Source organism: Typha latifolia, chromosome 3 (assembly GCF_019914945.1).
Source record: "Typha latifolia isolate L0001 chromosome 3, TyphaL0001v2, whole genome shotgun sequence".
Taxonomy (NCBI): Eukaryota; Viridiplantae; Streptophyta; class Magnoliopsida; order Poales; family Typhaceae; genus Typha; species Typha latifolia.
In genome coordinates, this window is record NC_133088.1 from 11,747,189 (window position 1) to 11,891,367 (window position 144,179).

General features: G+C 37.7%; 10 protein-coding genes, 1 non-coding gene and 1 pseudogene across 13 annotated transcripts; 9 read left to right on the forward strand and 3 right to left on the reverse strand.

The window, feature by feature from the left end:
* Window positions 1-849: 849 nt before the first annotated feature.
* Window positions 850-4,736, reverse strand: LOC140783783 (1-aminocyclopropane-1-carboxylate oxidase homolog 1-like). Of its 2 annotated transcripts, XR_012108184.1 has the most exons (5): window positions 4,063-4,736; window positions 3,550-3,871; window positions 2,297-2,584; window positions 1,940-2,151; window positions 850-1,142 (listed from the first exon to the last, which is right to left on the reverse strand). XR_012108184.1 is itself a non-coding variant. In XM_073130826.1 (3 exons), the coding sequence occupies exons 1-3, from the start codon at window positions 4,557-4,559 to the stop codon at window positions 2,330-2,332; spliced, it is 1,074 nt and encodes a 357-aa protein (XP_072986927.1). In that variant the 5' UTR covers window positions 4,560-4,736; the 3' UTR covers window positions 2,160-2,329. The 2 variants fall into 2 exon arrangements, 1 of the variants encoding a protein (XP_072986927.1); XM_073130826.1 differs by lacking the exons at window positions 850-1,142; window positions 1,940-2,151 and having other exon boundaries at window positions 2,160-2,584.
* Window positions 4,737-24,539: 19,803 nt separating this feature from the next.
* On the forward strand, window positions 24,540-28,833 carry LOC140784893 (uncharacterized). Its single transcript, XM_073132498.1, has 5 exons — window positions 24,540-24,752; window positions 26,046-26,160; window positions 26,249-26,338; window positions 28,165-28,263; window positions 28,386-28,833. The coding sequence occupies exons 1-5, from the start codon at window positions 24,685-24,687 to the stop codon at window positions 28,485-28,487; spliced, it is 474 nt and encodes a 157-aa protein (XP_072988599.1). The 5' UTR covers window positions 24,540-24,684; the 3' UTR covers window positions 28,488-28,833.
* Window positions 28,834-33,661: 4,828 nt separating this feature from the next.
* On the reverse strand, window positions 33,662-38,168 carry LOC140783986 (subtilisin-like protease SBT2.4). Its single transcript, XM_073131164.1, is given in 9 exon segments — window positions 33,662-34,095; window positions 34,354-34,894; window positions 34,996-35,336; window positions 35,535-35,817; window positions 35,913-35,982; window positions 36,064-36,180; window positions 36,273-36,676; window positions 37,748-37,904; window positions 38,032-38,168. Coding segments are annotated over 9 exon segments (2,463 nt in total). The 3' UTR covers window positions 33,662-33,682.
* An 8,659-nt stretch (window positions 38,169-46,827) lies between these two features.
* LOC140783987 (1-aminocyclopropane-1-carboxylate oxidase homolog 11-like) lies at window positions 46,828-54,811 on the forward strand (annotated as a pseudogene).
* Window positions 54,812-56,364: 1,553 nt separating this feature from the next.
* On the forward strand, window positions 56,365-57,210 carry LOC140783988 (uncharacterized). The gene has a single exon (XM_073131165.1). It carries the CDS (start codon window positions 56,365-56,367, stop codon window positions 57,208-57,210), a length of 846 nt encoding a protein of 281 aa, XP_072987266.1.
* A 1,139-nt stretch (window positions 57,211-58,349) lies between these two features.
* On the forward strand, window positions 58,350-59,222 carry LOC140783989 (uncharacterized). The gene has a single exon (XM_073131167.1). The coding sequence runs from the start codon at window positions 58,350-58,352 to the stop codon at window positions 59,220-59,222; it is 873 nt and encodes a 290-aa protein (XP_072987268.1).
* Window positions 59,223-65,537: 6,315 nt separating this feature from the next.
* Window positions 65,538-72,613, forward strand: LOC140783414 (DNA repair protein RAD5B-like). Its single transcript, XM_073130306.1, has 18 exons — window positions 65,538-66,716; window positions 66,856-66,989; window positions 67,157-67,292; window positions 67,437-67,490; window positions 67,830-67,979; window positions 68,109-68,260; window positions 68,354-68,438; window positions 68,758-68,949; window positions 69,269-69,412; window positions 69,509-69,664; window positions 69,851-69,918; window positions 70,147-70,269; window positions 70,430-70,529; window positions 71,038-71,150; window positions 71,261-71,834; window positions 71,951-72,022; window positions 72,105-72,203; window positions 72,299-72,613. Exons 1-18 carry the CDS (start codon window positions 65,610-65,612, stop codon window positions 72,419-72,421), a joined length of 3,582 nt encoding a protein of 1,193 aa, XP_072986407.1. The 5' UTR covers window positions 65,538-65,609; the 3' UTR covers window positions 72,422-72,613.
* A 3,505-nt stretch (window positions 72,614-76,118) lies between these two features.
* LOC140783990 (uncharacterized protein At4g14450, chloroplastic-like) lies at window positions 76,119-76,469 on the forward strand. The gene has a single exon (XM_073131168.1). It carries the CDS (start codon window positions 76,119-76,121, stop codon window positions 76,467-76,469), a length of 351 nt encoding a protein of 116 aa, XP_072987269.1.
* Window positions 76,470-84,133: 7,664 nt separating this feature from the next.
* Window positions 84,134-85,236, forward strand: LOC140784766 (LOB domain-containing protein CRL1-like). The gene is made up of 2 exons (XM_073132308.1): window positions 84,134-84,496; window positions 84,598-85,236. The coding sequence occupies exons 1-2, from the start codon at window positions 84,218-84,220 to the stop codon at window positions 85,003-85,005; spliced, it is 687 nt and encodes a 228-aa protein (XP_072988409.1). The 5' UTR covers window positions 84,134-84,217; the 3' UTR covers window positions 85,006-85,236.
* A 2,651-nt stretch (window positions 85,237-87,887) lies between these two features.
* On the reverse strand, window positions 87,888-113,980 carry LOC140784988 (poly [ADP-ribose] polymerase 1). 2 transcript variants are annotated; one of them, XM_073132663.1, is made up of 20 exons: window positions 113,740-113,980; window positions 111,652-111,701; window positions 111,312-111,492; window positions 110,205-110,391; window positions 109,771-110,089; window positions 107,068-107,263; window positions 106,839-106,988; window positions 106,590-106,650; window positions 106,400-106,463; window positions 106,052-106,306; window positions 95,395-95,632; window positions 95,208-95,320; window positions 95,047-95,123; window positions 94,769-94,929; window positions 91,777-91,968; window positions 91,575-91,683; window positions 90,772-90,854; window positions 90,428-90,565; window positions 89,143-89,325; window positions 87,888-88,230 (listed from the first exon to the last, which is right to left on the reverse strand). In XM_073132663.1, the coding sequence occupies exons 1-20, from the start codon at window positions 113,884-113,886 to the stop codon at window positions 88,183-88,185; spliced, it is 2,952 nt and encodes a 983-aa protein (XP_072988764.1). In that variant the 5' UTR covers window positions 113,887-113,980; the 3' UTR covers window positions 87,888-88,182. The 2 variants fall into 2 exon arrangements, with proteins under 2 accessions (XP_072988764.1, XP_072988765.1); XM_073132664.1 differs by lacking the exon at window positions 113,740-113,980 and adding an exon at window positions 113,284-113,403.
* Window positions 113,981-127,110: 13,130 nt separating this feature from the next.
* LOC140785271 (protein PSK SIMULATOR 1) lies at window positions 127,111-129,351 on the forward strand. Its single transcript, XM_073133078.1, has 2 exons — window positions 127,111-127,477; window positions 127,597-129,351. Exon 2 carries the CDS (start codon window positions 127,614-127,616, stop codon window positions 129,228-129,230), a length of 1,617 nt encoding a protein of 538 aa, XP_072989179.1. The 5' UTR covers window positions 127,111-127,477; window positions 127,597-127,613; the 3' UTR covers window positions 129,231-129,351.
* A 4,304-nt stretch (window positions 129,352-133,655) lies between these two features.
* Window positions 133,656-133,726, forward strand: TRNAG-GCC (transfer RNA glycine (anticodon GCC)). The gene has a single exon. It is a non-coding gene; the product is annotated as a tRNA-Gly (tRNA).
* Window positions 133,727-144,179: the final 10,453 nt, after the last annotated feature.

The following is a 144,179-nucleotide window of genomic DNA, read 5'->3' on the forward strand; positions in this document are numbered from 1 at the left end:
TTACACAGAATAAATTAATAAATTTTAAATTTTATATGGGGTAATCGGGTTGGTAATCGGGTTAAACAAGTCATGTTATCGGATTGTGTCAAGACGACCCGTTTATTTAACGGGTTAGACGGGTCATGTTACCGTGTCGTGTTAACACGACCCGTTTATTAAACGGGTTAGACGGGCCGTGTCGTGTTACCCATTTAATAATCAGATCGTGTTTGTGTTTAATAAATATAACCCATTTATTAATCGGGTCGTGTTCGTGTTTGGGTAAAGTTGACCCGACCCGAACCCGCTTAACCCGACCCGATTGCCACCCCTAGGAATCGGCCTCTCAGTTAGGGTTATCATGAATTGAGTCTTCCCTTGTCGGTGTGCTCTCCAATGATCTCCTTGTTGATACCATCTTCCTTTTCTCCACCATTAATGGAGGTCTGAGGTTCGCCGAATTCTGATACCAATGATAGGTTATGGAACGATCCCTTTTAGATTTGGATTAATTATAGGAAGCAATCCGCGCAACCAGGAAAAAGTATTTGCCAAATATTCTAACATAGTCAGAAAATTACGAAACTAAGTTTGATCGATCCGTAACTTTCTAATCTACGTATTTTGTATTTATGCCCTTCACATATTCAAACTAAAACTAGGACTAAAATACGATAGAGTGGGATAATAGTGGTGGTGATTGGTGGAGTGAATGTTAGGGTTATGGATGATAATGAAAATGAGGGTGGATGGTTGACTCAACAAACAAGGAAGAATAGAAGATAGATGAAACCTAGCTAATGTAGAGGTGGCTGGTTGGTTAAGAGTGAGGAGGGAGGTTAGGGTAGAGAGACTATAAAGAGGATAGAGGAGGATAGAAACTAATATTCATTAAGCATAATAATTTTGGCCGCCATCCACATCTTTATAGAGACTAGCCAACAAGCCAAAATAATAATTATTAATCCTAATTCTAATGGATTCCTGTCGATCATGTTCGAACGCATCCGACCGCGTTCGAACGTACAAAAGGCGTTCATTGTGGATGCAAATTGATGTTGGCGTTCACACGCGGGCTTTTCGCGCTCTCTATTTTTGCGAACTGATGCAAGCTTTTGCAAATGCGTTCGAATGCGACCCCTTCCGCGTTAGAATGCAACCTACAAAATATTTATTTTAATAAAAATAAATAACTAATACAATAACAAAAGAATTTAACTAGGTGTATCATACTGCTCTAACGTCATATATTTACTGTTTTACCCCATTCTGACCTTGCTCTACTATTTTAATTATATTTTTACATTCAGACATCTAATTAATGAGAAAACAAGAGCAATTAGAATCCTAACTCGTGAGGCTATCACCACTTAATTTTTTATAATTTTTTTACATCTGGATTAATCCAGATCTGGTCCATAATATTTATCATATTGAACTCTCTAAAATAGATAGCATGTTCGAATGGCCTAAACGGTGTTCGAATGCTCGATAAAAACTTAGACAATGGGAAATATCCATCTTGAGATCATTTTAACCTTCTTTGAATTTTAGACAACTATAGAAATTCTAACATGAGTACGTTCAAACAATCTTCAAAATCTTGACATTATGAAATTTCAATCTAGAAACTTTCAAACTCAGCTCTTGTGGAACACTGAAAATGTTACGACCTATTCGAATGCAAGAGGAGGGACATTTGTAAAAACTCCTATGAACTTTTTATGCAAAATAACCTATGATCTTCATGAAAACTTGTGTGCCATTGCTCATACAATAAATAACTAGATATAAATAATTTTATTTTGATCAAAATTGCCAATTACATAAATACTAATACACATAATACCCTCTTGTTACTTTTGACCGACTATCTTTAACACAAGAAAGACCATTAATTGAAAAGAAAAGGTGAAGGAAACCTATCTGTTTTCTTAATACCATAAAAAATGCTTACCCATACGTTTAGTAGAAAGATGATCGAATTAGATGCACATACGCCTTTCTGCACCACCACATGATTGATCCTTGTTATCAGCCAACCAAGCCAAAAGGATGAATTAACCTATGAAAGGCGTCAAGGTCACATTATAAAATGCTCCAAGCGAATGTCTGAGGAATAGAGAGTCGTGTCAAGGTCCGGATCGAAACGCGCCAAGACAGGAGAGACTGTTAAGTAGCAAGAGGTTACAATACCATAAGAAACTCACTAATCAAAATATGTCTTTTAATACACTTCTAATTGCTTGAATATTCAAGATATTTCAATCTTACAAGCCATAATATAGTAAATAACACAACACAAGAAGAGTACCTCTCTACAATGTTCAAATATATAGTAGAAAATTCATAGTCTGAAATGTGATATTGCAGATTTTCCATCCAACCCTTTAGAGTAATAGTACTTCATGAAATCCCTAACAAGTGTTTCTCTATACAAAGGAGGGTTCTCCTCATATAAGAGCTCCTTGATTGGGCCATATATCCTTGTAGAAGATGGATGGAAGTGGGTACTAAAGAAACAGGCAATTGAAATTCTTGGGCCGTCGTTCTTGGCTAGCACTCTATGCTCCACGCTCTTGAACCTATCATTGGAGATTAGCTGAAGCATATGCAAAGAAAAAGATAATTTTAGATGATCCGAATTAGTTTACAGCAATGAAAATAATAGATACTCAGTTGACTCAAAAGATTTAGATAACGGACTAGTAATGTATAATGTCATTTAGTAGAAATAAGATATAGCATGGATGCTGTAGAATTAAGGTGAAATTATTATTGTCACTGCATTCAAAAAATTTCATAATTGCCATTGAAATCGTAAGCTATTTTAAAAATATCACATCCAGTTAGTTAAATCTAATTAATTATAGTTAAACCAGAATTTAAATTACAAAAAAGACTATTTTGTTGTAATGAAAATTGCTTAAAATTGTTTAAAATTTATAGTTGATAGACTGATATCATGGGACAAGAAAAGATAATATTTTTTATGCAAGATAAAAATCATTGATGAATATGTTACAATTTAAACTCCAAGATATAAGGATATTTTAGTCATTTATGTAAAATTGTTAAATTTATCAATCATTTATTAGGAATATTTTACAAATATTTTTGTTAAAAACTAATCAAGAGGGATAATTTTTGAAAGAGTCAAAAAGATTTATTCGGTTGCAATTATGATCTTTCTAAAAATAATGTCCTGGTAATATGATACTTAAAAAGTTTTACAATTATGTAAAAGAAAACTCTTAATATTTTGGAGGCAAGTCATAATTAGACCGAGCCAAGCTAGCTTGATACTTGGGTGAGCCCAGCTAAAGTCCATGTTAGCTGGTCTTAATTTCCAGTCGAGCTACTCAACTCGTTTACACCTCCTATTATGATAAGCTAGACTCGAAATAAATATGAAGCATAAACCAATGAATCAAGTCGATATTCATCATGCCGTAGTTATTTGACAACCATATTAAATAAAAAGTTTTATACTAATGGCCAAATTAATTAAGAAGAAAAAAGAATTACATACCCTAACAGTTCTTTTTAAATTTTATCCAACCTCACCTGTAGGAGATCGCCTATATTTACCACGAGTGCTCCAGGAATAGGAGGAACATCAATCCACTGGTCTTCATGAAGAATCTGAAGCCCACCGACATGATCTTGGAGGAGAACGGTTAGAAATCCAGAATCCGAATGCCTGCTTGTCCCAATGGCGAGCTCGGGCTCAGGACACGGAGGATAATAATGGCACAGTAGAATTTGCCCTTGGTTGCAGTCAATGTCCGTTAGATAGCTCGGACTAAGTCCGAGTGCCTCTGATAGCAACTCGAATAAAGTATTCCCTAATCCCTTGACATGTTCAGAGTACTCTAGAAGTGCTTCCCTACAATTTGAGCAGAAAAAATTCTCATGCTTAATCATATAAGAGATCATTTGGATCCGAGTAAATATATCAAAATAAGAATCAGGATAGCATCTAGGAATAATTCCACGATAAATTTTTTATTTTTTTATTTTTCATCTTTATCGTAGCCTTGTTTGCTTCCAAATTAAATCGGTGCTATCGATGCAAACCTGCAAGAATCCGGCAGCTCGTCGGGGGCCGGTGGGTCCGGCGCCATGCGGCAGTAGAGGGTGTCCCTCCAGTTGGCGACGCGCGATTGGTATAGGTCGAAGTTGCAGTGGTACTTCACCGCCCTCCCCGGCTCGCGTGAGTAGAGCCGCCTCTTCACCTCCTCCCTCTCCCCCTCGTGGAACCCGCGCACCGCCGCCGCCGCCGCCTCTGTCGACAACGTGGGCACCGCGTGGCCCACCACCTGGAAGAACCCCCACTGCTCCCCCGCCCGCCTCACCGCCTCCACCGCCTGCTCCCGGTCGCCCCCGAGGTCAACCACGGGGATCTCAAGGGTTCCCCCTCCTCCCGCCGCCTCGGCGTCCACGCGTTCCCCGGGAGGGAGGAGGAAGACGCGGGGGAGCTCGGCGATGCCTGCGGCGACGAGGCCGCGGACGCCGGCTCTGGTAGCGTCGAGGGCTCTCAGGTCGGCTGTCCGATCGTAATCAGCAGACACCATGATTCGTGTCCTTCGACCCTGGCAATAGAGCTGGAAATACTTAATTTGGTTAAGTATTCTCAAATTAAACCTTATAATTTATATTTATTAGATAATTCAATCTAAATTATACTTAACCAATCTATACTCAACTCAATTTAATTATTTAATACAACTTAACCCAACTCAACCCTACCTAGCCTATCCCAATCCAACCCAGCCCGTTTTATACTCAATCTGTCGCACAGCCCAGATTAATTTATTATGTGGATGAGAATGACTGGTTACCTTTCTTAAAAACTAAAAACTCAGGCCATGCTTAATTATTATTTTAAATTTATTAAATCTGACAGAATATTCGCATGTGCCTAAATAGTATTAGCTTAAATTTAACATAGAATATTTTCCACATATATTTATTAAATTGTAAGACTTTATTTGTAAATTTCAAAACTTAGGGTGTTATATGCATATTTCCGTTTTATAAATTCCATTGCGTCAAACTTTCTTACATCATCTTTTGCTTGGTTTCTTGCGATTCTTTTGACTATTTTTGACTTCACTGGGATTTGGAGTCTATCTATCATCTCCTCCATAAATTATATCAGAACTTGATGAGATTAGATATAAAAATTAGAGTTTGTATCATTTTACTAAATGGAGAAGTATATAGTTATTCAATAAGTCCAACTACATACACGTCCTGCGTGACTCAGACTCCACTAAAATAGTAAGGGTATTTTACATAATTATCATTGAAAACTTTCAAAATAGCATAATTTTTATAATTTTTCTAAATATTATAATTGCTATTAAAAATTTTAATTTTTTTAATTATTTTTATAAATAGTTTTTAATATACTAGTCCTGACAAAAATAACAGACTATTCCTAATAGGTCATTCTTAAAGTTAACAAAAACATATAATTAACTAAAATACTCTTCTTTCTTAAAGTTTGGAGTGCAAAATATACATTAATAGTTTGTCTCAAATTAAAAATTATTTGTGGTATTATGTTATTGCCAAACTTGGATAGTTTTTAAACTATTTTAAATCATTTCTGCAAGGGCAAAATAAATAATTTAATCTCAATTTGATTACGATTAGTAGAGTTTCAAGAACCGGAATGATATTTTTTTTGAAGAAGGACGATGATTTAGTTGGAAATTATGATATTTTAGATAATATAGTGGTAATTATAATATTTTAAAAGTTTTTAGTGTTAATTATGTAAAAATCTCAAATAAATTATAGTGTAACAACTAAATATAAAATGTAATGACTAAAAATAAACAATCACACGGCTCTTTCTTTTCTCTTCTTCTCTTTCCCTTATCCCCAAGCCTCTATTTTACACTTCCTTCTCACCGAGTCAAAGCCATTGTTGAAGTGTCGACAAGCAAGCGGACCTCGTTGTTCGTTCCAACCCTCCTCTACTCTTTCCTATTAATCTAAGTTTTAATGTGTAATTTGCTCTCTAGCCCTCTTTTGTCATTTATCTTCATCGAATAAAGTTAGCTGGGCAGTGACCTCATGCCAACTCGTAAAGCTTCATCTAGATGTTTCTGTGTCGGTGGTACCCTCTAGTTATTATTATGTCACTTAGGTGAGGCTACACTAAGTAATCTCTTCTAGCTAGGGTTTAGGGTTAATTGGGTTGTCTCCACCATTGTCTCCGTCTTCGGTACTCTCTATCCAGATAGGAATTCTCTCCTTCGTGAGATAGAGTTCTTGGTGTCATCCTTTAGTACCATTGTGTCTTAATTTACCAAGTGGTGCTCTTCATAGTCGCTAACCATGGAGTACAAATCGAGCGCCGATGGCCGCCTTGGGCAGCCACTCTCCAATATTGTGGCTATGAGCTAGGATGGGTTCATTATCACCTGTGGCAAAAACCACTACCAACTTCTCCTAACCGTCGAGTTTTTTTCATTGAGATGATATCATACTTTATCATAGGTCGTGTTAGTAGCTCGTATTGTTAATAATTTGATTAGTGGGCTCATATGTTTTAATAAAATATCGATTCAGTTCCTATTCCCATTGTGTGTGAAACTGAAAGGTGTGAAAACTCATCCCTTAGAATTTCTCAACCATCTCCTTCATCTTTTTTCTTCATTCTGGTATCAATGGCAATGACTATCGATTCAGGTTAGTTTTTATATTATTTTACTATTTCTAGAATTATATTTACATGATTCAACTGATTCTGTTTATTGGATTTGTGAAAGTCTTTCAATTAGTATCAGAGCGGTGTTGAATTATGTTTGATATAATTTTTGAGAACTAAGGTTGCCATCATTTTTTTCTTCTAAAATTTTGAAAATTATGGTTTATGATTCAGGATATATGAAAATGAATATATTTTTTATTTTGGAAGGCAAGCAATTTATTGGATCTGTTCCTTTGTTCATCGAAAGGAGATGTTTTTTTTGTTTTATATGAATGTATGCAATTGGTAAAAGATTATATAAATCTTTTCGTGTTTCAAGGAATACTTTACTGAATTTTTTAATCGAGATTCAAATTCAGTAGTGTCACGTGAATTCATTTTTAGTGAATTCATGTTTCAAGCATTTTCTCACTGCATGGATCACGGGATCTCTCCGTGAGAAAAGTCAGCTCAGCAGTCGTGTTTTTTGCGATCGTCCGTTGAAACAATGATTATGTTTGCAGTGATTATTTAAGTTAATTCTTTTAATTATGGAAATTAAAGATTTTGTCCATAATTCTTTGAGATTTTAAGGATTAACTCATAATCATTCAAGAAAATTAGTTCAAAAAGGATTAGTTGAAACAATATGTTGCCAAAGTGACCACTATTGTGTAGATTAGTCTGTTGTGAATAATTAATTGGTTATGTGTGTATGCAAATTTATGCGGATATTAATTGGCCTGAAGGAAATTTAATATTTGGCCGAATTTCATATATAGATATGGTGATAAACATGTGACTATTATGAGGTTTCCATATAATTAGTAAATCTGTCCAAAGATAGAGTTATTAATTGACATAATTTATTATCAATGTTGGATCACTATGACAAGAATACCATTTATAGTTAATATTACTGTTCAAAGACTTAATATTAATGTTGTGCTAGGTATTTTTTTTATAATTAATTATTTAACAATTGTGAGTTTTCTTTATTTTATACAGCAAACTCAATATCTACAAATGTTAATAACATCCATGTACTTAATGATACAAATTTCAAGAAATGGAAAGAACGCGTTATGATCGTGTTAGGCTGCATGGATCTTGACTATGCATTCAGGCATGATCGCCCTACAGATCTGAACAACGAAAGTACTACTGAGCTAAAAATTACATTTGAGATATGGGAGCGATCAAATCGCATGAGTCTTATGATCATGAAGCTGTCCATTTCGGAATCCATCAGAGGCTCAATTTCTTAAGAGGAAAATGCTAAATTTTTCCTCAAATAGATAGCAGATCCATTCACTGCAAATGAAAAGGTCGAGATAAGCACTATTCTGACTAAGCTTGTCTCAATGCGGTATCGAGGAAAGGGAAGTATCCGTGAGTACATTATGGAGATGTCCAATCTCGTGACAAGACTTAAGGCACTAAAGTTAGAGATATATGATGACATGCTCGTGCACTTAATTTTGATATCTCTTCCTACACAGTTCAGTCAGTTCAAAATCAGTTATAACACACAAAAGGAAAAGTGAACTTTGAATGAGCTTATAGCTTAGTGTGTGCAAAAGAAAGAGAGACTAAAGCATGAGACATATGAGAGTGCTCATTTGAGATTCACCTCAGAACACTCGAGCAAGAAAAGAAAGAGGACAAACAATAAAGATAAAAGTAAGAAAAATGTAAAAACTGGGACTTCAGGCCATAAAGAGCAAAAGAAACATAATCAAGAATTCAACTATTTCTTCTACAAGAAAGCGGGCCATATGAAGAAAGATTGCCCAAGTACGCCAAATGGCGTGTAAAGAAAGATATGCTTCTCAATTTTGTCAATTCAGAAGTTAATTTAGCAATTGTGCCTAATGACACTTGGTGGTTGGATACTGGTGCTACCACTCACATAAGTGTTACTATGCCGGGTTATCTTAGAAGCCGACAGCCAACTGATGGTGAAAGATACATCTTTATAGGAAATGGCAAAAGGGCTGAAGTAGAAGCTATAGGTGTTTTTAGGCTTTGTTTAGGACTTATTGTATTTCTGGATTTGTTTGTTATACCGTCTTTTCGATGGAATTTGGTTTCTATTTCATGTTTGGACAAATTCGGTTACACTTGTTCATTTGGAAATGGAAAATTTAATATTTTTTAAAATTCAGTTTTGGTTGGTATAGGTTCCTTGCTTGATAAGCTTTACATGTTAAATACCTTGACTTCTAATGACAACGAAATTATGCATACAAGTAACATAGGTATAAAGCAAAAATTGACAAATGTTGTGACATAGGCGCTTAGGGCATATATCAAAACAACGCCTAAAAAAGTTGATGTTACAAGGAATTCTTGAACCTCTTGATATGTCAGATTTTGATGTTTGCATAGAGTGTAGTAAAAGGAAAGCAACTGATAAACGAAATAAAGATACAAACAGGTGAAATGACGTCTTAGAACTAATACATACAGATATATGTGGACCATTTTCTAAAGCTTCATGGAATGGTCGAGCATACTTTATTACGTTCATAGACGATTATTCACGCTATGGTTACTTGTACCTAATATATGAGAAGTCACAATCCCTAGATATGTTCAAGCTCTTCAAAGCCGAAGTTGAGAACCAACTAGGCAAGAAGATTAAAGCCATGAAATCTTACCGTGATGACGAATACTATGGCAGATATGACGGATTAGGAGAACAACATCCTTGGCCTTTTGCACAATACCTTGTCGAATGTGATATCGTTCCTCAATATACCATGCCAGGAAAACCAAATCAAAATGGTGTAGCTGAGCGACGAAATCGAACCTTGAAAGACATGGTAAGAAGCATGATGAGTCATTCTTCTTTGCTAGAGTCATTGTGGGGTGAGGCAATTAAGACTGCACTTTACTTACTAAATAAAGTACCCAGTAAAACAGTGAGAAAAACCCCTTATGAGTTATGGACAGGCAAAAGGCCTAGTATTAGGCATTTACATGTCTGGGGATGTCTAGCTGAGGCTAGGCCTTATAAGCCGAATGAAAGAAAATTGGACTCAAGAATTGTCTATGAACTACTATTTCGTGAGTTATTCTGAAAGATCGAGAGGTTTCAAGTCCTATGACTCCTCAAACAAGCCCTTTTTCGAAACGGACAATGCCAAATTTATTGAGGATAGTGGGAGCATTAAAATAAGGAATATAGTCTTTAAGAAAAGTATCAACTTTCCTATTATAGACACTACTATTGCTATAGAAGGTGATCGGGTAACCATTCCTGACATTGACATTATAGAAAATCTAGATGATGTAGTGAACTTAGACACTATTGTGCTACCTTCAACCCAGTTGGAGAAAACATCCACTCAGATTGAGGGCAGTGATAGCGGAAGCATCCCAACCACCTCAAATAGTAGTGTCCTTAAAGAGATCTACTAGAGAAAGGAGATCAACAATTTCTGATGATTATATTGTCTATCTCCAAGAGCATGAGTTTGATACAGGATTGGAAGATGATCCTACATCTTTTAATCAAGCCAAACTATGTGCTAACTCTGAAAAGTGGATGGAAGTCATGAAAGAAGAGATGAAATCTATGAAAGACAATGGCGTTTGGGACCCTGTAGAATTGCCTGAAGGTACGAAACCAATTGGTTGCAAATGGGTTTTTAAAACCAAATGGGATTCAAAAGGCAATATCGAAAGGTATAAAGCACGCCTTGTTGCCAAAGGCTTCACTCAAAAGAAAGGCATTGATTACAAAGAAACTTTCTTGCCTATTTCAATGAAAGATTCTTTTACAGTAATCATAGCACTTGTGGCACATTATGACTTAGAGCTACATTAAATTGACGTAAAGACTGCATTTCTCAATGGAGATATTAATGAGACAATTTATCTAACACCCACAACCCTAAACACGTGCATGGCACGAGCCAACATGGCACGTGCGTGGCACCTGACCATTACTTAGTTACTAACAATCAAACAAACATTTATCAACATCATAAATTATTCATGACATCTAAACTAAAAATAAAATAAGTTTAACTGTCAACAACACACGAATAACCCTACTTGGACCCCACACAGGCCACAACACACCATCAAAAGCTTTTCACTATAACATACACACAACGGTGGTATATACATTATTATACAAGTACAATGTCACCTGCTAGAATATAAGATAAGGATAAAGATACACTTTGGAGAATATCCATAAATACATCAAATAAGATAACTCATTTAGCGCAAAACACTAACAACACACTACTCTTCACCTACTAGCAAGGTCTCTAAGGGAGTATCCTACTCCACTCACTCACCTGGGTTTTCGGAAAAGAGAAAAACAAAGAGAGTCATGAGCTAAAGGCTTAGTAATTAGACATTATCCCGAATCAATGATGTCAAATAGAGAGTAAATCATGTACTAGATAATATGAATTAGAAAGCAATATGATACCAAGTATGAGCATGTATATATGTATCCTCAATGACATATATATGAATGAAATCAATTTTCATGAATGAGCATATTATATCCTCAATCAAAAATATATCACATGATAAAATTACCATATATCACCGAATATAATAACATATCATGTATAACAATTATGATCCAATGATACTAGTCACATTAATGATAATGCATGATGCATGCCAACCACTAGATAATCGTATATGTTAGAGCCAGATATAATTCACATATCTCTCACTATCATAATCATCCGTCCCAACTCTAAATATCATACACCATGCTGGACTAAGGTACTTGGCCCCAAACTCGATACACATTATGTCAAAAGCTCAGAGCATACACTGTCATACACTAAGAGTATCTCTGTAGATAAATTATACTCTGCCATACGCTAAGAGTATCTTTGTAGATAAATCATACCCTACCATATGCTAAGGGTATATCAATAATAGTTGTACTCTGTCATACGCTAAGAGTACAACTATCAGCCATCACCATACTCTGTCATACGCTAAGAGTATGTCCAGTACCAGTCCGGACCAGATACCGTTCCAGCCATCACATCATATACACATGTACTTTTATGATTTCTTATACATAATAAATTATATACATATATCCAATACTGCAATAGATCATGCAACTCAGAAATTTAGGTAGTAAAGAAGCCAAGAGAAAAATGATGCAATGCCGACTCTAATCATGTATCTAACACATGTATACTTTTGTTAGTATATCACATGCATACTCATGATAGAGATCATCCCGACATAAAACCATAATAGTATAATCATCTCTATATATCACCAATGTACTCATATCTCAGATCAGCTTAATCAAATGCATGATAAAAATATGCTTGACTGAAATCATCTCTATATAAAGTCATATAATCATGCTGGAGGCCAAAACATGTGTGTACATAAGATATAATATATCCTAATTTGATAAAGGCGTCTAGGGGATAAGACTACTCACCACTACTATAAATATTAAACAACCACTCGCTCACTTTGCTACGACAACGATCAAGCCTCGATAGCTAGGTCCACAGGGTCTTAAACAAGAGGGTCGGAATTTGAAATTATTTATAACAAATAATGTCAGTCTTTCTATTCATTAAAAGTAATCCGGCAAAAAGATAGTTTCTTGTTGTAATTATGTACTCTTCATTTCTATATTTATTTTGTTATTTATTAATCATAATTATATTATTTAATGGTGTATTTAAAATATAATTTATCTGTCTATTATTCTCCTTGATAATTAATAAAATAAAAATTAAGTTACTGCAAATAATTACATAAGAATATACGTACATAACCCTAATAATTACTATTACCTACTTAGGATTAAAATAGTAATTTATATGGTAGGTATTTTGCTATAAATGATATAATTAGAATTATTTACTAACTATGATAGAATTATATTTAATTTGTATAAATTAAATACATTAAATTAACTAAGCTAAACTAATTGTGCATATATATATATATATATATATATATATATAGTGTTGGGCTCAGCCCAGCACCATGCACAGCAGGGCGCTGGGACAATCCTAGCGCCAAACGTTGCAAGGGTGCTAGGCGAGCCCCAAGACCACTTGTAGGGTGCAATCAAAGAGGAGAGAAGGGAAGAAGGAGGAGGAGAGGAAGAAGAAAGAGAAGAAGAAGAAGAAGAAGAAGAAGAAGAAGAAGAAGAAGAAGAAGAAGAAGAAGAAGAAGAAGAAGAAGAAGAAGAAGAAAGAAGAAAGAAGAAGGAAGAAGAGGGTTAGGCCATGGGGGAGGGGTGCAGCCGTTGGTGGCCACTCAGCGGCCGGCCTCTCGCCGACGACTCAATCCTCCGGTGGCCCCGAGAGGAAGTCGACAAAAGAGAGAGAGAGAGAGAGAGAGAGAGAGAGAGAGAGAGAGGGGGAGAGAGAAAGAGAATGAGGGAGGCTCACCGGCGCTAGTGGAGGTGGCGGCGGGTAGAGAGAGAAAGAGTATTTGAGAGAGAGAGAAAGGGAGAAAGGTGAGAAAGAGAGAAAGGTGAGAAAGAGCTCGAAAGAGAAAAAGAGAGAGAGGAAGAAAAGGGAGAGAGGCGGTGGGGAGGGATGCTGCAGTGGCGGGGGCCCACCGCGCTAGCCGGCTCAGCCAGGTTGGCCGGGCCAGCGCTTGGGGCGCGTAGCGCCCATCCCAGCTGCCACTACATGGCACGAGCTGTCGTGCCATGCAGTGAAGGAATTTCTTTTTTGGTTGTTACAATTTATATGGTGCAATCAGAGAACTTTGAATCTAAGGATTCAAAGCACCTAGTATGTAAACTAAAAAAGTCTATTTTATGGTTTAAAGCAGGCATCCCGACAGTAGTATGTAAACTAAAAAAGTCTATTTTATGGGAGAAAGTTTGTAATATTCTCATGCTTTATGTAGATGGCATACTACTGGCAAGTAGTGAAAAAGCCTTATTGCATGACACTAAGAAATTTCTATTCGATTACTTTGATATGAAGGATCTTGGTGATACATCTTTTGTGGTAGGTATACAGATCCATCGTGATCGTTCAAGGTGTATACTTGGGTTATCACAAAAGACCTATATTCAAAAGGTGTTTAGTAGGTATGGCATGCAAAACTTTGCACCTAGGGATCCCCAGTTGCAAAGGGTGATAAATTTAGTTTACAACAGTGCCCTAAAATTGAACTTGAGATAAAAGAAATGGAGAAATTCCCTTACGCTTCTGTTATAGGGAGTCTCATGTATGCTCAAGTATGTACGCGTCCAGATATAGCGTACATAGTAGGGATGTTGGGTAAATATCTGAGTAACCCTGGATTGGATCACTAGAAAGCAGCAAAACGGGTTATGCGGTATTTGCAAAGAACATAAGATTTTATGCTCACATATAGGAGATCTGATCATCTGGAGGTTGTTGGTTATTCGGACTCCGACTTTGCTGGGTGCTTGGATAACAGAAGATCTACTCTAGGTTATGTTTTTATGCTAGCAGGAGGATCTATTTCTTGGAAAAGTGTCAAACAAATACTTATAGCCACTTCTACTATGGAAACAGAATTTATAGCTTGCTATGAAGCATCCAACCATGGGATATGGCTGCGAAATTTTATCACCAGGATGCAAATTATTGATGGTATTGAGAAATCATTGAGAATCAATTGTGATAATAAAGCTGCTGAGTTATATTCCAAGAATAATTGTAGCTCGTCAAAATCTAAGCACATTGACATCAAGTTCTTAGCTATGAAAGAAAGGATTCAGAGTCTTTAGGTATCAATTGGGTCATAAAGTTGATCAGTTGGAAATAGGCATGTACAAATTATTTTTTATGTAATTTCTATGCTACATATCCATATTTGATATATGTCATTAATTGCATTAGTATTGTAATTATTGATTTAGACTTGTTATAGATATAGTTGCAAAGACCACTTTAGTCATATATTTGTTCAGTTAATGGACCATATTTATTTATAGGATATTTCTATAGTTGAATGACATTTTTAAGCTCAATATAGTTATTTTTACCATGTGCATTATCTAGTGACATATGTAGCGCAAATGGGAGATTGTTAATAATTTGAATAGTGGGCTCATATGTTTAATAAAATATATATGGGTCTATCATTAATGTTAAGTCCACTTAAGTGATTTATAAGTTTAAATTTATTTTGGGCTTTAGAAATATAATTAAATTGATATAGTTCTAAATGTGTAGAAGCTCATGTCACAATTAATGGGCTTGTGACGATAAAGCTTATTGGGTTGTGATCCCTGAGGGAGGTTTTAATAAAATATTAATTTAGTTCCTATTCCCATAGTTTATGAAATTGAAAGGTGTGAAAACTCATCCCTTAGAATTTCTCAACCATCTCCTTCATCTTCCTTCTTCCTTCTAGTATCAATGGTAATGACTATCGATTCAGGTTAGTTTTTTATATTATTTTAATATCTATAGAATTATATCTACATTATTCAACTGATCCTATTTAATGGATTTGTGAAATTCTTTCACGTAGGTAGACTTGTTGGAGTTGTCGGGTGTGTTAGCTAGTCTAGGCTACTAGCGATGGTAGTTTATTTTTTTTGTCTAGGGAAGAGAAGTGGTGGTGTTGGGATTGGGTTAGGTGCAACCCAACTCAACAAATGGGTGAGTTAGGTTTTAGATAAGTAAAATAACATATAAAATTAATCATAATGCGGACCATATGTTTTGAGATAACTTATGCAAACATTAAGGTGATCACATACTGTGTGATAGTAGTTATTGCTTCATCGATTCCAAACATATTATTCAATGTAAAGGTGCAATCTCCCAGAGACACATCAAGGGAAATGGTTGAAGAAATTAAGAGAAAGAGATGACGCAATATTCGACGACATTTTCTATAGGAGAAAATGTAAAATAAGAAAGAGAGAGGAAGGGGGAATAAAGCTCTAAAATTGAAGAAAATTATATGGAAAAACCCCCATGTAATAAACCTAATAATAATAATAAATTTTAAAAAAAATTAACTAGTTGCATGGCACGGCCTCGCCGCTCTGAGGGCGCCACGCGCCCCCCAGCCACCAGGCCAGCTAGCCGCGGCGGGCCTCGCCGATGCCGCAGCCGCTGTCACCCTCCCTCTCCACCGCCTCTCTCTATCCCTCCTTATATATCTCTCCCTAAAGATCTATCACTCTCTCTCGTTCCACTCCTTCCATCTCCTCAAACTCTCTCTCTCGCGCGCATATTCGTCGACGCCGGCCACCTTGGAGCCTCGTCGTCTCCGCCAACTAGTCCTCGCCGGTGAGCTCCTCCCTTTTCTCTTGGTTTGCTTCTCGAGCTTGGTTTCGCCGGAACCGAGCCTCCAGCTAGCGGCCGGCCGCTGGCTGGCCAGCAGCGGTCGAGCCCCTCCTCGCCTACCCAACTTCCCTCTCTCTTCCCTTCTCCTTCTTCTTCTCTTCTTCTTCTCTTCTTGTTCTTCTTCTTTCCCTCCTTTTCTTCTTCCTCGGTTCTTCTTCTTCCCCTACTGCAGTAGCGCTGGGCTCAGCCTAACACTACACCAAACAACGCTGGGCTCGATTTCTCTTTTTTTATTTTTTTTAATTATGTCATTTGATTTTTAAAGTTAAGGGAAATTAGTTTATTTAGATAGTTAATTATTTTTATAATTTACACCCACTAATATAATTATTAGCTAAGTTAGTATAATAATTTATTAATTATAATTATAAATATTTGCATATAAATGTATCTACAGTTTAGGCATTGTTATTAGATTAACGCATATACTTTTATTGATACTAATCTTATTCTTATGTTTATATTTTATATAAGTATTTTTAGCATGTTATTATTGTCTACTATTTTGTATAAAATGAAATGCTAAGCTTACATATTATTTTTACATAATTGGATAATGACTAATTTATATATAATTAATGATTAATTAAACAAGAGTAAAAATTATAAAATAATTATTAATAAGACTATGTTTATAATTATATTTTTATAAATCATATAAATGGTCGTGTATATAAAAAGAGATAAATTATTATATACTTACTCAATAATTAGCAAATTAGAATTCTTATTAAATAAATATAAATTGTGGTAATAGCATATTAATATTATCATAATAAATTTATCATATGGATCTAATTAATTTTAAACTTAATAAACTATCATATTTTATTTGAACGGATTATAATTTGATAATAACTAACTTTATATTATATAAATATTTTCATATCTTGAATCTCTTATTTGAAACCCCTATGGACCCTGCTAGTGATGAGTTGATACTTGGTTGACGAACGTGAGTGTTACATGTTTTGTATTTTTGTAACATTCCCGCCGACACAAACACAGGGACGGGCACGTGCACATGCGGCTCACGCAACAACACGAGCGGGGCCCATCATGCACAAATACACTCCTCTGCACATATAATCATGACATCATAAAATAATACCTGCTAACATATCCATGCTCATATAATCCAATACCAAATAAATCATACTATCAACTAAATAAACCTATTAATATATGAATATCCAAGTCCACAATAATATACACTAGACCATTACATAATCTGGCAGGACCCACATAGGCCACGACAAACTATCAAGATACAACTAAATAACTGATACATGAATACACTATAATTTAATACTAATACAAATTATTGTCTAATACAATAAAGTACAGATATAACAAACAACGATACAACTCAATTTCTATACAAATTATCATCTATACCGTCTCGCACCTATAGCTCACCTCATCAATCTAAAATATATTTTTGGGATATCTCAAGTTATTATCATGTACCACATATATGAGTGGGTTAGAAAAGAAATAAAGAGAGTCATGAGCAAAACACTCAGTGAATAGATCTTACCCCGAATTAGTGATGCCAAACATAGAGTAAATCATGTACTAAATAATATAAATTAGAAAAAGCATCATGTCATGAATGAGTATATGAATGTATATAAATGTATTCTCAATAATATATAAATGATAAGTAGATAACATGTCATAATTGATAAAAGTATATAATCCTCAATAATGAATAAACAGATCACCATCTCATACTATCAGCATAACTCTCTCTAAAATATGACACATGATGCATGCCGACCATGACCATGTTATTGTATCAAATGCAACCATATATGATTTATATTGACCACTCAATAATCAAGTAATCACATGATAATGAAATCATATGCATTTCTCAATATTTTATCATCAATATCAGTTCTATATGTCATCATCATACTAGACCACTGTGCATAGTTAATACCTGGTATCCTATCTCAATATCATGTTCGGAGGCTTAGAACATACTCTGCTACCTATAAGGAGTATCTCAAATATAACCATACACTGCCACCCGCTAGAGTATCAACATCCATCTAGACCGGGCACTCCTCTAACTGATAGAAACCTTGTGAGGATAACTCGCCACATATGCCCTGGCGAACCGTATGTATCCAAATGTCTGCTACATACACAAACTAACGACCTCGGACGTAAGGCCAACAGGATCGCGACTATGTCGAGCGATCAATCATTTTAGGCACGCCCTAACCCTCATGCCCACTCGGGTATTCTCATGCTTTCTATCAACTATCTTATCAATCATTTTATGCTTTCCTTCTAAACGACAAATCATATGCATATATTCAGTACGTAATAAGTCAATGCATAACAGAAATTTATGTGGAACAGAAATCAAGAGAAAAATTATGCAATATAGTCTCTAATTATGTAGTCAACACATGCATACCCGTGCTAATCTAGACATAAAATTATAACAATATAATCATCTCTCATCTTCTCTATTTATCATCATCATACTCATATCCAATATCAGCCTAATTATATGCATGATAAAAATATGCTCGACTGTAATCATCTCTAAATAAAGTCATATAATCATGCTGGAGGCCAAAACATGCATATATATAATATATAATATAACCTAATTTGAGAAAGGCATCTACGAGATAAGACTACTCACTCCTGATCAAAAGACATAAATCACGTATCCCTCACATTTGCCAATCAACCGAGTGACAACTTATCACTAGCAAGGCCCACGGGTCTCAAATAAAGAGTTCGGGATCTGAAAATATTTAAGTAGTATGATATTAGCTGTTTATCCAATTAGAATCAATTTATATAAAATATAATAATTTATTAGGTTTAGAATTCCTCTTTTTATATTTTATTAAATATCTAGATTTAATTATATATATAATTTTGGTAATATAAATATGCTATTATTATAAAATGCTATATATGGAATAAGAATAAAAGGTTTGTTCCTTTTATATAAAAGTAGTCTTAAGTATATAATTATAAAATAATAATAAGAGGCTTATATATATAATTATAAAAATATAAGTATAGATAAAACCTAATTATAGTTCATCTTTGTGGTTCTTACTCTTTACTTTAATAATCATTAAATTAGGTAAAATAATTATTATCCGGTCATATAAAAATGATTATCAAAGTTTAGTATTTTATTTTTATACAAAATAGTATATATCAATAAGGTGCTAGAAATACATTATATATATATATATATATATATATATATATATATATATATATAATGAAGGGTATATTTATAATCTCATGACTATAATTAATGAAGCTAAGTATTAATCTATTATATGCAAGTAATATTATATGTAAATAATACAATTAGGTGTCTATAATACAATAAACCATTAATTCTACTAATTATAATTAGCTAATAATTATATTACTGAATATATATATATATATCAATATAATTAATTTTCTATTTAAACTAATTACATTAACTACATAAAATACTTAGTTAAAAAGGAAAAGAAATAAAGCTAAAATAAAACCCCTAATAGAGTGTTGGGCTCGGCCCAGCACTATCTGCAACAATGCTGGGCTAGTCAAGAGACAGCAATTGAGGTGGGAGAAGAAGATGGAGAAAGGAAAAAAGGAGGAAGAAGAAGAAGAAGAGAAGCAGAAAGGAAGGAAGTGGAGGAGGAGTCAGGCCAGCGGGGAGGGGCTCGGCCGCTGCTGGCCAGCTAACGGCCGGCCTCTCGCTGGCAGCTCGATTCCGGCAAACCCAAGAGAGAGAGAGAGAGAGAGAGAGGGAGAGAGAGAGGGAGAAGGAAAGAGGCTCATCGGCATTAGTGGCGGTGGCGGCGGTAGTAGAGAGAGAGAAAGAGTGTTTGAGAGAGAGAGAGAGGCAGTGGAGAGGGAGGCCGCTATAGCGGCGGCGGGGCCCACTGCACTAGCTGGCCCGGCTAGGTTGGGGCGTGTGGCGCCCTCCCTTCATGTCAATACATGGTACCATGCAATAATTTAATTTTTATTTTTTAATTTTTTTAAGATAGGTTGTTGTAATTTTTTTATTAGATTGTGAGTAGTCTTACCTCCTAGATAGTTTTCCCATATTATGATATATTATCTATTTATATATGTGCATTTTATTTTATTTTCTAGCATGATTATATCATCATATATATAGAGAGAGATGATTCAAATGTGCATCTTTTTATTATTTATTTGTTAGGTTGATCTCAAGCATGTGTATGCAAATGATTAAGAAATACTTAGAGATGGATCTTATGCAATATTTTATTAGTTAAGTTGATCTATAGTGTGAGTAGGCATGTAATAGATATGTAATTAGAGATTGTATTGCATTATATATATTTCTCTCGACTTCTTTATCACCTAATTTTTTGATATGCATGACTTCTTATAGTATTGAATAAATACATATGATCTATGATTTAGAAGAAAATTATGAAATTATATATATGTGATGTAATTACTAGAATAATATTTGGTATGGACTGATACTGGATGTACTCTTAGCGTATAACAAATTATGGTTATAGTTGATGATTATACTCTTAGCATATGACAAGATATATTGATATACCCTTAGCATATGATAGATTATGATTATTACTGAGATACGCTTAGCATATGACAAGATATGACTATTATTGAGATCTCTTTATGATATGGTATGATTATCTTTAAAGATACCATTTGTAACGTCCCCGTCAGGCACGGGCATGTGCACACCCACACGCTCACATATTACGTGCGGCGCACGCGATAGGTCGAGCGGGGCTCGTCACACACATATACACTCATGTGCCCATATAATCATGACATCATCAAATAAAACATGCTAATATATTCATGCTCACATAATCCATCACCAAATACATTATACTATTAACCAAATAAACATGTTAACATATGAACATCCAAGTCTACAATAATATACGCTAGATCACTACATAATCCGGGCGGGGCCCACACAGCCACGACAAACCATTAAGATGCAACTAAAATAACTGATATATAAGTACACTATAATCTGACATATATTATACAAATCATCGTCTAATATAATAAAGTACAAATATAACAAGTCACGATACAACTCAATTTCCATACAAATTTTCATCTATATCGTCTCGCACCTATAGCTCACGTCATCATCCTAAAATATCTTCTTAGGATATCTCAAATCGCCATCACGTACCACATAACTAAGGGGGTTAGAAAAGAAATAAAGAGCCATGAGCAAAAGGCTCAATGAATAGACCTTACCCTAAATCAGTGATGCCAAATAAAGAGTAAATCATGTACTGAATAATATGAATCACATAGGAGCATCATGTTATAACTAATCAAAGTATATAATTCTCGACAATGTATAAATAAATCTCTATGTCATACCATTAGTATAACTCCCTTAAATATGACATATATGATGCATACCGACTATGACTATTCTATGATATCAAATGCAACCACATATGATGTATAATAAGCACTCGATAATCAAGTATATTAGATGATAATGAAATCATATGTATTTCTCAGCAGCTCAATTATTAATGTCATCTCTGAATATTATCGTCATACTAAACTACTGTGAACAGTCAACACTCGGTACCCGATCTCATAATCTAGCCCGAAGGCTTAGAGCATACTCTACCAATCGTTAATGGTACATCAATCAAATAATCATACCATGCCAATCATTAAGGATATCATCATCATCCAGACTTGGGTACCCAACTAGTTGATAGAAACTACATGAAGATAATTAGCCATATATGCCTTGGCGAACGTCATGTGTCCAAATATTTGCTGCGCAAACAGACTACTGATCTCGGATGTAAGGCTATATGATCATAACTATGTCGAGCTATCAATCAACTCCAAGCACGCCCTAACCCTCGTGCCCACTCGGGTATCGTCACACTTTCTACCAACTATCATATCCATGATAACTCATGCATTTCATTCTAAATGATAGATCACATATATTTTATTCAATACTATAACAAGTCATACATATCAAGAATTTAGGTGGAAGAGGAGTCAAAATAAATGTATGATGCGATGAAATCTCCAATGGTACATGTATCACATGCATACTCATGCTACATATCATCTCGACATAAAGTCATAATAGTATAATCATCTCTAATCATCTATATATATCATCAATATACTCATATCCAATATCAGTCTACTCACATAAATGATAAAATATGCTTGACTGAAATCATCTCTAGACAAGATCATATAATCATGCTGGATGTCAAAACATGCATATTCATAATTATATAATATATCCTAATTTGATAAAGGCGTCTAAGGGATAAAACTACTCACATCTGATCAGAAGACGCAAATCACATATCCCTGACATTCGAAAACTGAGTGATAACTCATCGCTAACAGGGTCCACATGGTCTCACATAAGGTGTTCGAGATCTGAAAATGTTTAGGTAACATAAAGTTAAGTTGGTTATCTGATTTTAATCCGTTCAAGTAAAATATGATAGTTTATTAGGTTTAAAATTAATTAGATTCAGAGGATAAATTTAATTGTGATAATATTAATATGCTATTACCATAATTTATATCTATTTAATAAAAATCCTAGTTTGCTAATTATAGAATAAGTAATAAGTATGTAGTAATTTATCTCCTTTTGTAAAAAAACTAACAACGACCATATATAAGATTTATAAAAATAAAATTATAAATATAATATCATTACAAATTATTTTGCAATACTTACTCTTATTTAATTAATCATAAATTATATGTAAAATAGTCATTATCCTATAATACAAAAATAATATGCAAGCTTAGTATTTCATTTTATACAAAATAGTAGACAATAGTAAGATGCTAAAAATAGTTATATAAAATATAAATATAAGTATAAGATTAATAATAATAAGGCTACATGAATTAATCTAATAAATAATAACTAAACCATAAATAAAATTTATATGCAAATATTATAATTATAATTAATAAATTTTTATACTAAAAATACTTAGCTAATAATTATACTAGTGATTGTAAATTATCAACATAATTAATTATCTAAATAAACTAATTTACTTTAACATTAGAAAATAAATTAAACAATTAACAGAAACGAGAAGAAAAGAAATCCTCTGCAGCCAACTGCATACTGAGGAGCAAAAGAAGAAAGGAGGGTGTAAAATTATGTGGAAAAGCTACTCTCCCCTCTAAACTCATTATTAGGGTTTAGAAGAGGAGAGTGGGAGAAAGAGAAATAGAGAAGATAGAAGGGTGTCTAGCTACTCAAAACCTAGCAAAGTAGCACTAAAGGAGGCAGATTTACCTCCTAGAGAAAAAAAAATTCAAAAGGGATCTCTTATAATGAAAAATATTTTTTAATAATAATTTATAGAGTAAAATATATTTTTAATAATAAGTAATAGTAATATAGTAAAATATTTTGCCTAAACATTTTTCTATAATGTTGAGAGTCAAAATTACTACTAAAGTCTTGTATCCGAATTATGTTAAACTATATCCTTATTGGCATCTTACCATAGAAATTTTCTTATAGCTAGAGGCCCAAATGTTGACATTTCTAAAATTAAGTCTCCAAAAGTGTCCCAAATGCATAGACTTTTTCCGAGCAAAGCTCAAACTGCAAGTTTTTCTACAGCAGGGCCTCCAACTGCAGTACAAACAGCATTAATCTTTATAATCAGGGCTCCAAGTTTTAGTATCTACTATAAGAATTTTGGTGGGCCTTAAGCAATTGCCTAACTTGCCTATAAATTGGGGCAATTCAGAATAAAGTAACAAAATGCTATATATATATATATATATAGATTGCTTTCTAATTAGCTTCGTTTAAGGAAAGAAGTTAACTCATACCAGAAAAATAATTCTGATTTACCTTAGAACCCTAACACCAAACCACCAACCATATATTTGACTCCGTTTCCACGTTACCTTATTATATTAAAATTATATCATCAAACACAAAGCAACAAACTGCACGTCACTTTCTGAAATACTTGCAACGAAACTTTCTCCATGACTGAGAGTTGACCACAGTGGAGTTGTAATACTCTCAGCCCCTTTAACCAATTGAGACTTCCCTGCAACTTACGAAATTAAAATTTTAATTTTTCTTCTGATATTTTCTTCTTTTACATTTTTTTCAGACGAAAAAATCCAATTTTAAAAGGGAAAATTAGCGTCAGCACAAATACCCGTAAGGAAACTCTCATAAGATCCAACGGCTGTCCTGGACCAACATTCCTTGATCAGTGAGTAAAGTCGTCCACGAGGTCTCTAATTTCAAATTTCCGAACTTGGATTCCGCACCGCCACCTTATAGAAATAAACTATGCGGAACTCGCATACGAAGTTGCCCACCACTATGCCGACATCCGCATAGAAGCAACGGGTGGCGTTCCTGTAATTTCTCGAGAGATCCAGAGGCAATTCTTTTCGCTGCCCGGCCTAAGGTCATTTTGATCGCCATGGGCTTTAAATAGGGGCTTCTCTGTAGTCTGGAGCCGGTACCTTCCAGTATAGATTCCAAACTTGGAGCCTTCTCTCTTCTCTAAAGCCCACCCCACCCCACCCCACTCCCAAAGGGTTATAGATCGAAGCAAGCGAGAGATCTCTGTAGGCTTTTTCTCGGAGATGGGGTTTGTATCCTTCGCTGGAAGAGTTCTCTTCGCCTCCGTCTTCCTCCTCTCGGCTTACCAGGAGTAAGATCTCCTGCTCCTTGATCCTATCTCTGTTTACATCTGTTTCTTTGTAGATCTGCTCTTGTGTTTGCTCGAGTTCGTGTGGTAGAGTTGTTCTCTTCCGCGATGGGATAGGTTTAGGGTTCGTTCAGAGGGTGCTAGGGTTTTGTGGTTTTAAGGCATTTGAGTGAGTTTTGGTGGGTTTGCGCAATGAAATTTTGGGGGTTTTTTTATTGATTACGAGCTTGTTATGCTATGGATCTGGGATTTAGTTAGACCAAATGGTAATATTGCTTGGATCTGGTGGTTCTATTTGCTATTTTGATTCTTTATGTGCTCTATTTGAGTTCCTGTTGAGATTGTGAGCGAATGTTTTTGCCAAGTTTCTCTTTTTATTCTTTTTAATCCTGATTTGCGTTTATCTTTCCATAGATGTATTGTCCTTACTATGACGTAAACTTATTGCTAGGCTTAAGATTGTGAAGATTATTATTTAATGGAGAAAGAATTCGTCAACCTCATGCCTGTAAGCGAGAGAATGCTTGTTAGCGATGGCTCTTGGATTTATGGATGCTGAGAATATAGTACTTGTTATCAAGAAAGAGATATATAGAAGTTTAGTAAGGAAAGACCAGGTGTGGGATATGTATATATTGTTATGGTTGGCTATGATGCATTTGGTCTCTACTCCTAAGCATCTCTGTGTGACTTAGTTTCTTTTATTTGCAGTCAGTAGTAAGGATGCTCTAGCCCTATGTAATTCACTTCTAAAAGTAACGCTCCACAGCAATAATTTGTAGTTTCGAAGATCTTCCTGTAACACTCTGTAGGATCTAAGTTATTTGAATCATAGTTAGGTGGATTTTTTTTTCTGTGTGTATTTAATGTGATTGCATACTTGTATCTGAGTTGACTTGGATTTTTCTCTCTTATCTTCTGACACTCTTTCCTTATATCAACTTTGATAAATTCTCAATTTATGTCTAGAAAGGAATCATTTTTTCCTTCAAAGACTATGCTATGTATGCTGATGTCGTCACTGCTCTCTCTAGGAATGCAGTTATACAGTGATTTAAACATGCGAAGCATAATCGTAGTTAATTTGAAGTTTCACCTTCTTAACATGAAGTTGCAATTACAAGCATAATACTATTAAGTTTCTAGGTACATATTTACAATATTTTTTATCCTTTGCTGCTGAAAATTGTGTCAATGTGGTTAACATTAGCTGATGTAATCTGGCATGGATTGTCATTTGTCTGATTTTGTTTTATTTGTGTATCTTGTTGCTCATTGCCAATGTCATGTGTGCAGGTTTAGTGAATTTGGAGTTGATGGAGGACCAGCAGCAAAGGCTCTCAGGCCAAAATTCAACCTTTTTGTTAAACATGTTTCCTCCCATCTCGGTGTAGCTGTGCCAGACGTTGAAGTGTGAACTTGCTGTTTCTAAAGACATTTTTAGGTTTTTTTGTAGATAGTCGGTTGTAACGGAAGTATTTTGTCAAACTTTGTTTCAGATGAAGCATGTGATTGCGACTACCACTGCTCTGAAAGGACTTGGAGGTCTTTTATTTATCTTCAGCAGCTCTTTTGGAGCTTATCTCTTGGTTAGTGTTCTTTTATCATGCTGGCTAAGTTTTATTATTTTACTGAATCTTTACTATGGTTAGCAAGTGCTCACTAAACTGGTTTGAAAATTAACCTAAACTACACGCAAACACAGCCTTATATAGCTACTAATGTAGTAGGTATTGATAAACTCTGTTTCGTACGAAGAAAATGAAATCCTATTGAAACGGGAGAGTTTCCTACTCTCAGATTTGTTTTATATTCGGCAACAACTAGCAAGTCTACTCTCTTATGGGGTTGATTGAAGGCATTCCATTATAATGATTGTTTCTTCTTGAAAGTTTTCTATTTCTGCTGGAGCTTAGACAGTTCACATTTACTTTAAACTGACTAGATCGGTTCAAGTGTTGGATGTTTCATTAAGATTGTCTAGTTTGATTAAGTTTTAACTTTTCAAACCCAAAACAGGCTAGTCCTGATGTACTATGATATCTAAGTCTTAAAGCATTATTTTGATGTGGAATATGCTTATCTTAAGTTGCGTTGTCACATGGGTGATGTGAAAGAGTAGGAAGAAGTGATGATTGAACTAATTTATTTAACATATAGTTTTGTTATTACGTCATATCTCCCTGGTTTAGTTGGTTCTTATCATTTATTTCTTCATTATATATGAGTAGTTCTTTGTTGTGAACCAGCCCAGAGCCGGTTGGTCTAGTCGAGTCAGAGTTAGTCTAGTTGAGTCAAGTCTAGTCTACAGTTGTTTAGAGAGCAAGTAACCTAGTATGGGATAACCACTATAAAAATGGTGTGGTAAGCACCCCAAAGAGGGAATAAAAATTACCCTAATATTCCCTTTCCTTTCAGTCTCTCTCTCTCTCTCTCACTTCAGCTGGCGGCAACCCCGAGGCCACCAGCTGAACCCATGCACGCCAGCCTCCTATCTTACTCTTCCCCTTAACTCACGTGATCCACACCATCCCTCACCCATCTATCTTCTTCCCCAAACTGCGCACCCGCCACAGCCGTCATCTTCACTCCATTAACCTTCCCACCACCTCTATATTCATTGCCGAACCGCAGCAAGCCCAACCATCTCAACCCGAATCCACCATTATCTTACATTCACCAAGCCGACGAACCCTCAGCTACTACGACTGCAACATTCTTGCGATGTTTCTTAAGGTGCTACTGTAAGCTGAACTACAAAATGTTAAGGATAGACATTCCTCCCCCCCCCAAAAAAAAAGGAAAAGGGATAGACACTTGTAATATCATTTTCTGCTCCTTTCAAATGGCATTGAGATCCAAAAGTGTCGGAAGTAATGTTAGACACTTGTAATATTATTTTCTGCTCCTTTCAAATGGCATTGAGATCCAAAAGTGTCGGAAGTAATGTTCAAATTATATCTCCATTTGTCTCACCAAAATGGATTAGTTGGTACTAGAAATGTTAGATCACTTTCATAGTCCTTGAACTTCTGTGTAATCATGGTTGGGGATGCATTCAGTTTATCTATCAATTAACATTATGAAACAAAGAAGATGACAAAGTCAATCAATGATCAAATGGTACTGTCTGTAAAGCAGTTTATATAGAAACTTTGATCATGCCTATTGTTAATCATGATATTGCTAGCGTGACATGATTTATTTTGCAAAATCTTCTTTTTTAATGCTTCTGCAAATCATAATTATGTTATTCTAAAAAATTCCGACAATGAAATTTGATTAGATTGTTGTGGAATGATGGTTTATATATATAGTACATCATTTTTATGCTTGTATTCATGTATGTATAGGTGTGTATATTGGTTATTTTGATTTCTTGATTTCAATTAAGTGAAACATTTTGTGTGTACAGCTGCTTTACTTGGCATTTATAACTCCCGTTGTGTATGACTTCTACAACTATGACATTGAGAGGACAGAGTTTGTTTCGCTTTTTATCAAGTTTACACAGGTGGGCTAATCTCTCTCTCTCTCTCTCTCTCTTTCTCTCTCCCCTACAATTTTATCCGTTCAGTTTTGGGGATTTAAATTCTTCCAGCAAATGAGTAAACTGTAAAGCATTTTGTATTGCAGAATTTGGCTCTCTTTGGTGCACTTCTCTTCTTCTTGGGGATGAAGAACTCTATTCCAAAACGACAGTCCAAGAAGAAGGTGCCAAAGTCGAAAACAAATTAAATCGAGGTGTTAGTACTATGTTGGAAAATCTACAACAGCCATGTCATTTTCAATTTCTCTTGATACATATATTGGATTTTTATTTGAAGGGTGTGGCCCTTCTGAAATGTGAATGGCAGATCAGGAGTTGTTGGCTGGTGTGCATCATTATTATAGACCTTACCTTTGGTTCAGAGATTATAGGTTTTGTTTCTGTAGGTTGAAGCTCGCTTCTTATTTTGCTTCGAATCATTAGCACTACTAAAATTCATCTCTTTATTTTCTGGGACCAGGTTTATGGTAATTCTTATTCGGGCTTGCAATTAACATTGATATCATGAGAATGGTTCAAACTTTATAGCGTTCAGTTTGTGAGCTTATTTTTTATTTTGACTAGAAAATATTCTCCTTGTGAGATATATAATTCCTAGAGAAATTGTATGTCACATTGCATTTTCCTGTTTCTTCATTTTCTAGTATACTATATTCTGATTATATTTTCCTTGAGCCTTGTATTCGCTTGTTCAGCTTCTTTGTGGGAAGAGAGTGCCAAATATTTTGCATGCTATGTACATGCTCAAATATGAAGTCGGAATATAAATCAACTTTAAAGTTTAAGCCTGTATATATGGAGTAATTGTCAAACATAGACTGCTCATGCAATTTTATTCCCACATGGATGTGCACTGCTCTATGGGAAGTTGGGTATTTGTAGGGACTTTGTAAACTAGCCTGAGATCTTTATCTCAAGCTGGGCCCTCAGGTAGGCTGATCCAGTCTCAAACAAACTCATTTTCAAATCCAAGAATGATACGCCTGATTATTTAGAATTCATAGATTATGTCCTAAAGTATAGTTCTTACTATATAATATTATAGTATAATTATTCTGTATCTATTCCTAGTTTTACTATATAATATTATATATAATTCTCTCCATGTTGGGTATTGGCACTATGTAAAGGTCACATCTTTTATGGCGATGCATATATGTTAGTGTCCGGTTATTTGGTAAGCATAGTATCAACATTAAGATCAATAAATATAATTGCAAAACTATTGTAGTAAAATAAGTCATGTGGTATATGTTAGGCATGCTATTATGCAAGCAATACATCAACATGGCAATTGACCCACATGATTCTATCATACTATATATAAGGTCATAGCCGTAACAACACACTTCTCTACCCTCTAAACATTCCCTTAGACTCTCTTCTCTCCCTTGTCTCCTATAAGCTCTGTCCTAAGGTACAGGAAGCGATGGTTATCTTCAATTAGCGATGTGGCAACGTTGACGACCTTGAAAATGAAAGGAAAGGAAGAAGAAAGATAAGGAGAGGGAGTGGGAGTTTGCGTGGGGAATGGCTAGCTGATGATGTCGTCGGAGGGTGACGACGACAATGACATCTACGACAAGAGTATCTATCTAGAGAGGAGGTTGAGCCGATTGGGAAAGGAAAAAAAATAATGAAAATGTGAAAATAAAAGAAGGAAAATATCTATGGCCCATTCACTTGTGAAATAAGGCTTATTTTAGAAGAAATATTTTAACTTTTAATACAAGAAGAAATTAGCTTAATATCAGTATAAACTATTATAATAGTTAGTTGGATGCTAGTATAATGAGTAATAATTATATTTATGTGCCATAAAATTGATATTAAAATATTAAAATATATTGTATTTATATTGGAAATTAGTGATGTTTTATATCAAATGATGAAAAATACTCTTGATTGGATGTGAAGTAGTAGTAATACATTTTTTTACATCAAATGATTGTCTTTCCAGAAAAAAGAGATAGGAGAGAGAAAAAAATCTCAAATGTAAGTGAATTAATATATAACTAAGTTATATCTAATCTAAGGGTAAAATAATAATTACGAGTTATTAAAATATTTTTTAAAAATTGTATATAAAAATATAAGAGAAAATGATGAATTACTATTCAAAAAGAAACTAAGTTGTTGTTTAGTTACTACACTAAAATAAGGAGGTTTATTCTAAAAGAAATATATTCCTATTCTACAAGTAAATGAGGGCTATGAACCGCGATCATTGGTGGCAGAAAATACGCCAATTTGCCCATGGCTTGCTTCAACAGATCAAGGGGAAAAGAAAAAAGGTGACCTCCTCGACTTGAGCAGCCGACAGCAAGTGGAGTCCTCCTCCTTGATCAATGGCAACCTACAATGGCAAAGGAGTCGCAACTGCTCAAACCACCAATGCTAGAAGCTTGGTCTCATGGAGGGTAACCTTACTAGCCAAAAAAAAAGTGGGAAGGACAGTGATGACATTCAAAAGCATGCTAAGGAGCAGGCAAAAAATGTTCACATGGCTTACCCTCACCTAGAGGTTAAGTTGGTTGATGGAAGGTACCACCGGTAAAGCAACACCTGGAGGAAGCTTCCAGGGTCGATGCCAGGCTGAACATCAGTTGTCAGTTGACGAATTTAGAGAGGAGAAAGAGAATAATAGAGTAAGAGATATAGATAAAAAAAATTAGGGATTAAGCAATGGCCCGATCTGAAATCTCATCGAAAATTTTGGATCAAAATATATCGGGACAGAGGCGTGCGAGGTGGGGGGAAGGAGGTATTATGGCGCACGTGTGTCTCAATTCTTTTTAAGGATATTACACCAAAACCCTAATGTGTCCTCCTTTTCCTCAGTTGTGCCTGTGAGGAAGGAGATGAAGTGAGTGGACTCACTTGCTCGTGGACTAGTTGCAGGAAGTTGTAGCCCAAGCCTAGCTCGAGTTAGGCCCAACGGCCTAACCTGTTTCCTTGGTGTTTAATTATTTTTAGGGGTATATTTATTAAAGCAGGGTGATTAAATGTTAACTATGTTGATTATCATATTAGCATTAAATTTACATTGAAGCTCTTAGATTGTTCACCCTAGAGAATAACAATTATGACCCTAGTTAATTTTATTTCTGTTGATAATTACAAATGGATTAATATAACAGATAGGGAATCCATTTTTGTGTTAATTACTTATAATAACTCTTTTGATAGGTAAAATGTTGGCTAGATAAATAAATGCAAGTAAACCTATAATAATAGCCAGTGACATAGCTAAGTAATTAGTTCTAAATAAGTTTTGTACTTATGCTTTGATTATTTTCATATTGTGGTAGATCTCTTGCCATACTGAGAGGATTTTCGTGATGTAGAGGAAGCAAATTATTAAGAAGTGATTTCAGGCAAGTGACTTCTTTGTAATCTAAAGACACATGATGTGATGATGTTAGCATTTTAAAACTATGATAACATCAATGTTCATGTGTTATTTATTAGTATTTATGTATTATTACTTTATGAGGATTGAATACATGTTTTGCACATTGTATGCGTTTTAGCTATGATGATCATGATATGTGTATTAGACATTGCACTATATATGTATTATTACTTTATGAGGATTGAATACATGTTTTGCACATTGTATGCGTTTTAGCTATGATGATCATGATATGTGTATTAGACATTGCACTATATATGTATTATTACTTTATGAGGATTGAATACATGTTTTGCACATTGTATGCGTTTTAGCTATGATGATCATGATATGTGTATTAGACATTGCACTATATATGTATTATTACTTTATGAGGATTGAATACATGTTTTGCACATTGTATGCGTTTTAGCTATGATGATCATGATATGTGTATTAGACATTGCACTATATATGTATTATTACTTTATGAGGATTGAATACATGTTTTGCACATTGTATGCGTTTTAGCTATGATGATCATGATATGTGTATTAGACATTGCACTATATACATATATCACTAAGTAGTTTTGGATCCCTATCTCAACGATAACCTTGCTCACTCAGCTAGGGTTAGAGGTTTAGTGTATATATATATTTGTATATGCTTGAAATAGTTAGTTCTGGGAAGACAATCAAGTAAATCATACGTCGGGTTTGAGTAGGCGTGTTTACTGTCGAGTATAGAGATTGGACACTTATTAATCTTAAAAATAAGAACTGTGAAGTAGGATATAGCTCTAATGGTACCCAATGACATAGGGTTAGGGCGTTCGTCTAAGTAGGGGCTTGTGATTTTAGGCACGAGTGTAGTGATGAGTGTGAAGATGCATTACGAATTGGGTCCCTTAGTCTGAGACCATAGACAATTGATCATATGTAATATCGCCAGACATGTAGAAACGACATTACTACTAGATGTCTATCTCTTCTCATTGATTGAGGCTTTGGGAGAGTTTATAAAATTATTATTTAATATGATATGGAAGCTTTAGGAGAGCATGTGATATTATTAATTCCCATGAACTTGAGACTCTGGAAAAGTATGTTGCTATTAGTTATGTCTTATTTATCGATGAACCCTCGTTATTAAATTTATGAGTTCAATATTATTATATTTTATATTATACTATTCTTACATTGTAGAGATGTATATTTGCTAGGCATTAGGCTCACCACTCTTTAATGAAATATTTTTTCTTCAGATTAAGAGCTGCAATTGAGATCGTGAAGAAGTAGGCGACAACTAGCTAGATTGTTATTTAATTTTCTATATTAGTCATGTTGCCCTAGTATTGGTATTTATCTAATTTTAGATATGTTATGGACATGTATTTTAGAGGCTTATTGCTGTCTATGATAAATTTGGACAGTCTTTGTTGGATTAAATTTTTATTAATATTGGCTTATTATTTGAGATTCCATGTAGAAATGTTTGACCAACGGATCACGTGAGAACCACGTGGCTTCTATTCACATGCGCATGTGAATACAGTGCTGGGTAAATCATTTAGGTTATACTTATAGATTTTTTTTATACCAAATTGTTTTTAGTTGGTTTGAATAAGATCCATTTATTTATTATGACACCGCTAGCATTTGCACTCAAAAAACTAAGTTTTTAAATAATAAGATTAAATATTTATATGTAATTTCTACATAAATTGTGTGTATTCTACTATAAAAGTTGTGTATTTAGTGTGGAAAATCAATGCACTCAACTTATAAGAGTCTACTTTTGCTATTACCAAAACTTTAAATATCCCCATTAAAAGTAAATTAAAGAACACATTTAAAATAAAATAAAAACATTATATGGTCAATTATCACCTTCCCATAATATATAGGTTCGACCAACGGCATTTTGTTTTCCAACTACTCTTTCCCGTACTCGGACAAATACATTACACTTAACTACTTTTATTCCTCAACTCATTGCAATTGGTAGTACCGCCAATGGCAACCTCACTATGTGATTCAAACTACCAGTGAGAACAATTTCACCAAAGCTGAATGAATTCGAACCCTTGGTCACATTGAAGACAATCTCCAGATGTTGGGCTCCTTCTGGAGCTACGGTGAACCATGGTGGTTGCACACCAACTGTCACCCCTTCCGGTGGTAAAACGGAGCATAGATATGTCTCTGCTTTGCTTGCTACATTCTTGACATTTCGTCGAACAGATTGATACCCCCTTAAAGCCGATATTGTGATCGATGGGAGATTGAGATCTGCCGGGGAATCAAGCGATACGTTGCACCGGACTCCGGTGGCCGCGAGGATCTCGCTGGGATTGAGGTCGGGCAGAGAACACAGGAAGTTGATGTAGTCTTCAAACTCTAGGACAAGCATGCAGCCAATGTATCAGGCAAATTAAGAGAAACTCAAGAATTATAGCAAGATTGATTTAGAAACTTGATTAAGTACTTTGATATATAATAGAGTGTAATAGTAAAGTTTGTCATTTTACGTCTTAGAAGCCATGCTTTGAAATCTTAGAAACAACCTCCAGTTTAATTGGAGTCTAATACCCAATAACAAGAACCAGATCATTCTAACTATTTTTCTTGGTTCATATCTCTAGGCTAAGTAATTACCTGATGGAAGTACTAGCCCAGGGTCAATCGCCCTCCAAGGATTTACGAAGCCAGCTCCATAGTCAAAAGGAGTGGATGGATAAACCGAGTAGAGTAGAGAACCTTGTGACATAATGGGGTTGCCGAGCTTATCATGCTTCGTCGCGGTGGTGGACACGGCGGAGGCGATCATCGCCGGCGTCCACGAACGGTGGAGCTGCTTAACGAGCGCCGCAACTCCGGCGACGTGAGGCGCCGCCATGCTGGTCCCTGAGAGCAATGCAAAATGGTTACCTGAGAGTATGGGATTCAGTACACTGAGGGGGCTCCAAGCTGCCCATATTTCCTGCCCGGGGGCGACGACGTCGGGCTTCAGCACGTCGGCCGGATTCAGTTGACTGTCGATGATGTCGGGTCCTCTCGACGAGAACCGGGCGACGGTGGGCGCCGCCTCGGTGAGGGTATAGCTTCTTCCTTCTCTGATCGCCGCGGTGCCGCCGTAGCTGATCACTACTCCGAGAGTGTCTCGGTGTGTCTGATTCTCGTAGTACTCCCAGATAGTCTATTTTACAGTACAGAATAATTAAGCTGGTGTGATCGATGATTACTCTAGATATACAAAGAGAATTACGGCAGATGATCGAGCGTGAGAACACCACCCACCTGTGCATCATCCACTCTTGGGATCATAATCCCAGGGAGAGGGAACGGCAGGGGATCGGCGACGAAGTCTCCGTACGATGCATTTGCGACGAGGACGAAACCGAGGAACCCGAGAGAGTTTGCAGTGTCAAGGATGGCCATGACGGTCGACGTCCCATTGAAGAAGCCCTCTGAGAATGAGCAGATGACAATGCTGCCGAGCACCAGTGCCGGCTGCAGTGCATCTGGGTGTTGGCATTCCTCTGCGTATTGCGGCATAGCGTTGTTGCTAAGGTTTCGCTGTGCTGCATCCTTGGCTGACATTAGCCTGAATTGGAACAGCCCATCTCCAGGAGTTGGTGCTGCAATTTTGATCAATGAAAGACGGCATTAATTAATTAATTGGTACGATTTTGGTGATCAAGAATTGGTTTATTGTCTACTTCCATTTCTGCAAGCACAATACTCAATTTTGTAACCTTTTTAAGTCCTTTTTTTGCTGATAACACCATTAATCACACAAATAAACTTTATCATTTGGTATAATTCGCAGGAATTACCTGATAAGCCAACACCATGGATTTGGTGGGCATCACCTAAGATCAGAGTAGGATTGTAACTCCTACCAGTGGAGCTAGCAGCGACTCCCATTGCCCAGGGGCTAAAAGAAACAACAGAGGCTTCTCCTGGGCCTTTATTCCCTGCAGCTTGAGCTACAAATATGCCAGCCCTTCTTGCAAACAACAAGGAGATGTCAAATACATTCATAAAGGTCAGCACATCCACTGGGGGTTCATCTGGTCCAACAGAGAGCACTATAACATCCACCCTATCTTGAGCAGCCTAGCAATTTCATTAGGGTAAAATGGGATAGAGAATTAATATTGCAAGTAGGAAATTGTATATATTGTAATCAGGCAATCAATTCAATTTGTTACCTGATCTATTGCTGCGACTAGATCAGCAACACTTCCTCCTGCAGGATATATAGCCTTGTATACAGCAATCCTGTTTACAAACACAAAAGGCCAGCCATAGTTAATTCATTTTGTCAGTCATATCTGACTTGAAGCTATAATACATTAGAACAGCCAAAGTTATGTTTCTTTCCTGGCACGAGGTGCCATCCCACTTGCAAACCCATACATGAAACCATTAACCACAACTGGAACTCCCCAGTTCCCAGCTGCAATGGAAGCCACATGACTGCACACAAATAGTTATTGATTAATCCTCTCATTTAGATCACTTCATTTCTTTAAACATATATTACTGCATAAGAGTTACTACCTGCTTACCTTCCATGTCCTACCACATCAAACGGTGACAAGTCTCGAGAAGCATCGAGGGGGAGAGCAGCAGCAGCAGCCCCTTGAGCAAAATACCTGGCAGATATTATCTTACCATTGCATGATCCATGCGGAAACCGCGCACCGACGTCGCAGACTCCGACCAAGAACGGCGAGCTCCGGTTCGATCCGCTCGGGTTTAAGGGATCGTAAGCGAAGCTTGGATGCGTCGGATCGATGCCGGTGTCGACGACGCCGATCACTATTCCTTCTCCTGCGTGCTCTTGGCCTCCTTCTTGCGGCCGTACTCCTCGTGGTAGATCCAGTAGGTGCGGTGTGTACGTAGTCATTAACTTTGTCCCTCGATCTTTTTCGAGCATCAGCACCTCAGGAACCATCCTAAGTCTCTCTGCCTAAATGTTACGTTACAGTTTAAAATAAATCACCCTCTATTTCGGAGATACACCGGTAACTTTGCACCTTGATTGCAGGGATATTCTAGTATTTTAAATATAATCAGGCTAGTCTCGAGTCTCGAATTCCATTATTATTATTACTATTATTATTTATATATCTAATAAGTATATTAATATTTGTTACAACATTATTATATTATACACAGTAAAGAAGAATTGTTTGATCGAGATATAATGTTTAAATTTCGATTCACTTCAAGTTTGATTCGGGCAAAAACTAGTTTTAAAGAAAATTTATCAAAAACTCTGTCATCTGGCAAAAATTTATCATTCACCCCTCAAAAACACTATGAGAGTTATTTACCCTAATATGCTTATCCAATGACTCTTTTAGGCTTGAGCTCAATTCAAGCATAAATTGGGCTCAAAATAAATTTCAAGCCAAGTTGAACATAGCTATTTTGATGAATTACACTTATGGGTGTCAAAATAAAGAGTCATTCAAGCTTGGCTCAAAAAAATTATATATATATAGGTCAAAGATAGCCTCGATAGACTGGCTTAAAAATAACCTAGTTTCAAGCTTAGGTTAAGCTCGGTCTGAGTTGTCTTGAGTTTGACTTGAAAATGGGTTTAATTTAAACTTAGGCTTGGCTTAGGCTTAGTTTAACTCAGGTTGGTAAATAAGAAAATTAGGTAAAATTTATTTCGTGCTGATCGAGCTTGAGCTTGAGCCAGAGCAGGCTGGCTTAGCCTCAGCTCTCTTACTCTTTTACACCCCCTAATTACACCCTTAGTTTCTTGTAAAAGTGCTCAAAGTGAGGAAGTAAGAAGAAAAGGGGGTTATTTTTCTCAAAAGTCGGACTTTGTTGTTTCCAAATACCTGGAAAAGGAAGATTAATCCCATCGTAGTTTTAAGAAATGGAGGTGATTTGGACAATTAAATCAAAATCTAGGTGGCTATTTGCAAATCAACCCAAGAAAAATTACCAGTACTATTAATTAGTTTAGTCAATCGATAATAATTTATCATAGAGCATGCATGGATCTATGATGGAAGTGCTTCACCTGAGACGGAGTCGTGTGAACGGCGAAGCCATTAACGATGTGGTGGAAGCTATAGAGTTTGCGGTAAGCGGCGAAATCGAGGGTGCTCGCTAGTAGCCGATCATGAGATTCTATCACTTGCTTCTTATATGACTCACTGAAGACATTATAGCTAGCCATTAGTGCGTACTAGCTTCATCATATTAATACAAGCACGAATAATATTAATTTTATCCTAATACCTCTCTAGGTGAAATCTCTGCTGCTGCTGCTGTTGTTGTGGTGTAGGTGTTTCATTTCCTTGTCGAAACGCCATGGCTTCGCCGTCGAGTAGAACGAGATAGATGGCTTGCTCTTCGAGCAAGTTTGGTTTCACCTCCTTGAGTAGAAGTAGTAGAAGAAGAATACGAGAGAGAGGACGGCGATGAGTGTATCCTTTCATGGCGAAGATAACTAGTAAATGAATAACTAGAGAGAGAGAGAGAGAGAGAGAGAGAGAGAGAGAGAGAGATGGAGAAGAAGAAGAAGAAGAAGAAGAGGGTGATGGGGTTAAGCCATGCAAACGGATAGGTAGCATCACATGGTTAGTGTGAAGGATGACTGGCAAGTATAACACTAGTTGTAACGGTAAAGGTTTGTCCTATATTATCCTAATTAAATTCATCAAAAGAAGAATTATAAATGGAACTCGATCATATATAAAAATAAGTTAGTCTTTGAGAGAGATTCCTAGTTTCCTTGGCTCTCTCTTTTTCTCAAATTTGTAAAGTTTTCCTTTGACCCAAGCTGAACTAGTGCTTGGCTGGCCTGCTCGAACCCGTCTCAGTTTGAACTATCAGTAATCAAGTCATATGTACAGCTTTCAGAATTTTCATGTAAACAAGCAATGTTTTGGGATTACTATATGAAAAAAGGGTAATTCTAATTTGTTTACTTACTTACACATTAGTAAGTAGTAATACAAAATAAACTTTTAAGAAAGTTGTTGAATGACTGCATAAATTGAATTGATACATTGAATACAATTTATTGAGATCGATTTATAAGAATGATCAGTAAGGAAAGAATTAAAATGTCATATTTTTAAAATTATAAAATTACAGCAGTGAAAATGTGTATAATAATCATGTCTGGAACCATGTGTTGTCATTTGATTGTTATCTAAGTATGAAAGATTTTACTAAAAGAGATTATTTTCTATTAAGTGGGGACAAAGTGTAGATGCTATGAAGTCTCGGTTCAATGTGTTGGAGAGATTATAAAGGAATTGTGAAAGGTGTAGGAAGGTGTAGGATACATATAAACAAAAACATGCAAGTCACTAATAATATTGGAATATGTTACGAATCAGATTTTAATTGATCATGAAGTAAAATTTTTATGGTGATAGCCTCATAATTTAGAGATCTAATGGCTTTAGTTTTACGTAAATCCAATGTCTGAATGAAAAGTTAAAAAATAAAAGAGTGAAAAAAGATCAGAACGAGACAGATCGGTAAATATCTGATATTGCGGTAGTTGTCAGAGAGTAGCGGACAATGGTACTGGATGGATATATAATAGGACGGCTTGTGGTGAAGAATGGTAGCTAGGATTTAGAAGTTTGAAAAACTTTTACGATTACGATATACTTCTATGAAAAAAATACGATCTAACGACTATGATAAAAGATAAAGGCAATAATAAAAAATTTGCTAAGATTCGTTCAACCATAATAATCAACTCAACCACTCCTATTTATAGGAGTAAAATCCTAGTTGATCGAATCCACATATAAATTATCTAATTTATTTAATTTTAAAAATAATAAATAAATTTAAGTAATTAATTTGACTCGACTCGAATTATATCTAATCAAGTTTAAGCTAAGATGAACATGAATCATTTATTAAGGTGGTTGTATAAAGTTAGATTAAATGGGTTAAAGGAATTACGTGTGCACAAATGTATATTTCCAAAGTTTTTTATTTAATACAAGATGAAATTATAACGTGGAAGAGCTATAAAGTTATTAATGTGCTAAATTTGGATGGTGAATTTATTAATGGGATTACTTCATGTAAGGCGGATGGTGAATTTATCTGGTTATGTAATTCATAATCTTTATTTTCCTTTAGTATTTATAATTACCAAATCATTGTATTTGTCATCTTACCTTTAGTTTAACTATTTTCATTGATTTATTTATTTATTTGATCATTATATTATTGTGATGGCAGATACTGAAGATTGAATTAATGGGCATTTTAAGTATTCTCAAGCAGAAATAATGTTGGAAGTAGATACTTCTTGTTGGACAGACGAGCGATATGAAAGATCAAGTATTGATATATAGTGTTGCCTAGATCCTCCTTTCATCAAATGATGAGTCTAATGCCAACTCCATGAAAGTGACCTAAAGTCATTCTCTTTTACCTCAGAGGAGCCATTGTATGTATTAAATATTTATCACCTAATGATCAAATAAGTTGTTTCTTTTCATGTCTTGACAGCAGACCTCCATATAAATGTATGCAGATGTAGATTTGTCTATATATGAGCTTGTATCTCTCTGTGAACTACATGCACTTTCAAAATTTTGTTTAGCTTCATAAAATAATAGATGTACATACTGCTATATTATTTTATTTGTGATTAAGACACATTGTGCTCCCCTTCAACCTTTGATGGGAATTTTCACTTTGTCACAAGTGAAAGAATATAATCTTTTCAGATCTAGACTAGATTTAAGCAATGTGCATGCATATATATATATATATATATATATATATATATATATATATATATATAATATGTTTTCGTGAAGATTTCCAGTGATAATTTAGTATTCAAATTTATTATACTTCATCTAAATCAACTAAATGGTTGATGGAGTTGATGACTACTTCCTTTCCAAAGATATTTACTGCAAATATAAGTTAGTCTGAGAACATAAAAGGAAAAATAATCTTATTTTTTAAAATTAAACCATGATGTCCAAGTGCATAATATACCCACTGAAGAGTAGTTTGGTAGCACAAAATGTCAACAACATTATTATCGTCGAGGGTGTTTTAATCGTCACACACAGGTGACACTCTATTTGAGGATAGATAGTTTAATTATACATTTGTATTTTTTGTGATAATACCAATTTTGCAATGATATAATAGGAATGAAGGTTGCATTAGAAATATTCTTATCAACACTAAAGAAAAACAAAAATATTACCACGAGAAGCTACTATTATGAAGCCAAAAGATGGAAGGATTACACACATTATTATAATCTTATAAGAATTATAATATTATATAGTATGCTCATGGATGAGAAATTTATTAGTACAGTTACAAAAGACGACATAAGTTATGTGTATTTCATCATTTAATTTTATCATCAATGTACTTCATGTTTCACATCATTTCTTTCATTTAGTGGTGAAAATATTAATTATGTAACTATTTGTTTTTTTTTAAATACAAATAAATTTCGACACAATGATATATAAAAATGGGTACTACCCAATATAAAATTAGTAAAAATTAATATAATTATTCCTATGAGAAGTTTTTGGTTAGATGAAATATATCCCAAAATTTCATATATATTATTGCAAATATGTCATATGAACAGCTATAATAGCAAAATAACATTATCTACAACATCTCCATAACACATTTAAATATAATAGAAAATTAGAAAACAAAAAATACCTATCAATTTGCTGTGGAATGTTCATGATTTTCCTTTAATTTATAAGATATATTAATTACTGCCTCCATGCGATGTTCTATGTCGATCTTCTACTTGATAATTATGATGTATTAGTTTTCCACAATAACATTAATGACTGATTTATAAAATTTATTATATAAAATATATATATATAAAGTGTTTCGTAGTTTCTTTAAGTAATCTATATCAAAGGTTAAGAAGTTCAATATTCGGAACTCATTAAGTAAGACATAAGACACCGACAAACTAGTGTGTATTATTTATATTCATTAGGATAAAGACCTGCAAAGTGAATTAATAATTTAAGATATTAATAACTTAAAACCATTAGAGAAATTGAATTTACTATGTCACCTCCAAGATAAATGACACTAATTAATTTTCATGATGAGCATGTATATATATTCTCAAATGCGATCATTATTATTTTATAAATGACATTATATCCTCAATAAATATATTTCTTCTGACAAAATTATAATATAATAATATCAAATATAATAATATATGATGTATGTATAACAATTATGATCAATTGACAGTCTCATCAATAATGATGTATGATACATGCCAAAAATTAGTTATAATCTATATATCTTTCACTATCGCACTCATCAATCTCAACTCTGAATTTCATCCATCATGCTAGACCACGGTACCCGACCTCAAACTCGATATATGTCCTACTATCATGTCATAAGCTCAAAGGATATCTTACCATATACTAAGAGTATTTTTAAAAATAATCATACTCAATCATATGCTAAGGAGATCTAAGTAATAGCTATATCCTGTTATATACTAAGAATATCTCACTAATAATCATACATTGTCATACACTAAAAGTATGTCAATAATAGTTATATCCTATCATATACTAAGAGTATAATCATCAGTTATAACAATAATTTGTTATACGCTAAGAGTATGTCCAGTATTAGTCTAGACCAAATACTATTCTAGCAATCACATCACATATTTATAATTTTATAATTTTCTTCTAAATGATAAATCATATGTATTTATTCAATACTGTAAGAAGTCATGCATATTAAAAATTTAGGTAATAAATAAGTCAAAGAAAAAATATATATAATGCAATATAACCTCTAATCATATATCCATCATGTGCCTGCTCACACTACAAATCAACGTAACTAATAAAATTTTGCATAAGATCTATCTCTAAGCATTTCTTAATTATCTGCATACTTATACCCGAGATCAACCTAACAAATAAATAATAAAAATATGTTCATTTGAATCATCTCTCTCTATATATATAATTATATAATCATGCTATAAAATATAATAGAATGTGTTTATATAAATAGATAAAATATTATAATATAGGAAAGCTATCTAGGAGATAAAACTATTCATAGTTTGATCAAAAGATACAAAACACATATTCCTTACGTTAGTTAATAAAGTGTCAACTCATCGTTGGTAGAGTCCAGAGGGTCTCAAATAAGAAGTTCTAAATATGAAAATATTTATGTAATATAAAGTTAGTTATCTATCCGATTATAATCCATTCAAAAAAAATATAATAGTTTATTAAGTTTAAAATTAATTAGATTTATATGATAAATTTATTATGATAATATTAATATGCTATTACCATAATTATATTTATTTAATAAGAATCCTAGTTTGCTAATTATTAAGTATATAATAATTTATCTCTTTTTGTATACAACAAACAATGACCATTTATATGATTTATAAAAATATAATTATAAATAAAGTATTGGGTTGAGCCCAGCACTACTACAGCAGGGGAAGAAGAAGAACCGAGGAGGAAGAAAAGGAGGGAAAGAAGAAGAAGGGAAGAGAGAGGGAAGTTGGATAGGCGAGGAGGGGCTCGACCGCTGCTGGCGAGGACTGGTTGGTGGCGACGACGAGGCTCCAAGGTGACCGGCGTCGACGAATACGCGCGCGGGAGAGAGTTTGAGGAGAGGGAAGGAGTGGAACGAGAGAGAGAGTGATAGATCTTTAGGGAGAGATATATAAGGAGGGATAGAGAGAGGCGGTGGAGAGGGAGGGTCACAGCAGCTGCGGCATCGGCAAGGCCCGCCGCGGCTAGTTGGCCCGGTGGCTGGGGGGCGCGTGGCGCCCTCAGCACGAGCAAGCGCGAGCAACCAATATGCATGGCCATGCCATGCAACTAGTTAATCATTTTATAATTAATTAATTTATTATTATTATTATTTGGTTTATTACATATGGGATTTTCCATATAATTTTCTTCAATTTTAGAGCTTTATTCCCCCTTCCTCTCTCTTTCTTATTTTACATTTTTCTCATGTAGAAAAATGTAGTATGCGTCAAAACGTATCGGATAGTGCTCAATCCATATCCGAATCCATATTTTTAGTCCGGATACCGATTTAGATACGGATATTGGACGGATAGCAAAATTTAAAATCATATCCTAAATAAATGGATAGGAATAATTTTTGGATAGAGGACCGAATATTAAACAAATATTAATTAAATTTAAAATAATTATAATATTTTATTTAGATATAATTAACACAAAATTATTAAGAGTTTTACAACAAATAATTTTTTTGTATGTCAAATATATGAAATTAGAGAAATTAATCTCTATAAATAATATATAACGTATTATTAGTAACAATATTAATATTTACTATTTAAATAAGCAAATTAAAAACTATAAATTATTTAAAAAAATGTAATAACCCAAGCCCAAAACAAAAAAACAAAAAAAAACTGCACTGCATGGCACGACAGCTCGTGCCATGCAATGGCAGCAGGGATGGGCGCCACGCACCCCAATCACCGGCTCGGCCAACCTAGCCGAGCCAGCTAGCACGGTGGGCCCCTGCCGCAGCCCCTCCCCACCACTTCTTTCTCTCTCTCTTTCTCTCTCTCTTTCTCTCTCTCTCGGATTCATTTTCATCCCCCTCTCTTTCTCTCTCTTTCTCTCTCAAACACCCCCTCTCTCTCACTCTACCCGTTGCCGCCGCCACCTCCACGAACGCTGATCCCGACCCCTTTGTTCAAGACCCTGTAGACCTGATCGTTATCGTAGCAGCGTGAACGAGTGGTGGTTTGGTATTTCAGTGGTGTGAGTAGTCTTATCCCTTAGACGCCTTTCTCAAATTAGGTTATATTATATATTTATGTACATGCATGTGTTGGCCTCCAACATGAGTATATGATTTTATCTAGAGATGATTATAGTCGAGCATATTTTATCATGCATTCGATTACGCTGATTTGGAATATGAGTACATTGGTAATATATATAGAGATGATTAGAGATGATTCTACTGTTATGATTGTTTACCGAGTTGATATGTAGCATGAGTATGCATGTAATAGGTTAGCATGAGTATGCATGTGTTGACGATACAGTTAGAGATTACATTGCATTATTTTCTCTTGATTCCTATTCTACCTAAATTCCTGTTATGCATTGATTTGTTATCGTACTAGATATATGCATTTGATCTGACATTTAGTAGGAAAGCATGAAATGTGATTGATAGGATAGCTAATAGAAAGCATGAGGATACCCGAGTAGGCGCCAGGGTTAGAGGTGCTTGGAGTGATGATTATGGTCGTTGATATGCGATATCTCGTGGCCCATGTCTGAGGTCAGTTGAGTCTGTGCGCACAGACAATCGGACACATGTCGTTCGCCAGGGCATATGTGGCGAGTTATCCTCACGAGGTTTCTATCATCTATGTGGGGTGCCCGGTCTGGATGGATGTTGATACCCTTAGCGGATGGCAGGGTATGGTTATATTTGAGATACTCCTTGTGGATGGCAGAGTATGCTCGGAGCCTTTGGGCATGATGTTGAGACCAGGTACCGGGTATTAACTGTGCACAGTGGTCTAGTATGATGATATTATACCGAGATGTCGGTGATGATCGTGATGTTAAGAAATGCATATGATTTCATTATTATCTGACATACCTGATTATTGAGTGATCAATATACATCATATATAATTATATCTGATATCATAGCATTGTCATGGTCGACATGCATCATGTGTCATATTTGAGAGAGAGAGTTATGATGATCATATGACGTGGTGATCTGTTTATTCATTGTCGAGGATTATGTATTTTTATCATTTATGACATGACATGTTATCTATATTTCATTTATGTAGTATTGAGGACACATTCATTTACTTATTCATTGATGATGTGTTGTGGCCTGTGTGGGGCTCAAGTAGGGTTATTAGTATTCTGTTGACAGTTAGACTTGATTTATTCTTAGTTTAGATATTTTGGATAAAATTATGATGTTGCTACAGGTTTATTTGATTGTCAGTAACAAACTGAATGGTCAGGTGCTATGCACGTACCGTGTGGGCTCGTGCTATGCATGTACCGTGTGGGCTCGTGCTATGCACGTGTTTAGAGTGTGGGTGTCACAAAAAATATGCGGGTAAACGGATATCCGATATCCGTATCTGAATCCGAAAAATATATCCGACCCGTATCCAAATCCGTATCCGAATCAGATAGAATTTTTTTATCCGAATCCGATCCGAGTCAGGTTGGATAGCGGGTTGGGTCGGAGTTAATCCGACCCATTATCACCACCCCTTTTAATATCTTCAACCATTTCCCTTGATGTGTCTAGACACAATCATCGGGTGGGCCGGGCCGGATTTGGGCCGGGCTTTTTGGGCCAACCGGGCTTAAGTATTTGTTCATGGCTCGATCCACTAATCACTCGAGCCGGGCCGGACTAGAATAGTCTAGCCTGTTACCGCCTGTCGGCCCATGAGAGATCGGGCTAGCCGGTCAAGCCGTGCTGGCCCGACCGACCGACCCACCAATCATTCGGCCCAACCCATATTTTAGCTATTTTTAGAATTTTTTTTACTATTAGCTTATTTTTTTTTTTTTAAAAAAAAAAAATATATATATATATATATATATTCTATTTTAAAAAATATTAATAAATTAAAAAAATGTAAATATGTGCTTAAAAATGTAAAATGGTACAGTACCAAATTTTTACTTGGTTTTTACTGTAGCAGAACGGGTGGGCCTAGTTGCAGGCCAATCAGGCGGGCTTCCGAGCCAGGTCGGGCGGGCAAAGAGCTGGCCTGTGCCGCCCATGGGTAGTTTGGGCTCGGGCCGGGCCGGGCCTAAATCAGATCCGAGCCGGGCTTAGCCTAGTCCAAACCGAGCCGGGTCGAGCCGGGCACGAGCGGGCTAGGCCGTTTGATCACGTCTAGATGTGTCTCTGAGATATTGCACCTTTAAATTGAATAATATATTTGGGATCAATGAAGCTCTAACTAGTATCACATAGTATGTGATCACCTTAATGTTTGCATATGTTGTCTCAAATAATATGGTCCACACCCTCTACTATCGCATGGCGCCGGATCCATCGGCCCCCGACGAGCCGCTGGATTCTTGCAGGTTCGCATCGATAGCACCGATTTAATTTGGAAGCAAACAAGGCTACGATAAAAAGATGAAAAAAAATAAAAAAAAATTATCATGGAATTATTCCTAGATGCTAGCCTTGTTTTTATTTTGATATATTTAAATCCAAATGATCTCTTATATGATTAAGCATGAGAATTTTTCTACTCAAATTGTAGGGAAGCACTCCTATAGTACTCTAAGCATGTCAAGGGATTAGGGTATACTTTATTCGAGTTGCTATCAGAGGCACTCGGACTTAGTCCGAGCTATCTAACGGACATTGACTGCAATCAAGGGCAAATTCTACTGTGCCATTATTATCCTCCGTGTCCTGAGCCCGAGCTCACCATTGGGACAAGCAGGCATTTGGATTCTGGATTTCTAACCGTTCTCCTCCAAGATCATGTCGGTGGGCTTCAGATTCTTCATGAAGACCAGTGGATTGATTTTTTTTTTTTTGATAATAAGAGCTATATTAAGCTGGCTTAACGCCCAAGTGGGGTTAAGGCGTCGAACGTTAGGCAGTTACAAAGTTCCGCGGGAATGGGGTCCCCCGGCCTTAGCCGGACGGAGTGCGACGCAGCCTTGCCCCGTTTGGCCGCCCAGTCAGCCGCATGGTTGGCTTCTCTGTTTGTATGGGTGAGGCGATAGTTTGGGAGAGAGCCGAGCAGTGATTTGCACTCGGCAACTAGGTTTCGGAGCTTCCAGGGGCAGCCGAGCTCCGACTTCATGATCCGCACCAGCTCGAGAGAATCGGTTTCTACCACCACCTGTCCTTGGTCACTAGCTAGGACTAGCCCGAGCCGAAGGGCCATACCCTCGGCTTGTAATGCCGAACCTGCCGGCGTGGGCTCCCAAGCTACCTGCAGGAGCGCGCCGTCTGCCGACCTGAGCACAGCTCCTACTCCCGCTTGGTAGTCGCCCGGTGCGTGGGCGCCATCCACGTTCACTTTGGTCCAGCCAGGGGGTGGGGCCACCCATCTGCATTCGTTCCGTGGCCTAGTGGGCTTGAGCGTTTGCCGGGTTGGTTTGGCGTAGTCCCGAGCGAGTTGCACCGCCCTGCGAACTGCCGTTTTCGCCGTGTCGTTTTCTCCTCGGAACACCCGTGCGTTCCGCTGTTTCCACACCGTCCAGAGGGTTGCCGCGATTAAGGCTTTGCATGCAGGGTCCTGTGTTTCGTCGCAGAGCCGGTTTGCTCCGACGTGGCTCGTCTCGGTTGGTGTCCGAGGCTTGCTTGCTCTGTGCTAGCGGGGCCCACACTTCCAACGCGTATCTGCATGAGAAGAATAGGTGGTCTGTCGTCTCCGGGTGGATGCCGCACAGGGCGCACTTTTCGTCTGGCCCGATGCGAAGCCCATACAGGTAGGCGCGGGTGGGCAGTCTGCCCCAGCAGAGCTTCCATATAAACAGGTGTACCCGCGGAGCCAACGGGAGCTGCCACAGCGCTCGCCACCCTTCCTAGTTGGGCTGGCTGCCGGGTTGAAGGTGGGTGTAGATGGACTTAGCGCGTGGCTCTCCTTCCCGGTGTGGCCACCAAATCCATCTGTTTGGCTCTTCGGTCCTTATCGCTAGAGCCGAGGTGATTTCGAAGGCTAGGTCCGACCCGGCGTCAGACAGTAGTCTTTCGCTTGGCCAGCCCTTCAGGTCGCTCACTAGCAGCTTCTCGTCCAGCAGGCTAGGGTGCATGCAGCGCGGTTGCCGGGTCCACGGTATTGGAGTGATCCACGGGTCTACGGCTGCCCGTGTTGATCGGCCGTTGCCCACCAGCTTGCGGCAGCCTGCTCGCATAGTTAAGGCAGTTCTGGTTAGGGCCCGCCATACCCAGGAGGCCTTGGGAGGCGTGCTCGGATCCCATGGGTTTAGCACCCCATATTTTGCCGTTAGGATGCGAACCCATGGTTTATCTGCCTGGTTCAGCACTTGGAAGAGCAGCTTCCCGGCGAGTGCCGTGCGGGCCTGCGTGAGCTTTAGGATGGCCAGGCCGCCTTCTTCCTTAGGGCGCGTAGCTGTATCCCATCCGATGAGGTGCATACCACGTCTGTTGCCATTTTCCCATAGGAAAGCTCTGGCTTTCTTGGTGATGGCTTCCAGGACTGAGTCCGGCAACCAAGTGCTGCCCATCCAGTATGCGGGGATCGCTAGCATGGTGGCCTTGATGAGCGTGAGCCTGCCGGCCATCGAGAGTACCCCTCTTTTCCAGCCCGCTAGCTTCTTCGCCACCCGATCGACTAAGTGACTGTGTTCCTTCACCTTGATGCGTTGGCCTGAGATTTGGACACCCAGGTAGGTGAAAGGCATGCAGGCCGGTCGGAGTCCGAGGGAGTTGCAGATTATCTCCTTCTCTTCCGGTTTGATCCATTGTGGCAGGAAAAGCTCGGATTTATCGAGGTTTACCTTCTGGTTTGTCAGCCGGGAGTACTCTTCTAGGCGATCGAGGATCGCCGACACGGTGAGGGGCGTGGCTTGTCTTTGTGACCCGCGAGATCGTCCGCATATAGCATATGAGTGAGCTGGACGTCCCCCGTTCTGAAGCCCTGAAGTTGGCCTGAAGCAGTCTTTTCGTTGAGCAGACTCGTCAGGTTTTGGGAGACCCGGGATGAAGAGGTATGGCGATAGTGGGTCGCCCGCCGCAGCCGCGGTGTGGCGGCGGCCACTGTTTCTTTGCCGTTGATGCGGAATGCGAACCTCGGAGAGGTAACACAGGCCATGGTCCAGTTGCACCATTGCTCAGGGAAACCCATTCTAGTCAGCGTCTGGTGCACCGCTGCCCAACTGACGCGGTCGAAGGCTTTCTCCATGTCAAGCTTGAGTATCAACAGCGGTGGCTCTCCTCTGTTGTGGTGCATCGAATGAGCTATTTCCTGGGCCGCCAATGTATTGTCTGAGATGCTTCTGCCGGCAATGAAGGCCGCTTGCTCCGGCCCGACTAGCCTGGGTAGGAGGGCTTTCATGCGCTCCACTAGGATTTTGGAGATGATCTTGTAGCTGACATTACACAGCGAGATTGGGCGGAAGTCCTTTACACAAGTGGGGCTATCCTTCTTCGGAATTAGGGTTACTAGGGTTCTGCCCCAGTGGTGGGGCAAGTTAGCATGGCGGAAGAAGTGGCTTATGGCTTCGCAGAGGCCGCTGCCCATGACATCCCAGAATTTGATGTATACTTCCACCTGCAGACCATCTGGGCCCGGAGCTTTGCCCCGAGGGAGATTCCACAGGGCTTTTTTATTTTACGCCTACGTCTTGCTCCGGTGAGATGCTCGGCTTCTTCTGGTGATATCCTAGGCAGGGATGGCCAGCTGGTGGGTTGCGATTCATTTGAACTTATCGGGCCCCATAATTTGCTGTAGAACGCGTGGAAGGTCTCCTCCACTTCTTCCTTGGATTGGACCCACCTTCCGTCGTCTTGGAAGATGCCGGAGATCCTATTGCGGTGACGTCGGGTCGTCGCCGTGAGGTGGAAGAATTTGGAGTTTCGATCACCTTCTTGAACCCATTGGAGTCTCGATCTCTGTAGCCATTTTATGTTGATCTGTCTGCTGAGGGCTGACTTGTGGTGGTAGAGGCTGCAGAGTCTGCCGAGTCCGTCTGAGGGAAGGTTTCCGGTGGCATCCAGCTGCTCTGACTCCTCGAGCTCCTGACAGATATCGACCAGCTTGGCTTCAAGGTCGCCTACTGTGTCCCGACTCCAGCGTTTCATCTTTGCTTGGAGTTGGCAGATCTTGTGGGTGAAGGCGTGCATGGGATTCCCGCGGCGTCCGGCAACCCACACTTCCCTCGCTATCTGCTCACTCTCCTTGTATTCTAGCCAGAGCAGTTCGTAGCGGAAGGGACGCGCTGTTGGAGAGCTTGTCCTCGGGGTTGACAGGAGGAGTGGTGCATGGTCGGAGGCTGTGCGGTCGAGATGCCTAACTTTGGCCATAGGGTGCTGTCCTAGCCATCTGGTGTTTGCCAGCACTCGATCCAGCCTCACCCATATGCACCGACTCCCATCTTGGTTATTGCACCACGTATAGGGCAGCCCCTCGAAGCCGAGGTCGCATAGACCAGCTGCTTCAATGAAGTCCGCAAATGCTCTTCCCTTCGGGCCGAGCTCGATCGTTCCGCAACTTTTCTTCTCGTTAGTGCTGAGGTAGGCGTTGAAGTCCCCTGCCACCACCCAAGGGATGTTTATGGCGGCGAGCTGGAGGAGCTCGTCCCATAGGTGTTGCTGTTTCTCGAGGATGTTGCTTGCATAAACCACCGACATGAGCGTGGTGTTGCCGTTCTTGGAAGTGAAGACTAGGTGGGCAGCATAGCGTGAGGTTGCTAGGATATCCACCCATCCCAGCTTGGTCTTCCACATTACTATGATCCCCCCGGAGCTTCCTACCGCGGGCACTGAGAACCAAGACCAGCATCTCCCGACAGCTTTGGCCACCGTGGCTGCCTTGGCCCAGTCTGCATGTGTTTCAAGAAGGACCAGGATTTCCATCTTTTGCTTCCGGTTGAGATCCCGGCATCTATCCAGGACTTCTTTTTTCATGGCGCCCCTACAGTTCCATATCAAGGCCTTATTCATAAGTAAACTATTGGAGGTGTGGGGGACCTTAGTGTAACCTGCCTCGCTTAGAGGTAGGTGCTCTCTCCGTGCCTGCTGCTGGCTCGACTGCATTGCCCTCCGTTTCCATGGAAACTGCTTCTGAGTGCGTGGCCGTGGTTGGGTCCACCAGGGCGAGTTGCAGGTTGGTATCGTCCTCGTCCATGCTGCATTCAGCATTGTGCTGTTGGGCTGGTAGGAGAGCTTGCCGGACAGTTAGCACTAATCCTTCGTGGCTAGCCTGAGAGCTGGGGTCCTTGGAGGGTTCCGGCGTGGTCCGAAAGCTCGCCATGCCGTCTTGGTATATCTCTGGCGGGTAGGTGGACGGATGGGTCTGGCTTCTGATGGTTTTGACGTACGCGGAGCGAGCGGACCCAGCATGGCCAGAGCCCAGGCGGATGTCAATCCCATTTATGGTGGCCACCCTGCTGGCTTGAACAGACTCTACGTATGCATGTGAGCCTGCTGTTTCTTCCGCCTTTCCATCGCTTCCAATTAAATGTTCATTCCACGTGTCGGGTGTGGGTTCCTCCCTGATGGTTGCTTGCATGGATGGAGCAGGATTACTCTCACGTCTGGGTCTGAAAGCTTGCTTGGACGCCTCTCTTTGAGGGCCTCGGTAGTGTGTGGCGCTGTTCTCCCCTGACGCGGCTTTGCCTCTTTCTTCTTCGTGGGGTACGAGCTACTCTGCGCGCGGCCTTGTGGCCGTGGGGTGCTCTTTCCGTCGGTTCGACGGCTGCCGTTAGGCATTTTCCTCTTGACCTCTTGGTGGTGTTTTGGGTTGTTTGACGGAGCATGTTGGCTGGGTGGCCAGCCGGGCTGCTTTTTGCCGTCGCCGTGATCTCCCCGTAATCTTGGTTGGGTATGCCATTTGGGTGCAGCCTGAGCGGGATGCACCAGCTCCTTGGCTTTTAGTGGCTCTGCCCGCGGCCTCCTATTGGCCTTCCTTTGCACCGTTAGCCATGGGCCGTCGACAGAGCTAGCTTGAGCTGCTTCCGGGTCTACTGGAGTGCTTCCTTCACCCATAATGACCTCTTCCTTGGTTGTTTCGGCCTGACCGTTCCCTCCGGTTGTTTCCCTTTCCTTGCTAGGCTCGTTGCATCGCTCTTCCTTGTGTCCTATCCTTCCACACTTGTAGCAGATGTCTGGGATACTCTCGTAGATGATCGTCTGTTCCAGCTCATCCTCTTTTGGGCCAAGCCACATTACTGTTTTCAGCGGCTGCGAGAGGTCGATTTCGATGCATACGCGAGCGAAATGGCTTCTGGTGTGATCCATGGTTGTTTCGTCAACACCCAGAGGTTTCCCAAAGTAAGCTGCGACCTGGATGAGAGCTTCCAACTCCCAGTATTCCTTTGGGAGGTTATGGAATTGGACCCAAGTTGGAGCAGTATCAAACGCTGCTAGGGAAGGTCTGAAGTTGTTCTGCCATGGTATCAACTTCAAGACTTTCCCAGTGATCGTCCATGGGCCGTTTCTCCGCACGTAGTCCATGTCTTCATCCTTGTCGAACCGGAATGCGTAGAATCCATTGTCCATGTCAGAGGCGGAGAATCCGGAGATGCCTCGCCATAGTCTCGCTAGAATGCTTTTGAGTCTCTCTAGAGGGAGTCCTCTTCCCAGGAACTTCCCAAAGAGGGTACGCTTCCATTTTTCCCTGCATTTGGCCAACACCTCAGGGTCGACAATGACACAGTCCGTCGTTTGCTACTTGAGTTTGGCAAGTATTTCAGCCAGGATCCTCCCTATATTTTCCTTTGGCCGCCTGTTGCCGGCTGCTACTGAGGCCCAGGTTCTGTGGTTTGTCTGCTCGGGTCCCGGGGGCGGATAGGCTTCCTTTTCTTTAGCTGGCTTGGACGCCGTTGCTCTTCTGAGGTGGACGTCTTCTCCTCCAGCAGGGGCTGGGGGCCTATTTCCGTCGTCTTCTGTTTCGCGAGAGCTCATAGTTTTTTTTTTTCAAAGTCAAAATTGATAACATGCAAAATTTAAGACCAGTGGATTGATGTTCCTCCTATTCCTGGAGCACTCGTGGTAAATATAGGCGATCTCCTACAGGTGAGGGTGGATAAAATTTAAAAAGAACTGTTAGGGTATGTAATTCTTTTTTCTTCTTAATTAATTTGGCCATTAGTATAAAACTTGTTCTTTAATATGGTTGTCAAATAACTACGGCTTGATGAATATCGACTTGATTCATTGGTTTATGCTTCATATTTATTTCGAGTCTAGCTTATCATAATAGGAGGTGTAAACGAGTTGAGTAGCTCGACTGGAAATTAAGACCAGCTAACGTGGCCTCCAAAATATTAAGAGTTTTCTTTTACATAATTGTAAAACTTTTGAAGTATCATATTACAAGTACATTATTTTTAAAAAGATCATAATTGCAACTGAAAAAAATCTTTTTGACTCTCAAAAATTGTCCCTCTTGATTAGTTTTTAACAAAAATATTTGTAAAATATTCCTAATAAATGATTGATAAATTTAACAAGTTTACATAAATGACTAAAATATCCTTATATCTTATATCTTGGAGTTTAAATTGTAACATATTCATCAATAATTTTTATCTTGCATAAAAAATATTATCTTTTCTTGTCCCATGATATCAGTCTATCAACTAACATTATATAGATTTTAAACAATTTTAAGCAATTTTCATTATAACAAAATAGTCTTTTTTGTAATTTAAATTCAGGTTTAACTATAATTAATTAGATTTAACTAACAGAATGTGATATTTTTAAAATAGCTTACGATTTCATTAGCAGTTATGAAATTTTTTGAATGCTGTGACAATAATAATTTCACCTTAATTCTATAGACTCCACGCTATATCTTATTTCTACTAAATGATATTATGCATTACTAGTCTGTTGTCTAAATGTTCTGAGTCAATTGAGTATCTATTATTTTCATTGCTGTAGACTAATTCGGATCACCTAAAATTCTCTTTTTCTTTGCATATGCTTCAGCTAATCTCCAATGATAGGTTCAAGAGCGTGGAGCACAGAGTGTGGAGCACAGAGTGCTAGCCAAGAACGAGGGCCCAAGAATTTCAATTGCTTGTTTCTTTAGTACCCACTTCCATCCATCTTCTACACGGATATATGGCCCAATCAAGGAGCTCTTATCTGAGGAGAACCCTCCTTTCTATAGAGAAACACTTGTTAGGGACTTCATGAAGTACTATTACTCTAAAGGGTTGGATGGAAAATCTGCAATATCATATTTCGGACTATTAATTTTCTACTATAGATTTGAACATTGTATAGATGTACTCTTCTTGTGTTGTGTTATTTACTATATTATGGCTTGTAAGATTGAAATATCTTGAATATTCAAGCAATTAGAAGTGTATTAAAAGGCACATTTTGATTAGTGAGTTTCTTATGGTACCGTAAGCTCTTGCTACTTAACACTAAATTTTTTACGATATTAAGATAACAAGTAGGTTCTTGAGTTAAAGATAGTCAGTTAAAAGTAACACTAGGGTATTATATGTATTAGTATTTATGTAATTGGCAATTTTGATCAAAATAAAATTGTTTACATCTAGTTATTTATTGTATGAGCAGTGGCACACAAGTTTTCCTGAAGATTATAGGTTATTTCGCATAAAAAGTTCATAGGAGTTTTTCACAAATGTCATTCGAACACCCTCCTCTTGCATTCGAATAGGTCGTAACATTCTCAGTGTTCCACGAGAGCTGAGTTTGAATGTTTCTAGATTGAAATTTTCATAATGTCAAGATTTTGAAAATTGTTTGAATCATACTCATATTAGAATTTCTAGAGTTGTCTAAAATTCCAAGGAGGTTAAATTGATCTTAAGATGAAATTTTCCCAATGTCTAAGTTTTTATCGAGCATTCGAACACTAGTTTACAAATTTGTTATATAATTTATGTATTTTAAATTACATATAGTAATTTTGAAAACTCTTTGGATCCGAATCAAGATATAGATATATAAATTTTATTAGGATATATAAGTGAATATGAATTTGGATTCACATAGGTGAATATTTGATCTATTCATACCCGATTTGGTACCATTAGAATATCTTTATTTGAATATACATATCCATCGCAAAAATATAGATCCATATGTGGTTTACCACATCCAACTCATATCTTATCATTTTTTTATATATCTAGAAACATGATTGAAATACCATGTAAGCTATTCATGTTGGTCAGTTTGGACATGTCGTTAGATGCGTGATGATACATCAATCATACACATTCAATAACTCTCACTTTGATCATACTCACTCACATTCTACAACCGCTCAAATCGACCTACATGGATCAGCCCAACATGGGTACTAAATTGCTGCATTCCTTCAATTATATTTACTGAATAAAATATTAAACCCAATCTCTTCAATCCATACTATTAATATTATAACACAAAAATTAACCCAAAAAAAAGAGAATAACTTTGGTAGGATCAGAAAAATTATGAAATAATAATGATCAAAATAGATTGCATATTTTCACCGTTGTGCTTGTCCTTATTGCAACAAAAAAGAAGAATATTAACAGAGAGAGTTTTGGAGTTTTGACTAATATTCTAAAGGTATTTTGGCTTTTGGAGGACCAAAATGAGAAAAAGAATTTGTCTTGAATGTTTGAAACTTGTTCAAAATCCTATTTAAATTTGATATCTACCAACTATTGAAGTATTTGCCTAAAAAGAAGCCTGACTATATCACTTAGATAGCTCTCCAAATGATTATCGAGTACTATAAAAGAAGAGGTGGTGGACAGTCTACCTCCAATAGGATGAATCAAATGATCAACTAGGTGCCAATCCATGGGTATCTCAAATTTAACTTTGGGTTTCCTAGGATCCACTTGATATAACTAAGCTAGAATTCGGTTAGATGCGTGCATAATAATGGCGACTACGGGAGGAGAAGATGTGCACCAAAGAAGAGCAACATCGTCAAAGGTGTCGGAGCCGGAGGAAACAACTCAGCCAGCTGCTGGCAAAAGAAACCCTAGGGAGGGCAAGCCATCCTGGGCCTCCGTAGTGGCGGGAAGCAGGAAGACAACAGTGAAACCGGGCACTATTCCGGCGGAGATATTGGCTAAAATACGCAACCAGCTAGAAGACAGCGTGGTGATTGACCCAGAGGTGCTGGAGCAATGCCGGAATAGGTGGAAGCTAACCCTATTTGGCAGATTCCTGGGCAAGGGGATACAGATGGCTTGGCTGAAATCCAGGTTAGCCAAGCTATGGGAGGGGATAGAAGGATTCTCAGTCTCAGATATGGCGGAGGGTTACTACGTATTCAGATTCGAAAAGGAGGTGGATCTCGACCACGTCCTGACCAACGGTCCATGGACAGTCCAAGGCCAAGTCCTCAACCTGATCCCATGGCGCAATAACTTCCGGCCATCCCCGGAGGCTTTCACTACGGTGCCAGTTTGGATCCAGCTCCACAACCTGCCGCAGGAATACTGGGAGCTGGAGGCACTCATCCCGGTGGCTGCCTTCTTCGGCCGTCCTCTACGGGTTGACGAAACCACCCTAGATCACTCCAGAAGTAGATTTGCCCGGGTGTGCATTGAGGTAGACCTCAGCAAACCGCTGAAAACAGCGGTCTGGCTCGGGCAAAAGGAAGAAAGAGTGGACCAAAGTGTGCAGTACGAAAGCATTCCAAAAATATGCTTTAAATGTGGGAGGATAGGGCACAAGGAGGAAGACTGTGGTTACACAGACAGAGATCAAGGTGTGTAGGCGCCGGCGATGAATGCCGGAGAGGGAGGCGGTGAACAGCAAGGCACAAACCCTAACAAGGGAAAGGACGCAAAGGAAGAAGACAGCATTTATTATGGGCCATGGTGCACCGTGCACAGGAAGCCAAGATGGCAGGCTAATCAGAAAGGAAGGAGACCTAGTTACGCAAACGGTACACCGGAGAAGGATGGGAGAGAGCAGGCTTCCATGGGGAAAAAGGACGGGGAGAGCAAGCCTAGAGGAAAGAACCTGTCCGCTCAGAGCTACATGAGCCACGAAAAGGGAAGAAGTGCAGGCAAGTATGGTGCAGACCATCAATAGGCCAGTACCAGTCGGAAGGCGGAGGATGGTGCAGGACCCGAGCGATGGAAATGTCGACCCCAGGAGCTGCATGCAAGTGCAGAGTACGTAGAGAAGAAGAAGAAGACGATGGAGCCCAAGCAAGGAAGGGAAAGAGCGAATCAGAACCCGCCGTACGCTAGGCCAATCACGTCCGAAGGAGATGCATTTAAAGAGCGAGATGTGGGGCCCGGCCGAAGGAAGCACCCTATTAGAGCGAATCTGAACTCAGTACGGGAGGATGAACCCGCAGTCGACACCATGGAGGAACAATCAATGCCAGAAGGGATGGAACTGGACGGCAGAGAGGGAACCCAGACACGTGCCGGAGAAGAGATTGGAAGAACGGCTGTTGTCCAAGGGATTACGGTACGGCTCGGCTCGGGAGACCGACGGACGCAACGGTCGGCCTACGTCAAAACCTCCAAACGGCCTGGAGGACCGAGCTCGAACTCCAGCGACTACCCACCTCAGCTCGTCCAAGATGGACTTGCCTCTGCCGGCTTCGCCCCTCCCTCCGTGCAACAAACAAGCCCGCCGGGAAAACACGAGGAAACAGTGGCCAGAGTCAAGCGATGCCTGCTGCTAGCGGACCGAGAGGAGAAGGACATGGAAATAGAGGAACGGCACTTACAGGTGGCGCTGGTGGCAAACCAAGGAAATGAAGCCTAAGGAGAGATGGAGATAGAGCTGACGCTGGCAAACGAGAACACAAACGGTGGTGGAGCGGTCAGGCCCACCTCCAAGAGGGGACGGACTCATTGACCGTCGGCCGGCAAACCATACTTCAAGGTTTACCAATGTTAAAAACCTTAGTGTGGAATTGCAGAGGTGCCCGCAAGAAAGAGGCACTCGACCGCTGCAGAGTTATGATTCGTGATCATAATCTGGATATGCTGGTGTTGCTCGAAACACACACAAGCTGGATCGAAGCTGAGCAGGTGGCTAAAAAGATTGGCAGAGGCCGGGCGTGGTTTGCCATTCCAGCGCAAGGCCGAGCAGGAGGCATCCTGGTCATATGGAACAAGGAGCTAGGGTGGGTTGATGTGGCAACGGTATCAAGGTATGCTGCCCACCTTACGATCACCCTTACGACCGGACAAACCTGGATCTGGACCACCGTGTATGCTAGCACCGCTCTGGAAGGGCAGCAGGAACTCTGGGAGGAGCTGAAAAACATAGCATCCATCAACATGCCGTGGGCGATCATGGGAGACTTCAACGCGTTCCTGTCTGTACAGGAGAAGAGAAGCAGCGGGGTGGTCACCCTAGGGCCTAAAGGGAAGGCCTTTGCGCGGTTTGTGGACGAGACGGGGCTGTGCGACCTTGGCTACGAGGGTATTCCATACACCTGGTGTAACAACCAACAAGGCTCGCGACGCATCTGGATCCGGCTCGACAGAGCCCTGGCCAACACTGAATGGGTCAGTGATCATCCGGAGTGCAAAGTCCAGCACCTAGACCGGGGTGCTTCGGATCATGCGCCGCTGCTCCTCATGGTGCCGGCAGGAACGACGAGGAGCAAGCGACCATTCCGGTTCGAGCTCCTCTGGATGGAGTATGAGGAGTGCCAGCACATCATCCAAGACTCCTGGAAGCGGCGAGCCGGCGGCAACCCAATGCAAGCTTTCTCTCACAGACTGAGTGAGTTGAGGAGAAGCCTGAGCAACTAGAATCGCGCGACAATGGGGAGCGTGGAGAGACGGCTAAAGGACACAAACCAGAAGCTGGCTGACCTCGAGGAGCTAGACGCCAACGGCATGCTGCCGGAGGCGGGCCAGCAGAGCCTGAGGAGCTTCTACAACTACAAGATAGCCCTAAACAGGCAACTCAACATCAAATGGCTGCAAAGATCCCGATTAAGGTGGACGGAGGAAGGTGACAGAAACACGAAATTCTTCCATATCTCGGCTACCTTGCGACGCCGTCGCAACATGATTACAGGCATCCAGAGTGACGATGGGTGCTGGGTTCAGGAGCAGGCCGAAGTGATCCACTGTTTCAAATCCTTCTACCAACGGCTCTGGGGAGAAGCGGAAGAGGCAGACCCCCGAAGGATGGAATGGCCAACACTCCCTACCATTTCGACAGAGGAAGCGTCAGACCTAGTGAGGCCGGTGACGGCGGAGGAAATTAAGGAAGCGGCGTGGAGCCTGCCGAGAGGGAAGGCCCCCGACCCGGACGGAATGCAAGCCGAAGTATACATCAAGTACTGGAACACCATGGGTGAAGACCTCTGCCGAGCCGTCGGCCACTTCTTCATCAGTGAGGCCATGCCAAAAGCATGGGGTGATACCTTCATAACATTAATCCCGAAGAAGGAGCACCCCCTCAAGGTGGCGGACTATCGACCGATTGCACTCTGTAATGTCATTTACAAGGTTATAGCGAAGGTCATGGTAAATAGACTTAAGGTGGTGCTGGCCAAAATTATCGGCCCGGAGCAGGCGGCGTTTGTGGCCGACCGAAGCCTAGAAGACAACACGTTGGCTGCCTAGGAGGTGGCACACTCCATGGCCACGGACAAAAGCGGACAACCCATTATGATGATCAAAATGGACATGGAGAAGGCTTATGATAGGGTCAGTTGGCCGGCTGTGGTGGGCGCGCTCCGGCGGATGGGTTTCCCAACTCGGTGGTGCAACTGGGTGCAGGCGTGCATAGCGTCCCCCAGGTTCGCCTTGCTGATAAACGGGTGCCCGACCACCTGGATCACCCCCAGGAGTGGCCTGCGACAAGGCGATCCGATATCCCCCTACCTCTTCATCATCGTCACGCAAGTGCTATCGGGTCTCATCAACGAGCAGGCGGCGCGAGGCCTTCTGCGAGGTTTTCGGGTCAGAGATGTGCAGCTGTCTCACCTGCTCTATGCAGATGATCTGCTGCTCATGTTGGAAGCCTCGCCGGAGAACGCCAACTGCATCCTCGAGAGCCTGAGCCAATATGAGATCATCACAAACCAGAGGGTGAACTACAACAAGTCGGAGCTGTATCTGTCCAATAGGATCGGAGCTGAAGAAGGCAGCCAGCTTAGTGTTCAGCTAGGGCTGAAGGCGGCTGGCATGCCGTTCAAATACCTCGGGGTGCTCATCTCGGGGAGGCGTGTGAAGGTGAAAGAGCATCAGGAGCTGGTGGAGAGGATTGGTAAGAGGCTAGCGGGCTGGAAAGGGACGCTCCTCTCCCAGGCTGGCAAGCTTACCCTGATCAAGGCGGCACTGCTAGCGATCCCGTCTTACTGGCTAGGCAGCACGTGGGTGCCGGATGGGGTACTGGAGGAGATAGAAAAAAAAGCCCGGCACTTCCTGTGGAAAAACCAGGATGGCCACGGCCTTCACCTGATGAACTGGGCGCAGGTGATGCAGGCCAAGCACCAGGGTGGTCTCGGAATCCGGCGACTTAGAGAAGCCAGAACTGCCCACCTGGGTAAGCTGGTGTTCAAAATGCTTAACAGGGAGCAGGCGCCATGGATTAACATAATGCAGGCCAAATACGGGAGACTGCACCCGTGGGAGATGACGAAGACCCACCAACCATCCTGGATGTGGCGAGCTCTCACCAAAACAGCTTCTCAGTTAAGAATGGGATGCCGAGTGATGATAGGGAACGGTAAAGGCACTCGCGCCGCTTTCGATCCATGGCTGCATGAGGTCCCGTGGTCCAGACTGCCAAGGGTCCTGGCACCTAGGCTAATGGAAGAAAACCTGAGTGTGGCAGACCTCACCTGTGAACACCAAAGGAATCCGAGGAGTTTGGTCAGAGAGGCAGGAATGGAGCTGGCCTTCGAGATCGCAACCTTCCCCATGGGTGCCGCCACCAGTGAGGACAGATGGATCTGGTGGCCGCACCCAAGGGGGACGCCTTCGGTTAAGGCGATATACCAGTCCCTGCTTCCTCAGAGTGACCAACTCTGGGCAGGGTGGAGTAACCTCTGGCGCCTGCAGGTGGCTCCGAGGATCAGAGTATTCTGCTGGAAACTCCTGTGGGGTAGGCTCCCAACGCGAGCGTACCTCCACTACCTTCACGTTGGCCCCGAGGAGCCTTGTGCCATGTGCGGTCTGTTCAGTGAGACGAGCGAGCACCTCCTGTTCTCGTGCAGATACAGCAGGGAGGTTTGGAAAACCCTGGGCACCAAAGAGAGGCTGGAGACTGCGGAGATCGATCAAGAATGGATCACGAAAGCGTGGAACGCAAGCGCGGAGGAGGATGGACGGGCCAAAGGGTTAATAGCATGCACGCTGTGGTCACTGTGGAAGAGCATAAACGGAGTTGTGTTTAGAGGAAAGCGGTCGCCGGAGCTAGCCGTGGTCCGGGCCGCGGTCGAAATGGCGGAGGAGTACCGGTGCGTAAACAAAAAGAAGAACCCGAAGCCAAGAAAGATAAGGAAGCCCTGGGAACCGCCGGAGACGGGTTGGAGCAAAGCCAACACCGACGGAGCGCTGAAAGCAGGCGCGTCCCAAGGCGGAGCAGCGGCCATATTTCGAAATGCCGACGGTGAGTTTCTACAGGCGGGATGGGAGCCGTGCCCGGGTACCTCGGCGCTCCAAACGGAACTCTGGGCCATTAGACTGGCGTTGAAGATGGCGAGAAGAGGCTCTCGACTCGAGATAGAGTCGGACTGCACCGAGGCCATTAGATGCATGCAGCAGCCGAAGCTCGGGCCATGGCGCGTCCGTAACCCGGCGCGCGAATGTGCGGAGCTCGCCAATGGCGTTGGTGAGGTCCGATTATCCCACGTGGGGAGAGAAGCCAACTCGATCGCTGACTGGGCAGCAGCGAGGGCCAGTGTGGCATCGGGTTACTGCCAAGTGGAGCGTCTAAGCAACGCTCCACCGGAACTATGTAAGCTTTTAACTGCCGACACTGACACGTGGCGGCAAAATTCAATAAATAGCTGACCTCAGCTCTTTGCACTCAAAAAAAAAAACACTTGATATAACTAAGGGCTTTGGTGTGATCGGTAGAAATAGGGGTGGCAATCAGGTTAGGTTAAATGGGTTCGAGTTTGATAAGATTCGAATCGTGTTAAATTTGGGTCGGGTCAACTTCACCTAACACAAATACGATCCGATTAATAAACGGGTTACATTTAGTAGACACGAACACGACCCAATTATTAAACAGGTAATATGACAAGACCCATCTAATTCATTTAATAAATGGATTGTGTTAACACGATACGTTAATACGACTCGCCTAACCCGTTTAATAAATGGGTGATGTTAACACTACATATTAACATGACCCGTCTAACATGTTTAATAAATAAGTCGTATTAACACGACATGATAACACGAATAACAAAGTATTATTAACCCTATATAAAATTTAATATTTATTAATTCAAACAAAATAATCTCTTTTTATTTGAAAAAATATACAATTCTAAATATTTAACCATAAATTCAATTCAACACAAATCTATATAATAATTCAACTACCTAGCATTCAACATTAAGTAAATAAATTTAAGTACTAATTTTAATTTCAACTTACAACTTACAAATCTAACAATCTCATGACAATTACAATATAATTTCAAGTTCATAATATATTACAAACTACAAATAGTTAAAAAAACAAAAATAAAAAAGAACGTTAATTAAGATACAGAATATAGAGAGATAAATAAAGCATCTATTATACATGATAAATCAAGTGGAATATAAGATAACAAGGAAATTAGGATATGTTTTCGTTTTCAAGTAAAAATAGCTAGTTGTCCGTGGAGTTAACATGTAGCAAGAAATGCAAGTAAAGGCCCAATTTAAACACAACACAGTATGTAATATACTCTTTGTGTACATTTGACTATATGTACATGCAAACATCACCTTTCTTTCCTCACCTTCTTGGAAATGAATTTAGTAGAATGAAGTGTGGGAAATCATAATGCACCATTTATTTATTCAAATCTCATTTCAAAACTGTCACTGCAAAATAACTATGCACAAGACTCTCTAGTTATATCTAAATCGATGTATACTAGAATTGAAAGCATGCACTTAAAAATGGCATCAGAAACTAGTATTTACATTAGGCTGCATGGTTTTTGTCTATTTTCAACAAGAAAAGCTTGACTATTTTTTATTCTAGCAACTCTATTACTATGCTGATTGTTATATGTAAATACCCAAAAACTTGCACCCACCAATTTTGTTGTCCATTTTATTTCAAAAGAAGCTCCTAAAGAAATACCTAAAAACAAAAAACAAGTTCACCAAACCAATAAGAATATTCAACACAAATCTAATAAGCAGTAGATGTATAAGAAATTTGAGGACAAAAACAAAGAAAAAACTTAATATGTTATATTATACATGTTTCATGTATACATCGTCTATATATCTAGATGCCATAAAAGCACGCACACTAAACTAAACTAAATAAATGGATTGACATTCAAGATAGGCAGCTTGTGGGTTTAGAAATTCTAAACATTGAACAAAAACGTTCCACAAGATAGGAATATAGAGTATCAACATCAAATTGGAAGTTATACTTCGCATTTAGGCCTTATTTTGTAATATACATAAGAGTATAAAGCTATAGCTAAACTAGCAAAACTACTTTCCATTAAACATTTGCTAAAGCACCCAACGATAGGGTTCTAAGCTCCAAATCTGAAATAATACAAGTAATTACAAATAAAAGATGATTTAGATTCTTAGACCTTGCATGAGGAAATCCGACAAGTGATGACAACATGAGGAGTGAGGTAATCCAACAAGCAATGATAGTGTAAGGAGTGAGGAGATCCGAAGAGCGACGACGATGTGAGGAGATCCAACAACGTGAGGAGATTCAATGGGCAATTCAGGCTATCGGTGTGGGGAAATGGGGGCGGCAAGTGATCTGAGGCAAACGGTTTGGAGAAGATGGTGGAGAATGGAGATAGGGCTTTCGAGAGGCAAGAGGATAATTGTGGCCTTTGTGGCAAGAGGCGAGAGGTGAGAGATGATAGGCGGTGGAGATGGGTGAGGTAGTGGACATGGGTGAGGCGATTGGGACTAGGTGGATCAGTGTGAGGACGAGGTTGTGTGAGAGGTAGGGTTAGATTTAGAATTTAGTTTATATAGTAAGAATTGGTGGGTTGGTGTGACTCGTATACTTAAACGGGTTAAAATGGGTCAGCTATATAAACTTGAACATGACCCGATTATTAATTATGTTAGACAGATTGACCCATTTATGATCCGAACCCAATTACACTAAACCCAAGTCCAATTAAGAGGCAAATTATCATGTCGAGTTATCAGGTCAGGTCAAGATTTGCCACCCCTAGGTAGAGATAGTCAGACTGATGTGGTCAACATCTCTGCTAAGCCCACCTTAGTGAGCTCGGTTTGAAACAATAGACCCTTGTCCTATTGAAGGTTCTTACATCGGCAGCCTAACTTAACATTACTCTTATTATCGCCGAAGGAGACTCCAGCGTAGTCATTAATAAACTTGAGATTTCTCGCTGGACAATTCAGAACATCGTTTCTGAGTGCAAATAATTATTATTGAATTTCAACTCCTTTTTTTATTCACGCCTATTGAAACTATAATAGGGTTGATCAATCCTCGAATTCCTCGGAACAATGATTGAGGGTTTATGCTCGTTTATGTCATTTTAATTAAAATCTAGCTAGCTTAGCTGCTCCCCTTTTAATAAAAAAAGAAAATAAAACAATGGGCCGTCATATGGACTGTCCAAAATTACTAGGCCGAATAAAGTATTGATTTGTAAATTGTGGATAAGAAGATTAAATAGCCTAATATTAATGCGTGATTATTACAAAGCACAGTAAATTTTAATTTTTACCGCTCTATCCTCCCAAAAATCCCCGCCAAAATTTCCAATATTTCACCTCGCCAGCCCATCCCCATCCCTTCGCGCCATAAACTGCGACTCCCAAGCTCAGCAGCCCCTTCCCCTCCGCATTCCCGCCAAATTTCCTCTCGGAAGTATTAAAACCGACGTAAACAAGGTCCCACACAAACCCTCCTCGTCTTCCGCCATCTAAGCTCGCGTCTCCAATCCATACCCTCTCTCGATCTCTCCCCACTCTTCCGCTATGCCGGCGACCTTCGAGGTCCCGGAGATGGCGATCCTCCTCGCCGAAGAGATCAAGAACATCCGATTGGTTCTTGGATCCAAAATCCCCGATCGAGACATCATCAAAGCCCTTTCTACATGCGGAAACAACCCGAATCGTGCGATCAACGTCCTCCTCGACTCGCCCGGGTTGCTCGACGCATCCGATCCGGTGAAGAAAGAGATGGGTTCTCGTGATCTGAAAGAGAACGATACCGTAAATGTTTCTGGTTCCATTGATAGTGTTAAGATGGAAAAACCCGAGGTGGGTTCTTTAAATAGTGATATTTTATTAAAAACCGAAGTTAAAAAGGAGGAACCTGACATGGGTTTGTATAAAGATGTTATGTTGTTTACTGAGGTAAAAGTGAGAAAGGAAGAAAGTGAGGTGCTTATTGAGAAAAACAACGTTTTGATGTCTGGGATCAAGGTAGAAAAGGAGGAACCTCATATGGATCCAGAGAAAAATACTATTTTGCTTGCGGAGGTAAAAGTTAAAAAGGAAGAAAGTGATGTTCATCTTGGGAATGATGGGTTTTTAATGCCTGAGATCAAAGTTAAAAAGGGGGAACCTGATATGGCTGAAGGAATTGTTATAAAGAAGAGCGAGGGTCAAGAAGAATGGGAAGAGTATGTCAGAAATAATTGCTTACCTAAAGAAGAGAAACCTGATATGGGTTCTAAAAAAGATGAGAATTTGAAGAGAAATCATATGCCGATGGACACAGAGGAATGCTCTGACGAGAGTTTCCCTGAACTGACGAAAGCCCATTTCTCCCCGTACCTTAATCCTCGCCCCATTTCTGCTATTAGGCCTAGTATGGTTGCAGACCGGAGACTTCAAGTCGTCGGCACAGCTGAGATTGGAGAGTTCCCGGAGGAGCCTGATTGGTTTCTTGTGGGGAAGACCTACATGAAGGGGCTATCGACGTGCCGTGGAAGGAGGTACCTTGATGCCGGTGAGATTGTTCATTTGTCCTTTCCATCCTCTGAAACAAAGAAATGGTACGGTGGTATGCGGGTGAGCGCAAAGGCAGCAGCTGCGGTGTCTGAGATAGTTCGCTTTTCAACAAAGCGAAGTGGAGAGGTTGGTTAGCAAATTATTACTTCTTGAATCTTCTGAAATGTTTGTAGTTTTGGTTTTAACATGATATCCATTTGTTGGCTGTTGTTATTAAGTTGTTGTTGATCTAGTCACTTGAATGGTTTATTCATGATCTTACCAGATTGGGAGGCTTCCCACTGAGTGGACTAGATGCCTTATTCCACTTGTGAATTCTACCAAGGTTAAGGTTCAAGCACAATGTGTATTTCCACAAGTAGAACTCAGATTATTGCAGGATATTGTGCTATATGTAAGGTAATAATTTAGTACACATGCTCTGTTTTGTTTTGATGCTTAAGATGACATTAACTTTAAACTTGCTTCCTTTCTCACCAAGTGAGACAAAGAGAGATATATATGTGGTTCATTTTTATGTGACGAGATGCTTTGGACTAATATTCATGTATTTTTCCTCTTTACAGCTTTTACATCCATAGTTCAATCTTCACAGAGGTAGACAAATCATCATGGAAACTCGTAAGTACTTCACAATTGGATTCTACTGTTCATCCTCTCCCAACGCTATTCAAATTACTGAAGATAAAACCATTTAAAAAGGTACTGGCTAAATATCTTTGTTATTCCTTTTACTTTCCCATCCAACGCAAGCTATTGTTGCTTTTATTAACATTAATATTATTATCACGATGACTTTGATGTTGGAGAGGTGGCTTCTTATGTGTTCGCACTTAATGTGACTAGGCTGATTTCACTCCAGAGGAGCTTGATTCCAGAAAGCGCTCGCTAAACCTAAATGTAAGCTCAACCCTTCTTATCTGGCTGCCTAGATTGTTTTATCTGATTCTGATATCTATCTATATCCATTTTCCTATAAGCTGCAATTCTTCACATGGAAGCAAGTTAAATTCCCTAGTCCCATTTTAGGTGAATTTGGTGCCTTCATCTTTTGCCTTGTCAAATTTTATTAATATGTATAATGGAAATTGATTATAGTATCTTTTATTTTGTGGAGAGATATTTGCACTTCTTTTTCATGACTGTCTCCAATTATCTAAATGAATGCAAGCCTTGGTAGCTTATAAGTATGCCAATGTAATGATCCTAAGTTTTTCTGTTTGATACTAAATGAATTAGGATGATGATGAGGAATCTACCCCAGTTGTTGGTCTTGCAAAGCGGCGAAAGGGTGGCAAAACTTATCCTGAACAAGACGAGGATGAACAAGCTATCTCAGAATCTTCTTTAAATAAGCTCGTTGGTGCTGCAGATATGTATGACTTGGAGGTGATATCAGAACAGCAGTCCCATTTCACATTTTATATTACTTGTTTACAGATATACTGTTAAATTTTTGTTCAGATAATTGTTAACAACTTAATAGGCAACATTTATTAATGTTCTTTTGTGATACAGGAACTAGAGCCACCCAGCACACTTGTTTGTGATCTACGACCCTACCAAAAACAGGCACTCTTCTGGATGTCTGAACTGGAGAAGGGGATTGATTTTGAGCAAGCAGGAAAAACTATTCATCCATGTTGGAATGCCTATAAAATTGTTGACAGGTATGCATAACAGCTTCTTAATTAGGAAAATGGTGTAAAAGTAACATTATGGTCACTGGTCATCAATCTAATGTTTTTTTTTATCCTGATCAGGAGAGCTTCTGCAGTATATGTGAATGTTTTCTCAGGTGAAGCTACAACAGAGTTTCCAACTGCTACACAGATGGCAAGAGGCGGGGTAAGTCTATCTGAGTGGTTTCATTTTCCTTTTCAGTAGAGTTATCTTTTTCTATAAGATTTGTTGAAGTCTTATATCACTGCATATCCTCTCCTTTGATATGTAGCAACTCATTTAGCAATCACTGCTTGTTAACACCTATTTGAACACATCTTAACGGAAATGTCTGGTTTCATATAAGTTGCGTAACTAACATTAAATACTTTGCTACTGACGGTAATTTTTTATATTGGTAATATGATGGTTTATCTGTTGAGATGCCAATCTTGTCAAATTGTAAATTTAAGTGTGATACTGATACTTTCTTTCTTCTTCCTAGATACTAGCAGATGCAATGGGTCTTGGGAAAACTGTCATGACAATTGCTTTGTTACTTGCAAATCCAAAGGGAGAAGCCTCAAATGACCCAGATATAGACTGTAAAGTACCAAAGGTCCCGAGAACCAAAATCTCCAGTGTAAGAGGAGGCACTCTTATTGTATGTCCAATGGCATTATTGGGCCAGTGGAAGGTAAGAATTATCTTGAATAAAATTACAATGATATTTTTCAGCATATAATATCATTTAGGCTTTTAAATTTTGCTACTACAAAATGTCGTATCTTTTACAAGGTGTCATTGTTATGCCCTTGTTCTCTTATTTGCTACATGTTACTCCAGGTCATATGTCATCCTGTGCTGGATTAACTTAAAACATTAGCTATCTATGTTTACCCTTTTTAAGGGCATCCTAGAATTTTCTAGTTAGCTAAGGTTACTTGAATAAGGAAACTTACTTTCTTCTGATATCTTTTCCTTCTAACATTGAGCACTTTAATAAAATTCCTCAGGATGAACTCGAAGCTCATTCAAAGCCTGGAGCACTTTCTGTCTTTGTACACTATGGTTGTGACAAAACTAATGATCTCAAAGTAATAGCTGAACATCATGTGGTCTTAACGACATATGGAGTCTTATCATCAGCTTATAAAGCTGTAAGACTTCTACCTGAAATTTTCTCCTTCTCTGTGTTATTTGTTTTTCCATATATTAAGATCATATCTGTTAATTATGTTGTACCCGTCTTACAGGATTCAGAGAAAGAAAGCATCTTTCACAAAATAGAATGGTATAGAGTGGTGCTAGATGAAGCGCATACTATCAAATCTTCAAAAAGCCGAGTTGCTCAATCAGCCTTTGCATTAAGTTCACATTGTAGGTGGTGCCTAACAGGCACTCCTCTGCAGGTGGGCATTCTTAAATTTTGTGCTTAATTTGCAAGGAATTTTAGCTAAGTTGCTTACTTTGGTCAATATATATAAAGCTTGTCTTGGAATGTTGGATATATTTGAAAGCTAGATCTATGAAACTATAAAGATGAAGCATATTAGCAATTCCTCAAGTTGGCTTATTGTCGTTCTGTATTCTTGCAGAATAATTTGGAGGATCTCTACAGTCTTCTTTGCTTCTTACATGTTGAGCCATGGTGCAATTGGGCTTGGTACGTATAGATTTGGTTCATTTTGCACAAATTGATGGAATTTTAAACTTTTTAAGGATTCATATGCTGTAATTCTACAATGACCATGCATTTCTATCTTCCTATTTTATTTTTCTTTCTAAAGCAACGATACTAACATTAGAGATACATTATAGAGTTGTGCTCAGCTATGGAACCTACAATTCTACCATAAATGAAAGATCTTATTTGTTAGTTGTGGTCCTTCAGGTGGCAAAAATTGATTCAGAAACCTTACGAAAATGGTGACGAAAGAGGGTTAAGGTTGGTTAAAGCTATCCTAAGGCCGTTGATGCTGAGGAGAACAAAGGACACAAAAGATAAAGAAGGAAGGTGAGTTTCATCTTTCTGCTCTCTTAGGCATAGCTACAGTGACAATCTTTAGGACAATGCTCTTGTGCTGAACTTCAAGCATTCCATGATTAATATTTTGTTACTTGTTGCATTCTTTTCTTTTATTGTATCTTTACCCCTAATGTACTCGTCATTTCAGGCCCATCCTTGTTCTCCCTCCAGCCAGTGTTCAAATTATTGAATGTGTACAATCTGAAGCTGAACGTGATTTCTATGAAGCTCTATTTAAGAAATCGAAGGTTAGATTTATTTATTGATTGAACTTATAAATTATTCAAAAATTAAGCGGAATATTATGTGCTCCGAATACATTCTAGCTACTTTTAATCCTTGCTAGGATCAGTAGGCATTGAGAAGGCTATATAAAGTGTCTGCTGGTCCAATGATCACTCTTGTTCTCCAATGCACTTCTCTTTTATCTGGTTTTCCTTGCATGATATAATCGGCTAATTAGGTGAACAGTCTTATTCTAAGTTTATCTCCTTAAAGCTTGCATGTCAGTGATACTGTCAGGTCTCAGCAAACTAGATGAATACGTTTTATCAATTTCTTTTTCTTGTTTTGAGTTCTAGAAGAGTTCTAATATAGCCATGGTTTGTAGCCCTTTTTTACGGATAAGTGAATGCGTTAAGTGGCATAAATAATTGATGCAATCTTTTGAAGTTGGATAAAACTTATACTACATGAAACTCATGAAGTATCTCCAATTCATACTGATGTTTTACATAATATACAAATGCATTGCAGGTTAAATTTGATCAGTTTGTCGCACAAGGTAAAGTTCTTCATAACTATGCCTCCATACTGGAGCTCCTCCTTCGATTAAGGCAGTGCTGCAACCACCCCTTTCTTGTTATGAGGTTTGTAAAAATATTCTTGTCACATATTCAATCTGTAATCATACATCTGTCTACTACAAGGATACCTGACCATTTCTTCTAATTCCTGTGTTTTGATGTTTATTATGCAGTCGAGGGGACACCCAAGAGTATGCCGACCTGAATAAACTTGCCCGTCACTTTCTTGATGGATCACAGAATAATCCTCAAAGATCACAGAGTTTTCCTACGAGAGCCTATGTCGAAGAGGTTGTTGAAGGCATCCGTCAGGGTGAGGTGACCGAGTGCCCGATCTGCCTTGAATCAGCATCTGATGACCCAGTTCTCACACCTTGTGCTCACCGAATGTGCCGAGAATGCCTCCTTTCTAGTTGGCGGTCTCCATCAGGAGGGCCCTGCCCAATTTGCCGGAATCCCCTGAGCCGAGCTGATCTCATCACCTGCCCGACTGATAGCCGTTTCCAGGTTGATGTCGAGAAGAACTGGAAGGAGTCATCCAAGGTCACCAAGCTTATTAAATGCCTGGAGAGCATTCAGAAGAGAGGGGAGAAGAGCATTGTCTTCAGCCAGTGGACTGCATTCTTGGATCTACTAGAGATTCCTCTAAAGAGGAAAAATATTGGGTTCTTGAGGTTTGATGGAAAGTTAAGTCAGAAACGGAGGGAGTGTGTTCTGAAAGAGTTCAGTCAGAGTGATGACAATTTGGTAAGAAAGTAGCCGTTACTCAACTACTTTTTAAAATGTAGTTGTGAAAAGGTGTGCTTCTTGCATATTTATATCCCTGCTTGCTTATAATTTTCTCATTCTGTGGTCAAAACCAGGTGATGTTAATGTCATTGAAGGCAGGAGGTGTGGGATTGAATCTGACTGCAGCTTCAAATGTCTTTCTGATGGTAATAGACTTTCTACTTCACCACCTGCAACTATTACTCCCTTGACTCTATAATAACTTTCTCAACTTTTCCTTTCTTGTAGGATCCATGGTGGAATCCTGCAGTTGAGGAGCAAGCAATCATGAGAATTCATCGGATTGGGCAGAAACGTCAAGTCCAAGTTAGGCGATTCATCGTCAAGGTATCGAAAAACTTCTCATATCCTAAAGCTGTTCCAATTTCTCTGCAATCTTCAACTTTTGGTGATTAATAGGGGAGTCTGAATTAATATTTCAGGACACAGTAGAGGAGAGAATGCAGCAAGTTCAAGCACGCAAGCAGAGGATGATCGCTGGCGCCCTCACCGACGAGGAAGTTCGAAGTGCTCGAATCGAGGAGCTCAAGATGCTATTTCGATGAGTATTCAGGATCAAGGAGGAGAGTATCAGTATATATATACCTCTTCAAATTTTGCATGAGATGGTGGACTTCCAATTCCAAATGGAGTGTGCATGACTCTTGCTATGCTCCACTATCTGATTTTGGTGGTAGCTTGTAAATTTTGTTTATAATATAAGCTATATAAAATATTTTCATCTCCATTTACTCGAATGTATATGTTTTTGGTTAGATCCTTCTATAGATTACACATTTTCCTTTTAAAATATTGAAAAATTCAATCTCTCAAGTCAGTAGAAATGGTTATCCTGAATGCTTAGTCATCAGAAATTCAATAACCAAACAACCATATATATAAATCCACTACTCCTACATGAGTTTGGGCCCAAACCCGGGTCGGATCCGGGTCAGGATCCGCACGATTACTTTGCAAATCCCGGACTCTCTCTCTCTCTCTCTGGGCCATCACAATTTCTTCGCCTACGAGTCAAATGGACGGTGGATGTTATCCGTCAGGTCTTGCCGAGGCCACGTGGTCAAACCCGAAAAGTGCCGCTCATTTCCTTCGTACGTATTAGGTCATAGTGACTACCAATAAAAACAAAATGGGATCCGTTCTAGCGTTTGACCAAACTAGTATATATATATATATATATATATATATATTTATTTATTTATTTATTTTCAAATAAAATTTAAATATGAGATTAGATGATTTAAAAAATACATGGAGAGTAAAAAAAATTACTAAAAAACTGAAAAGTGTGAAACTATTTCCATATAAGTTGGCTTTCGGTTCGGTAAATATAAATTACGTGTGATAAAAAAATTTGGCAGACTTACAGCGGTGGGTGTGATCTACCAGCAGCCGTCGATAAAGTGGGTGGTGGCACGTGGTTTAATAGCACCTTGTTTTATACGCATAAAGCAAAGTTTGCCACCTTTGCCCATTGCCCTTCTTACCATCAAAAGACTGCCGGAATACAATTAGCATAATAAATTGAGTTTTTGACCAAACTACCCAATTATATATATATTTTTTTATCAAAATAAATTGCCCTTCAAACTTATTGCTAAATAAGGTCAAATTTATTATAATTCTAATAAAAATATTGAACTGATTATTGTTTTTAAAAACACTGAGCAGTTCAATATTTTTTTTTGCCTTTACTACTAAAAGACTAAGTTAAAATATTTATATATATATATATATATATATAATATTGATCAGTTCAGCGTCTTTATTATAATAAATTAGACTTTATTTTATAATAAGTTTGAGGAATAATTTATTTGGATTAAAAAAATTTAGAACATGACTAATTTGATCAAAAATTATATAATAAATTAGTGTACTTTTGTAAGTGAATTGAAACATTCAAAGGGTGACTTGCAAAATAAATAAATATAATTTTTATTTGGGAGATTGAGTCTATTTTTCTTTAGTTTTCTTATACTGACTCATTCTTAATATCTTTATTTTTAAATAAAAAATATTATAGATTGTCTTTCATGATTATAAAAAGCTTTGTAACAAAAACTGAAGAAGATCATAAAGATACTCTTCATCCTGGTACAACTATAATCTAGGTTCTATGTTAATTAGCAAGCTAATCTACAGCATGATTAATATCTCTAAACATATGATTAACTATACAATTTTAGATAGAAATTTGATGTCTGTCTTTAAGAATGTCAATATACCAAGACAACTTAGTGATCCCTTTCAAGCAGTCGACGAGCAGAAGAGAGTCATCAGTCATGTGAGAGAGCTGTACAATGCATTTATTAGTTATATTAAATTTACCTTAGAACCTATAGGACATGCAAGTACGTACTTTATGCAATACATTTAAAAAAAAAAAAAAACTTTGTATTCTCTGGTGCATTGCTACGTAACTCAGTAATATGCTAAAGAAACTTTGGAGTACATCAAAATATTATGAAATGCAACACAGACTAGTGTTTCCAAGTGATGCGATACATAACTCAATAATATGTTGGAAAAGCTTCAAACAACCTATGTGGGTGGATTAAGTATCTCTAAGTGTTGTGCAGTTTCACATAACTTTGGAGTTAGGAAAACATCTTCCATTTGGTGTTTATTAGGCCTATATAATATGCAGCTAAATTATCATGGTAGGTGACCGCAGCATAACCCGTAAATATTTCATAGTTTGTGCGAAAAAGATATAGTTGCTTTCCAAATTTTATATAATTACATTGTTTCTCTATTTTGAGCTTCAAAGTTATATATTTTTATTCCATAATTATTTTATGTATTGTGTTATTTATTTCTTTTAGTTTTCCAGTTATATCTTTATATTCCACAGTTATTTTATGTACTACGTTGTTTATCTCATTTAATTTCATAATTACATTGTTCTATCTCGATATTATTCTACGTGTTATTTTAGTTTCTCTTTTAGTTATATAGCTATATTTTCATGTTCTGCAGTTAGTCATGTATACATTATGTTGTTTGTCTCTCTTTGAAATATTTTATTCTCCTCGTGGTTTTCTTAGATCAGTTGAATTAACAAAATTCTTCAACACCTTGCAGAAAAGATAACTTCACCTTCTTAGTGAATGTTTATCAGATTAATTTTGCATTTAAATCACGTAAAACATGACTTAGGTAGGATGATTTGTTTCATATAAAAAAAATTTGCAATATTTTGTAGAAAAGATAAAGCCACATTTTGATGCAATCTGAGTTAGATCGGGTTACATCATAGGGACATTGAGCTTAAAAGATTGAGTCTAGTTATCTTATTTGCTTAATTAGAGCTTTAGTAGGTAATGATTTTATTTAATTAACTAAATCTAGCTCTATGTAGTTTTGAGAAAATATTCGCAGAATATTCTACAGATATCCGAATAATCAAATTAGTTAGATAAGATCGCCAACCTCCATATCTACAGCTTTGGTATTTATGACTTCTCCATATTCAGATTCTAATTTGGGCAAAGTGAATGATTAATCTGAGAAGATAAGGAAGACTGGTTTAGTTAAATTTGTTTTAGATTTTTTGATTTAATCTCTATAAATAGGATCTATCGCATCCGTAAGCCACTACTACTATCATTGATTGCCAAGCCACCTCCATCAACTACTCAGTCTCCACTCTATCATCACCTCATCCTATACCTAGGAGTCTATGCCTCCACCCATGAATCTCAAATCTTGTGCAGAACTGCTACGAATCGAATCAACCTAGTTCGTAACACATTCCGGTGATAATGTCCTGCTCAAGAAATAGTTTTTCAATTAAAAAGTCTTATGTGAGTTTTTGACTATTTTATATTTGCTTCTATTTTTTTTTGACACATTTAATTTATTTTAAAAAGTTGAATACGAAATTTTGTATTAATTATATTAAAATTTCTAAAAAATATTTGTCTAAGTCTGAAAGAAATATAGTAAATATTTGGGAGACCTAGTTTGGTCAGAAACTGCACTTCTGCAGATAAGATTAAGATTTCAAATTGAACCCAGTGAGTCAAATAATGGCTGCAGATTTCCAACAAACTTCCAAATCTAAAGTTGCCTGCAAGCTCCAAATACTCTTCAGCCTTCAACACTACATGTAGATTTATTTATATCAACACTTCAATGGGCGGGCGTTAGCTGAAAGAAGATAATTGTCCAGATATCTCTTCCTGTATACCTTTGGTTTAATATATTTTCTATTCCTCGTTTGCTCTTCTGGAATCCATGGAGAAGGTGGAAGCTCCTATTCCGAGGGCCACCTCGGGCGATAATATGCGCCGCCAGAGAAGCCGGCTCCAGATGCGCGCGCCGTCGTCGATCCAGGTGTGCCCCGCCGAGCCCACCGCCGTCGCGGAGTGGAGGGTCGCCATCCCCCTCCTCTCCCCGGTCGACATCTCCACCGTCCCCCGCGTCCATCGGGCCGCGGGGGAGAGGGACGGGGTGGTCACGTCACCGCCCGTTGACTCGAGAAGCGACTCCTGGCCGATGACGTGGCAGCACCCGGCCGCCCCTTTCTACTACAAGCCGATGACCGGAAACGCGCCGGGGTTCGTTTTGCCGCCGCACTGCGCGTGACCTCCGCAGCTCTCTCTCTCTCTCTCTCTCGTGGTTACAGCAATTGGCATAGTTTTCTTCTATTGACAGTTTTAGCCTCGGAAGATTGGTTAAAAACCCCAATTCCATGTATAGATTAGGGGGGTAAACATGTAAATATAGTCTAAAAGTAATGCAAATTATGAAATGTGTGTATGAGAACGCATTTTGAGAATGCTACTTATGTAGATGACTTTCTCCGTGATTGTGAGGAGGGTAATAAAGTAATACATGTACGGTATCAAGAGGCATGATATATAAGGCAATGAGAAAGGATATTTAGGACAACTGATTAACTAACACTGGCATCAAACCTAATTTTAATTGCTAGAGGCAACGACATCCCCCTCTCAGTAGATATCTCCTGTTCTCCTTCCCTCTACTCTTCAATTTCTCCTTCCTTCCTCCTCATCTCTATCGTAATCACCTCCTATTCCTTCTCTCGCCTCGGCCTCTCAGCTCGAAATCAACCTAATTTTCTCGACCCGCCCCAAACCTGACCCGATAGATTTATAACTTGTTTTATGACCCAACCAGGTCAATTTAGCTCATTTGGACAAAACAATAAACATTTGTGCCCAAGTCCCACTTCCAAATGCTCCAAGTTTAATTTAGTGGGCCTTTGAAGTCAACTGGGCTAACAATGTAGAACCTAAACAGATAGCCCAAGCCCAAAGGTCCATTGGTTACTCACATTCACATCCAGAGAAGAGAAAGCTCTAAATTGGCACTACTAGCTCACCTGGATGTTGCCAATTATTACACATGCCCACCTATCTCCCTATATCTTCTTGACACTACTACTGCATTCGAACCACCACCTGATACCCCCATAGTCAAACTTGGAACACTCCCAATCCCCATCAAACTGATATGACCTTCATCTCGACTCTACCAAGATGAGGACCCCACTGCACCAAGTGATTCCAAGTTCCAGTCAAAAAAGGTAGCTTATCTGTCTGTCTGTCTTCTTTCTACTGATCATCACTAACCCTAATCTTTACTCCAAACCCTCCAGTAACTTAATCAAGATGGTCAAGTCCTTCGTCCTTGGTCCTCTAACAATGCCAACAGAAGTCGTCCTCATCACGCAGTACTACATGTGGGACTATTCTGAGGTTAGTTATGAGCAATGAGTGATGCCTTTAGATTAGGGTGATCCTGGAGTTGGACAAACTGTCTCCATATCAAACTACACTAACCCCAAGCTTATGCTTGTGATGCAAACAAAAGCTTGCTAGAAAATTAGTTTGTAGATTGGGTTGAGAGTGATAGGATTGCGTTGTGTCCTAAGACCATCAGGCAAGTCCGCTCGTGTGGCCTTCTCATGTCCCCAAGTTTTAGTTGGGAAATATCCAGGGATTACGTGGAGAATAGGAATAACATATTAAGATAAGACAAATGGACAATGACTTAGCACCTAAAATGAACGAGGGGGGAGGAGGATCCAATTAATGTGATATAGTTAGTCGAGGCTATCTTCTTTTAAGTTTATATATCTATGTATATATGTTCATATATAGCTGGTTGAAATGTACATACTGTTCTTTTTATAAGGAGGAAAATAAACAATTACATTTTAATTCCCTGTGATTTAGCTCAATATATTTCACAAAACCCTCGTTTGCATTCTCCTCTAGTTTTTATTTTATTTTATGTGGTTCATTTATTCAAAAAATTCAAATGATTTTCCAGTTAGTAAGATCATTACACCCAGTGTTTGTTTACTTTGCAGAACTAACAAAATCTAATTATACTACACTGGATAAAGTAGAGTTAGGTTTTGTTTTGCAAACCGAAAATGAAAATGTCGTGATAACGCAAACTCGAAATCCATTTCGGTTTGTTCTGCAAATGAACCCATTTGATTTTCTTGGGAAAGCATAATCCACCTTCTTCTTGAAAAATAAAAATTGCCTTGGGATTATCTATAAGTATGGATTGGTATGAGCTTTAGATTTGCATAATTCTCCTTTTCCCATCATTTTAGATATATAAATTTTTATTCTATCATCTTAAATTAAATGAAATTATAAAGTTAGAAAGTTAGAAAGAGAGTTTTTTTTTTTGACTATTTTAAGTATGATCCCTATTTTTTTTTTCTTTACATTTCTAATTTATTTTGAAACTTAAATATAAAACTATATATGTTTAGAAATTACTAAATAGGTCAACGACTTATATGAAAAAATAAAACTAAAAAAAATTATTAAATTTTAGAGACAAATTTTTTATATAAGTCCTTTTCTAGTGCAATAATTTTTTCGGTTCAACAACTTCGAAATATAAGTCGTCGATTAGATCGGTAACTTATATAAAAACTTAAAAAAAAAGTTCTTCCTCAGCATTAAAAAAAGAAGAAGTTAGTGGTTGGATTAGTTTCCAAGTATACCTAGTCTCTCGTATTATGCTGCGAGACAAATAAAATAAATATATGGGAGGGCTAATCAGGTCAAAAAAACTCAGTTAGAAAGGAACAAAGAAACCCTAGAATTGGGCAATCATATAAACACGTGTGGCGGTCCCACGCGTGACATCCTCTGAAAGTTTGACCTGTCTACTGAGACCAGTTACGGTTCTTTTGGACACCCATCCGGCTAAATTGGCAAACCTTTTCGATTGCAGCAAAGTGGCAAACTCTTAACATTAAAAATGCTCTCTGAGAATATGCATTGTATTTATACTCTATATGAGCTATCTTAGGAATTAAAGTAGCTTCTTAATGGAAAGAGAACAATATTTGAAACTATTAGTAAGAAAAAAGATTTTAAAAACAGAAGGTCATGGCTCCTCCTTGGATAATGTGGCTCTGCCATGACCCATGCTTATTCTCCATTTCATTTGGTTTCATTTAGGGTTATCTCTTCCTCCATAAGCTCCATGGCAATGGCAAGGGTGTACATTGCTTTTTTGTTTATATATATATATATATATAGAGAGAGAGAGAGAGAGAGAGAGAGGCCCACCATTTGAACCTCATGAAATTTCAACTAATTGTTAGTTGCCATTGGAGAGGAAAATAAGAGAAAGCAAGTTAAGTTGGTGCAAGAGCAGCAAGACCCAGAAGTCACAAGAACAAACACTTATTAATTAAATTTGATACGTGATTGATGTTCATGTTTGGCAAAAGATTGGACTGCCATAGATGAAGATATTTATGTAGATAATGGTGCATATGTATTTGGCAATCCATGATTAATAACTATTAAGTATCGCCCGTGCAAGCTTTGGTTTGTTTATTTTTAGTTCCAGTTTGATTTAATCATTTTTCAAATTAGTATAGTTAGTAAGTTAATATGGTAGTAAAGTAGAGGTCCGGAATTTAAATGCCATTAGGACTATCTATTATTGAAAATATAAAACCTCCTTAGTTTCACTTAAGAAAAAAAAGAAGAAAGGAAACCGAAATAGTTTTCAAATAAAAATCTCCAACTTATAAAACAGTCTTATAAAAAAGAAATGGTAGAATGGGAGATTAATAGAATAAAGATCACTCAACTCCATAAATAGTAGGGGTCAGAGCAGCTTAATCAAGCTTGAATTGAAACTAATTCCAAGCATAAATCTGTGATCAAGCTTAAATTGAAATTATTTTAATTCGAGCTAATTTTGAGGTCATGCTCGAGCTAGAGCTTAATTAAACTGATCGATAAGCATTTTTAAGACTTAATTAGTTTAAATTAAAGTTTGAGCATGATCAAACATGAATTAAATTAAGCTTATTTTTAGGCTTGAATCAAGCTTAAAATAAGGCACAATTTAAAACTATAAACTAATAGAAATATCCATGTATTTAGAAAAGATAGGATTAGAATTTAAAACTAAACCTTACAAGATCAGAGTACATAACAATATAATTAAATAAATATTAAAATAACAGTAGTATATTATAGTGAAAGTATTACTCATTATATATATATATATATATATATATATGTATTATTATTTGGAGCCTACTCATGATCAAGCTTATTTTGAAGATTAAGCTCGGTTAAGCTCATCTTCAAGCGAAGCTTGATTAACCCTTTTCGAGCCGATCTCAAGTCGGCTTGATTATTTTTGACAACCCCACTATCTAGCAAAACTCTAAACTTGGATCCCTTTCTATTATCTTTATTGAAGCTATTTGTTAACCCCCCATAAGTATGTAAACCTTCGAAAATAACTAGGTTCTTCTACACATATTGATGTGGGCATATAACTCTAGCGGTACCCGACGACACAGGGTTAGGGTGTTTGTTGATGAGCCGAGGGCTCTTGATTCTCCCACTGAGGGCGATGATGATTTAGAGAGAGTGAGATATGGGCTTACAATCGAGGTCCTTTGTCTGAGACAACTGATCACATGTAGTGTCGCCATACACGTGTAGGTGGTATTACCGCTAGATGTGTATATATCCCCCTCGATCCCCTCGATGTATGAGATGATTAATGGTTATGTGATGGATGATTATTTCTTGAGAGTATTTACTCTGTGTGGTGAATAGCTCGGTGAGCGATGATAAGTATGATTAATGCTTTGGTAAGCATGAGATGACTAAACTACTCTTTTATTACTATACATAACATGTGAACACTATGATTGAGATGCGTACGAATAAGAAATTGTATCAAGCTTTATATCTGGGTGGACTTATCTTGATACGTTAGGAACTAGCATGTTCCAAGATAGTGACTGGTAATCTTTATCGATTGCATGGATTTAGTAACTCATGTTAAGTCACTTCAACAAGCATATTGTTATTGCTAGCAAACATAGGCATACAATGGATATACACATGCGATTTTATTATTTTAGATTCTATGGATCCTACTCGCTGCGCTGTAAGCTCACCATCTCGTGGTGGCATTATTTCAGAGCTAGGAGACGTAGGTGCGGGTCGCGAGGAGTAGCTGCCTTTCTTTCTTTCAGTATGTCTATTAGCTGTATTAAGCCCCTACGAGGGCGTTATAATTGATGATGTATTTTGGACTTTAGCATTGTATTTTGGATGTATATTTAGAAGGCTTGTTGTGGCCTGTGGAACTTGTATTCAAACTCTTATGATTAAGTTTATTTATAGTGAATTTGTGTTGTTGTGTGCCTTGTGAAATCTTTATACTGACAGGTCATGTCATGCACCGCGTGGGGGGATTTACCCACGCGGTTTACACGTGTATTTGGATGTTTGGGTATTTCAGAGCTACTAACATTTAAAAGACTTTGCTTCTCCCCATGATGGAAGATCCATTATCGCTCAATCACTTATTGTTGAGATATGACTTCCTCAAGCTATTATGAGACTCTTTTCTCTCTTTGTTGTGCCTATCCTCACTTCCATCATTCCTCTCTGCTTATTGCTCCCTCTAGAGGCAATGCTCCATTTGGTCTCACTTTTGTTCGGTTGCTAATCACCTTGTTGGTTCATTTTGATAGAAGTTTTTGGAACGAGAGGAATCATAGAATCTTTTGGATGGATGCCCTAATCATCGGTCTCTATATCTCTCTCTTGAAGATCTAAAGACAGTAGAGGCTTTTCTTTGATGATATTTTGGAGTTGGTTGCTTTATAATTTCTCCCCTTCTTCACCTCTCTTTGTTCTCCATTCTTTTATGAATAAAATATAATTATGCTTGACCAACTTTTCGGAAAAATATGCAAGTAAATTACTAATTTTAAAATCTCTTTGGTAACTATTTTCTCCATGTTGATCTCAAAATCGTACATAGAATTTGGTGTATATCTTTGCAATAACTAACCTCAAGAATCTTGATTTTATTTTGTTTTCTAGTTTTGCCTTTACAATGTTAAATTTCATAAATAGTCACTGTGCCAAAAAAATTGTATTTAGATAGTTAAAAGGGACATCATAAGATTTTCAATTCTCTCAAAAATAAATAAACGAATAGCCCTAGCAGAAAATTGAAGATCCGAAAGTTGTTGCTCGGGAACAAATTTATACATGCTCCAAAATATTCTTTCTTCTTTTTTTCTTTCAACATACAGTAACTTGATCTATCACTTAACCCCTTCATGCATGTTCAAACAAAGAGAAGAAAAGGAAACGGAGTACTTGATTATACAATTATGATCCAGAGAATGGACAAAGAATTACAGATTCCTAGGAAGAGGGACAAATTTAAGAGACATCTATTCAGAAAAAGTTGCATTAGTGGTCTTTGTGGGGGCCAGCCACCATAAAGAAGAGGAGATCTCATTGATGCAATAAAAAGCTGAAAACTAGTTGAGCTTGATGACCACAATTTTGAATCAAATTATGAGAAGAGTTGGGTTTATAGGATACCAAGGTACACTTGAAATGGGGAACACAAGAAGTTGTACCTACTCTTCTAAGTCTGAGAGAAGTTGAAGGTGGGGGCAGTTGAAATGTTAAATTCTATAACTTTTTTTTTTTCTCAGCCAAGGGGAATTGGAAAGTTGTATATTTATATATATGTATACCCATCTTTACAAGTGTTATTGGGTGTGTTCTTCCACTATTTAAATGTGGAAATTATTGGGCACTGTTTTTTTTTTTTAACGCATAGTAAAGTAGCTTTGCCTGACTGTCTCAAGAATTGCCACTTCCCATGGTTAAGTGGCCAACAAGTACACATGACTGAAACTATGGCAATGTTGGGAGGTAATGGCTTCCAGGGAGGTAAGGCCATGCACAAGCTTCTATTCTTCCAATCAATGTGCAGTCATTAGCGGGCCCAGCATTTCTTCCTTTTTACTCAATAGGACAGCTCTGATTATAGAGATGATCAAATGATTTCAACTTAATTTGTAGCTAGATGTTATAACCCAACTAGGATTAGATGTTACATAGCGATATTAAGGTCAATTTTTTGAGGTTGATCATTAGAGTTAATACTTTTGTTGCTTGTTTTTGGGAGGACTATGTCCTAGCGATTAGCTCTTTGGAAGGCAAATTTAGAATGTTCCAGTAAAGGTAAACTTCGCACTATCTTCAGAACTTTGATTAGTCTTAGACATTAGTCTTCTTATATCCTATGAGAAGGGTTTATTTAGGTTAATTTTTGGCTATATTCTTGAAAGTTCTAAACACACCCAAGAACCCTTATTTAAACTAAACGAAGGTTAAAACAGTTACAAACCATATGCTCAATTGACAGATGCTATAGTAATTAATTTTTCAGAATTAAAAACAACTAGAATCTCTTTCAATGTTTTAGTATAATAGCCGTATATAGTTGTTTCTTATATACGTCGCAAGCTCTCTTTCATCACTAGGTTTTGGCCTATCCCTGGGCCTCGATTACAAAACATAGACAAGTTAACAAAATAACACAAACGGGAACATCACCCAACTAAATGTGCTTGTGGTTATCATAGCATCAAGGGCCAACATATCACTCAAATCTTTTTTATTTTTTTTGGAATTAGGCAAGCAGATTAAAGAAAATGGCTTGGCTTGGCTTGGGTTGGCTTGCTCCTCCTCGTTGTCCTTCGAAGCTCCTTGAGTGGAAGAATCTCAAATGGGCATAAAATAGAAGCAGTGAAAAGGATGGCTTAAGGATAGCTAAAAAAATAATGAAATCTGTAGGCCATTAAGCAGACCAGCCTAATAAACTACTCATCAAAATATGATGCATAACTCTTCTTCTTCTAGTGTTTATAAGCAAAGCAGGTAGTGCAGCCCCCCTAGCTAGATAACACAAGCTTGCAAGAGGAAAAACAAAGAAATAAATTGAGCATCAGCATCAGCTCCTGCAGACTAATTAAGATGACAGGATTAGGGTCTCCTTGTGGAGCTTGCAAGTTCTTGAGGAGGAAGTGTGTAAGGGGGTGTGTCTTTGCCCCTTACTTCTGCCATGAGCAAGGCGCGGCCCACTTTGCGGCCATCCACAAGGTCTTCGGTGCGAGCAACGTGTCCAAGCTCCTCATGCACCTCCCGGTATCCGATCGATCTGAGGCCGCCGTCACAATCTCCTACGAGGCGCAAGCCAGGCTCCAAGACCCCATCTATGGTTGCGTTTCGCATATCTTTGCACTCCAACAACAGGTAAGCAACCCGTTTGATGATGTTGATATCTATCTAGGTCTTAGTTTGTTTGATCTTATCTTCAATTCTTCACTTGATATATCTTTGCCTTGGGTTTTCAGGTTGTGAGCCTTCAAGCACAGCTAGCCTCTCTTAAAGCTCAAGCAGCACAAGGGCATGGGAATGATTCTACTACAAATAAAGCTCCTCATTACCAACAAGATGGATTACACTCTCTCTTTCCAAAAGCAGATGGAAGGATTACACCACCTATGCTTCCAAACTCATTGGGGAATACGGATGACATGTCGAACTACTACAGCAGTGGGAGTTCTGAATCCAATTACATGCAATCCTCTCAGGGATACAATCCCTATTCCATCATGGCGGATGAACATTTGTCTTTGGATGTTGGTGGAGATAACTCTTCCTTTGGTGCAGCCTCTCTCGAGATGCAAGGAGGTAATTGGAGGTACCATGACATGGAGGACCTTGAATCAGTTGCCTATGCTTATCTTCATCGATCATAAGAATGCAAAATCGATGTCGGATATCATCACCAAATTTTGATCTAAGTACTACGATTCGACATGCGTGAAGCTTTTACTACAAGAGATTCATGTTAACCTAGTCATTGTTAGCAGCAGATGGTAAGGTGTGTCACTGTACTAATACTGAACAGAAATAAAAGCTACAAGGTAACATATTCCCTTTATCCATGTCATTTGAGCTGCAAATAGAAGAAAATCTCCATTCTAGAACTAACTGTTCTTATATTGGACAATCTTAGCAGGTGTAATTATGTGTATATTACCTCGATTCCAAGATATTAAAGATCATCAGCAAGAAATAGATTATAAAAATCAACACTTTGATTTATTGAGCTTCTTTGATTTTGAAGCTACTAACGGAAGAGATAATGGAGAATTAATAAACCTAAAAAAGAATGACCAGAAGAACTTACTTCTAATCTTGCAACTCTATGGAGTTCCAAATTTAATCGAAAGAATTGTCTAATGAAATACTAAAGGACATATTTTGATCAAAAAGAGAGAAATACTAAGACATACACACTCAGTGTAATCTTGTTTCATTAGCATATTTATTTCATGGAGGAAGATAATGCCATTGCACTGAAGTACATAACTTTTAGATTCTTAAATCCATTAATAGTTGTTCATCATTATGTTGTGGATAAGCATCAGTTTTCCTGAACCGCCTTTTTTTAACCTTCCCTTTTTCCCCTAAAACTTTGTGGATACGCATAAAATATACTTCAGATATAGTGTTTTCCCCAAAGGAGTATTAATATTCTTCTAAGAATATTGACATCCTTTATCCAAAGCATATGATAAGAGTGTAATGTTCTTTAATTTTACATTAATGTTCTGTGATTATATCTTTAAGTGCGCATTCGAACAGATAGATTACATAACATGACAATTCTCCGAATATTCTCGCCAAATGTAAATTAGTTCTTGCTTCTAAATTCCTGTTTTCTTTTTAGAGAAAATGAAGCAGTTAATTCCTGCTACATTAGTGATGCTATCTTTCTAGGAAAAAAAAAAATAGTCACCCCCAACCAACTAGTGAGTAAAATTAGGTATTATGCAGGCCAGAAAGTAGTATAAACCTAAAAGGATATTAGCTTTTGTAGGTTTAGACAACCCTTTACAACCAACAATAATGTGCAATAATGAAGTAGTACACTTCAAATAGTTATTAAGGTACAAGTTTTATTGTTAAAATTTATGCTTTTCAGGAAGCAACAGCACATAGAACAACAGAATATTAGTGGATCCATGAAGGATTGATTGCTGAAAGGTATCCAACCTACTTTGTCATAAGGTATGAGGAATATAAATTTGAGTACACCTGGACAGTGGACATACGAAGTTGCCAATGATTGGTCTCTGCCACAAGGAACTGCAGTGGTGCACATATTGCCATTATTTATCAAAGGAGTTGCAAAGATCATTATAGGTACTTCCACTATGCAGTATGATGGATAAAACCCTAAAATAATTTTTTGATCTTAATCAAGATTCTTGTGCAAGATAATGTTTAGGTAACTTTGTAGTGGAGATAAAATCGAGTCAAAGAGGTCTTAAATAAAGATATTGTAACCCCATTCTACCTCAAATTTGAATAAATTCAATACTAATATAGCTATGCTAATTTTTATTACTAGTATAAGTTATTCTTGTGTTCCCTTATAAACTAGTATAATATGTAATAACTATACTTAATGTGATATAAAATTAAAATGATAGTTTAGTAAGTGATTAAAACACCCTTTATAATGAATAGGTCAGAGAATAGAGAAAGAAAAAAAAGGAAATAGAGAGAGTGATTGAAATGTTCATCGATTGAACTGATGTCTTTTCCAGAGCAAAATAGTAATAGATAAATACAAAAATATTAGATGAAAAAAAAGATAGGAGAGAGAAATTGGTATTAATAAACTAGTATTAAATAAGTAGTATTAGTATTAAGGAGGTTTATACCAAAATAAGAATTTTCTTATGAGTTCCTCATGCCTATTCCTTCTCAAAGAGTTTTCATTATTTATCAGGACTCAAAAGGGAGCATGATTATAAAGACACTCTTAAGTCTTATGAGGACAAGGTAAGCCCCAACATTTAAAAGAGGCCTGATCTGCACATTGAGACCCAGTTTAAAGCATCTGGCTCAAAAGCTTTGAGCCCTTGGGTTCATGCCCAGTGATATATATAAATCCTATTAAATTTGGCCATTTCTTCAATGTGATAGCTGTTTACAGTTTCCCATATTTTTATTAATAAAGGAAGTATCTTCCCTCTTAGATTTTAAAGTACAAAGATTAGAAAGATCATCAGTTTTCCATTAATTGTTTTTTAAACTCCCCCACAGTCTGATAATTTTAAAATATGAAGGTACAAAGGATCCTATGGCAGGAGAAAGTCAGTTCCCTTATCCACCATATTTGATACTCTCGTGATATATCCTAATCACTTCCACCACATTATCCAGGGTCGATATCATGATATACAACTAATTAATCCATAATCTTAAGTTAAAGAGATAGGACAATAAATATCACATCCCAACCATAACAATATAATAATTTATTACATGCTCAAAATTATTGGCTTGAAGATTTCCATTGCCTTGCTGAAGCATAGTTTTGAGTTCATTATAGATGACCAAAGATCGACTACACATTTTCTTTGTTAAGACCAATGTGGTAGTCCCACCATTCACCATCCATCCAATTTTGAAAGGAAATTTTGAATGAGTAGTATTGCGATGGCTGGTGCAAAATAGGACGAGAAATTGTATGCAAAGAAAAGGTTCTTCAATCCTATCACCTGCATATGAGAAGTAGGACTGCTAACTTTATCTTTAGCATAAGCCTTCAAGTTCATCCAGATTAGCACCAAAGCAAATTAACTTGATCATGTGAGCAACGAACTGAGTAGAATTTCATTCTTTATACATACACTATAGAAGTGTTTTAAGGGGAAAAAAACACCAAAGAGGTAATCCTTTGTTAAGCAAAGGTATTTACAGGGAACAACCCAAAATTTGAACCGCACCAGTTGTGTTGATGCTTATCAACCACCAAAATGCACCGACTATTAAGAGCAATTCACTACTCTTATCCCAATATCTGCCATCACTTGGTGACGAAAAATATGATCAAAAGCACCAGGGTTGATCTTCACTCACCTCTTGTGATGGAACCTCACCTTCAGCAGGAACTGCATCTTAACCTGCCATGTAAACCAACTTTGAGACCTAAGCATGGCATGCGGGCACCGAAAAGTGGCACCAAGAGAGGCAGCAAAAGATATATGAAAACCAAAAGCATGAAAGAAAAGAGCCTAAAGGACCTCGTACTGAGATTGAGCTATGAATGGATCAATTTTAGACAAGTTAAAAAAGTAAGGAAATTTACATATGACACCCTATCTTATAATAAATTACGATTTACACTCTATATTTTTACTATTTATAAATCGAGTTCTATAATTTAACGAATATATACAGAAAACATCTTACTATTAGATGTATTAACTAAACTTAGCTAAATCTCCTAAATTAAGTTAACTAGAAAGATTATAAAAATACCCTCAGTTAAGTTATACTTAACCTATACTCAACTCAATCCAACCCAACCCAACCTATACCCAAATCTATCCCAACCTAGAACAATTTTTGTGTGGAGGAAAAGATTGGTTCTCTTTATAAAAACCACAAACCCAAGCTATGCCTAAATGAAAAATCTACAGGCTATATCTAAAGAAAAATACCAAATCTAAACTACATCTAATGTGTGGAGAAGAGTTGCTAGACAAGAAAAATTTACCTTTTCTTGATTGCAAGAAACAATCACGTTGTACCCTAAAAGAGAGGAAGAGAGAAGAAGAAGAAGAAGAAGAAATAGGAAACAAGGAATAGGGAAGAAGATGAAGAAGGAACTAAGGATATTTTAGTTATTTTCCAAAAAAAAATAATTAAATTCGATGAAATATTTTCATCTGTCCAAACTATGTTAGTTCAAATCTGACTCATAGTGTTTTCTGCACATAAATTATAAGGTTAGATATTTACGTATAAATTATAATTTCGTTAAAATGCAGGTTGTTATATGTAAATTTTCCTAAAAAGTATTCTCCACCAACCTGAGCTGTATTATAGACAATGTATTCATTGTAAAGTAGCTCTGAAGCTCGGATATTTGATGGAACTGGTTTACCACAAGGGACAGTGACTTCATCCTTCCAATTCACAAACTCAGATTCCAGAGGCACAGTTTTGCCCAATCCTTTGGTAGACTGCTTCCCTTTTGGTGGTTTTTCCATATACTGCAGCAGGAAAGTAACATGTTCCACATTAGCACAATAAGACTTTTACAGTATCATAAAAGGCATCAGCAACTGTAACACAACACAGCAGATAGATGGTAACACCAAAGCATAACATTTAACTGTTATAAGATGTTTGTACCAGGACCAATCCAAGTAGGGAAACACACTGTAAGAAGCAGGGCTCTAAAAAATCGGTTTCAGTATCTGGTATCAGTTGTTGGGTTAAAAAATACGTATAGATGATATCAGCCATTGTATCGGTCATTTCAGTTTCAAACAATATAATTCCCCAAAAACTAAGATACAAAAGATAGGAAATTCCTAAAAGTTTATAAAAAAAGTAGAACAATAAGAAAATTTAGATGACAACATAAGATGGCAGTAATACAATACGAAGAGTGAAAATACTAAGAGTCTAAGAATAACTTTGAATTTCAAATGAATTCAGTAAATATCTGTGCCCATCATCGTCACTTTTGCAATAGAGATGCTCAGAAGCCATCTGCGAATGAGGCTAACAACCACTATTGAAACGCAGGTGAACGTAGGGGTGTTTAAAGTATAGATAAGAAAAAGGTAGAGTGAGGCAAGAAAAAATAGTGAGAGAGAGAGAGATGCAGAAAAAATGTAAAATAGGGTACTCGAGATAGATCCAACTTATGACCAACTCATAACTAAAATACTTTACAAACATATTTTTATGTATACATCCATATGATGGTACATATTAGCCGACATAGTGATACTAAACCGATACAGTCGATACTGGCTAACATGACCAATAATGGATCGCAACCAAAGGAAATTTTGGTTTCGGTAGATCAATAATATTGATATCGATCTGATACTTCGAACCATGGTGGAAATAAACACAGTCCAAACTATTTCCAAAAATATGGAGCCAGACACAATACAAAAAAATGTTCACAATTTTATGACATCTTCCTAGATGCAGCTTAGGCTCATACAGCCATCAAGAAACAAAAATGTCTCTAGCATCCACAGGAGGGAATAACAGCAATCTTTGGTCAAATCACAAAACAAATAAACTTACAAGTTATGTGAATTGTAGAGAAGAAGTCAATATTCTAATACTTACAGTTGCTTTCTTGAGTTCATACACCTCCCCGAGAGCAACCTCACTAAGAAGCATCAATCCAACCGGATCTTTTCTGTCCACGTAGCAATATTGTGCACTCTTACTCACCAAGTCAGCAAAGTAAACACCTTTGCCAAACTATGAACCAACACAACAGCAGCAACAACAACAACAACAACAACAACAACAACAACAACAAAAAATGCTAGTGAGTCTCACACTATATGACTATGCACATCTTCACCATGCAGCAAAATCATACCAAACATATATATATATATATATATAGAGAGAGAGAGAGAGAGAGAGAGAGAGAGAGAGAGAGAGAGAGAGAGAGAGAGAACCATGTAGCCTGTTGCTGGAGCCTCCGGAGGTGCTATTCTCAATCCTTGGCTAAGAATACCAACAAAATTTGTCAGTCTTGAACCTACACAAAGATTTTATGTTATGGCACATTAATAGTACGATTTTCACAAAACAACACATTCTATCCCCAGGTCACAGAATGAAAAGTGGGCATAAGACTTACAAATATATGAAACAAATGAATAAATATAGACATAATTATCACCCAAGGTGTCTTGGCCAAGATGTGATTTTCTGTTATAACTTATAAGCATAATCCAATCGTTATTGCTGAAAAGTAAGTGAGAGTATAATTCTTTTAGAAGTTCAAACAAATTAAGCACTTGTGCTGGGTTCCAGAGCTAGATCTCTAAGTGGGCAAATGAGAAACTGCGCAGGATAGAAGAGGACAGTTATTCCAGTAGGAGATTTTATCTGGATATGTAATAAATTAAAATGTAAAAATTTATGTGTTCAAAGGCTCCATATTGTCAGCTCATTTCTCCTGCTTTCTGGTTCCCTCTTGATAGCCTTCCACTCCATGTGAAGAAGATTACATAGATCAAGAGGTATAGTACCAACTATCAGGGACCCCTTCATAGGAAAAGAACAAACATGGATTTTGGAAAGTATAAAACAGGAAATGAATTCCATAGTCAGGGTTATTGCCAAAGTAATTAATGATATAAAAACACATACTTAGGTCCCTCAAGTATAATAAAACATTTCAACAGTTAAACTACTGATACGAGTAGCCAAATTCAAGATCTCTAGCTTATCAAATTTGATAATCATTACCCACCATGCCACAATAACATCTTGTTCTGGAGCTTATTTCTATAAGGTGCATACATATCAAATTCTCCTTCTCTTTCAAGAGAGAAAACTTCCTCCAGTTCAAGAGTCCAATCCTGTGAGGAAATTCACAAACAAAACAGTCAAATACCCAGAAAAGGTAGTAGCCAAAGAATATTTTCAGATGGAAAGAAGTAAATGTCTAAAACCTTGTGTGTAGGAGCATGGGTGTTGAGTAGATACTTCTCAACTAATTTATAGTCCTCAGTATCATGAGGCAAAGGAGTAATATCACATCTGAGTTTCTTGTACTTCTCATCAAGGGATTCATCATCTTCACCATCAAAACCAACTAGTCTAGAAGCAATTTCAATGTCCTGAAGAGCTTCAAGCATTTTAACCTAGAAACAAAATTTTTCCCACGTATCAGCCAAACAAATGGAAATTGCATAAATTATTTGCTTTTGCCTAAGAAACTAAAGAGATTTCTAGATCATGGAAAATCATATTATAAAACAGAGATGCTACCATATATCTAATTAAATCAATAACTCGGGAAAAGAAAATGTCAAACCTCAGTGACGTATCATTTACTTCACCCATCCATAGATGACAAAACTCAGCATCATTCCATATGACAAATTGTGTGACATGCCATTTTTCCTTGTTAACTACGTTCCAGGTGTAAATTGTCTTATGTGGCGTCTATAAGTCATGGAAGCCTCCTTTTGCCCAAACTTCTCTATATTTGGAGTCATACTCATAAATAGTCTTTTTAAGCTTGTACAAACTTATTATTACCTATGCCTATTGTTACATAAATCAGAACTTCCAACCTTTATATTAGATCTCATGGTACCTTCTCTCTTGACAAAACTACAAATTATAACTGTCTACATTCAATTCAAAGCTTGCTACCTCTGCCAATAGAGGTAGCAAGAACAAGAAGTTGTCTAACTAGTTCAGGCATCTAGCCCAGATCTGAGAACTAGCCATCAAAGCTACTCTTTCCCCTACCTCCCAAGGAGAATAGGAAGAAAAAATAGATGAAAATCAACCAGATATTTAAAGAAAAAGGGAAACGATAGGAGATATACCAATGGTTGCCGGAGGTGACCTGCTTCGCTATCTTCACTAACCACAGACGATTTTGTGCAGCTCATCTAGTGCTAGAAAGGGAGGTCCTTTCTCAATGTATCAAATAAAAGAAAGATATGAATAATTGAGGAGCAGCAAAAGGAAAAAAGAAAGTTGTCTAGTTGCATCCTACTCAGAATCAACCCATATTTGGCTTAAAATCGTATCCCAATTTATTTTTCAATTCAATTTTGGTCATTTTGATTCATTTTAGACCAAATGGAAAAAAACTAGCCAAAACTATTGCTAATCGTCAATATAAGCAAGTTTGCAAGTTTCCAAGCAAGTCTCTAGTTACACCCAAAACTTTTAATGTTTAAGCCAAGGATGGCCATGCCAGTGGTGGCACTGTGTCGAGTCGTGTCATTCCATTCCAACACGGCTGTGTGCCAGCCTCCATGATGATATGGAGCTTTTTTTTTTTTAAAAAATTCCTATTTTTATCAATCATTATTAAATGAAATCTTTGATCATTCTCGTCATTCTACGTTCAACTAGATATTAGTTTTAATTATTGAACTATTATCCATTAATTTATGTGTTGAATGTTATCATGTATTCAATTATATTATGAAGTGTTCAATCATTAATATTAATTTTAATAAATATATTTAATCATATTATGTGTTGAATAATATTTATATTTGATTATTACTTTATCTTTAATAAAATAAGTTATTTACAAAAATAATTTAAAGATAAAATATTATAATGTAGATTTTAATACATATATTTATACAAAAAATTAAAGATTGACATGCCGAAAACTCAAAAACTTTTTTAAATATCCTAAATTTTTTATTAAATATACGATAAATGCGTGCCGAGGGAATGCCAATTGGCACACTTTGTGCCTATCAGCATGGCGCATGCGACTGGCATGCCCATCATTGGTTTAAACCATATCTAAGCAAGGGCAGAGCCACACCCTACCTTGTGGGTATAATTAACTTTAAATTAATAACATCTAAAAAGTATTAAGAATGGTTATAGAAAAAATTGTCATGTAATTTGAAGTTTCGCCCAGGACAGAACAATACCAGCTGAAACTTAAAGAAAACTAAGGCTGAAATAGCAATATTGTAAGTATTTGACCTTGCTTTCAAGTTTCAACCATCACCTATTGAGGCTAATCTATTTCAACCAAGACATTCCCTTTTCTCTAGGGGTTAAAACTGAAACCAGCAGAAACGGATTCTGAACTGACATATAACTTTCTATAACATTATGAAGGTGTTATATTACATAGGAACATAGTTTCTCCAATTAAAAGAAAAAATTTGGTTTTATGGGTATTAGGAGGGATGGGAATAGATGATAACTACTTTTTATGCACCCTCTAACCCAAATCTCAAGAATATCCTCGCTTAGCCATTGTATCTTATATCAAAGCAAACCAAATGAAAATAAAAGTATTATTGTTAAATGTCCAAGAAGAAGACATCATCAAGCTATCTCTGCTATTTCAACTTGCATATATACTACTAGTTTCATACTATCATATATCTTCGAAGAAAAAAACATGCATAAACAACTTTCCCAATAAATAGTATCTAAAAATGCATTTATTGCAATTATAGGAGTCATAATCGAATAAATTCTTCTGTCTTCCCCCTAATTTGGTTAATAATAATACTTGTCAGACTATCCTAGTTATTTTTATATATCACCCAAAAGAAAATGAGAAGCATTAGTACGAATATCAAAAAGGTTATACTTTATGGTAGCCTTTCTATGACAAAAATTCTTCCACAAATTGATCATATTTATTTACAGGGGTAGTTAATTTTCCAGTACTCAACAAAATAAATAATAATTTCTACTCATAGTGAAGGCATGCTGCCTTTGACTACCTATGCCTTTAAGGCATTCACAACCTATGAAAGGGTTTGACAACCTTGATATCTACAACAGTGATATTGTATTAATATGCTAATACTGGCATAAATACTCAGCTTGTCTTGAAATTGTGCCTCCTACATCAAATTGCACTCAAAGAATGGGCGCATACAAATAATGCAAAATTGCAAATGCATTTATAAATGGAAATTACTAAGCCCTTACTTTTGCCTTGAAATCATCTTCATCTCTTATGACATGAGGATGAATTGAAGGGATAAGAGTGAAAAAGCGATTACTGGCATCAACAATCAAGCTATCTTTAACGGTTGCATTATGTCCACCATTACTTAATAGATTTTGTATTTCTGTTAATGCTTCAAACCCTGCAAAGAATATCAATTAATAACACAATTCTCTTAATATTTCTGAAATATAATAGTCTAGATAAGATCATACAATTCCTTAAGCACAGTCAGAGAAATATAAAATATAACATATACCCTTCTGGATATTCTTCTTGCTTAGCTTTCCAAGAGGCATTTCAGACATATTAATTTCAAATTCCAACATAGCTGCCCTGAAAAAAGATATACCTACAGCCTGTCAAATGTCTCATGCTAGATCACAAATTCATAAAAATAAGGAGAAGCAACTAAAAAACCTGTAAGTTTCAATATCGAAAAGCAACTTCATAAGTTCTATCAATTGAGGAGCAAGTGAGCTTTTGTTGGTAGTAGGATCTTTCTTTTTTGGGACTTGCTTGACACCGTAATCCTGCAAAATAAATAGTCCTATAAATCTGTGAAAGCTTGTGTGTAAATTGAATCATCTCTGAGATTCATGCCTACAATGTCAAGCGGGAAAAATCTGCCTGGTTGTTTCTCAAAATTATGTTTCTGTTCCCATGCTTCCCAAGGGTTTCCTGTCTTTTCAAGAAATAATCTTTTAAATAGATGAATGGCATCAGACTTTGACAACTCTTCCAACTTCTTGCCACCAATTTTGTCATTTCCAACTCGTCCCCATTTCCGAAATACATAGCATCCTGATCCTTTATCTTCTTTGATCACCTGAAGAATATAGTAACTTCCAGTATGGAAAAAAGTAGTCAGGATTACCAAAGACATGACTAAATATTATAAGCATCAGAAAATAGTGTTATTACAAGGTAGTATGACATGGTTCTTTTACAAAATTAGGAGGAGATTAAATGACAAGAGTATTAGCACGTTCTACATGTAAACTTGCATTGCCACCAAATAAGCCAGCAATCACCAAAAACAGAAGTAGATCTGAACATATTCAACAGGATATCAATGCCCGTATGAAGAATGGATACGGATATGATAAAGATAAACCGATATGGCAAATCCTAAAAAGTAAAGATACGATACGCTTAGGAGACATAGCTCATATGTATGTATGTGTGTGGTGTGTGTGTGTGTGTGTATAACGTATATGAATAGTGGCATATACATTCAATTAATTTATTAAAAGGAAAGTACAATTAAGAAAATGAAAGTATAATTAAGAAAATGAAAAATGAAAGTACAGCTTATATAAGGAGATATTCAATTAATTTATTCAAAGTACCATTCATAACAGAGAATTAGTATTACATAGTATAATATTCACTAAATGTAAGATAAACAAGCAATTCAATCTATAAACCAAAAGAACTTGAGAATGGTAACATGATTTCCTAATATAGATCATAAAATAAATAAGTAAACCAAATCTTTTCACACACAAAAAAAAAACCTTCTAGATCCGATAAAAGTTAAAAGGTGATAGTCTCCTTTGATTTGACTTCTATTAATACGAATCTTGAAAGTATCCAAGAAGTATCTAAGAAGTATCCGAGAAGTATCCACAATATCAATTCCATTTTAAAAATTTGGTACTTTACGGAAATATTGGATACATATCCGTAAGTATCTGACAATAATCGTATCTGATATGGCTGCAACAAGAGCATAGAAGTATCTGCATTTCCTATGTGCCCATGCAATCATCTCATTTGTTCAACAACAAATAAGTTAACATGGATGTGATGCCTCTTTTACTCCTTCTACTTCTCAAAATATATCCCCTGAATCTCCAATTTCTATACAAAGCTTTTACATTTTACGTCGTAAAAAATGTATGATATGTAAAGTGTAAGATATTCCACCGGCCAAAATCTTTCATTAGCAAATTTGTACAACTTTATTCACCAAATACATGATGCACTAAGTAGGGCTGTCAAAAAAGCCCATGGGTTCATGAGGCTCGCGGGCTCGGCTCAAGCTTTAAATGAGCCGAGCCGAGCTAGGATTTCAGGCTCGAAAATATTATCAAGCTGAGCGGAGCCAGCACTGGCTCGCTCAGGCTCGGCTCAATTAGGCTCGAATAATATATATATATATATATATATATATATATATATATATATATATATATATATATATATATATATACCAACTGTTGGATCTAAATAAAAGAAAAAAATCCTAATCTAACTCCATCTCCCCAAATCCATCGGTGCATCTCCCCCACACCCTAAACCCTCTCCATCAAAACCCCAAACCCTCTTCATCGCCTCACCGGTCACCACCGGTCAACACTCACCGTCGAAAACCCATCACCGCTCAAGCGTTCTCACTGAAAAGCAGCACCGATCATCCTCATCAAAGCCACGGTGGGGAGTGATCGATGCAGTCAAGGATGGTGGTGTGAGGGCTCTGTTCTGGCCACGGCGAAAGCATTTGCGGGGCCGTGACGCAATCTCTCCCGGCCACCGACGAGGGCTTCTTCTGACGAGGCTGCAATGACGACATCGAAGCCCTCTCCTTACTCCGCCGCCTCATCGATGCCTGGCCCCAAATCCTTCCTGGTGAGTCGAGCTGAAAGTGAGCCAAGTCGAGCTCAACTTTTCTAGCTCGAGCTCAAGCCGAGCTGAGAGATTTTCTACCTCTCGAGCCAAGCCGAGCTGGGCCTAGCTCGCTCAAGCTCGACTCGTTTACACTCTAGCTATTGTATGCACCAGTTGCTGAGCCATGATGGATCACGATACCACCCTCATGCTTGTCTGTCTTAAACTGATGGATGTACTGTATCACAAGGATATCTACATCCAATTACCTTTGAAGCATGGCCAATGAATCCAAATCACCCCATGGAACATTCTGCAAGTTTCAAGAAAAGAAATATTAAGGGGGCTCTCAATGTGGAAGGCAAGCTCGAGATAGAGAGACGGAGACAGATATTGGCGATGACAGAGAGACAATGGCTTGGCTGGCGAAGAGGCGGAGCTCCGCAAAGAGGAAAGGGAGGCTGAGCATGGTAGAGAAGCGAAGGCTTCAGTTGATCAGCTCTCATTCATGGCGGCTAGGGCTAAAGATGTCGATCTAGATGAAGAAAGAGTGAAAGGCTGAGAAACTGAGAATTGTAAGGGTGAAAATGGGACTTGCAGCCAAAACTCGACCATTAGGCTAAAGACTAAGGTCTCGTTTACTTTAGGAATAAGTTCAATTGTAGAATAGGTATTTCTTTTTGTTATTCCCAAAATAAGGTCTTTATTCCAGGTATAACTATTATTATGTTTACTTATATTTAGAATAAAAGTAAAATAATTACTTTTAATGTGATATAAAGTGAGCAAAAAGATGGAAAAAGTATGTTTTATTTTTTATGAAGTAATCTTGAATACTCTTTGATTTGATATAAAGTAAGTTAATGAGATAGATATCAAGGATAAATTAATAATTGGGTTGGTATGTAGTATTAGATGTAATTTTAATAAATAATATTTACATTCTATAATGAAGTTATTATGATGTTTAGTGATTATTTTGGAATAATTAATTGTATTCCATAATAAAAAAAAGTTATTTTCATGAAGTGAACGAGGCAAAAAGGAGTAATAATAGTTTAATTGACCGAGTCCTAGCGGGTAGCCTAGTAATAGCAGCTTATTTACAATTTATGCGAGTAATCAGATATTCGATATATGTGTCCGAATCGAGTCGAGTAGTGGATTGGGTCAGACCTATTTTCACCCTAGGTGTTTCTTGATCCCATCTTTAACTTGCATGATAGAGGCCTAAACCGGCAACGAGTTTAGTTTGGGTTCTGCTCTCCAAAAAGACTAAAGGAAATATCTTGCTTTTATAACTGAGACCCAAATGCTGTCTTGTTTTATTATCATCCTCCAAGCCAATTTGGTCACCAAGAATTTGTTAACCAGATCAGATTATTTGTCACCCAACCCTCCACTACGAGTAGGGTGTCAAAAAAGCTCGTCGGCTCGTGAGGCTTGTGAACTCAGCTCGAACTCTAAATGAGCCGAGCTGAGCTCGATTTTTAAGCTCGAAAGGGTAATCAAGCCAAGCCAAGCTAGAGTCAGCTCGCTCGAGCTCGGCTCGAATAGGCTTGATATATAATATGTGAGATAATATTATATATATATATACCAAAATAAATATATAAATATTAGATAGCACAGTTGGCTAAAACAAATTTTATTAGTCAGCCAGTCTAGGTTCGAATCCTACCTACTAAATGCTATTCTTTTCCATAAAGACTATTAGATGTTAGTCATATATCGGAACCAGCCCACGTAAGCCCATTATGCCCACGAGCTATCGAGCCAAGCTCAAGCCTATCGAGCTGAAGACGAGTCGAGCTGAACCGAACTTTTCCAGCTCGAATCGAGCTCGAGCTCGAGCCAAGATTTTCTTTCTCTTGAGCTGGGCCCAGCTTGCTCAAGCTTGGCTTATTTACACCTCTAGCAGTAAGTAGAAAATTTTCTTTTGCAAGGAAGTAATATTGTGGTTTAGTGAAGAAAATCTAGATGTTGTGTTTGATAATTTCACATTATGACATGCATATGCATTTGGCTCTTCAAATTCTCAGATGCACGCACTTCTAAGGTAAAGTCTAATTTGACTCTACCACTTTGCAGGACTTGAATAATAGGACAAGCAAAAGACAGTAAGGAGTCACTAACAAAGGACAACAGAATGAGAATTTCAGCATTCCGAACAGTTCTGTGGATAATTATTGTCACAAAAGGACTTTAACTAAAATTTAATTGACTAATGCAACTGAAAAGTTGATATCAGCCTCAATGAGATACAACAAAAGGCCTTAATTCTCAATTACTAGGGCTTGTTGTCACCAACTATCACATGCTCATATATTACTCACAAATGTGACCTGATGCTCTGCAAGCTAAATTTAAGGATGGCCTGCAGAACAAATGCTCAGGTGGACTACCCTGATAGTTAGGTGTAAAGAAGTACAAAGCATAGCCTTCTGAGCTAGTCTGTTGCTACAGCATACACGACACTGCAAAGAAAGAAATATATGACATCGAATATGCCAATGTGAAGTGGGATGTGACTCATCACTTGCTAGTTATGTCTATTACAAGGCCGACCGCTACATCACAGTGCCAGGATGTCGCAGGGTCTATTTGTGCTGAGCATTGGATAGGTGGAATTTCATGAGGTACCAGTAGCAGGAAAAATGTGATGGCAACATGTGCGCATAGACTTGACCCATTGTGGCTCAATTATTTGGAGGGTTAGTCTAATTATCCAACCTTTGTCAGTGAGGATTGGTCCCTTTAGCTAACTTATGATTAGCCTATGGGCTTATGAACAATTAGAAAAAATCTATGTTAATTACATACACAGGTATCAGGGTGAAAGGCATAAAGGTAAATAAGAAAGGCAAGATTGTTTCTTTGCTTATAGCCATTCAATGTCAATGGGCATGCTACTGGTACATATTTTTCACTACTATAGGGTTGCACAGTTTGCAGAAGCCTAGTGTTAAAGGAAGCAGTTAGAAAGTTCAAGTTAAAGAAGAAGTACCAATTCAGTGCAAAAAAAGCACAACGGCCATGTAGGCAAGTATCTAGAATTGTTTGCATACCTAGTCAGTCTTGTATGCAGTTGACCATGTGGCAAGAATTTATAGGTCATTCGGCACTTTGCATGTCGAGCAGCACACATCATGCTACAGGGTTGCCTAAGTACCATAATACGAGAGAGAGAATCTGTGAATGGCGGTGGCAAGGCAGAACTCTATTCCTTGCAGTGTAAGGGGGGAAAAGAATAAAGGGGCAGGTCGGATCAGGGTAAGCCCAAGATGCCCCACAAAGAAGCCCATCTAATTATACTGAGTGGGTCTTATTGCAAGTAATATTCGAAGCTACCTGACACTCCGCACCGAAACCCCTTCTGCCTACCCGACAACACTGGCATCAAAGCCTCTTCCTGACTTCCTCCTCTTCCTCTTTATCCCACATGAAGCAAACGTTCAGTCGTAGATAGTCACTTGTGGTTTCCTCTCCCTCCCTTCACTTTGCACACTTCCCTCTGCCTCCCTTTGCCATTCCCTCCATCAACAGGCAAGTCACGCCGTCTAGCATAGCCCCTGCCACCCAGTACGTCATGTTACTGTGCAGCAGCAACTCACAGCCAGAGATTAATTTGAAAGCTTTGTCAACACATTCCTTCCAAAATGGCTTGAGCTTCTTGAGCAAATTAATAAAGTGGAATAAACAAGAAGCAAAGCTTATAGACCCCTTAAAAATAACTAGTAGATGATATGTCCATCAAACATACCACAATTAACTAGCTTTTGCACGAAAGTCAAAATAAGGAAACATGAATAAGTTGTGTTTTATCTACTCATCATGCATCTTTATCATTCTCTTTTGATTAGTTACCTAGTATTATAAGGCATGCAGGTGCATATGTCATTGACATGCAGTCCTAGTAAGTGCAATCTAAGAGAAGATAGCTACAAAGGAGAAAATTAAAACATTCTTCAAAATCAAGTCACCAACAGAAATAAATAAGGCACCTAGTTAAGGGAGGAAAAGGTCAACAATTTGTGGTGCTTCATGTATTACTCTTTGAATTTGGTACTTCAACGTTCAAACTTCAAAAGTGCCGAGTTCAATTTGCCTAAATGACTTATAACAAAAAATGGTCAAGGAGAAACAAGAAACAGACTACTTTAAAAAGTTCACTATAATTTTCTCATGTCAATCACTAATTCACTCAAAGCAAGATCCAAACTGGGAAAGGTCATGCCGGTCGACAAGTTTCATGCCAATGAGAGCACTTGACACAGGTTGTGCCAGTAGCATAGCCCTGTGCCAAGCTATGCTGACCCGTGTCAATAGGCACGGGTCAGATGATGCCTAGGATCCAATAACCCATAAAGGTTTAGTCAAAGAAACCTTTTGTCTCTTTCTTTCGCAGCCACTTTATTAAAATAATAAGTGAAAGTGGCACGAGGTGACAAAAGATGAAAGAGAGGAGAAAGAGAGAAAATTAATAAATAATTCGAGATTTCTTCTTCAAATCCTATCAAAAGGAAAAAAAATTTATTTCATTCTCTTAAGTTTTTTTTTTCACTTTAAAAACTAAATTAGAGTGTACAAAAACTAGATCTAGCCCAATTTTGCTAGATCTATCATTTGTAAGGATCATTCTACAAAGAACATCACTCTTTGAAATATAGGAATCAAGGGAAAATAAAATTTCCCCCAAATTTTAAATATAAAGTAGAATTATCATAGACAATAAAAATAAACGAACTATCCCAAGCTCAGTATGATTAAACTCAGAGGAGGGAAGAACTTAAGTCTATTAGCAGGACATCAGGGGAGATGCACTCGCAAGATGATATGAGTTTATCATCATCATTGCCTATAAGTAACACCTACCAAGGTCACAACACCTTATTACGCTCCATATCCACAATCTACACATGGCTATGGTGCGTCTTTACTAGTCCTTCTCATGCATATTCAATATGCATATCACATCATATGAGAATTGTAAATTTCATACTTATATGAAAAGTATGTAAGGCATTCCAATGAGCAATACTATCAATGGATAATTTTGAGAATTATCAAAAGTATTTAAATGCAACATTCTCGTATAATTCTTGTATCGACAAATGAAGTCTTTGATCCTTCTCGTCATTCTATATTCGACTAGGTTTTTGTAAGTGCAATAAATTATAATAACAAATTCATGGACACAAAATACTATTAAATATGATGTACAATCTGAGGCTTTATGTATGATCAAGTCATACTACTTACGGAAAACATGTACGTGCAAAGAAATCAAATCAGATTCAACAATGTTGCAGAATCAGTTCAAACCGGTCCTGACCAGTTCAATGTGAAACTTATGTCACTTGGAACAATCTAAAGAACTTAAGTTTGATTCAGACTAAACTAAGTCATGTTCGAACTGATCACACAGATCAACTATGGAAGAAACCTATTCAAACTTGGTTTTTTTCCTTTGGTGATTCTCCTGCTGCGAACTAGAGATATTCATTCACTTATAAAAGGATACCGGTGATTAGAACAATTTAAGAAACTCAAGAGAGATCATAGATCAATTATTAGAAAGTTCTACTTTCCTCAAAGAGCTTATTTTCAACTATAATTGAGGAAAGTTTTCTTTTGTCCATGACTTGAAAAATCAACTACCATGTACTGAAGCAGTTGAGCTTAAACATCATCAAACATGTTTACTACTTTTAGCAAGCAATCAATGTTGAGTTAAGAAAAATCAATGAGTAATCTACTTTCACTAAGTAGCTTATTGAAGTAAGAAGTTCGAGCAAAAAAAAGACTTCAGTCAGTGGTCATCCAGAGTACGGTAACAGTGGTGGTTGAGAATCTTGTACTATTTTTTATAGTGAAATAAATTGATCCAAAAGATTGATTGAATATGCTATTTCTCCTCTTTGTTGAGGACGTTTTTCCATAGGGTTAATTACGTTGACACCCCCTGAACTATACCCGGTTTTCACAGAGACCCCCTAAACTTTTTTAGGTTACAATATCCCCCCTAGACTTTAGAAAAATTTTAATGTCACCCTTCCGTTAGTGTGCCGTGAGACAAATTGAGCGAGTCGCTTATGTGGCAGTCATATCAGACGTTATTAATCCCGAAATGACCTAGATGCCCTTGTTCTGTATTTTAATCAAATTAATAGAGATTTAAATCAACTTTATTTTAACCTTTTAATTGAATTAGTATTATTTTAATCAAATCAATAGAGATTTAAATCAACTTTATTTTAACCCTTTAATTAAATTAGGATAATTAATTTTCCTTATCATCTTCAATCCTCCCTAATCCGATCCCCTTCTGCCCCTTCCCCCGTCTCAACGTCGGCGACTGCGCACGCGGATCTCGAGCAGCAGTGGTGAAGGCAAGGGTGTTCATCTTCTACAGGCAATGAGGGCGAGGGCGAAGGCGACGGAGCTAGGCTCGATTCCTCGCGGCTCCCTACGACGCACTCAATTGCCACCACCTGTGTGTCGTCAGACGACTGTGATTGCTCCATTCAGATACCCCTCACCCTCCTCTCCCTCTCTCTCACCTTACTGAGGCAATGGCGGAATTTCTAAATTCGACGATGGAGAGCCTAGATGAGGCAGCTCGACTCCTTGCGGCTCGTGAAGACGCTCGGCCACAAGGAGCAAGGTGCGGATGAGCGTCGGCTAGGAGAGCCTCGTCGACTTCTGGGTGCAGGAGAGCCATCTCTTCAACTGGATCAACGGCCTTGAAGGCGATGGGGCGCTAGGCGAGGGCGAAGTCGACCGCCACCTTGAAGGCGGCGGCATGCTGGGCTTTCTCCGACGGCATGGAGGGTGGAGACGGGTGGTTTGGGTAAGAATTTCGAATGGGTTTGGTGGAGTAATGGCAGTGGAGGAGGGTTTAGTGGAGGAGACGATGGTTTGAGGCTATTTCAATAATTTATTTATTTTATTTTATTTTGCTAGTTGATAAGCTAGTTTACTTATTATGGGTATAATAGTCATTAGCTGTATTCCGTCATTGTCGTTTGCCATTTCACTTAGATCCAAAGCTCAGGGAGGACATTGTAACCTAAAAAAGTTTAGGGGGTCACCGTGAAAACTGAGTATAGTTCAGGGGGGTGTCATCGTAATTAAAACTTTTCCATATTTAAAAAATCGTGTCTAGCCTCTTTGACATGTCTTCTATTCTGCTTTGGATCGGCTTTTTGTTCCCTACTTGGTTTCGGTTTTCTAAGTTTGATTTGTATTCGATCTTCCAAACCATAGTAGGATTTGAATTTTTGAATTTGACTTGTATTTGACTTTGCATATTTCTTTCACCTATTCGGCCTAAGTTTTTTATATATCTCCCATGAACTTTCAGTTTTAGCTTTAATTATTGAACAATTGTCAATTAATGAATGTATTCAATCATATTATATTTTGAATAATATTTCTACTTGACTATTGATATATTTTTAATAAAATAGATCATTTACAAAAATAATCTAAAGACTTTATTAATGGGTTTAATATATATTCAAACCAAAAGCATCTCTAAATATCTTAAAAAATACATTAGAGGTGTGCTAAATGTGTTTTGGTGACATCCAAGGGCATGTTATGCTGACCGGGGTTAGCATGTTTCTATGCCAAATAGCATATAACTATTTGACATGGGTTGGTGCCAAATCGGGACACTGGGAACACGAGAGCAATCAAGAGTACCTACATTAATGTTGGAAATTCATTGGGATAAAAAAATCGCTTGCGTCGATAGATATGACAACCCATGCATGGACTTATCTATTGCTACAGACACTTGGCAATACAAAGGGCAAAAAGGTCACATGGAGTTAGCATATTGTGTTACCATCAGACATGGCCAAAGCTTATAACATGAAAGTACAAGCCTAGAATTGCAATAAGTATTTGACTTATATCATGAAAGTATGAGCCTAGAATTGCAATAAGTATTCATACTAAGGCTGCTATCACAGGTTCACAACCATGAGGTTTTCTGAAACAATTGACACCCTACTTGCATAAAAAATAAAGGTTAAAGTAAAATCTAGTTATCCTAGAATTTTATCATCGTACTCATAAGTTTAAGAAAAAGGTAATGAAGAAAAAGGAAAATGTATGAGACATAGAATGGACTTGCTAATTGCTACTCATATTTTAAAAGATATTTGAAGCATAAAGCAAGTCCAAAAGGTAAATGCTACAAAAGGAGGGTGCTAGGAAGCTTTCTTATTGTAGCAAATAGTAATAAAATTTGAAAATTGAAAAATCTACTCTCAAAAATATAATGAAATTTGAAAGAATAAAGATGTGAAGTGTCAAATATGATTACTGAGTCTCAACTTAAATTAGTAATCAATTAATCTGTTATAATATATTTGGCACCATAAAAGTGGACAAACAAGCAAACCATAGAAACTATGTACTGTAATGATTAACTTCCAAGTTCCAAGATTGAACACAAAAACGAGAGCTATCATGAAAAGATAAAGTTCATAAAGATTGAGTTTAGCTCATATGTTTGTCCATGATTCAACAACCATCAATAGAAAACGTTCCCAATACAATGATTTTAGAGAAAACGAATATATGAAACTACAACATGTGGCCCTAGATATTATCAAGGATTTTATACAAAGTCTTACCTGTTTATACCAGTTGAGAGGTCAGACATGTTTAAGGTTGTATTGTATATGCTTTTTCCATCCTCAAGAATATGACCTGTGTCTTGCAAACCAGACGACTCATGCACAGCACTTCGTCCTTTCACTTTAACAGTGACTATGCCACTTGAAGACTCTGTTGCTGTTTCAACTTTATACAGATCAAAAGGAAGAATTTTCTTCTTGTTAATACATTGATCAAGATAATCTTCCCTCACAATAGGTAACTTCAGCCTCCTGCCAAATTAGGATATCTAACTTAGCAAGATTTGAAATGTATAGCAGAATTCACAAAATAAGAACCAACAAAGAGCATACAAAATCAACAACCTGGCTTTCCTAGCTTCAGAATCATTATCATCCACCTCCCCACAGAGAACCAAACAGTTAGTATCTGTAGTTTAGCAGAAATTACAAGGCATACAGATTGTTAATCACCCACACTCTCTAAATGTGCCTAACTTAAGCACGAAAGTATAAAATTCCAGATTGAAATCCAATGTCAAATTGAGATAAGTACCCTTTTTAATCTTGGTATGGAATTTACCCCCAGCAACATCAAGTTTCCTCTTCAACTCCTCCTAAAATTAGTAGTAGTTAATATCAACTTCCCAACATTAAGCATTTAAAGACTCAAGAGAAAGTGCAGTGCAGGAAATAGGAAGCATATATGTCACAAATACCACAAACAGAGAAATAGAAGGTAGCCAAAAATCTAATACATGCTATATCATTTAAGTGTATGAAAATCTATGAAAAATGAACTTACAATTGCTTCATGTGATTTTCCAGCTATAGCAACTTTCAAATTACCCAGTCCTTCACCATTAGATGACTTAACTTGACTACCCGAAGATTTATCTGGAGATGGCAGAGGAAGAACTCTACTAGATTTCTTCAACTTTTGAGACTTGAACCACTGCAGAAATATCAGTACCTGTTGAATAGGATGCAAAGAATATAACTGCATGCTCATCTTAAACTTTGTATTTGCATACCTTGATAAGATATTGGTTACTAGTTTCTTCAGGGATTTTCCACTTCCCCTTAAGACGGACAGGCTCGGTTGTGGAGTATGAACACCTACTCCATGCAGATACAAAGCCATGGCAAAGGTACTGACCCCCAGAATAATGGAGAGAACCAGAACAGATAGGGCAATTACCCAATGCTCCAAAAATCATCCCATCAGCACTAAAAACGGAAATAGTTAGCCAGGACTGATGAGTACAGACATCACAATAAGAAGTGCAAAAGGAAGACATAATCTAAACAATTTTGTACCACAATAGCATACCAGACACCCAACAGTAATTTTTGTATGCCACATAACCAAGCTCCAAAAAGAGAAAACTGGACCTACATCTTCTATATTAAACAAACATGGTAGCAAGGGAAAGTTAGTTTACAGGAAAAGATACTCTAGGTAAGGTGATACAATTTGCTAAGGGTTTTGACATTTTGTCTTGCTAGATTCTTCACCCATACAACCCCAACCCCAATTCCATAGAAGCAACCTAGCATCTCAGTAGTGGGGATTCACAGCAGAAATGGAGCCATGTTCCTCTCGTTCTGTTTTAAAAATGTATCGCAAAATGTAAATCTTGTGATAGCACCTTATTTACACTATGATGCCTGATACTTAAATCCATGAGGAATAAACAGCTGCACATTGGAATAAGGATCTTACAAGTTATAACGGCTATTCCTCCTCCAGAAATAAGTACAGCAAACACATAGCTAACCCATGATACAAGATGATTATTATACTTAGAGCAATTAAGCATTATATGCCATCCAAATGAAGATAAAATAACCCTCCCCTATGCAACCCAGAAAATTATAATTACTTGGAAAAGAACTACAGAAAACTTGAGGAAGAAAAGAAGAGAAAAACCTCAACATCAAAATAGAATTCAATGGTTAGGGACAATATAGTTTTCTCAGAATCTGAACCAAGGATGGCGTGCCGGTGGTGGCAAGGGATGCGCCAAGCCATACCAATCCGATATGGCTATGTGCTAATCTATGTACCAATGTGGAGTTTTTTTTTAAAATTTTATTTTCATCAATCATCACTAAATCAATTTTAGTTATTTTCTTAACAAACATGATATAACATATGGAGGCCATTTTTTTAACTTTTTCTTAATTTCATTAATCAACTTTAATGACATAGCCCAAGGTGGGTCTCTAAAAAATATATTAGTATATTATTTTTCCTAAGCTATCTATCTCAGGTTTGACTTATGCCTAGACCACTTAAAGATATGTGGTTTGCTGTCCAACATTCTTTTGGAACATTGTATATATTTATATATGTACAAATATTAAATGGCAATCAAAATATACAAATGCTTATAAATTACTTCCAATTGCACACGCCCAATGGGAGACTAGTGAGGCAGCTCATAGTTCCTACTTTTAACAACGATTGGCGTATAAAGTGGGCCATGAATAAGTTGCCATGCACCTCTTTGGATGTTAACGTAATACTAAATCTTCCTAAATAAATAATTCTCGAATTTCAAATTAAGAAGTTGAGCCTCTCGATGTGCTATCATGCATCTCTTTGGATGGTAAGATCACATCAAATCCTTTAAAACTCAAGTCTTTTCTGAATTTCAAATAAATTTCTTTTTCGTCTCATAATACTAGGACTGTCAAAATAAATGAGCAACTCGGGCTAGGCTTGATAGGCTCGATAATTGGTATAAAAGGGATTTTAAGTCAAACCCTAAATCCCTAATTCCCAATCTTCCCATCCCAATTCCAAAGTCGACCTGGCCACTCAAAGCCTCACTCTCCCTAGCTCTCCCTATCGCTTAAAGCCTCGACCCGCCTCCTCCTCCTCCTTCTCTAACTTGGCTCCTCCTCAAGTTGTCGCCCCATGCTCGTCTTCCTCCTCAAACTGTCGCCTCGTCCTCCTCAAGACGCCACCTCATCGTCGTCCTCCTTCATCAAGTCTCATCTCCTCGTCCTTCTCCACCGCGAGCCGCCTCCTCCTTTGGCAAGCCGACTCCTCCTCATCCTCCTCCTCCTTTGGCAAGCCGACTCCTCCTCATCCTCCTCCTCAAGCTGCCGCCTCGTCGTTGTCCTCCTCCTCCATTCGCCGACAAGAGGCTTGGGCTTGATCTGGCTCGGCTTGAATAAAGCTTGATAGTAGGCTCAATTCAGGCTCTGGCTCAGTCTAGCCTGGCTCGAGTTGAGTTGAGCCGAGTCTGAGCAGAATTATAAGGCTCGAATTTAATTTCGAGTCGAGCCTGAGCTGGAGCCAACTCGCTGAGGCTCAGCTCGTTTACACCCCTACCTAATACTAAGAAGAGCAATGCATGACAACAAATCTACTTAAGTGAACCATCTAATGCTCCAGTAGTTACTAGTTAGTTAGCTGTTTCAATTCAGATTCAAAGATTTGAGTGAAATGCCTTCATGCTATGTACCCGGCTCCCCCCAGAGCAAATTCTTAATATGATAAAGATGATCATTGTCATTGTAGAAGGATTGCAAAGAACTTAACTCAGGTTAGAGTTGAATCTCAGTAAAGAATTATAAAGCCAACAGAAGACAATTTCAATTCAGAGGCTCTACTGTTAACTGTGTTCTTATCTTGTTGAAGTATATATACAATTGGTCAAGTACTCAGATTATAAAAATAATTTCAACCAACAAAAGAAAGGGAAATGAGAAAAGAACATTACCAACGATCCCGTAGAGAATATTCCGATCCTGATGAATCCTGTCCATTAGCTTCCAGCATCTCCCTTAGCTCTGCAGTTGTGACATGTTTTTTAAGATTGTCTTTTATGTTCCACAATGCATCGCTTTGCTCTTTCAGTTTTCTTTCCAACTCTGAAGGGCTAGAGGTGACATGTTCAGATGATTCAAGATCACTCCCCTTACTTAAAATCCTAACTGCCGAACTATTCCCCTCACTTTTGCTAACTTTACATGTATTCTCATCACCCCGAATTTGTTTACGTTTAGCGCCTTTGGAAGTTTTCTGCTGTGAAAGGTCATCTTCAAAAATAAGGGCAATTTCACTGTCAGATATATGTGAAGAAAAAGCAACACAGCAAACTACTTCTTCCAAGAAACAGATAGGACTTCAAGATAAATGATTATGTTTATTTACCTGGTATATTTTTACAAGTATCCTTCTTAACAATTGCACAAACAGTTTCTTTATCCTGAAGTGTTAAGGTATTCCAACCTAAGAGTTTCTCAACCCTCATGGATGGGAACATCTCCATAAAACAACTGACATGGTGCCAAGCTAGACCCCTGGCACCTTGGTCCTCAGGTTTGGCTGAGACACGGATCTAATATCGAATGCAGCAATCATACAATTATAGTTAGTAATTATAGATATACACAATAACCAAAACTTAGATTCAGCTAAAGGAAAAAAGGAAGGTTTACAAGGTAAAGAGTAAGATCTCCAGTGTAGAAATAATAGGAAAAATAAACATTAATAATTTAATAGATAACTGATTACGAAAGTTTAAAGTAAGAATCATCTTAATCATTACTAGAGGACTTTGACATATCTAAAGTCTAAACTACCAGTTATCTACTTGGTAAAACAAGAAAAGAGAAGCATACGAATAAGTAATGAAATTGAATAGAGAAAAAAAGAAGAGAATAGTAGTTTTGGAAAGTAATACAGTGTCTCGAGTGAAACTTGAACATTTTCTCAAGCATCATGCCCTCCAAAGGTTGAGAAAAAGAGGAGATCAGTTACAAAAAATATCTTTTCGAGTGAATCTAAACACAAAGTCAAATCATGAAGTACACAATATTGTCCCTTCATTATAGGGGTTTCAATAAGGAAAATGCATATAGAAGAGAAAGAACTTCATATATCATGTTTTCTACTTAACAGAGAGATGATTATTCATGAATCACAAAATCAAGCTTGAAGAATTCCAGTGTCAGCTCCATTTCGTCAATACCCTCCACTCTCCGTAATTCCCTATCCCACCCTCCGCCTTTCTTCACTTTTTAACTTCCCCATTCCTCACTGCCAGTCGGCATAGGCTATGCCACCAGCACATCTTGCCAACTTTTCATAGCAACAAACTCAATCTTTGGCATTGCAATGTAATCAAATATCAAAACCTCCAAAAGACATTGGATGACAAATTTGAGAAGTACTAGAACTTAATTCTATATGTAGCATGTCAACATCAAATGTTACGATAAAAGGAGGACAAAAGAAAACTTATCGTAGATTACTAACTGTTCCTTTCATAATCTTCTGGTTACACCGCCTACAAGTAGCGCGAGAAGTTTGAGAGACTTCAATGGCACATTCATCATTGGAAACGACAGCTTTAGTAGAAGATCCATCATCAATATACTTCCTTATCTTTTGTTGGTCATCCCATCTAAGTAAGTCTATTCCTTCAACATCATCAAAGCTGGTAGTTATGATTACAAGATAAAAAGACAAAGTTAGTAGTGAAGTAAAGGTGGAAGCTGAACAATCTACATCATAAATGATGAAATGAATTAAATAATTTACAATGTAGGCACATGTCAATTAAAATTTTACAATATCATGAGTTAAATTCACGTACGATTTTATTTGGCTTCCTTTCTTGAAGATGCAAGTAGCATGGTTCCACATCTGGATAAATGAGAAAACAGATTTAATCAAATAGGACGGAAACACTAGTCATCAAAAGAAAAAACTTCTTTCCATCGACTCCAAGGCTAACTCAACGTCTCAACCTGTCAACCACTATAACAAAGATTGCATTCACAATTCAACTTTGCAATAAAAGAAATGAGAGTAGTTAGTGAAACCATCAAGTCCATCAGATAATTGGGCATTGTACACCAAAAGAGGCACTGATTTAACACTGGGTAGCATTATCTATGCAGGGTATTTTTACTAGCTCGCTACCTTTACATGTCATGTAAAATGACTGCATCTTACACTAGAAGGCTATCTGTCAAAAGCAGCTCCTTTTATCCAACACCATGACAAGAAAATTGGAGAAAGTGGCCAGAGAACTATTACGTCAATGCTAGAAAGAGCATAAAACGGGAAAATAATAGTAGTTAATAGGTGAATCCCAGATCTATAGCATGAATAAATCATAAAATAGAGCATTTTGGTACCATGGAATCTTCGAAAGGCCATAGATGAACCCTAAGAAAGTTTGAGGGAACCAAAGTTGGTGTGAAGTTTCTATGAGACATGGAACATTATCGACAGAATTTATTGAAAATTAATGCCTGAAACTCATTGATCAAGATCAAAATTTGCAATGTTGTTTATTTTGACCTTGTTTTGAACCACTTGTTGAAACCAATCCATTTTGCCCAAATTCTTTGTTCTTTCTAGGTGTCAAAACCAAAACAATCAAAATGCGAAAACCAAAACTTCAAACCATAAGTGGCACTAAACAAACAAATAAAGCTGTTGAAAGCGGGATAAACAAAGTTTATTCTATTTCCCACCAAGATGGGACTCATGAAGAACATGCCAGAGGTTGTAAAATATCTCCATTGTTGTTTAGCAAATAAGACTTGACTAGAACCTAATATGTTTATCTTAGCTTCAATCAGTTTTAGATTTCTGTAAATCCAAGACCGAATTCTCCTGAAAATCCTGTACTAAGTCACAGACAATGTTCGACTACCCAGCCAAAGAATGGATGACAATGTTTCCCTTTAGTTTTGGTTTATTCCTGATCCTTTTGGGACCTGTTCCCAACCAAAGGAAAGGGTGAACTCCTCTGGTCAGTATACAACAGCTACAAGATAGATGAGTGTAGTTAATGCCAACAAAAATGAACAAAATCGAAGCAATTTAATATTGACACAACTATATAGTATCCATATCATAGCTAGGCAACTAGAATTATCATCCTCACAAAAAATCATAAGAAGTGAACACTACCCAAGCTGCCTAATCATAGGACTGTTAATGCCACTATTATTTTTCATCACAAATACCAACATCAATGCCACATTATCGATGCTACCAGCATAATGTCAAGTTTGACCACTATTATCAACTCTAGCCTGTGCCAATGCCACAATCATGATAACATAGACTGACATAGTGACATTTCAGACAACCTCCACTGATGAGTACCATTAATAATTCTATGCTTCATTAAACTGTCTCTTTTACTCCTTGTAAAAAAACCTAAGAAATTTTCAAATGACAAACTGTAGTGATAAACATGCACTTGCACCTTTTCACTCCCTTCCTTCGACAAGTAAAATAGTTCTGCAATCTAAACATTATGCGAGAAGAACGATAAATTCCTCATAATCCCAATTAGTGTCACGGCGTCACCAAGCCAAACACGAGATGCACACGAACTCCACTTTTAGGATTGAACTATTTCTAGTCACAACGGCAAACACAACAATATCTCGACAAAACCCTGCATGCATCAACAAAAACTGCATAATAAACAGGAAAATTTCCCGAAATAAAACGACATTCAGGCAAAAACACATCATAAATTCCAAAAAGAACATATTTTTTTTTTGCAATCAGAACAAAAAAATCACATATTCCCAAGAAACCCATAACCCGTCAGAGAGCAAAGCGGTCGAGGGAAAGGAAATGTAGGAAATGGGGTTTCTTGAAAAAGACATCAGAGCAAATATGTTAAGCAATAGATAGGGATTAGAGTGGGTACGGGCATGAAGCCGTCGAATTGGGTGGCGGTAACCATCTTGCCGAGGCGGAGTTGGTCTTTGGCGATTGCGTTCTTGCAAGACTTGCAAGAAGACCTACCGGACTTGGCGTACTCTGCCTTCCATGGCTTCGGTGGGTTCGTCGCCATGAGAGAGCAATCAACCGAGAAGAGGGAGAAAGGGTTTTGATGACGAACCGGGAATGTGTGTCGACGTCTCGTCTCCTCCAACAGAACCACTGTAAGAGAATGGTGGGCACGTGCGGATGAATCTTTTGTCTTTACACGTTTGCAACAAGTACGGCTGATGCATTCTTTTAGGCATATTTTAAAATACAAATCTTATTTCAACCTAAAACTAAGATTTCCGGTATTGGCTGTCATCCCAAAAAATAATTTAAATTATTATTAAAAATACAATTAAAAAATTTTAAATTTTATTATATAAGTTCGCATCATTGAGCATTTTTAATTATATAAAATTTTAAATTTTATTAAAAATATAAAAAAATTTCTAAAAATTTATAAAAAATAACAAAATAAAAATAAGAAAATAAAAATTGCTCACATATTAAACCTAAAGACCTTTAAAAAATATTAACTTACTCAAAATTTAAAACTTTGATGAATATCGAGCTAGTTTTCGTAAATTTCTATAGTCTTTATTCTCATAATTACCATAATTTTCTATGTATGATTTTTGGGACCTAATACTCCAAAAAGTTATTTTATCGTACTAGTCATATTGTATATATTTTGCTGTGTGACTTGTGTCTAGGGAGTATAATAACCAGCATATGAATCTTATGTCTTAGAATATTGAGGATACTAAAAATAATAACTAACATATGAATTTTGTGATGGCTCCAAACAATAAATACTCAATGTACCATAATCATAAGAAGCAACATTTTTATGACGACGTCGCTAATATGTATATACATCCTCAGTTTCTATCTTCAATATTTATGCCTCCTTGACTTTCCTCAATAAATGTAGATGGTACGATCTCACTATTAGGTGTATCATTAGGATTATGACTGGTACTAGTAGGTATAGTGTCTATTGCTACTCCTACAATATCTCATGTAACTATTAGTTATTTTTATCATCTAATAATATGTTCTCTATTTCTCTAATCCATATAATCAAGTGGTCTTTTTCATTAAAAATATAATTTAAATGAATCAATTATTCATTTTTACCTTTCTTCTTATCTCCCTTAATATCATATTATAATGATAAAAAATTAACTTCTTTAATTTTTTCATTCAATTGGTTGCATGTTTTTGTGTAGATTAAAGAGAAAGTAGTCCAATTTCTTTCACACTACGATGAAGACACAGTTTGACTTAAAAATCTTTTTTGCTATTAGTGTCAAATTTGGTGTCTCCTCCTATCCATAAATAGACCACCATTCAACTAGAGTGTTATGAGATATAGTTGTAGTGACTTTAACGGTACTTAATTACTCAGCTCTCAATTTATATCTCTCAATCTGAAATCAAAAATATATTATTGTATACTAATTCTATTAAAAATTAAAACTTAAAACAAATAATAAAAAAAAAATTTAATTGAATCATAACTCACTACTTTATCGCAAATGATTTATTTATAAATATCGAGCTCAAGTATGTTGATTATCTTCTTAACTCCCAACAAGACTTCATTATCATTATTGATATTTGTAAATAATTAAAATCTTGGATTAATAAAAAATACCTCGTAGAAATTTAAAATTTATAAGTATTTAAATTTTTAAATATTTATAAATAAAAGTAAATTAGTAAATTAAAACTTAAAACTTAAAAATATGTTTATTAGTAGCGTGTATATCTCTATATAGTTATCTATTCTATCTAGAATCAATCATCTTTCATCACTTCCTATAACATTGACTCACATTTTTTTGATTGATTTTTTGTTATGTCCATTGCCTTATAGAATAAACCTATCTCAAATTTGTCATCACTATCTACAAGTCATATTACTTTAATAAGATATTCAAATATTACAGTGCCAATTGTAATATCATCTCAAAATGTATTTCTAAGAACCATATTCTTTAAAATTTTACCTAAAAATTTATTTTTTAAGTTTAATATTTTTAATTTTTATAGACCACTCCTGTGATGTAAACATCCACAGAATATTATCCTTATAGCACATGATGCTCTCCAAGGCTAAAAAATGAGTGGTAAATCTAGTGACGCTAGGTCTGATGATCTCCTTACCACTAGTCATCTGCCTAAGTAAATTAAGAATCAAACCATAATTATATATATAATTTGTTAACCTCTGATATTCATATATGATCATGTCAATTTCAGATTCTTTTGCAATATCCTCTAACATTAGATAAATATAATGTGCAACACATGGCGTACAATATAAATGATGTCTTTTTATCATAAGTGTAACAACCCAACCTTAAAATTAAAAAATTAAAATTAAATTAAATTTTGGGCACGACGTGGCCAGCCACACTATGGCTGGGCTAGGCCGGCTGGCCGCGGCGGGCCCCACCCTACCGCCACCACCGACTTCCCTCTCCCTACCGCCTCTCTTGCTCTCTTTTACTTCTCTCCACTCTCTTACTCTCCTCTCTCTCTCTCTCTCTCACTCTCATCTCTCTCTCAAACTCTCTTTCTCCCTCTTTCTAACTACTACCGTCGCCGCCCCGCCGGCCTGCTGATCGGCGCTACCTCCCCTGGAACCGCCGCCGCCACCGGTGAGGTCTCTCACTTCCCCTCTATTCTTTTCCCTCCCTCATCTCTCTCTCTCTCTCTCGCATGCGCTAATACCTGAGCTCGGGCTCGTCGGAGCCGAGTCGCCGGCCGCTAGCTGGCCAGCAGCGACCGGTGCCCTTTCCGCCGGCCTGGGTCCACAACCCCCTCCCTCCTCTCCTCCCTTCTTATCCTGCTCTTCTTCTTCTTCTTTTTCTTTCTTATTTCTTTTTCTTCTTCTTCCTCAGCTTCTTCTCCTTCCCTTTCAGCACAATGCTAGGCCGAGCCCTAATGGCAGTGTTTTAATTAATTAATTAATTATTTATTTATTTTATTGATATTATTTATTTAGACTTTTCCTTCTTAATTAATGCAAATAGATTATTTAGACATTAATTATTTTAATAACAATATATATTCTTCAATATGTTTATTATTAATTATAATTTATATAATTAATAATTAATTAGGTATAAATATAGGTAATACTTATATTTATTTATATCTCTATTAGATTAATATATAGATTTGTAAATTATAATTATCAAATTTGTAGAATAAGATACATTTTAAGTAATTCTAATAGTTTATTATACATTATTATTTTGTACAAATAAAATACTATGCTTACGTATTTATTTATTTATTATTTTATAAAGTAATGACTACATTGTTCCTAATTAATCAAGATATAATTTAATTATAATTAGGTTTTTATCTATATTTATATTCTTATTTATAATTAAAAATCTACTAGTTATAAAGATAATTAGAAATTCTAAAGCCTAATAAATCATCATATATTACATGAATGGATTTTAATTAGGTGAATGGCTAACTTCATGCTATTTAAATATTTTCAGATTATGAATCCCTTATTTGAGGCTCCGTGGACCCTATTAGGACGAGTTGTCGCTCGGTTGCCGGATGTGACGGATATGAGAGTTGTGTCTTCTAATCAGATGTGAGTAGTCTTATCCCCTAGACGCCTTTTTGAAATTATGTTATATTATATATTATGTATATGCATGTTTTGACCTCCAGCATGATTATATGATTTTATCTAGAGATGATTACAGTCGAGCATATTTTTATCATGCATCTAATTATGTTGATCTTAGATATGAGTATGATGATGATAAATAGAGATGATAAATAGAGATGATAAATAGAGATGATGAGAGATGATTATACTATTATAATGTTATGTCTAGTTGATCTGTAGCATGAGTATTCATGTAATAGATTAGCATGAGTATGCATGTGTTGACTACATGATTGGAGACTATATTATATTATTTTTCTCTTGATTTCTATTCTATTTAAATTTCTGTTATACATTGACTTGTTATCGTACTGGATATATACATATTATCTGTCATTTAGAATGAAAGCATGAAATGTGATTGATAAGATAGTTGATAGAAAGCGTGAGGATACCCGAGTGGACGCAAGGGTTAGGACGCGCTTGGTAGATGATTAATCGCTCGACATAGTCGCAATCCTATTGGCCTTACGTCTGAGGTCGTTAGTCTGTGTGCACAGTAGACATTCGGACACATACCGTTCGCTAGGGTATATGTGGCGAGTTATCCTCACGAGATTTCTATCAGCTAGAAAGGTGTCCGGTCTGGATGGATATTGATACCCTTAGCGGATTGCAGGGTATGGTTATATTTGAGATACTCCTTGCGAATGGCAGAGTATGCTCTGAGCTTTCGGGCATGATGTTGAGACTGGGTACCGTATATTGACTATCCATAGTCAATATCCGGTACCCGGTCTCAACATCATGCCTGAAGGCTCAGAGCATACTCTGCCATCTGTAAGGAGTATCTCAAATATAATCATACCCTGTCATCCGCTAAGGGTATCAACATCCGTCCAGACCGGGCACCCACATAGTTGATAGAAACCTCGTGAGGATAACTCGCCACATATGCCCTAGCGAACGGCATGTGTCCGAATGTCTGCTGCGCACACAAACTAACGACCTCGGACGTAAGGCCAACAAGATCGCGACTATGTTGAGCAATCAATCATCTACCAAGCGCGTCCTAACCCTCGCGCCCGCTCGGGTATCCTCACGCTTTCTATCAACTATCCTATCAATTACATTTCATGCTTTCCTTCTAAATGACAGATCATATGCATATATCTAGTATGATAGCAAGTCAATACATAATAGGAATTTAGGTGGAATAGGAATCAAGAGAAAATGATGCAATGTAGTCTCCGACTGTATCGTCAACACATGCATACTCATATTAATCTATTACATGCATACTCATGCTATATATCAACTCGGTATATAATTATAACAGTAGAATCATCTCTAATCATCTCTATATATATCACCAATGGACTCATATCCCATATCAGCATAATCAAATGCATGATAAAATATGCTCGATTGTAATCATCTTTAGATAAAATCATATAATTATGTTGGAGGCTAAGAGATGCATGTACATCATATATACTATAACCTAATTTGAAAAAGGCGTATAAGGGATAAGACTACTCACACCACTGCAAATACTAAACCACCACTCGTTCACGCTGCTACGATAACGATCACGTCTCGATAGCTAAGACCACGGGATCTTGAATAGGGGGGTCGGGATATGAAATTATTTATAACAAATATGTTAGTCTTTCTATTAATTAAAATTAACCCGACAAAAGGATAGTTTCTTATTGTAATTATGTACTCTTCATTTCTATATTTGTTTTTGTTATTTATTAATCATAATTATATTATTTAATAGTGTATTTAAAATATATTTTATCTGTCTATTATTCTCTTTAATAATTAAGAAAATAAGAATTAAGTTACTACAATTAATTACGTAAGAATATACGTACAGAACCCTAATAATTACTATTACCTACTTAGGATTAAAATAATAATTTATATTGCAGGTATTTTGCTAAACATGATATAATTAGAACTATATACTAACTATGATATAATTATATTTAATTTGTATAACCTAAATACATTAAATTAACTAGGCTAAACTAATTGTGCATATATATAATTATATATAATTATATATAGTACAGCAAGGCGCTGCAAGGGCGCTGCCCAGCACCCCTTGCAGGGTGCAGCCAAAGGAGAGAAGGGAAGATGGAGGAGGAGGAGAGGAAGAAGAAAGAGAAGAAGAAGAAGAATAAAGAAGAAAGAAGGTTGGGCCATGGGGGAGGGGTGCGGCCGGCCTCTCGCCGACGGCTCAATCGTCCGGCGGTCCGAGAGAAAGCCGACAAAGAGAGAGAGAGAGAGAGAGATAGATAGATAGATAAAGAGAGAAAGAGAGAAAGAGAGAAAAATAAGGAGGGAAGCTCACCGGCGCTAGTGGAGGTGGCGGCGGCAGCGGGTAGAGAGAGAGAAGGGGTGTTTGAGAGAGAGAGAGAGAGAGAGAGAGAGATAGAAGCGGTGGGGAGAGGGGCTGCGGCGGCGGCGGCAGGGGCCCACTGCGCCAGCTGGCTCGGCCAGGTTGGTCGGGCCGGCGCTTGGGGCGCGTGGCGCCCATCTCCACTGCCACTGCATGGCACGAACTGTCGTGCCATGCAGTGCAGAATTTTTTTTTTAACCTTGGGTTATTACAATATATATCCATTGATCTAAAATTTTTAGACTCTGTTCTAACACCAAGATTATTAAGGGTAGATGTTGCCCCCATATCTCCTATCTCCTTGTATATGAACTGATCTAGATCTCTAAAAATTATCACAAATGCTTCTTCTCATCTCTTTCTTCTCTCTAGGCATATTTTTAATCTTTTTTATTGTCAGCATCATTTGTCTCTCCTCATTATCCTTTCCACTCTGCTCACTACTATTATTATTAATGTGTATAGGATTATGCATCAATTCTTCACGAACTATTGACTCTCTCTGTTATGTGGATTGTTTATCATTCCTTTTGCCAACTAGATGAGCCAACATCTATTTTCTAACTTTTAAAAACTCCTTAGTGCAAGCTGCTATATTTCCTTGCCTTATAGCCAAATATTTTTTCAAACGGTTGACACTATCACTCATTTTTTTTTCTATACTAGTTGCATTTAACACATCTTTTATCTTGCTTAATAATGCTGCAATATTGTCATCCAATGTCAGTATCATATAATTTCTCTTTTGAAGCCATTCATATTTTATATTTTTCACTATAACTTTATAACTAAAAAATATAAATTAAAATTAAAATAAAATATAAAATAATTTAAAATTTATGAAAGTAAAATCCTCTTCAATTTTTTTATTTACTTCTTTCCAATTTCCACATTCCACATTTCACCTCTCTCTACCTCTCTTAGGTTCTCAACAACAGCACCAGTTGCTGCTTCACCACAATAGCAGCAGACTTGCTGCTGCTTTAGTTGTGGTAAAGCAACAGCAGGTGCGCAGCAATAGTATCACCTAAAAAAAGAGAAAGAAATGAATTAAAAACTAAAAAGAAAACCCTAGGCTTTTTTTGGTTTGAGTTTAATGATCTCCTGAATTGGTTTAGGGACCCCTAACCTAGTTCAGCAATCAAATATCTTTTTATCATTTTTTATCAACAAAGCTTAATCTCTAAAAAATTAAAACTAGAAAAATAAAACCAACTAATTAAGTTCGGACTAAACTAAACCTCTGCTGTTGGGAGTGAAATAGGCCATCATACAAAAATTTCAAATCCTTTCTGTAACTTTAATTGAGTCTATACATAACTATTAAGCCCTTGACTTGGACCAAGGCTCCCAAAGCCTTATGGGCCTGACCAACTTGGGCCCCAAACTTAAGGTTATATAAACTTGCATGTTGTCTAGGTGCCCTAAAATCTAATAAATGACTTTATTTTAAAATATAAATACTATTTTTTAAAATTATATTTTATACCACACTAATTCAATTGTCAATTTACTCTTAACAGTTATCTCAGCAATCTACTTTATATTAAATCAAAGATTATTTATCGTAATTTCATAATTATTATATTTTTATTGTAAAATACAAGTAAATATAGAAATAATTATTGTTAGAATAAAAGTCTCATTTTGCCGTAGTAGTAAATCTTTAAAATATTTTCGTTTTAAGTGACATCCATTAAGACCGAAGTAGGGCCCAAAACCATTTTTGAGCTCATCTATAAAACCCTTAAAAGCAAACAAAAACCTCGTCCAAATCCAGCTTAATTATATTCTGTTAGTTAATTCCTTTAGTTAATTCCTTAACAAGTTAGAAATTATATATATATATATATATATATATATATATATATATATATATATATATTATTGATTGTAATTGAGATGACACAATCTGGAGATACAAAACTTCTTCATATATGACCAATATTTTTTTGAAGAATCTACCATATAATTAATTCATATTCTTTCATGCATATCTCACCATGGCTGTGACCTTCCACCAGCTCAATTCTTTTCAACATTCCAAATGACATATGCCATTTTGAATTCAGAGCTCAGAGCACCAAATCCCACTAAAGAACCTGACAAAAGAAACATACATTGGTTTCATATCTAAGCAATGAAAAGGCCAAGAGATAGAGAGAGAGATATATATATATGAAGACAAGAAAAATCCAAGTGGTGGTTAGCATCAGATAGGAGAGTGTTGGAGTAGTCGATCCTAAAATGATAATATTCTCCACTAAGGAATAAATCCAAGGGAATAAGAGATATATAAGAAGATGAAGATGAGGGTGGAAGGTCAAGCTAAGCTACTTCTATCCTTTTTGACTACTTCAGTTGCACAGTGTGAACTTAGGTTTGGGGACCAATTTGGACACGATGCTTCAAAATAAATGTGATGTAATTGATTTATATAATATATCCTAGTGGTATTTTATTTTATTTTTCAAAGGTGATTGTTTATAATAAAAGTCGGTGGTAGACGTAGGGTTTTATTAAAAGGTTACCCAAATCGGTCGATATTTTACAGACATGAGCTACGATATAGTTATACCTACTCGTGTACGCGAGCAAGCCTTAATAAAAGAGAATGATATATTCATCAAATACATTTCCAAACAATATAGATAGAGAGAGAATAGTCTTGTTTGTTGAATAAAATAAAGGAAAGGAAAGCGCTAGGAAACGAGGATTTTAGAAGATGAAAATGATTTGTGTTTCAGTATCTCAACATGTACAGAAAGGAGTGGAAGTTATGGGCGTACATATTCTTTGTGTTTTATTAGGAAAATTTATATTCAATGCCCCACATTTTTCATGTATTTGTGATTTATATTTTTAAAATTGCAATTTGTGTTTTATAAAATATTTATAGAACACACCCTAACGTTAGGTATATTAATTGAATTTGATCAAACCCTTAGGTTAAATTTATTACATTAAGAAAAGTATACAAATATTTTTATTCGATCTAAACTCACCTTCTCATCTGAGAACCTCATCTCTTTGTTCCATCTCACTTTGTTTATCATTCTGTGATCTCTTGTTAGCTCACTGTTTTTAGACGTAGCTCATCGTTGCCCGTCTCTAGGATAATAATTTTCTTCTATTTTAGTTTTGAGATTTTGGTGAAAGAAGAAGTATCATTCTACCCTAGAAAAAGAAAAAGAAAAATAAAAACATTTTAGTCATTTTAATAGACAAACTTATTGAGCTCGACAAAATAGAATTTATATACAGTGGTAGTGTTAAACTAATATAAGGAGTGTTCTACATACACATCATAAAACATACGGTGCAATTAATAAATATAAAAAATATAGGGTAGAAAATCATAAATATATAAAATGTAGGATGTAAAGGAGAGGAGAGGAGGAAGAACACTGCTCCCTTCCTAGGGGTGAAAACGGATCGAATACTGATCAGACAGTGCCCAACCCATATCCGGATCCATATTTTTAATTCGGATACAGATTCGGATACGAATAATTTTCGGATAGAGGATCGGATCTTAAACGGATATTGATTGAATTTAAAATAATTATAATATTTTATTTAGATATAATTAATACAAAATTATTAAGAGTTTTACGACAACTAATTTTTTTGTATGTCAAATTTATAAAAGTAGAGTAATTAATCTCTATAAATAATATATAATGTATTATTAGTAACAATATTAATATTTACTATTTAAATAAGCAAACTAAAAACTGTAAATTATTTAAAAAAAATATGCGGGTAAACGGATATCCGATATCTGTATCTGAATCTGAAAAATATATCCGACTCGTATCCGAATCCGTATCCGAATTTTTTTCAAAAATTCTATCCGTATCCGAATCCGTATTCGAATTGGATAGAAATTTTTTATCCGAATTCGATCTGAATCGGATCGGATAGTGAGTCAGGTCAGAATTAATCCGACCCATTTTCACTCCTATCCCTTCCCCTTCCGGTGGAGTCGAGGGAGAAAATCTCTCTAGGAGGAAAGGAAACATCTTTGTGCCAAACCCTAGCATAGCTAGGGCGGGTATAGAGGAAAGTTCGTGATAAAATGTTCAACAAGAAACTTTTTAGTTTTGAATCAATATGGTATATATATATATATATACATACATATTATCTCCTTAATCTTTCACACGTTATTTGATGCTTCCAAATTTTACAGAATAAAGTCTTCTTCTAACTGTTAACATCTAGTTGGAAAATTTATAAAGGCTATGCTTATAAACACATTATAAATACTCTATAAAAACTTTTTACGTGGCATCATCCTGCCTGTTTAGCCTTCCTTTGTTATCAATTCCCTAGGGTCAATCAATAGAATTCAACACGCAAAAATCGCTGGAGTCCACATCCTACACTAAATCTTGTATATATTTCCTATTGTTAGACTGGTCAATTACTCTTACCTAATTTTTTAGTCAATGAATTGAACTAATAAAGGTTGTAAGTTCTAGCTCCTTTGAATTTGGTTTGGATTTAATGGACTCCTATCTATCGATTAGGAATCCCTTATTTATGACATATTTATAGTTTATTGTTAAACACCACCTAAATTTAGTATAACTCAAAATATGGTATAGTAATTTCAGAAGTCTCGGATCTAATGGCTTTAGAATAAAGCCAATCAGAGATCTAGATGGAAAGTTATGATTAAAATAGTGGAGCAATATCAGATATGATAGAACAGTAAATAATCAACGTTGAGGCGGTCGTCAGAGGGTGGCGGACAGCCAAGGGCAGTGGTGGACGACCGTAAGATAGGGTGGCTGGTGGTGGAGGAAGGTGGCTAGGGTTTAGAAGATTGAGATGCTTTTACGGCTATGATTTACTCCTAGAAAGATAAATACGATTTAACGGCTACGGTAAAAATAAAGAAAATAATAATTCGGCTAAACTCAGATTCCTTCGATGATTATTATCAACACATATCCAATTATATTTATAAGAGTAAAATCCCTAGCGGATCAGATCCACAGATTATCCGATTTATTTGAAATTTAAAATAATAAGATAAAGCTAAGTAACTAATTTCACTCGACTCGACTTGACTGGACTCGACTTAACATATATTGAAAGCATAATATATATTTTTGGTCTATAATGAATATTTTAATATGGTTAATATTTCCCTAACTATTAATGTTGCAATTTAGTAGGTAACACTGTCCATGTGCCGCAAGAGGGGCTAAATAACATCGAGTATATTATAGTCAGTTAAAGTTTTACCGACCTTTTTTAGCAATTGTCGAGCATAAAGTAATCGTTGGTATAAATACTTTATTCGACAATTGTAAATTCTAGGGGTCATTAGCTCATTTTTTGTTAATTTAATCAGTATATATTGCTTGATCAGTATTTACACACACTGAAAACAAATTCTTGATTGATATTCCTAAACATAGGTCGAAGTTACCATATATACATGCCGGCCAACATTTTATGCCGACGAATGTAGATGCCCTAGGAAGAGTATATATATATGCCTTGCTAAAATATTAGTTTGTAGATCCTTTTGGACATTGTTTCCATATGGTAAAAACAAAGATACTAACATAATAATAAAATTGAATATTTAATACTTCAAATTTCTAATAACATACTGTATCTATAAAATAACATGATCAGAAGAATGACAAAGTGTATCACTAGTCAATAAAGGAGAAGGAATATAGATAATTCTTAAAAGTAAAAGCACTAGTACATTTCTAAAAACATTAAGGATATTTTTCATATTTAATTTAAATCCCCCTTTTCATTTATATTTTAATAACCAAACATTATTTTATCCATGGTCATTATTACACTCTCTATCTTAGTATTGCAACCAAACACAAAACATATGAATAAGAATAACTCCCCCTCTAAATCATAAATAAAATATAAATATAGTGCCATGAATAAATTATCTTATTCTTCAACTAAATTATTTGTTCCATTTAAATTAGAAGGAATATTTCTCAAAGTGCACCCTGAGACCATCATCAATGGTCCCTTTTCTTGGGGTCCTTAATTGATATGGTTTGACTGTGGATATAACTTTTATGACACAGAAAATAATAAGATAAATAGATGGTGGAGTTGGTATAGTTGAGGATAGTAAACATGTAGCAATCTCTCAACCTAATGTACTTCTATTGACAAAGCTTGAGCTCCAAAGATCTATGAAGTGTTTATTGTGTCGAAACAAAACAAAATTGTTTAATGTATGAGGTATTAAAATCTAAACTATAATTTGCGAAAATTGAACTAAGTATGCTATGTCGCTCTGCTTCGTCAAAAGGTTCGAGATTCAGTATGAACTGTCTTAAATGTATCATTTTAATTGTGTAAGACTTTTATATTTGAATTCAAACGAGATCCCAATCGATATTCCCCTATGTAGAATGATATTTGATTGAAAAGTTAAGTGACATCCTTACACTCTGGCTACCTAATAAGGAGCTAAACTAATATAACAAATTATACTTAACTTAATTGTAAAGCATTTTGGCCACCCTATTGCTTAACCGAATTGGAATCAAAATATAGTTCTCCTTTTAAACTATCCAAATTAAAATGAACACCACAATTATTGATGTTTAATTATGAGACAAGCAATTGAGTAAGGAATCACAGTCTATTATAAATTAATATTTTTTAAATCTAATTATATTTGTCCTGTAGATTAGTTAACTTTAATAAAGAAAGAAAGATTAGTTAAATCTTATAAATTTACTTATATTTATTTTATTTTATGTAAATATGAACAAAAACTAAAAAGGAGAGCAAATTTATAACTCTTCCCCGTGAGAGGGTGAGACTTCTCATCATCGGACGACAAGAAATGTCAACCAACTAGTCCACCGAACCGAACCTAAAGTCAAAAAAGCTGAAGGGAGAAAATATTACCAAATAATATTAAAAGTTTTTTTTAAAAAAAAATAGTAATATTAAAAGTTTGCCATCCTTTTCCCTTAACATACGTCTCCGATCGTCCGCATCCCAGACTGCACGAATATTTCTCAGATTCTCCAACTTTTATATAAGTTTTGACTGCTGACGTAGGTTCAGGACGTACACTTCCTGCAACCTTATCTGTAGGCAATCCTCCCTCCTTTTCCCGAAAGGCATCGCTTTAATCGTACGATAGAAATTTAAAATAAAAGTAATGATAAAAAGGAAAAAAAAATTAAAAGCCTAGTATTAAAAACCCTTCCAACGAACCTCATCTCTCTACTCCACTTCTCTCTTCTCTCTCTCTCTCTCTCTCTCTCTCTCTCTCTCTCTCTCCTCTTTTACCCACCTCATCAAGCTCTCATCTCTTGTCCTCTTCTTCTCGTCTGCTTCCCTCCTCTCCCTCTCATTTAAGCTCTCGCCTCTTCCCCCATTTATTGCTCTTTATTATTACCTACAGCGAAGAAGATAAAGGAGACATTTTTGGTTTTCTGGTGTTCAAATTTTGCAAACTAGAGCAGATGATTCAACCCCGGATGCCAGATCGAGATGTCAGGGGCCGGAATGGGGATTGGGTCTGCTTCTTCGATTTCTTTCTCGTCCTTTTGAGCTGGAGATTTCGAATCTTGCACTGATTTCGCCCTTCAGGTCTCTAATTTTTATCCCGAGGAACAAGGGCCATGTTTTGAATTTTGAAAACGAGCCCTAGATCTTGAGAATTTTCTCTCCAAAATTGAATTATGATTTTGTTTTTTTCGCGCTTCTAGCTTGGTCTAAGCCGAGAATGGTGGCTGACCCGTTAATCCACAAGATGCGGACTGCCTTCTCCTTTGACCACTCGTCTTCGACCACTACCGCCAAGAAGAAGAAGACCAAGAAGCCGTCTCCGGCTCCAGGGGCCGGAGACGGCGCCGCCACCAAGGTTGGGATACTATCTTTCGAGGTCGCCAACGCCATGTCCCGCGCCGTCAATCTCTACCGCTCCCTATCGGATTCGGAGCTCTCTCGTCTCCGGTCAGAAACCTTCTCCTCCCACGGCGTCCGCCTCCTCGTCTCATCCCATGACCCCTTCCTCCTCTCCCTTGCCCTCGCCGAGAAGCTCGACGACCTCAACCGCGTCGCCTCCGTTGCCTCTCGCCTCGGCAGACGCTGCTCCCACCCTGCCCTCCTCGGCTTCGAGCATGTCTACGCCGACCTCCTCGCCGGCCACGTCAACCCCTCTGGTCTCCTCTTCCTCTCCCGCGATGTTGACGCTAACGCCATCGTCCGGAAAATGGAGCGCCTCGCTGGGTCTACCGCCGCACTCTACGCCGAGCTTGAAGTCCTTGCGGAGCTCGAGCAATCCGCCAAAAGATTTCCCCCAACTCCGGTCAACGACGAAACCCGCCGCACGTTGGAGCATAAGATCAGGTGGCAGCGCCAGGATGTTCGCCACCTCCGGGACGCATCCCTTTGGAACCAGACCTACGACAAGGTTGTTCTTTTATTATCCCGGGCAGTCTGCGCCATCCATTCCCGCATCCGGTTGGTGTTTGGGGAAACGCTTCTTGGATTTCATTGCCTTTTTCCAGATCAAAGACTACAGCTTTCGGGGCAAATTGTGCCCAATTCGGGGGCAATTAAATCAAAAACAGAGGTCGAGATTGAGAAGAAGTATTTACCAAGGGATGGACTCCGGCTCCATTGTGGGGCGAGCCCCGGGAGACTATTCATGGAGTGCCTCAGCTTGAGCAGCTCCGCTTTGGATAGTGAGGAGCATTTCGAGAATGAGAGTTGCCTGAGCCATGCTGAAACAGGCACTTTAATCCCCCCCAGCGGTGAACAGGGACAGAGGGAGAGCAGCAAGAGTGGAAAAAAATTGCACTTTGGGCCAAAGAGTAGGTTGACTATGTTTGCGCCACCCTCTACGATTGGTGGTTCAGCTCTTGCTTTGCATTATGCGAATGTCATAATTATCATAGAGAAGTTACTCCGTTACCCGCATCTGGTTGGAGAAGAGGCGAGGGATGATCTCTACCAAATGCTGCCTTCTAGTTTAAGGATGGGTTTGAGGAAGAGTCTCAAGTCCTATGTGAAGAATTTGGCTATTTATGATGCTCCTCTTGCACATGACTGGAAAGAAGCACTCGAGAAAATATTGGTCTGGCTTGCACCGATGGCTCACAATATGATCCGGTGGCAGACCGAGCGCAACTTTGAGCAACAGCAGATTGTTTTGAAGGGGAGTGTTCTACTTCTGCAAACATTGTATTTTGCTGATAGGGAGAAAACAGAAGCAGTTATATGTGAATTGCTTGTTGGTTTGAATTATATTTGTCGGTATGAGCAGCAGCAGAATGCTTTGTTGGATTGTGCGAGTAGTCTGGATTTTGAGGATTGTATGGAGTGGCATATGCAGTAATTAGGTCAGGTTACTGCATATTCTTTTAGTGTAGAAGGAAAAAAGAGAGAGTTGTTTGGAAATTGGGATTTTTTCATCAAAAGTTTGAGTGATAAAACTAGAGTTTGGTAGTGTTGTTTCATTTGAAGGTACTGCAAATCTAACTCTGAATGTATATAACTCCTGTTAAAAAAATTATACTATTTACCATAAGACAGATTCACCATTAGTACCCTTTCTTGGACAATGTTATATGTTATGGAAGTCATTGAAATTGATATGCTGATACTTCTTGAAATCTCTATCTTAGATTTAGAATTTATTCCTCCACAATCTATTGAATGTTACGCGAAATAAAATTCTATTTAATGCATATAACGATAGACATTTCCAGGAAAGAATTTTATTATTGACATGAGACAACGATTTGTTCAAGTGTAATTTCATCTATTATTCTGCTGGGGTTCTGACTCTCCAGTTGCTTCCTTTTCTTTTCAAGGTGTAGCTCATGCGATTCCTGTGGACTACATTAGCACATTATTATACATTATGTGCAACATAATATGCATGAAGTACATTGTAAAATTACTAAGTACTGTTTGGTATTACATTTAGTTTCAGTTTGATACTCACAAGAATTTTCTACAGAAATATTTCTCATTTTGCCTATTTGGACAGACTTTCAGCTACTCTTGACTACAATTGTTATAGTTACATTTCTTATCTTCAAAATGAAGATTATTATTATTATTACTACTTTTCATTCTTGGTCATTTCTATAGTGGTTACAGTCTTATAGCTGTCTAGTTTAATAGCTCACCTGCTATCTAGTCCAGTTCAATACTTTTCCAGACACACACAAACAAACAGAGAATCTTCTTGCAGTTCTTCATGCCTTCTGGGTTCAGTAGCCTTCTTGCAAGTTCATCTTATGATCACAACAAGGTACTCCAGTCTCCAGTTCACACATGCATGATAACATTATTTTCTAAGTTATCCTGCTGTTATTAAGCCATCTCTTACGATGTAGTTTAACAGTGTTTTGATTTGTATATTTTCTTGTTCTCTGGGAAGATTTTGATTTGTATAATGTTGATATAAGTTCCTACGTTCCTATTACGGACTACAACCTTGACTAGTCTCTGTTTTCTGATTCCATTTACGTGGTTTCTTAATTGTTTCCCTCATTATCACTTGTTCTCAGCAAAAGTGGATCTTGACTTGAACAACAACTTTAGTGGCTGAACTACTGACTTCATCTCTGTAGTTATTAATTTATGTTGAACATATTTAACAAGGTAGAGGCATTTTAGTATGCAAATCAGGTTCATAAAAGATGAGGCACTAATTACTCAAATAAGTTCTTCCACAGACTAAATAAACATACAATGAGCATTTCCGAACTCATATGTAGAGGCATCATGGAGATATCAAACAAAGACTAACATATTGAGTTTCCACATCATGTTGCTCTTGCTTTTGCATGACAGGGTACTCTGTCTCTGGATATCAAAAGCTCAAAAAGATAGGTGCATGGAGTGACATCCACGTGAACTCGATTGCAGCTAATAATGGTTACACAAGTTTAGATACAAGAGTGCTACTCGCAGCAGAAAGATCAAAGAAGAAAAGAAAGGTTTCACTTGCTCATTTGACTTATTTTTTCTCTTTTCTCTGAATCCCTCTATGGGTCGTTGGCCATGGCATTTATGGAAGCAATCCAGCTTCACTGCTTGGATGTTGACCTTGTAGTTGAAGCCTTTAAGAGGGCAATCAAAGTTGGATACAGTGGTGGTTAAATGAGGGGGTGAGTTGGGAAGTTAGGCTCTCTCATGTGATCTTTTGGTGATGGGAGTTATAGCACATTAAAATCTCTTCTGCCACACTATGTCCATTAACTCCTCAGTATTATTCATTGCAGAATTCCACTGTGAGTATTGCTGCAACCTCCTGTTCCTTTGGATGCTCATCTCATAGATCTTCATGGCTAGATTTGTACTAGAATAGCGTATTCGCGATCTGGGTCTTTTGTTTCAGCTAGGATAAGATTTAAATTTGAATTTATCCGTCCTTTTATTGGCAGATCTTGGTCTCATGAGCTCAACAATAATCTATATGACCATCATAGCTATCTAGTCGCACCAAATATCTTATAAAGTAATCCAGAATTATCGAATACGATAATCTTAGAACCTTACAACCTAACATCATGAAAGGAAAAAAAAAAAACAAGGGTGGCAGATTAAAAAAGCCCTTCGGCCGTATCAAAGTTGGGTCCTTGTGTTTTATCCTGCTAGGATAAGTTATGATTACCTGGATAAAGTTACAAAGAAAAACGAACCTCCTTTTTGGTCGCATTCTCTACTCTCATGGATAGGGGGGGAGATCTATCAAGGTGCTTCATATATCCGACTTCCTTTATAACATAACACTTTGTTTCTCGAAGTTGCTTCTTATATGAGTATTTCTATCAGATATCCTGCACAAAAGAGAAAAGAAAAAAAAAATTTCCAACTGAATTCTAATCTCGTTGTCGGAGGAGTTACACGAGAAATAGGGCTGGCCTCATAATTGTGTTCTAAATAACTTTTTACCCTGAAAATGATTGAAGGGAAAGAATTGCAGAGTGATCATTTACCATCAGTTTGAGTCGTATTTCTTTTCGCATTCTTTTACATTCTTGCCGACGCATGCTTCAGCTATTGAGTGGCTTTTCTTTTTAATGGTGGGTCAAACTGTTCGGCCATGCTTAATTCTTTGATCTTTGGGAACTCTAGTGGTCCCTTTTCTCTCTCTCTCTCTCTCTCTCTCTCTCTCAATTATTCAGCATTGGTCCTCATTTTTTAACTGCTATTAGTTCTCGTGAGTGATGTCTGATGGAGGCAAACAATGCAAGTTGTCTGGAATCAAAACAACACCATTATTATTATTATTATTACTAGATTCATCGAAATTCACGAGTACAGATGAGGTCCAAATGAAAGCAGGCTATGTTATGAGCTACAGTGTTATTAAACCGACTCGCATAACGGACTCTGAGTGAGGTTAGGAAACAAGGATAACCACCACCTTAAGCATTCATCAACAATGGAGAGAATGGCCCAATCGATCCAGTTCCAGCACCTTCTTCCAAAGACTCTTTAGGCCAAGTTAGTTGAAGAGAGATGAGAGCTCCAGGAGAAGGGTGGCCATCGAGCTTTAAAGCAAGCCCTGCCAGTGAAACCATGCAGCACGAGCAAACTGACAACTGAGGAAGAGGTGCTCCACAGTTTTCTGACTCTCTATTGAGTAAGAATCGAAGGTGGCTTTGACAGAGATTGCACCAAATATACACCCCTCCGAAGGAAGGATCTAACCTCAAGGAAGAGCTCCCTTATCTTGCATCTATCTTGTACTGTAACAACCCAGTTTTTCCAAGAGCTTCCATATTAGCAGAAGATTGTAAAAATCTCTGCTGCAACAGACTCAGCACAAGCCTATTCAATGGTTTAGAAGGTTGATTGACAAATCTACCCTATAATCTCTCTAACAAATTGTGCAGTTTTCATCATGGTTGAAAAGCCTCAAATCTCTCCAAGAGATTGAAGATTCCCGGCCTAAGATTTCTGCAACAGATTGACATCAACAATTAAGGCATTATTTAGGATTTTTTTTTTCTATCTTTAGATCAGCAAAAATCTAAAAACGTTGTGTGTTTTGTGTAACTCAAAGGAAGATTAAAAACCTCTACAATTATGTATGCAAGACTGATCAATGGGAGATCAATTCAGACATCATAATACTACCTTTACATTCGTAGAGATTTTGTTATGGTATCATAGCCTATGGGATAACTCCAAAATCGATCCATAGTTGGCTTCTTCTTCTTCTTCTTCTTCTTCGCAACATAATACCCATGTCCATCAACCTTGCATTTTGCCAATTTAGTTCCCTTAAAACTAGTCTAAAGGAACTATCTCTTACGGAAAACTCAGCTTCTCTCTTTAATTGAGAGTCAAGAAGTTGATGATTTTATCTATGGGAATGCCAAGCAACTTGTAAAAGCTTGGATCACATGCACTCTCTCTCTCTCTCTCTGAAGAAGTGCTAGGCCTCAATACATCTGCTGAAGTCCGAAAAGCGAGTGCAGATGCCTTTGCTCAAAACTTGCAAGCTCATGAGTTCGAGCTCCTTAAAAAAAAATGCAAGTACTCAAGATAGGTGCATCTAACTTCTCTGATTATTTGCGTGAGTTTAAATCACTTTGTGATGATTTAAATGCAATTGGTAAACGGGTTGCCAATCAAAGCAAGGTCTTCTGGTTGCTGAATGAACTTAGCTCCGATTTATGAACACCATATCCAATATCCAATATCCAACAATTGGCAACGGCAGGTAGCATCGAGTTTGCTCTTTGGTGAATTACTATACATTTTCAATTTATCTTTATTAATTACGAATATCAAAGCACCAGTGGTCTAGTGGTAGAATAGTACCCTGCCACGGTACAGACCCGGGTTCGATTCCCGGCTGGTGCATTTAATAACACTATAAACACTATTCCTTTTTCTCTATAATTCTCATTTAATATTCTTACATTTTACAAATCACACTTTATATTTTACCTTTTTTTTTTCTTTCAAGACATTGTGTCAGGAACACAGCACAGTTTAATGCAGTTTCTTTAATGGGTTTCAGCTAGTTTAGTTCTGGGAAGAACAGGGTTAGATGGTGTTTTGATCCTAAGGATGTTTACAGTTTACTCTGTCAAGTCTTTGTACAGGTTTTTTAATTGATGGGCAGCAGGAACTCTCGCGTTATACTAGAAGTTTGGAAGATAGAGGTAATCCTCTGAAGATTATAGCTTTTTTTTGCTGTTAGTTTGCAATAAGAAGAGAGTTTGTAAAGATGCAGAGGAACTATTGTTTCAGGCAAACAAAGCTGTGGGTGGGGGTGGGGGGTGGGGGGGGATTCACAATTCCTAAGGATATTATATTTGGGTAGTTGGGAAGTGTAGAGGAGTGGAGCAGAAGTGCAAAAATCTTGGAGGATTTTGGATGAAGGCTTCTTTATTGTTCATCATATTGATAGTCTTTTCGTTTGCTGGGAAAGCCTCAAAGCAGAGGAGACGCAGAAGAAAGTTAGAATTCTAAGTCTATGTGAGGAAAATAGGATACTATCGTTGTGGATAAGTAATTTTATGTTGTTTTCTCTGTCTAATTTTGCTTAACTTGCCCTGGTGGTGAGATGTTACAATTTCTTATTTTTGTTTTAGTATGATTATACTTTATTTTCTTATCCCCAGATATGTGGCACCCGATGACAAATCTGAGATATTGTAGAGAAATGTTTTATAACAAAAATGAGGTGAGCTAGGAATTAGATTAGTATAGATGAAAATTTTATGTGGTGATCAAGTTGTACTAATTTTTATATATTGGTATTTCAAAATATTAGATGGTGATTTATATAATATGTGACATTTGATACGATCTCCCCTTTAGGCTAAGGTTCGATCTCTCCTGATTTTCAGATCTAGACAGAATCTGACACGAAACTTTATAAATAGATCCCGAAAGATACTGCCATCAGATCGACGTGAGATTTTGATATGTTGTAGTCCCAGAAAAGAGTTTTCCAACAAATTAAGTTTCGGGCAAAATTGGATGTAGAGATCTCGAGATATCGTCTGATTAGTGGATGAACGTTAGGGGGTATGTCTTAGGATCCGTAGATGGAGGCACGAGATCCTAGATGATGGTGGATGGTAGTGGACCAGCATTAATGGGGTGGCACTAGTGAATAAGTGGTGGTGGAAGGGTTATGGGTGATGGAAGGATTATGGCAAGTGTTGGATAGATTGGAAGAACGGGGAGGAGTGGGCCGCCCCTAAGGGACTAGGGTGATTGGCCGGTCGAGGGAGGTTAGAAGCAGCGTCGCCGAGGATTAAGAGAACTGGAGCGAAGAAGACGAAGGAGACAAAGCAAAAACTCAATTCATCAATAATGACTCCATGATTGCCACCCACACCTTTAGAGGCTAACCAAACAATTCAAAAAATAACCCTAAACAATATATTTTCGTCGACCGCGTTCGAACGCACATTTTGCATTCTCCGTACGTGCGAACGTGATGCAGGCGTTTGCAGGCATGTTTGAACGCACTCCATCCACGTTCGAATATGCCAGATCGCGTTCAAATGCACATTTCGAGTTCTCTGTTTTTGTGAACCTGATGCAGGCGTTCATTAGCGCGTTCGAACGCACTCCATTCGCGTTTGAACGCGACATACAGAAAACTTATTTTTCTATGAAATAAACACTAAAACACGAATAAAAGACACCCCTAAAGTGTATCCATGCTCGACGTCCTCGGTGAAGTCCGAATCGTATCAATCCATCACGCTTCTATACGCCTTGTCCTCAAGGTGACTCGAGTCAAACTTGCTGTGTTCGGTGGGTCATCCTCAGTCGAGCTTGGATACTTGTACTCCTACTGGCCCAAGGGGAAATTCAGGTTTGTCTATATTGAGTCCACTTGGTCTCGGGTGGTCGAACCAATTGACTTAATGCCAGTTCAGCAATAGAAATTTGGTGCATCCGATTGGGCTCGGGAGGTCGAGTTAGATGTAGTTAGTGGATCCAGATTAGTTCTTCCTAGTGACTCGAGTTAAGTTCAACCAGCCGAACTACTGTTGGTTGTGCTCATAATCATTTTTCCCACTCCATGGATTAGGATCCAAGTCAAATGTATCTTAGTATAAGCAAACTCGACTTAAGTCAAGTAGAGGGTTTTTGATCATATCCCTTATTTGACTTAACTGAGTCCCCAAGTCCAGAGATGACTCACACTTGACTTGACCCCTTTGGCTCTTAGGTCCAACCTAGCTCATGTCTAGCAATTCAACCTGGTCAAGCCCAACAATGTAGCCTTCTTGAAATTCTAACTACTTAGGGTCTTCAAAAAAATTTGAAATCCCTAATATTTCTCCTATAATCCCATCTCCATCAGTCGTTGCTATATGAGTTGCCTTAGCACGTGGCAGCCATGGCTGAGTAGTGACCACCTTCGGCAATTGCTCTAGCAGGGTTCTCGATGGTGTGGTGGTGGTCGACGACGATGGAAGGCCGAAGTTGGCCCAAAAAATAAAATCTTCAGGTCCTTCTCTGTCCCGTTGCAGCCACGGCAAGGAGCCTTCGACCATTTGGAATACTAAAATAGCTACCGGTGAGGTCCCTCTTGGGGTGGCGGCGGTTGACTGCTGTGGAAGGCTGAGGTTGACAAAAATAAAATCTTCATCTCCTTCTTCTTCATTTAGTCGCAGCCATGGCAGAGAGCTTTCGACTGTCAGAGAGCTTTCGACTATCTGGGTGAGAAAAGTAGTAGCCCACGAGGTCTTTACGAGGCTGTTAGTGGCTAGTGCTACCGTGGGTGGAAGATTGCAGCCTTCTCCTTCGAGTTGTAGCTCGGTGGGGAGCTGCAACGTCATCGCCGGTGATGACGCTGTTGTGGTCGACTATCGATTGACCGAGGAGAATGGTGGAAGGTCATTGGAGGCCATACACGATTTCTTCCTGGTTGCCGACTCGCCGTGGTTGCAAAAGGAGGTGGTGTAAGGTGGCTCAAGTGCCGGAACTTGTGGTTCTGGATCATCTCCCTCACCACTGATGAGGATTCCTGATGAGGGATATCCAGCGACCATGTGTAGTCTTCCTCCATTCAATAGTGGTTCGCACGGTTATCGACTTGTCGAAGAACTCCGTTCCAATGTTGAAAGAACCTTTCCAACCGTCGAGCTCGCTGGAGGAAACTGCTGTCTTGAAGCTGGACTCTTCACCGTTTCTGTAGGGATCGGGAAGGGTGCAGCCAGCCTTTCACGGTTTGTCGGCGAGGTCTCTGGTGCATGGGAAGATGTGGAGGTTCCGAGGGCTGCTACAATGGTTGAGGATCCCATTGTAGCCGGTGGCGATTTGTTGCGGCTGACCATGGGTTGGGGTGTAGAAGCTCGATCTTGCTGGATAGCCGAACTCTCCCCTATTTTTGTGGGGAACGGGGAGGGGAGACTGTGGAGGATGTTGGGCATGTTGCGGAGGGCTCCCCATGCTGCCTTGCAATTGCCATGCTTGTTAAAGAAGGTTTCAGCCACGCTCGTATTTCCTACATCATCTCCATCATCATTTGGTTGTTGATGGCCATTTGTTCGGAAAGAGACCCCAATTGGCTTGAATGCTAGGCTTTTCCGTATTCCGATTTGGTCGGGCGGTTTCGCGGGTGAAAGTCCTCGCAACTATTTCTCCCTCCTCTACTGGGAGAATCTCTTCTTCCTCATCTCGCCGTGTAGCCATGGATTTGGTTGTCATCATAGGAAGTGCGTGTTTGAGAAATGGTGGCTCTGATACCACTATAATATGATCTCCCATTTAGGCTAAGGTTTGATCTCTCTCGATTTCCAGATCTGGACAGAATTTGACATAAAACTTTAGAAATAGATTCCGAAAGATATCGCCATTGGATTGATGTTAGATTTTGATATGTTGTAGCTCCGGAAAAGAGATTTCCAATAAATCAAGTTTTAGGTGAATCGGATATAGAGATCTTGAGATATTGTCCGATTAGTGGATGAACGTCAGGGAATCTATCTTAGGATCCGTGGATGAAGGCACGAGATCCTAGATGATGGTGGATGATGGTGGACCAGCGTTAATGGGGGTGGCACCGATGAATAAGTGGTGGTGGAAGGGTTATGGGTGATGGAAGGATTAGGGCAAGTGTTGGATAGATTGGAATAAGGGGGAGGAGTGGGCCGCCCCTAAGGGACTAGGGTGATTGGCCGGTCGAGGGAGGTTAGAGGCGGTTTCGCCGGGGATCGAGAGAACGGGAGCGAAGAAGACGAAAGAGACAAGGCAAAAACTCAATTAATCAATAATGAATCCATAGTTGCCATCCACATCCTTTAGAGGCTAATCAAACAATTCAAAAATAACTCTAAACAGTACATTTTCACTGACCATGTTCGAACGCGCCCGATCGCGTTCGAACACACTTATTTCTCACTTCTTTGGATTTGCGAACGCGATGCAGGCGTTCGCAGCGTGTTCGAACGCACATATTTCCCACTTCTCTGGATTTGCGAATGCGATGCAGGCGTCCACAGGCGCGTTTGAACGCAGTATTCAAACGCACAATTCACACTCTCTAGATGTGCGAACCTGATGCAGGCATTTACAACCGCGTTCGAACGCACTCCACCCCGCGTTCCAACGCGACATACAGAAAACTTATTTTTGTAAAGAATTTAAACACTAAAACAAGAAACAAAGACACCCATAAAGTGTATCCATGCTCGAGACGACATCGGTGAAGTCTAAATCGTATCAATCTACCATACTTCCGCAACCTTGTCCTCAAGGTTTGAAATTAGGGAAGCGATCTTTGAACTCTGACTCAAGCTCCTCCATGATTTGATCCTCTGCATTGGTTCCCCACATATTTGAAAATTGAGGAAACGTTGGTGCTGAAAAAGAGGCGAGCTCACTCGTGTCCGGTTGGCGCGAAAGGGCATTGACTATTCGGTTCTCGATCCCCTTTTTGTAAAATAGTTCGTAGTCATACCCAAGGAGTTTCGTGACCCACCGTTGCTGTGCTGGGGTGTGCACACATTGCTCCATGAAGTAGGGTAAACTACGCTGGTCCGTGCGGATAGTAAACCGTTGGCCAATCAAATTGGGTCGCCATTTGGTGACGACATGTAGAATTGCTAGCATTTCACGCTCGTAGGTGGATAGCTGTCGCAATCGGTTTGATAATGTCTTGCTCATATATGCCACGGGTCTGCCCTCTTGCATCAAAACTGCTCCAATGCCCTCACCTGAAGCGTTCCACCACAAAGGGCTTGCTGAAATCCGGTAGTGCTAAAACTAGAGCAGCCGATGCCCTTTCGCATCAACTGGACACAAGTGAGCTCGACTCTTTTTTAGCACCAACATTTTCTCTATTTTCAGATATGTGGGGAACCAATGCAGAGGATCAAATCATGGAGGAGCTTGAGTCAGAGTTCAAAGATCGCTTCCCTAATTTCAAACCTTGAGGACAAGGTTGCGAAAGCGTGGTCGATTGATACGATTCGGACTTCACCGATGTCGTCTCAAGCATGTATACACTTTAAGGGTGTCTTTGTTTCTTATTTTCGTATTTAAATTTTTTAAAAAATAACTTTTCTATATGTCGCATCCGAACACATATTTTGCGTTCTCCGTATGTGCGAACGCGATGTAGGCATTTGCAGGCGCGTTCGAATGCACTCCATCTGCGTTCGAACACACATTTTGCGTTCTCTGTTTTTGCGAACCTGATGCAGGCGTTCACAAGCGCGTTCGAATGCACTCCATCTACGTTCGAACGACATATATAAAACTTATTTTTCTATCAAATAAACACTAAAATAAAAATAAAAGATACCCCTAAAGTGTATCAATGCTCGAGACGTTCTCGGTGAAGTCCGAATCGTATCAACATTATACGTATTGGTCTATATTTTTATACTTGACGGTCTATCGTGATCAGTGTAGGTTTTGCCAGATCTTATAGTTGTTTCGTATTATTCTGTTGTATATATATGTGTGTGTGTGCATGTGTGATGACGGTATGATTTAATTAATGGATTATTATTAGTACATGTTTGTTTAAAGGTTAACGTCAACCTAATTGTGATGTGTGCCATTCATGATTCATGTCATCTAGGCACATATGCGCATGGCTAAAGAGGGAGTGTCATAACGCTTGTATATATAAGTTGATGTTTAATATTTACAATTTAGGTAAGTCTCTAATTATGTTTTAATATCTAATCTTTTGTTCAACTTCTTATTTATATATATGGTTCTTTTGGGTAGTTGGCTAATATGGTCTGCGTTAAATGTGGAAACTAGTTTAGATTGATTCATAGATTTCTAGAAACATAATTAGGACAAAGTATATAAATGTACCTACTAATATATTATAATATCTTCGCACATTAAAGGAAAGATTTTGCTGCAAATGATAATTATTACCTACTCATATTTTTCTCAGTTCACAAGGATGCTATAAACGTAGAATTCAACCGAATCTCAATTGGTAAACATAAATTTGCCTCACGAACACATAGTACTATAATGTAAAACAACCCTGTCTAACACTTTACATAGTGCAAACCTTTCTAACTATTACCTTGGAATTGTTTTGTTTTCTCTTGTATTAGATTATTTGAAACTTTATTGCTATCATTTGTTAAGTGTTATCCTACATTATTAAAGAATTTATCAAAGCCTCAACTTAAATAAGCCTAACTTGCCACCTAGCCTAGACCACACTCAAACCAACAACCAACATGGGCTAGGCCGCAGCCCAACCCACCACACCACAGGTTGCGCTAGGTTGCACCCAGTCCAACACCACTGCATAGCCCTTCCCTTCCCTCGACTAGAGACAACTGAAGGTGGAGAAGTAGTGGTTGCCGGTGAACACCACCGACGACATCCAAGGCCAACACACTGACTAGCATCGATGGTAGGGACAGCACACGAAGTGCGAGCCCGACTAGGGATGAGCATGGGTACACATCGATAGTCTTCACCACTGGCAGTCCCAACCCACAACCCAACACACCCCCCACACAATGCACACAGACACACGAGGACGTGTGGCCAACTGCAAAAATGTCGGTGACTCCAGCACGAGGGCAATACTCGCGAGGAGGGGAAGGTTTCCCACTGGTCGGGAAGGGGAGACACCGCTGAGAATTGTAATGCTTTTGCCCAATGTGCACGTGCACGCCTACGTGCCCACACCCATTATGCTACAGGACAGACGAGGTTGTCACGCACATATATACCTTTGCTCACATAATTAATCTTAAGATAAATTATGGTATCATCCAAATAAATATGTTAACATATCGATATCCAAATCCACAATAGTCATCCTAACTACATAATTTGGTAGGACTCACATATGCTAGGACAAACTATCAAGATACATCACGTTTAGTTCACTTCATCTTTGCTCTAAAATATCTCTTCATGATATCTCAAATCACTATCAGGTGTCTCATATCTAGGAGCTTAGTAAAGAAAAATAAAGAGAGTTATAAGCTAAAAGCTTAGTGAATAGACCTTACCCCGAATAAGTGATGTCAAACAAAGAGTAAATTATGCATTAGATAGTTAAATTAGAAAGAAGTATCATGACTTGAATGAGTATATAAATGTATTCCCAATAATATATAAATAGAGATAATTTTCTTTTCACCCTTTTCCACAATGATCCCTGGAATTTTTTTGGATACACAATGACCCCTTGAACTATCAGAAATACTTCACTTAACCTTTTTCGTTAGGATTTTGTTACCTATTTCCATCCATAAATTGCTATGTGATTATCACATGGCAATAATATAACAAAAAGACCCTCTCCCCTATCTAAGCAAATCCTCCTCCCACCCTTTGGAATACTCTCTCCCCTATCTAAGCAAATCCTCCTCCCACCCTGCTCCATCTCTCTTCTCCCATGGCGGCGGATAAGAGCTAGAGAGATGCATCAGTCACATCATCGTCAGTTTTTGACCAATGAGCTTGCAATGGCGATGGCATCGGGTCTTGAACTCAAAGAAATCGCGGTGAGGGCGAAGTGGACGATAGAATTGAGACCGGGGTCGGAGATGAGAAGGTGGAAGAAGATGCGGTCGGGGCAAAGGGTGCATTGACCACATCGACCTCGATGCCTTCTACCTCGGGCCGTCCGTGTTGCCACTGGGGCTATCCAAGAACTCCTCACCGGCCTCATTGCTTTGATACCGATAAAATATATTTTATTAGGTAAGCCAAGTGACTTAACTCTCATGTTATTATAAGTGGATGGGTAATTTGGTCATTTCACTGATTTGGTTAACAACGTTAATAGGGTGTGATATTTTTAAAGTTCAGGAGGTCATTGTATACCAAAAAAAGTTCATAGGAGGTATGTGAAAAAGAGTGATAATTTAAGGGGGAAAAGAAAATTATCCCTATATAAATATATAATAGAGATCATGTCATAATTGATCAAATATATAATTCTCATAAATACATACCTAAATATCTAGTCATATCATCATCACAACTACCTCAAATATTACACATATGATGCATACGGACTATGACCATGCTTTGATATTAAATACAACCACAATGATGTATGATGTCCACTCAGTAATTATGTATAGAAAATAGTAATGAAATCATATGCATTTCTTAATATCTCAATAATCAATATCAATTCTGAATAATATTATCATACTAGACTATTGTGCATGGTCAACACCTGGTACCTGGTCTCATAATCCAGCCTGTAGGCTCTGAGCATACCTAATCAACCATTAAAAGTATTTTAATCATAATCATACCCTACTAACTGTTAGGGTATCAACATCATTCAGACCCTAGTACCCAACTAGTTTATAAAAATCACATAAGGATAACTCGCTACATATGCTATTGTGATCGAAATGTGTTCAAATGTCTACTGCTATTGATATCAAACATAAGACCATATGATTGCGAATATATCAATCGATCAATCAACTCTAGGCACGCCCTAACCCTCGCGCCCACTCAAGTATTTTCATACTTTCTACTAATTATCATACCTATTAGAACTCATGTATTTTTTTCTAAATAATATATCATATGTATTTATCTATTACTATAATAAGTCATACATCTTAGGAATTTAGGTAGTAAGAAAGTCAAAAGTATTATAATACAATATAGCTCTAATCATATATCTATCACATGCATATTCATACTAGTCTATTGCATGCATACTCATGTTAGATATCATCTCGACATAAAGACGTGATAATATAGTCATCTTCAATCATCTCTAGATATCATCAGTATATTCATATCCAAGATTAGTCTAATCAAATAAATGATAAAATATGTTCAACTGTAATCATCTTTATATAGGATCATATAATCATATTAGAGGCCAAAATAAAAAATATATAATAATTTATAATATATCCTAATATTGAAAAGTTCTCTAGGAGGTAAGACTACTCACCATCTAATTAGAAGACACAAAATACGTACACTTCACGCCAGTCAACCACACACCAATTTATTGCTAGCCAAGTCCATGGCGTCTCAAATAAGAGGTTAAGAATCTGAAAATATTTTAGTATAAAGTTAATTATTTATTCAATTAGAATTCATTCATGTAATATATGATAGTTTATTAGATTTAAAATTACTCCCTTATTTTAATATTTATTAATAACTAAATCTATATTATGGACGTAATTATGATATTATAAACATATTATTATCATAAAATGCTAGTTATGAAATACGAATAAAGATGGTTGTTCTCTTTTATATAAAAAGATAAAAGGTTAAATATATATAATTCAAAATGTTACACGACTAAATATATTCTAAGTACACACTTGAAGTCATACTGCTCACGAAATTATTATCCAACATATAAATTTGATGTAGACTTGTTAGATTCAGCCTTTACTTTAGGAATTTCAAAGTGGGCAATAAAATCATCATTGAAGAGCCTTCATTTGAGCTCATGTTGAACTATTTCTGATCTATAGTTATAATTAGCAAATCCAAAGGTGAGTCTAGGAGTGATACTTCACAAATAATGTCTTTTACTGTGCCACAATTATTAATAATATTTTTCTTAGGGACATAAGCACAACTAGGAGATTGTGTACATTCTAATAGCTGAGAGCAAATAGTGTGACTAACAACATCTCTCTTTTCGTCTAATTTTTCTTTAGAAATGTCAATTCTTAAAGTCACAAAAAGAAATCTAGTGCAATCTTACTCTACTTTACATAAAACGTGTACATTACCAAAAAGATATAAAAAAGTAAACTATGTGCATTAATTTAAAAGTGTCACTGATTTACTATGAATTTCTATGTAAAAAGATAAAAATATGTATTATTACTATGAA

Excerpts from the sequence above, each read along its gene's own strand:
- LOC140784766 (XM_073132308.1), top strand. The coding sequence starts at position 84,218 with ATGACAGGATTAGGGTCTCCTTGTGGAGCTTGCAAGTTCTTGAGGAGG. Across the intron at positions 84,497-84,597 it reads TCTTTGCACTCCAACAACAG|GTTGTGAGCCTTCAAGCACA; the intron begins GTAAGCAACCCG and ends TTGGGTTTTCAG.
- LOC140783988 (XM_073131165.1), top strand. The coding sequence starts at position 56,365 with ATGGCGACTACGGGAGGAGAAGATGTGCACCAAAGAAGAGCAACATCG.
- LOC140783990 (XM_073131168.1), top strand. The coding sequence starts at position 76,119 with ATGGAGAAGGTGGAAGCTCCTATTCCGAGGGCCACCTCGGGCGATAAT.
- LOC140783989 (XM_073131167.1), top strand. The coding sequence starts at position 58,350 with ATGTTAAAAACCTTAGTGTGGAATTGCAGAGGTGCCCGCAAGAAAGAG.
- LOC140784893 (XM_073132498.1), top strand. The coding sequence starts at position 24,685 with ATGGGGTTTGTATCCTTCGCTGGAAGAGTTCTCTTCGCCTCCGTCTTC. Across the intron at positions 24,753-26,045 it reads CTCCTCTCGGCTTACCAGGA|GTTTAGTGAATTTGGAGTTG; the intron begins GTAAGATCTCCT and ends TCATGTGTGCAG. Across the intron at positions 26,339-28,164 it reads CTTTTGGAGCTTATCTCTTG|CTGCTTTACTTGGCATTTAT; the intron begins GTTAGTGTTCTT and ends TTGTGTGTACAG.
- LOC140784988 (XM_073132663.1), bottom strand. The coding sequence starts at position 113,886 with ATGGCGACGAACCCACCGAAGCCATGGAAGGCAGAGTACGCCAAGTCC. Across the intron at positions 110,392-111,311 it reads AGAAGATTATGAAAGGAACA|ATCCGTGTCTCAGCCAAACC; the intron begins GTTAGTAATCTA and ends ATTCGATATTAG. Across the intron at positions 106,989-107,067 it reads GTAACCAATATCTTATCAAG|TGGTTCAAGTCTCAAAAGTT; the intron begins GTATGCAAATAC and ends ATATTTCTGCAG.
- LOC140783414 (XM_073130306.1), top strand. The coding sequence starts at position 65,610 with ATGCCGGCGACCTTCGAGGTCCCGGAGATGGCGATCCTCCTCGCCGAA. Across the intron at positions 67,293-67,436 it reads AGATAAAACCATTTAAAAAG|GCTGATTTCACTCCAGAGGA; the intron begins GTACTGGCTAAA and ends TAATGTGACTAG. Across the intron at positions 68,261-68,353 it reads GCCTATAAAATTGTTGACAG|GAGAGCTTCTGCAGTATATG; the intron begins GTATGCATAACA and ends TATCCTGATCAG.
- LOC140783783 (XM_073130826.1), bottom strand. The coding sequence starts at position 4,559 with ATGGTGTCTGCTGATTACGATCGGACAGCCGACCTGAGAGCCCTCGAC. Across the intron at positions 3,872-4,062 it reads GAGCTGCCGGATTCTTGCAG|GGAAGCACTTCTAGAGTACT; the intron begins GTTTGCATCGAT and ends CTCAAATTGTAG. Across the intron at positions 2,585-3,549 it reads ATATAGGCGATCTCCTACAG|CTAATCTCCAATGATAGGTT; the intron begins GTGAGGTTGGAT and ends CATATGCTTCAG.
- LOC140785271 (XM_073133078.1), top strand. The coding sequence starts at position 127,614 with ATGGTGGCTGACCCGTTAATCCACAAGATGCGGACTGCCTTCTCCTTT.